The 144,179-nt window shown below is 46.9% G+C and overlaps 2 protein-coding genes and 2 long non-coding RNA genes across 6 annotated transcripts in view; 1 reads left to right on the top strand and 3 right to left on the bottom strand.

The window, feature by feature from the left end:
• The window catches only part of LOC120997205, a 13,306-nt gene extending 1,795 nt beyond the window's left edge, over positions 1 to 11,511 (bottom strand). Inside the window, exons 1-3 of the long non-coding RNA XR_005778116.1 lie at positions 11,453 to 11,511; positions 1,058 to 1,165; positions 1 to 553 (exon numbers count right to left, since the gene is read on the bottom strand). The exon at positions 1 to 553 is cut by the window's left edge and continues 1,795 nt beyond it. This is a non-coding gene — a long non-coding RNA (uncharacterized LOC120997205). The remainder of the gene's footprint in view (positions 554 to 1,057; positions 1,166 to 11,452) is intronic.
• Positions 11,512 to 40,701: 29,190 nt separating this feature from the next.
• Positions 40,702 to 59,705, top strand: CTSB (cathepsin B). The gene is made up of 10 exons (XM_040427198.1): positions 40,702 to 40,759; positions 47,212 to 47,354; positions 48,321 to 48,412; positions 49,577 to 49,691; positions 50,543 to 50,661; positions 51,276 to 51,361; positions 52,084 to 52,230; positions 56,333 to 56,449; positions 56,613 to 56,741; positions 58,822 to 59,705. Exons 2-10 carry the CDS (start codon positions 47,229 to 47,231, stop codon positions 58,893 to 58,895), a joined length of 1,005 nt encoding a protein of 334 aa, XP_040283132.1. The 5' UTR covers positions 40,702 to 40,759; positions 47,212 to 47,228; the 3' UTR covers positions 58,896 to 59,705.
• A 38,192-nt stretch (positions 59,706 to 97,897) lies between these two features.
• On the bottom strand, positions 97,898 to 125,450 carry LOC120997198 (squalene synthase-like). 3 transcript variants are annotated; one of them, XR_005778114.1, is made up of 8 exons: positions 118,413 to 118,720; positions 115,158 to 115,341; positions 113,827 to 113,955; positions 113,026 to 113,217; positions 112,760 to 112,936; positions 112,416 to 112,568; positions 104,778 to 105,238; positions 97,898 to 97,909 (listed from the first exon to the last, which is right to left on the bottom strand). XR_005778114.1 is itself a non-coding variant. In XM_040427192.1 (8 exons), exons 1-8 carry the CDS (start codon positions 125,390 to 125,392, stop codon positions 105,026 to 105,028), a joined length of 1,245 nt encoding a protein of 414 aa, XP_040283126.1. In that variant the 5' UTR covers positions 125,393 to 125,450. The 3 variants fall into 3 exon arrangements, 2 of the variants coding, with proteins under 2 accessions (XP_040283125.1, XP_040283126.1); XM_040427192.1 differs by lacking the exon at positions 97,898 to 97,909 and adding an exon at positions 125,294 to 125,450 and having other exon boundaries at positions 105,026 to 105,238; positions 118,413 to 118,510; XM_040427191.1 differs by lacking the exon at positions 97,898 to 97,909 and having other exon boundaries at positions 105,008 to 105,238; positions 118,413 to 118,897.
• LOC120997202 lies at positions 115,633 to 117,380 on the bottom strand. The gene is made up of 2 exons (XR_005778115.1): positions 116,804 to 117,380; positions 115,633 to 116,757 (listed from the first exon to the last, which is right to left on the bottom strand). It is a non-coding gene; the product is annotated as an uncharacterized LOC120997202 (long non-coding RNA).
• Positions 125,451 to 144,179: the final 18,729 nt, after the last annotated feature.

The raw sequence follows: 144,179 nt of genomic DNA, 5'->3' as shown, positions 1-144,179 counted from the left end.
AAGTTCCATAGCCTCTTATCACTTCCTGCCGTGACCCTCTTTTCCTGGAAGCCGCCGGCCCGGCACTTTCTCCTATCTGAGCGGCACAATCCAGGATTTCCAGCCGCACTTCCTCATTGTTCCTCTAAGCTTCTTCTCCTCCTTATCGTCCAACACTTTCCTGTTTTCTTGTCCCTCTAACCCCCCCCCCCCTGCGCTGAGACTGGAGCTTGTCCTGCGGGTCCAGCGCAGATCCCCAGATCGCCACAGACAGAGAGTCTCTGGTCAGACGTGGTGGGAAAGGCTGGTGTCTCCATGTCGGAAGAGGACAAGGACGGAGGACATGGAGGACCAGCAAAACAAGCACCATACCGCAATCTGCTCGGAGGGGACGCGGTCACGGTGTCATTGTGCTGATGGGTTTGGAGCGGATTGATGACATGAGTTCATATACAGCCTGATAGGAGCACGCTTTGACATTGTGACATTATAGGTGCCCAGGAAACTCATTGATTGCCTAAAGATAGTTTTAGGATTCAAAATAGGCGCTTCCCTCATATTTTTCACTCCCACCCTGAAAAGAAAAAAGCAGCCATTAAAGATACGGTCTCTTTTAAACTTCTATCTGCTACTACAGACAGCCAAAGCCGCTTCGTTATCATTGTCTGTCTAATCAATAGCTTTACACTATAGCATCCATATATGCCCCCAATAAATCACAGCTTCACTTCCTTCACCGCTTCGACACCAATAAGACAGGGGTGTTTAATACTCTGCGGCGACTATAATAAAGGTATTGACCCTACGATTGACAAGACAGTAAGGACAGAGACTTCTCATTAAGAGACATTTTTGACCCATGGTGCATATTCCATGCATCTGAAAAAGACTTTACTTTTTTCTCAAGCCCCCATAACTCATACTCCTGCACAGATATGGTATTACTACTACACAAAACATAATTTCATCAGATATCGTACCATAACTTGGTCCGACCATGCCCCTACCTCTATACTCATTAACCTACAATACTCTCCCTCGCGAGCCCCGTGGAGATTGAATAACCCTGAATACTTACCGCTATTCCGCACCGCTCTGCAGGAATATTTTACTCTTAATAACTCAGAGGTCTCGTTGTCCACGATCTGGTGCGCTCACATGAGGGGTATCTTTCTAAAATGCTCCGCTTTGGAAAAGAGAAATCAAAAGATCGAACTACTCATAGGCCAGATTAGACAAGGAGTGTGACAACCAAAATTACCTTCGCAACCCAATTGAAAAATTTAAGATATGAGCTACATACGTTAATGCGATCCAGATTGAGTTCTACACCTCCGCAAATCCAAATCCATGCATCACTATTGCGAAAACAGAGCTAATAAATCTGTAGCAAAGAGGATTAAGGCTAAATCTGCCAAATCTAGGATCCCCTTTTATATGGCAGAGCAGGTAAGAAAATTATGAATCCACAAGAAATAGCTGATGAATTCGCCTGATACTACTCTACAGCAAATTGTATAATCTCGTCCCAGTCACTGACACTCCTCAACCTACTGAAGAGATAATTAACACCTTCCTGAATAAAATCTCTCTTCCCCAATTATCGTCAGAACAATTAGATATATTAAACGCAGATATCCATATTGATGAAATCACTCAAGTAATAACTGCTCTCAAACTAGACAAATCACCAGGGCCAGATGGGTTAACCAATGAGTACTACAAGACTGTCACGGTGGGGAGTGGGGAAAACCCCCCACCGTACAATGTCAGATATAACGGGGAAGCAGCTAGGCCAGGTCGCCGAGATCAGGGAGCAGGTCACCTCCTAAAGCGTCCCTAATCCTCACCCTAACTCCTCACCGTATGAGCGGACCTGGATGGTAGGATGGCTCATACCAGGATACCTATGGCCCTGAGTCGCCCTGATAATCCCTCACATAGGAGCAGGCAGGGCCGGTGCAAGGATTTTTGCCGCCCTAGGCAAGATAAAAATTGCCGCCCCCCCCCCCCCTTCCCTTATCAGACATCACATATGTTCCACCCCTTTCTCAGCTTTTAAATTAAAAGCCGGAATTAGACTTACCGGTAATTCAGTTTCCACGAGATCACCACGACGGCTACAAGGAGATTGACCCCTGACCTCTGTAGGGGCAGGAACAGAGAGAGGGTTTAAATCCCCCCCTCCCACCACCAACACCAGTGTGTCCAAAATTACAGAGACAGAAATAGGTGGTGAGAACACAAAATAATAAGTCGAGAGGGTATTACTTCATAACCTCCCAGGTAAGGCTAAAGAAAGGGTAGGGAATATATGTGCCGTCGTGGTGATCTCGTGGAAACTGAATTACCGGTAAGTCTAATTCCGGCTTTCCACCTCATCACCACGACGGCTACAAGGAGATATAAAAAATTATAGCTTAGGGGGGGACGACCGCCTGAAGGACCTTACATCCAAAAGACAAGTCTAAACTAGATAGGTCTAACCTATAGTGTTTTGTAAAGGTGCGGATGTTAGACCAAGTAGCGGCTTTACAGATATCCTCAAGAGGAGGACATAGCCTGGGTAGAGTGAGCTCTCAAATTTGAGGGGCAAGGCAGGCCTTGGGACTCATAGGAAATGGAAAAGGAATCCTTAATCCACCGTGCTAAGGAGGACCTGGAGGCTTTTAGACCCTTATTCTTACCCGAGAATAAGACAAATAGGTTGTTGGATCTACGGAAACCTTTTGACACTTTGAGATACCGTAAGACTGAACGCCTTACATCTAGTGAGTGAAAGTTAGATTCCCTATCATTAGAGGGATTACTGCAAAAGGAAGGTAAGACCATCTCCTGGTTACGATGGAAATCAGATACTACTTTTAGGCAAAAAAAACCTAAGGTCTAATTTAAGAATGATCATATCATCGGAGATAAGGAGATAGGGTTCTTGTATCGATAGTGCTTAAAACTCGCCTAGCCTTCTTGTGGACGTGATTGCCACCAAGAATGCGGTCTTAAACGATAGATGTTTGGTGGAACAACTAGATAGGGGCTCAAACGGGGCAAGTGTTAAGCCTGTGAGCACCGTATTGAGGTCCCCATTGGGGATCCTGGATTTTAGAGAGGGGCGTAGTCGAGAAGCGGCTTTCATAAATCTTCAGATCCAGCGATGCCTGGCTAGATCTTGATCAAAAAAGCAAGCAAGGGCCGAGACCTGTACCTTCAGGGTGGAGGGTCTAAGACCTAATTCAAGTCCCTGCTGGAGGAAGTCCAAGATTTTCTGAAAATTGGGCGGCTCTAAGTTTGGGGCAGGGTTACCAATCCAGGCACAGAATCTCTTCCAAATCTTTAGATAAATCGAGAAGGTAACCTTCTTCCTACTCGCTTTTAGGGTAGATATCACTTTGTCAGAAAACCCTTGTGACTTCAACCTCTGGACCTCAGGATCCAAGCTGACAACTTGAGGAAGCTCTGGTTTGGGTGTAGAATTGGCCCTTGATGAAGCAGGTCCCTCCTGGAAGGAAGAGGCCATGGGTCCTCTTGATAGTTTTTTTTAAAGCAGGGAACCAGTTCCTTTTCGGCCAATAGGGAGCTATTAGAATTAGCGTCGTATCTTCTAGGTAGAGTTTCTGGATTATCCTGGGAAGTAGAGGCAAGGGTGGAAATGCATAACTGAGATCCCAGTCCCAATGAATCGTGAGCGCATCCAGCGCCCGGGGATTGTCCCATGGGTTCAATGAACAGAACGTTGGTACCTTTGCGTTCCTCTTGGAGGCGAACAGGTCCACTTGTGGAGTGCCCCATCTTTCTGCCAGAACCTGAAACACGTCCTGATTTAGAGACCATTCGGTATGATCTATTAACTGGCGACTGAGATAGTCTGCTTCCACATTCAGTATCCCTTTTAAATGAATTGCGGAGATGGATCTCACGTGGGACTCTGCCCAATTGATGATCTTTCTTGCAATGGACATTAGTTTCTCCGATCTCGTGCCTCCCTGGTGAGAGAGGTAAGCCACCGTCGTCGTATTGTCCGAAAGAATCTTACGTGTTGACCTACGAGAAGGATCTCTGCAGCTTTCAGAGCTTTCCAAACTGCTTCCAGCTCTCTGAAGTTGGAGGATTGAGAGCGGGTTGTTGGAATCCAGGAACCCTGAAACAAGTGATCTCCCACTTTTGCTCCCCATCCTTTTTTGCTTGCATCTGTAAGCACTTGAATGTAGGGAGTCTTCTCCCAGGCAACTCCCAAGGACAGATTGCCTGTGCTTTTCCACCAGTCCAGGGAGGTCTTCACCACTAGAGGGATCAGAACTTTGTGATCCAAGGAGAACCGTTTCAAGTTCTGAGAATCCATGACTGGAGGGATCAGAAGTGGGACTGGCTCCATGGGACGGACGGAATGCAGGACGAGAGAAGACCCAGGAGACACAGGCTTCCCTTATGGGACCAGACCTTCTGTTCTGGAATCGTCGAACCTTCAATTGGAGGTTTTTGACCTTGTCTGGTGGAAGAAAGGTATGTTGAGCTCGGGAATCCAGGATGATGCCCAAAAACTGGATAGTGCTAGAGGGTACCAGGTTTGATTTTTATTTTTTCTGGTTCACCAACCACCCTAGATCTTGGGTGAGAGACAGGAAGGTTTGTAGGTCTGTTCTGAGTTTGTTCTCTGAATTCCCAATTAGGAGGAAATCGTCCAGGTATGGTATAATCACCAGTCCTTTGTGTCTCAGGAAGGCCACCATCTCGACTACCAGTTTCGTGAAGACTCTGGGCGCAGATGATATCCCAAAGGGAAGGGCCGTAAACTGGAAGTGATGGGTTACCCCCTTGTGGTCCTGAATGGCAAATCTCAAGAACCTTTGTGACTCTGGATGAATTGGGACGTGGTAGTAGGCGTCCTGAAGATCTACTGAACACATCAGGGCATTCCTCCCTATTAACGGAATCAGGGACTTTAGGGATTCCATCCTGAACTTCCGATAGATTACAAACTTGTTTAGGGCTTTCAAGTTTATAATTGTACGGAATGAGCCTTCTTTTTTCTCTACCAAAACCAGGTTCGAATAGAACCCTTGTTTTTGCTGTGTTGATGGGACTTGTACTATCACATCCATTGCCAGAAGGCTTTGAATTCCTTGCAGAATCTTTTTGCGTACATTGGAGGAGTTTGGGTTGGTAACAACGAAGCGGTTTGGGGGAGATGAAGAAAGTTCGATTCGGTATCCGAATTTTAAGATGTCCCGGACCCAAGGGTTCGGGGTAATGGACTCCCAAGGAGTCAGAAAATTCTTCAATCTCCCCCCGACTCTGGCGTCATTGTTTATCAGAGGACTTATTTTGGGAGGAGGAGGGGTTATTTCTACCCCTGCCCCCTTTTGGATAGCTCCAGTGTCTTGACTTTCCTTTATCCCTAAAGGATCTATTCTGGCTAGTGGGGGCCCGAAAGGGATATTTCCTTTTATAGGGTCTCTCCTCTGGGAAACCCTTTTTCTTGTCCGCAGCTTTTTCCAGGATACGATCTTAGGACAGGGCCAAAGACGTATTCCCCTGAGAACGGGATGAAGCATAGTTTCATCTTTGATGTGTTGTCGCCTGACCAGCTCTTCATCCACAAGGCGCGGCGGGCCGCGTTGGAGAGCCCGGCGTCCTTCGCAGCAAATCTGACAGATTCAGCCGAGGCGTCTGCCATAATGCTGTGGCGGACTTCAATAGGGGGAGGGACTTTAGGATCTCCTCCCTGGGAGTAATATCTCTGGTGTGAGATTCCAGCTCATCTAGCCACAACCTCATGGACCTTGCTACCGAGGTAGCTGCGATGTTTGCTTTTAAATTAAACATCGCCGCTTCCCACGATTTAAAAGGCTATCTGCCTTCCTATCCATGGGGTCACGCAGCTGAGAGGTGTCTTCGAAGGGCAAGGCAGTCTTTTTATTGACTTTTGCGACTTGAAATGTCAACTTTTGGTGTTTCGCTGAAAATTTTCACTTCATTAGTGTCAAACAACAGCCGGTTCTTAAAGGACCTGGACACCCCCAACCGCCTCTCTGGGTTGGACCACTCGTCGAGCACCATACCCGTATGTTCTCATTAATTGGGAACACCCGGGTCTTCTTAACCCTGAGTCTCCCAAACATCTCGTCCTGGACTGAGTGGGCTCTTGGGGTTTCTTCTACCCCCATAGTGGCCCGGACAGCCCTTAGAAGGGACTGGCATCTCATCCAACGAAAGGCAAAATTTCCTATCTGATTCAGTAGTACCAATATCAGAGGAAGCCACCTCGTCCTCCCAGACTCTAGATGATGAAGCATCTTCCTCTATCATCTCCGGGTCTGATAAAGAAGGCGATGGTCCCCTTCGCTTTTTAGGTGGATCCCTGGGTAAGGGGGGCATTTGGGATAAGGAGGTTTTTCCTGAGCCTCCTTAGTGATCTGGGAAGAATACCCCCCATCAGCCATGTTAAGTATACATGGAGATAAATAGCCAGAAGCCCTAAGCCAGAGATGTGGAGGAGGAGGAGGAACAAGCAACCTGGTACAGTGTCTAATAACAAGTAACAGGGCAAAAAAGCGCTTCCCCACAGGGGAACTTACGGCAGGCGGCACAGAAGGGTCTCCAGGGGAGCGGGGTTCAGTCGACATGACTGCACGCTGACTCCGATGTACGCCGGTACACTGAGACATTCGGCACTTGCTGGCGCCGAAATTCGAACAGGAGACGCTTCCTGGATGACGTCACTTCCCCCGTCCACCGGAAGTGACGTCTGCCGCTTTACTGAAGCGCTTAGGCGCGCACCCGGCGATAGCCAAACAGGCCTGGCGGGAGATCGCGACCCGGGAGCAGGCTCTCATCTAATAATGGAGCGAGGCCTCCCTCCTTCACCCCTGCCCAGCATTAGTACGCCGACCGCAGGAGGGCAGGGGGAACACCGGTAGGTGCCAGGAAAAAGATCCGTCTTCATCTCCCCACAGGGAGACTCTCTCTGCCCCTGTCCTCTGTAGGGACAGGAAACACTGGTGTTGGTGGTGGGAGGGGGGGATTTAAACCCTCTCTCTGTTCCTGCCCCTACAGAGGTCAGGGGTCAATCTCCTTGTAGCCGTCGTGGTGATGAGGTGGAAAGAACTGCTATGCTTCCCTTACGGTTATTCAAGCTTCTTGTAGCTGTCTCTTTTTGCGGAACGGAATTGCGGACCCATACATTTCTATGGGGCCGCACGATCCGCAATTCCGATCCTGAAAAAAATAGAAAATGTCCTATTCTTGTCCACAATAGTGGACAAGAATAGGCATATTCTCTTAGTGCCGGCAATGTGCGGTCCGCACATTACCGCTGTCCGTGTTTTGTGGATCCGCGAAACACACACGGATGTGTGAATGGACCCTAAATGTGAGGTAAATTAGTTTCCAATGTAGTATTAATAACTAAACAATTACATAATAAACATATTGCATTGTCTACTTACCACCAGGACAATAAGATGATCTGGTCTCTGGCTGCAGTCTGGCTCTGGGGACTCCCTTGTCACTCTCATTCTACCCCCCCCTCCCTTGTCACTCTCATTCTACCCCCCCCCTCCCTTGTCACTCTCATTCTACCCCCCCCTCTCTTGTCACTCTCATTCTACCCCCCCCCTCTCTTGTCACTCTCATTCTACCCCCCCCTCTCTTGTCACTCTCATTCTACCTCCCCCCTCCCTTGTCACTCTCATTCTACCTCCCCCTCCCTTGTCACTCTCATTCTACCCCCCCTCCCTTGTCACTCTCATTCTACCCCCCCCTCCCTTGTCACTCTTTCTACCCCCCTCCCTCCCTTGTCACTCTTTCTACCCCCCTCCCTCCCTTGTCACTCTCATTCTACCTCCCCCCCCCTTGTCACTCATTTCCATCCCCCCCCCCTTGTCACTCTCATTTCCATTCCCCCTTCCCTGTCACTCTTATTTCCATTTTCCCCTCTGTCACCTCTAGTGTAGCGTGGCCGAGCTCTGTTCGGTCCGCGGTACAGGAGCATTTGTTTCCTGTACCCGGCCGGACTGAAAGGAAGTGCACACTAAGTGAGCACTTCCTGTCCGTCCGGCCGGGTACAGGAAACAAAAGCTCCTGTACCGCGGACCGAACAGAGCTCGGCCACGGACAGCACAGAGCAGACACAGAATGACAGCAGGCTGCGCAGCACTGAGCCGGCGGCCGGAGATTCTTTAGAGGAGCGGCAAGCGCTCAGGAGGCGCACACCGCAACGGACGCCCCCTGCTAAATGGCGCCCTAGGCGACTGCCTAAGTCGCCTTACTGGTGGCGCCGGCCCTGGGAGCAGGGGAGAGACGACCTGTTCTTCCCAGACACAGATGAACAGGAGTCTCAAATGGCCTAGCAGCAGGAAAAGGAAAAGACCATATGCAGCAACAGAGTTGGCAGGTAAGAACACCAGAAACACATTTACCTGCCGCAGCCACCACGACTGGAACCCGTGCATAAGTACAGGTGCCCACACACCAAATAGGACACTGTACAGACAACACACACACACACACACACAGGTATCCAGCACTCCCGATACTGCCTGGACCCCATGCCGCAAGGAGCACGGCAGCGCTGCATACAGACTTATGGTTCACCCCTCCGAGAAACCAGCCCCCTCACGGAGGTACAACACACACAGGGAAAACGTCTTGCACACATGCAGGGACAGACACCAACAGCCCAGACATGTAACAACAAACAAGACGTACAACAAACTCTGAACATAAACCCACACCAAACATACAAGTGAGGTGGCTACATAGAGGATACAAGGGAGACAAAGGAATGACATTGCAGATGACATCGCTGAGAACATTGATGTCCTACAAGGTGGCCCTCAAGGACTGGGCAGACAGAACACCCTGGACTGGAGCAGAGCTCCAGCACAAACGACAGCTGAAGTACAACTAACTCCAGCCAGGAAGCCACAGGAGATAAAACCCAAGTGACCACACCCAGTCAGGGGGTTAACCCTTACAGCACCAGACAGAGAAAGGCTACAACTTAAAGGGTTAGTGCACACACCAGCCAACACGCAACACGTAGCCACCGGCAACAGCATGCGTGGCAACCATGTCACAGCGCACACAGCCAAAGCCGAGAAACTGCCACCACATGACTTAACAGCACGTTGCCACCGGCAACCACAAGCAAGGCACAAGTGTCACGGCGCACACAGCAAAGGTCCGTGACAAATAAATTTTCCCCGATCCTCTCTCCATACCTGAAGGGATGTTTCCAGCAATTCTTTGGAGGCAATCCCATTCCCAAGGAAATGCTCTCAGCCCTAATAGTCACAAAAGTTCCCAAAGCAGCAAACCTCCCGACACTCCAGCAAATTTCCGCCCCATATCATTACTCAATTCCGATCTAAAGATCTTTTCTAAATTATTGTCCAATAGATTGGTAGATATTTTGCCTACTTTAATAAATAATGACCAGGTTGGATTTGTGAAAAATAGACAGACATCTGACGGTACCAGAAGATTTATAGACCTCCTGGATATGGGGACGTGGAACGCCTTCTCTGCTCCTATCTTTGGATACGGAGAAGGCGTTTAACAGGGTTCATTGGGGCTTTCTCAAAGCTACTTTTTTTAAATTTGGATTTCAGGGAAGCTTCTTTGTAGCCACCCTAGCTCTTTATTCTTTCCCCAATGCGATAGTGTATACTTCGGGCTTTCTATCCTCTAGGTTTGACATTACGAATGGAACCCAACAAGGGTGTCCCATGTCCCCTCTCATTTTCGCTTTCATCATGGAACCCCTAGCGGAAAGCAGTCGAAGCTCACCCGAGATCAATGGGATAAAATCCTGAGATGCTACTAATAAACATTGGTCTATTTGCAGATGACACTATTTTGGTTTTATCCAATCCCTCCCAATCCTTGATTGCAGCCAGTTGTATTATTAATCGCTTTAGCTAAGCCTCCTATTTCAAAATTAATGTGAACAAATCACAAATATTACCAATGAATAAAGTACTCCAAAATTTGAAAACACAATTTCAATTCCAATGGGTCAAAATCGACTTGCCCTATTCGGGAATAGTGCTCTCTTATGCACCATCCACACTGTTCCAAACTATCTATCTCACATTATTAGAAGAGGTTAAGAATAAAATGTCCTCCTTGAGGTTGTTTGGCATCTCCTAGTTGGGGATGATTGCTGTGGCCAAGATGGTACTTCTACCAAAGATTCTATATATTTTTAGAAATGTACCAATATTTATCTCCTATATCCAAACCTTGCAAAACCTGCTTATGCGGTTTGTGTGGGGTGGGAAGAGACCGAGGGTTAGGGCGGACATCCTGTTTTCCCATATTCATCAGGGTGGGGTGAACTGCCCACGTCTGTCTTTATGCTATAAATCCGTGATATTGGCCCAACTGAAACAACTGTGGATTGGAGATGTCTCTAAGAAATGGGTTCAGATTGAGCTTGGCCTACTAAGGGGGCACAGCATTCGCACTTTCCTATGTTCCCTTTTATATTTTGGTTTCCACAACAATTTTCCATACTTAACATCCCCAATCTCAGCTGCGATACGGCTGTGGACTAACCCATCCTTCCATAGATGTTTTGACATCATAGAATAAATGGATATCCCTATATCTATTGTTGAGTTGTTTGTTCCTAACTTCTCAGCATCACCCTGGTCCGAGAAAGGCCTCCACTTCTTGAAAGATCTGGGTGTTCCTACTCGACATCAATTCCACATTTTAGCTGCCAAACATAACCTGCCATCCTCAGAGTACTTCCAGTACACGCAACATATGCTTAGTTCTGGGTTGATTCCCATTGCTCAATCCTCTAAATTTTCCTTTATTAAAGCTATGGATCTCCAATCCTAACTTCAATTCCCACAGCATATCCTTTTGCTACAGAAATTTGCTAATGGAGGAGGAAGGGGAAAAATTGGGGAAAATTAAAAGACGTGTCTCAAACATTCTACAGTCCAATAACGAACAATGCTGGTACGAATGGATGTCCGCCTCGGCTTTCAACGCGTCACGTCCATGTCTAGAAGTTTGGATCACGTCTATTTTTCATAAACCCCTTTGATTGATTGCTTTCTCTCTTAGGGCTCATACACCCAACCGTATTCCCTCCGAGACATACGGTCCGTGAGCGGGCCATATGTCCTGGAGCGGCATACATCGTGCGCACGGGAGCGCACAGCATCATAGGTTACTATATAATGCTGTGCGCATCGGGCCGCCCGCGGGACTATTGTCCTGCACTCAAATATTCCCGCAGGTGACCCGATGAGCACAGTATTATAGTAGCTTATGATGCTGTGCGCTCCCGTGCACACGATGTATGCCGACCAGGACATATGGCCCGCTCACGGACCGTATGTCTCGGAGGGAATACGGTTATGTGGATGAGCCCTTAATCAGATGCGCAGTATTGTCTGAGAAATGCCATATTAGCTATTAGTTAGCAAAGACTACAATTTCTGTAAGAACTGACCTCTCGATTCCCTCAGGTTCTCTATGTCTTTTCATTTCCGTTGCATTTTGATGTAATCTGTATAATTGAAAAGAATAGCATAATACCTGTAAATCACATGTTGCCTTATGTATACTTGATGGTATTTCAATAAAAACAAATATTTTTTTTTAAAAAAGGAGCATGCTTTGGCGGTATGATATGGATGGACCTTGCCTACCCAATCATTACTCAGCTCCTCAAGCCCATTGGGCACTGCCATCTGCTCAGCTTGACTTGTCCTACACAGTCATTACATTTTAGCCGCTTTCAATTATTATTAGGTTTGTTTTTACAAAGAAGCATGGAAACCATCAATAAGTTGCTGTTGTCAGATCTGGTATTCCTGTTATGTGCTTCTTTTTAGTCTGGCGTCTGCTGTGAATGTTCATAAAGTCATGTTATCCTGGGTATTCACATCAGTCATAAATCATAAAAGGCAACATGTACCTAGCAATTAGTATGCTTGCTGATGGTTTCCAGGCAACTACCCATTTACCCAAAACATAGGGGCCTGGAGGAGGTTTAATGAGCATCAAATATTCAAGAGTGATGAGACAGGTGGCTCTGTGCAGGCGCCTAAGATAGATTTGAAAGCAGCAGCGAGCCTGCTTGTTGGTGGTTTCCAGTGAGCTATGAAGCAATAAATGTAACACAGATTGCTGGATTATGCACTGAATGACGATGGAGCTTCAGTTTAACCAGACAAGCTGGGTGGAGTAGTACCTGGGACCTATATGGACAGATGGGTAGATATGTCCACTTTTGGTGGACACTTAGGGGATCAAGTCAAATTTTTCCAGCAAGATAACGTCATCAGAGGGTCCCATACGACGTAGCAGATGGGTCACATCCACCAGAGGAAAACCATTCTAGACCATGGAGGGTGGTCTCTCTATGACGTTCATATGCCCCAATACAGATTATCTGTTTCTAGGAAAGAAGAGTAACATCCTATATGGCTACCATTGCAGCTCTCAGTGGGGGTCCGCACCCAACTTTCCTAGACCGCTGAATGGCATATATTCAGGGTAACATGGCTGTAGTGATGGATATAGTAGTGGTTACCCAGCTTTCCCAGAAAAAAGATCAAACTAGAAAACTGCCAAGTAGAAGTTAATAGACAGAAAAGGTTATGTGAAATGGCTCAAGGATGCTACAAATTTAGGTTAGAGTCACAATATCTGAACTGACTAATAGAATAAATAATTTTTTGGCCAGGTTTATAGTGTGACTGCCGCCGGACACAGAAGTATTAGAATATTGCTGTACTGAAAATGTCCACTGGGTGGCAGCATAACCCTGCCTTCTTACAGTTCCCATATAACAAAGAACAGCAGCGATCCCAGAAGAGTAACAGGGGCCCAATATTATAATAGCCCAGTGCCCACTCACTGATAACTGTGAGTGAGTCCATAGTGCCTCCATAACAGTGACAGCCACACTGCCCCAAAGCAATATCCACAGGGCATCCATGACAGCGACAGCTGGATTGTCACCATAATACTGACCACCATGCCCCCATCATAATGACAGCCACAGATTATCCATGACAGTGACAGCTGGATTGTCCCCATAATAGTGACCACCATGCCCCATGATAGTGACAGTCACAGAGCATCCATGACAGTGACAGCTGGATTGTCCCCATAATAGTGACAGCCACAGTGCATCATAACGTCACAATGCCACCATAAGACTAACCGTGAAGCTCATTAACAGTAACAGCCACAGGGCGTCAATGACGGTTACAGCTGAAGATTCTCCATAGTGCCCTCATTACAATGCCAGCCAATGCCCCAGTATTAGTGGCAACCACATTGTCTGTAAAGGTTACATCCACTGCGCCCCTATATCGGTAATAGCCACAGCGCCCCCATAATGCAGACCACAGTGTCCCTATAACAGTGACAGTCATGATGCCCCTAATCATTACACCCACAGTGCCCCCCATTCAGGGCGACATGGCCGACAAACTGTACTGACTGATCTAGTAGTGAATACCCAACTTTCCCAGAAACAGATCGAACTAGAAAATTGCTTAGAAGTTAATACATAGAAAAGGGAATGTGAAACGGTTCAGTGATACTGTGGATTTAGTTTAGGGTTCCAATATCTGGACTGACTTAAAGAATAAAGAATTTCTTGGGCCAGGTTTATAGGATGACCACCTCCAGCTGTCTTGGAATATTGCTGTACTGTTAATATCCACTAGGTGGCAGCATAACCCTGCTCACACCACACACACTAGGAGGTGACAGAAAAAAAAAAGAAAGGACCCTTTGAGAGACCATTATGCTTATTTTGCATCTGTTTTAGACATTTCCATCGGAGTTCCGTTATTTTAAACAAACAAAAAAATTCTACACAAAGTTTTTTCTCCAGTCTAAAATAGCGAATTTAAGATGGAAATGGCTAAAACAGATGCAAAATGAGCATAACTGAGCATAGCGGATGCTCAAAATATAGGATCTATTTTTTTTCTGACGGATCAGAAGAAAAGAAAACAAAACAGTGATGTGAACCCGGCCTAATATGTGCGTCCTCATGTCCTCTCCAGTCCCTGATTGTACATCTCCAGAGCGGTCAGGATCCCGGAATCCTCGGCCCCTCACTTTTTCCAATCAGGGTATTTTAGCCATGAGTGCGGTAATATTTCTTAACCCGCCACATCTCACACATTTACTCTATTTCTTACAGTTCCCCCAGTAATAGCTACAGTGCCCCTATAGGAGTGCCCCATAACGGTGACAGTCACAACGCCCCCATAATACTGACCATGAAGCCCATTAACAGTAACAGCCACAAGGCGTCCATACCAGTTACAGCTGCCAGCCACATAACAATGCCAGCCAATGCCCCAGTATTAGTGGCAACCACATTGTCCGTAAAGGTTACATCCACTGCACCCCTATATCAGTAATAGCCACAGCGCCCCCATAATGCCGACCCCAGTGCCCCTATATCAGTAATAACCACAGCGCCCCCATAATGCCGACCCCAGTGCCCCTATATCAGTAATAACCACAGCGCCCCCATAATGCCGACCCCAGTGCCCCTATATCAGTAATAACCACAGCGCCCCCATAATGCCGACCCCAGTGCGCCTATATCAGTAATAACCACAGCGCCCCCATAATGCCGACCCCAGTGCGCCTATATCAGTAATAACCACAGCGCCCCCATAATGCCGACCCCAGTGCGCCTATATCAGTAATAACCACAGCGCCCCCATAATGCCGACCCCAGTGCGCCTATATCAGTAATAACCACAGCGCCCCCATAATGCCGACCCCAGTGCCCCTATATCGGTAATGGCCCCAGCGCCCCCATAATGCAGACCCCAGTGCCCCTATATCAGTAATAACCACAGCGCCCCCATAATGCCGACCCCAGTGCCCCTATATCGGTAATGGCCCCAGCGCCCCCATAATGCAGACCCCAGTGCCCCTATATTGGTAATAACCACAGCGCCCCCATAATGCCGACCCCAGTGCCCCTATATCAGTAATAACCACAGCGCCCCCATAATGCCGACCCCAGTGCGCCTATATCAGTAATAACCACAGCGCCCCCATAATGCCGACCCCAGTGCGCCTATATCAGTAATAACCACAGCGCCCCCATAATGCCGACCCCAGTGCCCCTATATCGGTAATGGCCCCAGCGCCCCCATAATGCAGACCCCAGTGCCCCTATATCAGTAATAACCACAGCGCCCCCATAATGCCGACCCCAGTGCGCCTATATCAGTAATAACCACAGCGCCCCCATAATGCCGACCCCAGTGCGCCTATATCAGTAATGGCCACAGCGCCCCCATAATGCCGACCCCAGTGCCTCTATATCAGTAATAACCACAGCGCCCCCATAATGCCGACCCCAGTGCCTCTATATCAGTAATAACCACAGCGCCCCCATAATGCCGACCCCAGTGCGCCTATATCAGTAATGGCCCCAGCGCCCCCATAATGCCGACCCCAGTGCCCCTATATCAGTAATAACCACAGCGCCCCCATAATGCCGACCCCAGTGCGCCTATATCAGTAATGGCCCCAGCGCCCCCATAATGCCGACCCCAGTGCCTCTATATCAGTAATAACCACAGCGCCCCCATAATGCCGACCCCAGTGCCTCTATATCAGTAATAACCACAGCGCCCCCATAATGCAGACCCCAGTGCCCCTATATCAGTAATAACCACAGCGCCCCCATAATGCCGACCCCAGTGCCCCTATATCAGTAATAACCACAGCGCCCCCATAATGCAGACCCCAGTGCCCCTATATCAGTAATAACCACAGCGCCCCCATAATGCCGACCCCAGTGCCCCTATATCGGTAATGGCCCCAGCGCCCCCATAATGCCGACCCCAGTGCCCCTATATCAGTAATAACCACAGCGCCCCCATAATGCCGACCCCAGTGCCCCTATATCAGTAATAACCACAGCGCCCCCATAATGCCGACCCCAGTGCCCCTATATCAGTAATACCCACAGTGCCCCCATAATGCCGACCCTAGTGACAGTCATGATGCCCCTAATTATTACACCCACAGTGCCCCCCATACCAGTGGCTGCCCCAGTGTAACAGTTTTCCATAGCGCGACTGAAATGCTGAACTTTGCTTCCTAAAATGTCAGCGGGCGCCGAGCGCAGTGATATATGTGCGGGGGAACTGAGCCTTTCACTTCCCTCTCACGACAATATAATTGCCCCGGTGCCATATGACAGCTGCCTGTGACAGGAAGGGGTTAAACACGCACTGTAAAATGATTGTGAGAAGGTCAGTGCGGTCAGTGCCAGGCTTCAGCCTGTAAAGCTCAGTAATATGGCGGGAACACAGCACATTAGGGAGATAAATCATGTACAGCGCTGACGTCACCTCAGACGTAAGAAGACGTCACCGCCAGCTGCCCGGGAGCCCCCAGAGACCCCAGTCCAGGGTATGGGAACTTCTGCAACTGACGTTATTGTACTGACCCAGTGCCACCAGCGACATGGCCTGAAGCTCCTGGGCCCCGCTGTCAGATACACTCAGCAATATCTTCCCATATGGCGTATAGTGGACAAATAAGGCTACTCTCACACTAGCGGTTATATTTTCCGGTATTAAGATCCGTCATAGGGTCTCAATACCGGAAAAAAATGCTTCCGTTTTTTCCCCATTCGTTGTCATTGGGGACAAAACGTAACTGACCAGAACGGAGCGCTCCAAAATTACATTCCGTTCCGTTCTCATACCGTCCTGGGATGCGGAACAAGACGGATCAGTCATGACCCACAATGCAAGTCAATGGGGGCGGATCCGTTTTCTCTGACACAATAGAAAACGGATCCGTCCCCCACTGACTTTCAATGGAGTTCATGACGGATCCGTCTTGGCAATGTTAAAGATAATACAACCGAATCTGTTCATAACGGATGCAGACGGTTGTATTATCAGTAACGGAAGCGTTTTTGCTGAACCCTGGCGGATCCAGTAAAAACGCTAGTGTGAAAGTCGCCTAAGCGTTCCATACAGCGTCTAATTACCACCATATAGTGCGCTGTCTAAATAACTATATATAGCTCCTCCCCCTTACACAAATAATACACTAAGTACCAATGCCCCATACTGCCTGATTAAATACCACCATACAGTGCTCAAATACCACCATACAGTGCTCAGATAATACCGCAGTGCAGTGACTAAATAATACCACCATACAGTGCTCAAATACCACCATACAGTGCTCAAATACCACCATACAGTGCTCAAATAATACCACCATACAGTGCTCAAATAATACAACCATACAGTGCTCAAATAATACCACCATACAGTGCTCAAATAATACCACCATACAGTGCTCAAATAATACCACCATACAGTGCTCAAATAATACCACCATACAGTGCTCAAATAATACCACCATACAGTGCTCAAATAATACCACCATACAGTGCTCAAATACCACAGTGCAGTGACCAAATACCACCAGTGCTCAAACAATACCACCATACAGTGCTCAAATACCACCATACAGTGCTCAAACAATACCACCATACAGTGCTCAAATAATACTGCAGTGCTCAAATAATACCACCATACAGTGCTCAAATACCACAGTGCAGTGACCAAATACCACCATACAGTGACCAAATACCACCAGTGCTCAAACAATACCACCATACAGTGCTCAAATAATACCACCATACAGTGCTCAAATAATACCACAATAGTGTTGAAGCTATACAACTATACGGTGACCAAATAACACTTCTATACCGTGTCTAATTATCACAGTCACACAGTATAGAGTATCATGTCATTTTCCCTTACAGTGAACACCACAAAAAAAAAAAAAGCCAGAATTGCTGCTTTTTGCTTATTCGCCAGCAAATAAATGGAATAAAAAATGAAGCAGTGTTATGTACCCCACAATGATACCAAAGAAAATTACAAATCGTGCCACAAAAATCAAGCCCTCATACAGCTCCGTAGAAATAAAAATAGTTCTGGGTCTTGGGATGCAGCAATACAAAAACATTTCCTTCTTAAAAAAAAAAAAAGTGTTTTTATTGCTCAAATGTAAAGTAAAACGATGTGTTTGGTGTACTGACCCAGAGAATAAAGTTATCATGTTATTTATGCTGACAAATGGACGCCGCAAAATTTCTAACGTAAAAACTCAGTATTGCTCCCATACTCCTCCCAGAAAGTGTTAATAAAAGTTAAAAAGTAGTTAAACCTTTGAATAAAATTTTAATAAAATGTCCCTAAAACTTTTTTTCTTATATACTTTATTTATTCATCTTGTATTTTTCTTAGTCTTTTCCCTACCTTTAGCGCACCATTCCCTGTGCGCTTGAAACCCAGTTCTCTGTACAAGCTGACAGGTCAGCGGTGTGCGGAGTACGGGCTGTGACATTTAGGAATGGGGGCGCACCGGCGCTGTGAGTACGGGCAGGAGAACGCATTGCTGCTCCTGCCCGCGCTCCCCGGAGGATTACTACAGTCCACTCCTCGTTATAAATTAGCGGTGAGGGGAAACGAGGGCCGTTGAAAAAAGCCGGTCTTTGTATATGACCTCCAATATTCATTTCGAGCAGTTTTTCAGGAACCTTTGATGTAATTTGCGCCAAATTTATCAAATATCGCATGCCCCCCCCCCCCCCCCCCCACGTTGAATAATACTAGTCTGCCAATCCTGAACAGAGAGCAATAGATTCATCTGCAGAGAAGACAGACCTTATTTTTATGTCCCTTTAATTGTCCATCAATGGGGGTCATTTACAAAGACGGGTATTTTACGGCGGTCTTTGCCAGAGGATTCAGCTGATATACGAGGAGGCATGAGTCGGCCGTACGTGCGCCTGGTGTAAAAATGACTTCAGCACCTAACTGGAGTAGTTTTCACTCCGCTTTTACCTTTGTTTCCAGGTGTAAAAGATGGTAAGTTTGTCTGGGCCCCGCCAATCCCAACATAATATTGTCGCATGGGCATTTAAAAAACAATAAAAATAAAAATCACAAAACGGGGCCTTGCAACTTTTTTTTAAGCCAAAAAGTGGCGCGGTGTGCTTCGTAAATGACACCTGACAATGACTGCAGAGGAAGAAGTGAAAACGCCATGTCATGTATTCCAACCGCACAGCCGCTCTCACTTCCTTCAGTCCAGACACAAGAAGGACATGGGACGATCAGAAGCGATCACTAGAGCTAGAAAGGGTTAATGCCCCGCACGGGGGTCCACGCGCTGAATTTAGCGACGGGTTGGGGGGGGCGAAATATTACAACAGATTGGAATGCATAACTTACTACAAAAAGATAAATGCGTGCAAATATTATAATAGTGAATTCAGAGAAAGGGAGTAATAATAATAAAAAATAAAATAAATTATGAAAAAAAATATATAAAAAAGACTAATGAGAGCACCACGTGACTCATGAGGAACTGAGAAATGTGCAATATGCACAATGTGACTGAAGGAGAAGTCTCAGCGAGGTCCTCCCTGCCCACTGCTGTGCCAGTCTAAACTACTCCACTTGGGTCAGGCTGGCATTTCCAGAGCAGAGGCCGCTACCAGGGGTCGAATTAAGTGGCCCAAAGGCCCGGAGCTGTCCCTCGAGAAAAAAAAAATAACAAACCGTATACTGCAGAGTATATCCCTTCCCCCCAGCCATAAAGATAAAGACTTATTTGGGCCACTGTCACACACGCGTTTTGTGTGGATCCGTCATGGACGGATCAGTTCGGATAATACAACCGTCTGCATCTGTTCAGAACGGATCCGTTTGTATTATCTGTAACATAGCCAAGACTGATCCGTCTTGAACACCATTGAAAGTCAATGGAGGACGGATCCGTTTTCTATTGTGTCAGTGAAAACTGATCCCTCCCCATTGACTTACATTGTGTGTCAGGACGGATCCGTCTGGCTCAGTTTCGTCAGACGGACACCAGCGTTTTGTTGTCAGTCTCCAGAGCGGAATAGAGGCAAACTGAGGCTTTCTGAGCGGATCCTTATCCATTCAGAATGCATTAGGGCAAAACTGATCCGTTTTGGACCGCTTGTGAGAGCCCTGAACGGATCTTAGAAACGGAAAGCCAAAACGCCAGTGTGAAAGTAGCCTTAGATGGACATTAAACTCCGAACTGTCACACGTACAGGGTGCACCGCACACCTATCACATCCAGTGATGTCTCCTCTGATGTAGATGTTCTGTTTCCTCATTTTCAGACCACCATGTTATTTTAGCCACGTCTCGTCTCTGCAGAGTTTACCACACAGACTTCTTACTTTCCTCAATTTTCTGTCATCCAACCCCCTAAAGCACTCTCAGGAGTTACAGTATAATGCCCTCTCTGGCAACCCCAGTGGTTACACTGCCCTCTATAGTGCCTCCGGTAGGTATTGCCCTCAGTGGTTACACTGCCCTCTATAGTGCCTCCGATAGGTATTGCCCCCAGTGGTTACACTGCCCTCTATAGTGCCTCCGGTAGGTATTGCCCCCAGTGGTTACACTGCCCTCTATAGTGCCTCCGGTAGGTATTGCCCCCAGTGGTTACACTGCCCTCTATAGTGCCTCCGATAGGTATTGCCCCCAGTGGTTACACTGCCCTCTATAGTGCCTCCGGTAGGTATTGCCCTCAGTGGTTACACTGCCCTCTATAGTGCCTCAGGTAGGTATTGCCCCCAGTGGTTACACTGCCCTCTATAGTGCCTCCGATAGGTATTGCCCCCAGTGGTTACACTGCCCTCTATAGTGCCTCCGGTAGGTATTGCCCCCAGTGGTTACACTGCCCTCTATAGTGCCTCCGGTAGGTATTGCCCCCAGTGGTTACACTGCCCTCTATAGTGCCTCCGGTAGGTATTGCCCCCAGTGATTACACTGCCCTCTATAGTGCCTCCGGTAGGTATTGCCCCCAGTGGTTACACTGCCCTCTATAGTGCCTCCGGTAGGTATTGCCCCCAGTGGTTACACTGCCCTCTATAGTGCCTCCGGTAGGTATTGCCCCCAGTGGTTACACTGCCCTCTATAGTGCCTCCGGTAGGTATTGCCCCCAGTGGTTACACTGCCCCCTATAGTGCCTCCGGTAGGTATTGCCCCCAGTGGTTACACTGCCCCCTATAGTGCCTCCAGTAGGTATTGCCCCCAGTGGTTACACTGCCCCCTATAGTGCCTCCAGTAGGTATTGCCCCCAGTGGTTACACTGCCCCCTATAGTGCCTCCAGTAGGTATTGCCCCCAGTGGTTACACTGCCCCCTATAGTGCCTCCAGTAGGTATTGCCCCCATCGGTTACACTGCCCCCTATAGTGCCTCCAGTAGGTATTGCCCCCAGTGGTTACACTGCCCCCTATAGTGCCTCCAGTAGGTATTGCCCCCATCGGTTACACTGCCCCCTATAGTGCCTCCAGTAGGTATTGCCCCCAGTGGTTACACTGCCCGCTATAGTGCCTCCGGTAGGTATTGCCCCATCGGTTACACTGCCCCCTATAGTGCCTCCAGTAGGTATTGCCCCCAGTGGTTACACTGCCCCCTATAGTGCCTCCAGTAGGTATTGCCCCCATCGGTTACACTGCCCCCTATAGTGCCTCCAGTAGGTATTGCCCCCAGTGGTTACACTGCACTCTATAGTGCCTCCAGTAGGTATTGCCCCCATCGGTTACACTGCCCCCTATAGTGCCTCCAGTAGGTATTGCCCCCAGTGGTTACACTGCCCCCTATAGTGCCTCCGGTAGGTATTGCCCCATCGGTTACACTGCCCCCTATAGTGCCTCCAGTAGGTATTGCCCCCAGTGGTTACACTGCCCCCTATAGTGCCTCCAGTAGGTATTGCCCCCAGTGGTTACACTGCCCCCTATAGTGCCTCCAGTAGGTATTGCCCCCATCGGTTACACTGCCCCCTATAGTGCCTCCAGTAGGTATTGCCCCCAGTGGTTACACTGCACTCTATAGTGCCTCCAGTAGGTATTGCCCCCATCGGTTACACTGCCCCCTATAGTGCCTCCAGTAGGTATTGCCCCCAGTGGTTACACTGCCCCCTATAGTGCCTCCGGTAGGTATTGCCCCATCGGTTACACTGCCCCCTATAGTGCCTCCAGTAGGTATTGCCCCCAGTGGTTACACTGCCCCCTATAGTGCCTCCAGTAGGTATTGCCCCCAGTGGTTACACTGCCCCCTATAGTGCCTCCAGTAGGTATTGCCCCCAGTGGTTACACTGCCCCCTATAGTGCCTCCAGTAGGTATTGCCCCCATCGGTTACACTGCCCCCTATAGTGCCTCCAGTAGGTATTGCCCCCAGTGGTTACACTGCCCCCTATAGTGCCTCCAGTAGGTATTGCCCCCAGTGGTTACACTGCCCCCTATAGTGCCTCCAGTAGGTATTGCCCCCAGTGGTTACACTGCCCGCTATAGTGCCTCCGGTAGGTATTGCCCCATCGGTTACACTGCCCCCTATAGTGCCTCCAGTAGGTATTGCCCCCAGTGGTTACACTGCCCCCTATAGTGCCTCCAGTAGGTATTGCCCCCATCGGTTACACTGCCCCCTATAGTGCCTCCAGTAGGTATTGCCCCCAGTGGTTACACTGCACTCTATAGTGCCTCCAGTAGGTATTGCCCCCATCGGTTACACTGCCCCCTATAGTGCCTCCAGTAGGTATTGCCCCCAGTGGTTACACTGCCCCCTATAGTGCCTCCGGTAGGTATTGCCCCATCGGTTACACTGCCCCCTATAGTGCCTCCAGTAGGTATTGCCCCCAGTGGTTACACTGCCCCCTATAGTGCCTCCAGTAGGTATTGCCCCCCCCCCCCCCCCCCAGTAGAGCCTATTGCCCTGTTCTCGTAGCCGTATAAGGGCTCGTTTGTTGCGGGACAAGTTGCACTTTCTAATAGCACCGTTTAATAGGGTAGACAATGTAGGGGGAAACTGGAAAAAAAATTGCAAATGGAATGAAAAAAAAAGAAATAAAAAAATGCAATAGCACCATAGTTGTATGGGTTTTGTTTGTACAGCATTCCGTATGCGGTAAAACTGACTTCATCAGGTCAGTCCAATTATGGCGACACCAAACTTATACCAAACTAACACCCTAAAAAAATAAAAGCTTTGGAAAAAAGTATTTTTTTCTTTGCATCACCTTAACATGTTTATAAGGGGAAATAATAGCATTCTGAATAAAGAACGCATAGTAGAATAGGGCTGGAGGGGTTAAAAAAAAAAATTTATTTAACTCACTTTAAGCCACTTGTTCGCGCAGCCTGGCTTCTCTTCTGTCGTCTTCTTTGCTGTGCACAGGAAAAGGACCTGTGGTGACGTCACTACGTTCATCACATGGTCCGTCACATGATCCATCATTACGGTAAAAGATCATGTGATGGACCATGTGATGAGCGCAGTGACATCATTAAAAGGTCCTATTCCTCAAAGAAGAAGACAGAAAAGAAGTCGGGCTGCGTGAACAAGTGGACTAAGGTGAGTTAAATTATTTTTTAATTTTTTTTAACCCCTCCAGCCCCATTGTACTATGCATTCTGTATTAAGAATGCTATTATTTTCCCTTATAACCATGTTATAAGGGAAAATAATACAGTCTACACAACACCGATCCCAAGCCCGAACTTCTGTGAAGAAGTTCGGGTTTGGGTACCAAACATGCCGATTTTTCTCACGCGCGTGCAAAACGCATTACAATGTTTTGCATTCGCGCGGAAAAATCGCTCATTTTCCCACAACGCACCCGCATCTTATCCGGGCCAAAAACATGACGCCCGTGTGAAAGAGGCCTTATAGTTATGTGTGAGGGCTCATTTTTTATGGGGTGATCTATTAACTTTTATTGATACCAATTTGGGGTGTATGACATTTTTAATCTTTTATTTTCTTTCAGTCAGATGAAGAGATGAAAAACTGCAAAATGGCCAGGTGTCTGCTGTCTTTAAAGACAATATTCGCCGACGAGTCGTACGGCGGTAAGGCCTCTTGCACACCTGGCCGTGCTGTGGCCTGCAAATCGCGGGCCGCAATGCACGAACACCCACCGTGGGGGAGCCGCAGCGGATCGCGGACCCATTCACTTCAATGGGTCCGTGATCCGGCCATTCCGCAAAAAGATAGGGACAAGTTCTATCTTTTTGCGGAACGGAAGTACGGGACGAAACCCCACGGAAGCACTTGTTTGTGTGCAATAGGCCTAAGGGAGCGGATAATCATGCTAATTAAGGGTTACTAGGGTCACATAAATTATTATTTTTTGTATTCTGCAGCATCTTCCCATACGAGGTCAGCAGTGTCATTATGATTTGAAGGCCATTTTGCTTGCCAATCCCCCATTTTTCTGCAATTACATAAACAGTGAATTTCATGGCCGTTTTGCATTCTGCCTCCCAACAAACTGCATGGCCAACAGGAGAGAAGATCAGAATAGTAGGGATGAGCGAACCCGTGGAAGTTTGGGTTCGGCCGAACTTCAGGTCAATGTTCAGGTTCACTTTATAACATGGTTATAACGGAAAATAATAGCATTCTTAAGACAGAATGCTAAATAAAATGGCCATTGAGGGGTTAAAAATAATAAAAAAAACTCATCCACTTGATCGTGCAGCCGGTATCCTCTTCTTACTGCAGGTCCTGATGAATGAAGATAGAAGGACCTGCGATGATGTCACCGCGCTCATAACGTGGTGAGCGCGGTGACGTCATCGCAGGTCCTTTTGCAGGTCCTGCAGAAAGAAGAGGATACCGGCTGCACGATCAAGTGGATGAGGTGAGTTTTTTTTTATTATTTTTAACCCCTCAATGGCCATTTTATTTAGCATTCTGTATTAATGCTATTTTTTTCCGTTATAACCATGCTATAATAGAAAATAATAAAATCACCCGAACTTTAGTGAAAAATTCCGGGTTCGGGTCCGGGTACCCGAGCTCGCAAAGTTCGGTACGAACCCAAACTTTGCAGTTCGGGTTCGCTCACCCTACAGAAGAGCCTTTTTTTTCCCTTTGGCCATGCTGTTTTCTTGAAAGGTCACTAAATTGAGTGGTTAGGTAACTTCAGAAATACACATACGGCAGACTGGCATTCAAAATGTCCCTCCCAGCCACGGGGTTAACTCCTAGCCCCAAATTCCCCTCTACACTTTGAAGCTGCAGCCGGCACTCATGACCAGTGATGGCCAGTTCGCCCAAGAACACATGCGTGCTGCCATGTTAACTCACAAGTCCGGCGATGCACAGGTAAGTCCTTATGTAGTGTCCCACTACGTAAAAGGTGGGCACTACTAAGGGTTATGTTGCTCCCACCTCCTGTGGGAGAATGGCATTTTATATTGCATTTTAATATATGTTGTCATATTATCTCCTGTGTACCAGGCCTGTTAGGGGTGTAGTTCCTCCTCCTAGGCAGTAGAGGGAGCTAGGGAAGCTAGTATATATAGTCAGGTCTAGTCCAGAGAGGGGTGGAGTGTTCAGAAGCCAAGTGTGCACCTTAGCCAGAGGATAGCTGAGGAGCAGCTTCTGACATGCAGCTAGATAGCCCAGGCTCCTAGCTTGCTTCCAGGAGAAGAAGTTACCTCCTGAAGATATCTAGTACCTTTACAAGTACAGTGCCGAGCCACTTTTATCCAGCTAAATAGAAAGCTGAAGGGTTGAAGGATATTTACAGCAAGAGGATATATACCAGAGGAAGGTTTCCCTACCCAAGGATAAAGCCAGGCAATAGGGCATACGGGCCTTGGTGAAAGCCAGACAGGATCTGAGTAAAGTACAGCCTGATCTGTAAGTGTTATTCCCTCTGAGTATCTTGCAAAGACTTTGCCTGCCATTTGTATGAAGCCTGCCTGTATTCAACATTATACATATGGAACGAACTGAAGACTGCATATACACTGCTCAAAAAAATAAAGGGAACACTTAAACAACACAATGTAACTCCAAGTCAATCACACTTCTGTGAAATCAAACTGTCCACTTAGGAAGCAACACTGAGTGACAATAAATTTCACATGCTGTTGTGCAAATGGGATAGACAACAGGTGGAAATTATAGGCAATTAGCAAGACACCCCCAATAAAGGAGTGGTTCTGCAGGTGGTGACCTGACCACTTCTCAGTTCCTATGCTTCCTGGCTGATGTTTTGGTCACTTTTGAATGCTGCCAGTGCTTTCACTCTAGTGGTAGCATGAGACGGAGTCTACAACCCACACAAGTGGCTCAGGTAGTGCAGCTTATCCAGGATGGCACATCAATGCGAGCTGTGGCAAGAAGGTTTGCTGTGTCTGTCAGCGTAGTGTCCAGAGCATGGAGGCGCTACCAGGAGACAGGCCAGTACATCAGGAGACGTGGAGGAGGCCGTAGGAGGGCAACAACCCAGCAGCAGGACGTCACGTTGCACCACAGACTGTCCAGGAGTTGGCAGATGCTTTAGTCCAGGTCTGGGAGGAGATCCCTCAGGAGACCGTCCGCCACCTCATCAGGAGCATGCAGAGGCGTTGTAGGGAGGTCATACAGGCACGTGGAGGCCACACACACTACTGAGCCTCATTTTGACTTGTTTTAAAGGACATTACATCAAAGTTGGATCAGCCTGTAGTGTGTTTTTCCACTTTAATTTTGAGGGTGACTCCAAATCCAGGCCTCCATGGGTTTAAAAATTTGATTTCCATTTTTTTTTTTTGTGTGATTTTGTTGTCAGCACATTTAACTATGTAAAGAACAAAGTATTTCAGAACAATATTTAATTAATTCAGATCTAGGATGTGTTATTTTTGTGTTCCCTTTATTTTTTTGAGCAGTGTAGTTGGACTGTTCAGTAAAAAGAAGTTCTGGTTCACTGAAACTTTGTGTACCTCAATTATTCCTACAACAAATCGGTGTGCCACGGTTACCAGCACTGGCGTCACAAACTTTAAGGGATCCTGCCACAGGCACACTAAACCTACAACACCCAGGGCACCTCACCTACCACCTGGCCTGGTCCCTATATACAGAGAGTGCCCCAGAGGATCCATATGCCAGCCTCTCCATCACTGCTGTACGTCTGCCCAGGGTATATAAAAACTGTGAGTACCAAGAGCAACCCTCGGTCTGTTAAGCTGTCCCCTGTGACCTCACATTCGCTCACCCTGCAGGACTGGCGTACTGCATATTTTGGCGTCACGAACAGGATGCGATTATTCCTACGCCATAGTGGAATCTGAACTGTGTGCCAATATTGCCTATAAAGTGATAAATGCCTTATCTGTTTATTTGAAAATTGTTGGGCCGAAGAACTGTGAAAAATCGCGGTGTGAAAACTGTATATTGTGGACTGTTTGCTGCTTCCTAAGTCATCGCTTGCTGTCAGTGAATTGAGAGCCTTATGCTTAAAGATGGCCGCCTAAGCTGACTGGAATTATTGCTGCGCCATCGCTGTATTTTGTTGGCGGGAGGAATTTGGCGCCTTCTGCTAAAAAAGCGGGAAGGACTGTATTTTCGCGCCACCGCCTTTAATTTGCATATTCTGCCAAGATGGACTCCGCCTCCCCATGTTAGAGTACCTAGGGGGCGGCCTCCCGGAGCAGTGGGAGGTCTTGTGTGAAGTCCTACGTGCCGCCCAGTGGTGTGCAGTAGAAGGATCGGGAATGTTGCTGAGTGGAGAGTCTCCTTCCGGAATGGCCTTACCTGCAACCAAGACCCCAGAGCCTGAGATGATCGACGAGAGAGAAGCACCGCCTGCCTATACTCCTGGACGGGAGTGTCCACCTTGCTTCCCACCGTGGTCGCAGCCCGAGCCGTGCCTTGGCTCGCGTGGTGGATTTGTCCAGCCCTCTGCGCAATGGCCCTTGCTGATGGCCGAGATACGCGCCGCGGCTATACGAAAAACTACTGAGAAAAAGATCTACTTTGAGGAGCTCGCGAAGACAGCATACGAGCGCCACGCAAATACTCAGCCCCATCTGGAGAGAAGGATGGGAGTGGTGGTAACGTTTGATAAAAGCCGGGGTTTCGGGTTCATCAAGGACTTCTCCACAGGCCGAGACCTTTTTGTGAATCGGAGGTCTGTAATACGCAGCTACTTACCCGAACATTTGCACAACCTCCGCGAAGGAGAAGTAGTAGAATTTACCCCCGCCTGAAGGGTCCATACGCCACGGCAATAACCCGTCCCAAGCTGGGACCAGAGGATTGGGAAGAACCTGAAGAGCCCACCAGTCCGGAATGCGAGCCAGAGAGTCCGGCGGAGCCTGCTCGCAATACTTACCAGGAGAGGGGTTCCTTCACCGGCCCCAATATCTTCTGGCAGCCTACTGTGCTAGAGAAACGGGTGAGTCCCTATCCCTCACCTGAGTTGCCCAGCAGGGAGAAGACACAAGTGGAGATGGACAATATGCAGAAATTCCATGAGACCCTTGATGCCCTGCGGCGAGGAAATAGTGGTGACCCAGCACCTGAACCTGCTGCGACAGTACCGGATCCCTGCAGCGGAGCATCACCTGAGACACTGGAGGATCAGATCGCCAGGCTAGAAATCCATCTTGATGGCGTGCGCCAAATTGCTGCGTCCAGAGTGGCACCAATACCACCGGACAATAGCGATTCATCCAGGAACTCTGATGTCCCCGGGCCTGCAGTAAAAGATCCCATCGCCACCAGTTCAGCGACCACCGTCACTATGCCCGAAAAACTTTGCTATACCAGGAGTCGGGTCCGTCGCATAAAGCCGGCGACACCCAGTCCCATGGAGCCTCCTGCATTGGTAACCCCCAGGCTTGCGGAGCCTGTGCAATTGACAGGCCCATTTGTTCTATAGTTGCCTGCTAATACCATTTTGTGGGCCCAGCCAAATATTAATCCACACAGGCCAAGACTCAGAGCGGAACCAGGATGCACCACGTCCAACGATCAGTATGAACTGGACACATACCTGTGAGTAGGCCTGCTAGGCCATTATTGCTGAGGGACCCATATAGTGAGTTTAACTGTTTCAGGACAGGAGTCCTATATTTTGGCCCAATGAGCTGCTGCCAGTTTACCCACGGCCCAGTGGTGGTTGAAAGACCACTGAGAATACCAATTGCTCTTTCTGCCATATTGTTTTACCAGGACATCCTGCCTGCTTTAAGTGCCAATCCAAGTTGCGCCTGCTGTTTTGCACCTTTACCCTTTTTAACCCCCTTTTCAGGTTGAATAGGGATATTACAGCACTACTTTTATCTACCAGGACTTGTCAGAGAAAAGTATCCCTGAGATGTGGAGTTCTGTGCTGTGACTTTTATGTCCACGCTTAATTCAAGAACTGTGCCCAGAGTTGACCCCAACGCATGTGGGCCTCTGAGATGCTGTTTTATGGGACTATTGTATTTTATTATTATGGACTATCCTGGTTATCCCTGATATACTGTACCAGGTCAGCGCCCCTGTTCCCTGTTCTATCCTGTGAAGAGAACGACGCCCCTTTTCACCGCACTTGTTCCTTTGCCAGCGGAGCTGCCTGATATTTTCCTTGCAAATGTAGTGATTGTTGTATATGCCTGCTTTGCATTTTTTGTCTTTCAGGTTACAGTTTCCAGCTGGGTGGGTCCCTGTGTTGCGCCGAGGACGGGCAACCTCAAAGCAACGGTGTATGTAGTGTCCCACTACGTAAAGGTGGGCACTACTAAGGGTTTTGTTGCTCCCACCTCCTGTGGGAGAATGGTATTTTATATTGCATTTTAATGTATGTTGTCATATTATCTCCTGTGTACCAGGCCTGTTAGGGGTGTAGTTCCTCCTCCTAGGCAGTAGAGGGAGCTAAGGAACCCCCTAGTATATATAGTCAGGTCTAGTCCAGAGAGGGGTGGAGTGTACTGTTCAGAAGCCAAGTGTGCACCTTAGCCAGAGGATAGCTGAGGAGCAGCTTCTGACATGCAGCTAGATAGCCCAGGCTCCTAGCTTGCTTCCAGGAGAAGAAGCTACCTCCTGAAGATATCTAGTACCTTTACAAGTACAGAGCAGAGCCATTTTTATCCAGCCAAATAGAAAGCTGAAGGGCAGAAGGATATTTACAGCAAGAGGATATATACCAGAGGAAGGTTTCCCTACCCAAGGATAAAGCCAGCAATAGGGCATACAGGCCTTGGTGAAAGCCAGACAGGATCTGAGTAAAGTACAGCCTGATCTGTAAGTGTTATTCCCTCTGAGTATCTTGCAAAGACTTTGCCTGCCATTTGTATGAAGCCTGCCTGTATTCAACATTATACATATGGAACTAACTGAAGACTGTATATAGTTGGACTGTTCAGTAAAAATAAGTTCTGGTTCACTGAAACTTTGTGTACCTCAATTATTCCTACAACAAATCGGTGTGCCACGGTTACCAGCACTGGCATCACAAACTTTAAGGGATCTTGCCACAGGCACACTAAACCTACAACACCCAGGGCACCTCACCTACCACCTGGCCTGGTCCCTATATACAGAGAGTGCCCCAGAGGATCCATATGCCAGCCTCTCCATCACTGCTGTACGTCTGCCAAGGGTATATAAAAACTGTGAGTACCAAGAGCAACCCTCGGTCTGTTAAGCTGTCCCCTGTGACCTCACATTCGCTCACCCTGCAGGACTGGCCTACTGCACTTACCTGTACCTGTGCCTGTGCCGGTCTGAAACAAATGCGGTCACCGAGAGCAGGCAGTTCCGAGAACAGCCCTATGAAGGCCCCCGGTGGCTGTTCTCGGAACTGCCTGCTCCCGGTGACCGCATTTGTTTCAGACCGGCTCGCGCACAGGTACAGGTATAGGTATAGGTAAGTGCAGTACGCCAGTGCCTCGCCGGACTTGTGAATAAAGATGGCAGCCCGCATATGTTCGCGGGCGAACTGGCCATCACTGCTCATGACCTGCAGTCTTGAAGCAGCACTGTGGTCAGGGCAGTGCCTGACTGATGAACCTGCCCAGTGAGCGTTCTGTGCGGTGCTCCGAGCAAGGTGCTCACCCTTAAAGCTGCCTCCTGCTGCCTTATTCTTCTCTTCTTGCCGCGATGCTCCTGTACTCTTGGCCAGCAAGCAGGCGGTGTTGACTCTAAGTCCTGACGCGTCAGGAACAGTGATGGCCAGTTTGCCGTGTTCGCCCGCAAACACATGCGGGCTGCCATCTTAAATTACAAGTCCGGCGAGGCACAGGTAAGTCCTTACCTGTGCCTGCGTCGCGAGCCGGTCTGAAACAAATGCGGTCACCGGGAGCAGGCAGTTTCGAGAACAGCCACCGGGAGCCTTAATCGGGCTGTTCTCTGAACTGCCTGCTCCCGGTGACCGCATTTGTTTAAGACCGGCTCGCGGCGCAGGCAAGGACTTACCTGTGCCTTGCCGGACTTGTGATTTAAGATGGCAGCCCGCATGTGTTCGCGGTCAGGATTTTATCACTGTAGGCCTGCTGTAGGTTACCAGCGTGGCACTGCGGCTCCCGGCAGTGCTGCGCTTTACACTGTGTGACTGCAAACAAATAAGGTGCGATTTGGGAGGTGATGGGCCCCATAGAGACGACGGGCCCGGGGCTGCCGACCCAAACGCCCCTATTATAATCTGCCAGTGGCTGCTACCTACCTGTGAGAGATCGGTGGCCCTAATACTGTGTACCCCATCATTAATCCTCAGTTACTGCTGCCAGCTAGATGCCACTTTTGTTCCTAGGACCCACTGATAATGATGGCCACTTTAATCATAAGGCCCCGTGGTATGTTACATGGCGGCATCATATGCAGTGCTCAACAAACTTGGGCCTCATGCACACGGCCGTAGTTTCGGTTGCGGATCGGATGTGGACCCATTCATTTCAATGGGGCCGCAAAAGATTTGGACAGAACACCGAGTGCTGTCCGCATCCGCATGTCCGTTCCGTGGCCCCGCAGATTTTTTTTTTTAACATGTTCTATTCTTGTTTGTTTTGCGCACAAAAATCGGCATTTGTAACGTACTGCGGGGTGTGTGGAAGGGAAAATGCAGGAGGCACACGGTCAATATCTGTGTTTTGCAGATCCACGATTTGCAGACCGCCAAAATGGATACGGTCGTGTGCCTGAGGCCTTAGTACAGAGGCTGGTAGAGAGAAAACCCCCTCTGCTTATCAAACATTCAAGTGCTGTGTTTGTATGGTACGTGGCATCTAAAGGGTTAAACGGCCACCATTTTTATTACTGGGGGGCACTAGGTGGACACCAGTATTACACACTATAAGAGAACACTGTTACTACTACGGAACCCTGTGGGGGACTTATTACTACTGGGCATTTTTACTGCTGGCTGAGGAACTATGAGGGGAATTATGGGCGGTATTGTGGTGCGCTTTATTAGTACCAAGGGATTATGGGGGACATTATTACTATAGAGGGGCGGATTGGCCATAGACATTACAGGTAGTGTTGATCGAGCACCAAGGTGCTCGGGTGCTCTACCGAGCACAATGGAAGTCAATGGGAGAACCTGATCGTTAAAGCAGGCACCCCCTGCTCTGAAGAGGGGAGGGTGTCTGGTTCACAGAAAAAGGTTAGAAATTGATGGAAACATCACTGAAATGGTTTGAAAACAGCATGGGGAGGATGAGAAATGGGGCAAGCAGCGCCGTGCAAGCGAACCAGTGCCCAGGCATGATAAATCAATGGTAGACTCACGTCTAGCGCTGTCAATCTACGAGGGGGAGGTTTTTTTTTTAACAATGGAGGAGTCTGTATTAAGCACCAGGGGCGATGCTGAAGCGGTGCTCAAACGACTTAAACCAACTTCCTAGTGCTCCAATGCCTCATTTACATATAAATTAAAGTGTAAAATTATCCAAAACACAGGCACTGAAAAAAGACAAGTATTGTTTTACTCAGAATTCAGGGGCTGTCCCGCGGTCCCAGGGCGGCTGAGGTATCTCCCACTCTCAGCTGTCTCCGAGTCCATAGGATGCAGAGACAGTTGATTGCAATCGTGAAACAGGGAGCGGTCGTCTCCGTGCCTCACCATTCAGATGCCGGTGCTCCCCAGTAGTGCAGGATGTGCTGCAATTATCGGGGAACAGCCTGGGTGAGCATTTATGTTTGGTTTTTCATTAACAGTAGATAGGAGCACTACTGAAAGGGGGGCATAACTACTGTGAAAGTGGCACTACTGAAAGAGGGCATAACTATTGTGAAAGGGGCAGTACTGAAATGAGGCCTAACTAGTGTGAAAGGGGCAGTACTGCAGTGAAAGGGGCCCTACTGAAATGGGGCATAACTAGTGTGAAAGGGGCAGTACTGTGAGGGGGGCATAACTGCAGTGAAAGGGGTCCTACTGAAATGGGGCATAACTGCAGTGAAAGGGGCCCTACTGAAATGGGGCATAACTAGTGTGAAAGGGGCACAATGTGGGCATAACTAGTGTGAAAGAGGCACTACTATAAAGGTTAGCAAAACTACTGTGAAAGGAGCACATATGTATAAAGGGAGTCCTCAGCATTGACCAAATGTGACAAAGTAGTGATGATGGGGGGGGCATAGATTGTCCAGGACCTCCTTTGGTCATCCCTTTGCTGATCAGTACAATCACTGTCTCTGAAGCCTGATTGGGCTGATACCAGAGAACAACCGATTGCAATCACCTGCACAAAGAATGGAGAGAAGATAGATTGTGTCACATGAGGATCTGCAGCGTGTAACCACAGATTATGCATTATGTGAAGGAACTGACGATCAGCCTTCCTTTTTCGCGGTCACATGACGAACGTCAGCTGATTTACTTGCTAGACAAACAGGTTGGGCAATCCTCTCCAGAAAATTGTGCCGTCAGGTCTTTACTCACTGAGTCACCTACTCATGAAGTACAAAGTGCAGGCAACAATGGGGAAGAGGCCAGCAAATATCTCCAAGAGATTTACACATATCAGAAGCCTACAAAGTGTGCAAATGCAATCTCTCTCCACTTCTGATTGTTTGCTACAATGTATCAGTGCAGGAGAAGTGTATCAGTCTGAAATCTTGGCTGCTGGGCTCACAAAAGATTGTCTAGACTGGATACAACTGAGAAACCCTCCACTGTGAATAGTAGTAGGAAGGGTTTACCATTCATTGACAGCTATCAGAGATCTATCATATGGGGAGGAAATGCCCCAAGTCCTCCAGTGTCTAGAGACCTCCACCACTATACACAGCCCACACAACATGCATCTATTTTCTGGGGCACCAAAGCTACAGAGAAAAGGGGTTCATTGGACCAAGACCCTCTGTAGTATACTCTGGGCCCTGTACAGAAGGGTTATTATTGGGGTACTATATAGCAGTTATCTGGAATCCCCTCCGGGACCACAGATCCTGAGAATAAAGGCGATACAGAGCTGGTAAACGGGGCTGGTGGCAGTTTCCTGGTCAGTCATGTGGTCAGGAGCGCCGCTGTGCAGGAAAAACCTAAAAGGGGGGCACAATTCTGCCCCTTCATCCTCAATCAGTGGAGTTCCAAAAGCAGAGACCTTCAGAACATAGTGATGGTGTATCCTAGCTATATGCCATCACTTTATAACATTGGAATACAATTTTAATACGTAGCTAAATTTTCAAAAACTGTTTTCATAATGGCTGTGTATTTTGGGCTTCCCTAAAGTCTTTCAGCCATATTATTTCCTGCTTCAGCTGCACAGCTAGATGCATTTCTCTCAGAAACAGGGGGCGTCTCCCTTCTGTTGAATCTGCCAGTACTGCATGCAGTGACCTCCCTTCCCTTACTTCCCACTAGGTTTGTTTTCTTCTAGGGAGCTCAAAAAACTGATCAGGCAGAATTTTTTAAATGAAGTGATTTTGAAATGTACTAGTTACTCCATTCTATATTAAATGAAATAAAATATAGTGTGAAAGTACAGTGACTCTTTAAGGTACAATTGTTGTATTTTATGTATGTACGCCCCTTAAGGGTGTCATTTGGTGGCATGAGCTTTATATAGAATGCAATAATGACGTGTTCTTGGATCCCTACGTGATCTGGCCCCATTAAACTTAAGTAAATATTTTGGTGCGAATCAAGAGTACAAGTCAATACTTATCCATATGTAGCTCTGGTATAGGCCATTGCCCAAAAACACATAGCATACGTTTCTTGGTGGGAGCCCTCTGCACCAAAACGCATAGCTGGCAATTTTTTTTTTGTACAGTTGAAAGTAAATATGGCAGAATAAGGCGGGAAGGAGGGGATAGGAGGGAGATGCAGCTGCAGTATCCCATTGAGCAATTCAGTATGTGAAGGAGAATAATCAGACTAAAAAAAGGAAGCTCTTGCTAAAAGGACTGGACTTTATTGGATAAAAACATAGGAACAGGGTAACGCATTTCAAAGGGGCTCTCCCTTCTTCCTCAGACCCATGAGGGGGACAGCAGAGGGGGAGCGGAAGGAGGAGAGGCATCTGATCAGCTCAGATCCAACATCATAAAACTCAAACCTGCAGGAAAACAACCCAAATCCGAAGGCTACAAACATTTCTGCCTCCAGGGAGGAAGGGGTGGGGGTGGAGGGTCACTGGCTTAGAAGAACTAATTTCACACTTTGCTGCCTGTGTTTGGAGTGCATTGGTGGAGAGACCTCTGGCAGCGGGAGGTCATCTGCTCCACATTGACTCCAACAGTCCTTCAGAATGGGAACTTGTTTTGATACGAGGTTCACCTGAAATCCGACTAAAAATCTGTTTGTTCTGCTGAGTAACATTCCTGGCATGGGAGACTATGCAAGAGGTTTCTACATGTACAGACAAATCACAGCGGCCAAACTCTTCATGCATGGAAATATCATCCAGACCAAAACCCTCAACATCACCAGTATCAGGCATTGCTGAGAATATACAATGATAAGCTCTGATATGTATTGTCAGCTATGAGACCTTATATAGATGGGGGGGGGGGGGGGTCCAAACCATGTCTAATCAACGGATCTTACCACTGATGGACTCCAGTCAAGGTGTGGAAACATCTCAAAGATGATGCCAAGAAGTTGGAGGCCCTTCAGAGAAAAAAGTCAAGTGTCATAGCAAAGGGTCTTAATACTTACGTCTATGCAGAATTTAAGCTTTTCGTTTTTAATACATTTGCAAAACTTTCAAACATTCTGGTTTCACTATCTCGTTATGGGGCATTGAATTGTTTCTTTATTTTAGCACAAGGAGCAACATAACAAAATGTGAGAAAAGTAAAAGGGTCTGAAGACTTTCCGAATGCAATGTAGGTGGAGACTGGAGATGAGCGAATTTCATATTTAGAAATTCGTTCACGCTTCGTTTGGTGGTAAAAGCAGAATTGCGTTATGGATTCCGTTACCACGGACCATAACTTAGAGGCATTCCGTTATAATCGAAGTCTTTGGGCTGCATAACGGAGCCGTCTCGTTTCCGTTATGCATGGGAGGACTCCGGATCAGGAGAGGACTCCCCTACATAACGGAAACAGGATGGATCAGTTAGGCAGGCCATAGACTTCTATTATGACGGAATGAATAATGGAATGCCTCTAAGTTATGGTCCGTGGTAACAGAATCCACAATGCAATTCTGCTTTTACCACCAAACGAAGCGTGAACGAATTTCATAACATGAAATTCGCTCATCTCTAGTGGAGACTTCTAACTGGCCAGTTGTACAGTCAGTGGAAAATCCGATGGTGCCGGTTTTACCACCCAAAATAGAAAGACCTGGGGGGGGGGGGGGGGGGGGGGGTTTGCATCATGGCCTGTACGCTAGAATTCTGTCCTCAAAAAGCCGCAAGATTGGGGGTTTAAATTTTTTGGGTCCCCTATGCCAAAATTTTGCAATTTTATTTTCTTAAATACATTCTTACACTTTTGAAAAATGGGTGGAAAATGGGCTAGGTTTGCCAAGTCAGTGTGTTTCATTCTAGATTTATCACGAAAAAAGTTGCAAATTCCCTCCAGTACAAGGGTAGAGTAGAAAAACTGGAGTAGCATTTCTAGACAGAAGCGCGAGGCTACGTTCACATTTCTATTCGGATAGATCTGGAAGGCTTTTCCTGCTAAGGACAGCCTGCCAGAGTTCACCTGATCTAGCAGTGACAGATAATATCATTCACTGCCAGACCCCATAGACTATAATGGGGTCGGCAGGGATCCAGACGCTTTCTGGCATGAGTGCTGGGTTTCAGAAGGCCAAAAATCATTCTATGCATTGGCATTTCTCCAAAAAGTGGCCGGACCCAATTATAATCTATGGGGTTTGGTTTAAAGATGCACCAAATATAACAAACATTGTGTAACATTTGATAAATTTGGTGTTGCTGGGTTTTCCAGAACTCCGGGGTGCCACAAGGCCACCTTAATTACACCGTACATGCCTCTAGGCGAAGGTTTGTAATATAAATTTGTGTACTACCCCTGAGTTGTGTTACCACTCCTGCGCCCTGCTACTAACTAATGGGCTAACCTGAATGTCATCTTATGTATTTATTCCAGGTCCTCCACACTGCATTTTTAATGTTATGTAACGGTTCATGTAATGTGCCTGGTTCACCAGCAGGTGGCAGCAAATATGGCAGAGCTATAGTTAGAGAGAGTGGAACGTACCATTCCATTCTAACCCCCCTCTGTAGGGGAGTGGCCAGTGCTACTTCCTGCAGGAAGAGTGGGGCAGAAGTTGTAGTCAGTCTAGCTTACCCCCAGCTATGGGAAGGTATGGCAGGGGCACGTCTCTGCTGGACATGCCCACGCCAGCCAGAGCACCCTAAGCTCTGCTGGCCAAGGAGGCTCAAGCTTGAAGCCTCAGGAGGAAAGTTCCCTGGCATAACCTAGGGTCAGACTACAAAGAGAAGAAGTGCGGCATACAGAAGAAGCTGAGTTATACAGCCAGCCTGTCAGTACAGCAGAGTGAGAGAGAAACAGATATAGCAGAGTGGAGTTTGCCTGCCAGTTTCCTGCTAAAGCCTGCTGGAACCAAGACAAAGCCTGTAAATCATTTTGGAGAACAATTATGCGAAATAAAGCTGCCATTGAATTTCATCTCAAGGTCTGGACTCCAGTTATTTTTTTATCCCTCAATTATTCCCCCTATATATTGCTTCGGAGCCAAAGCCTGGAGTCCAGCCGTATCCAGGTAGGAGCACCGTGACACACGAAGAGACATTTTAAGCCGCAACATACCACTCGGCATTTCCTACACCTGGGACGCGTTCTATAGAGGGCCCGGGGGGGGAGGCGCCCGTTGCACCTGCGGTTCCGAAGTTGCATGGTTTGGCCTCCTGGGAACCCTGAATAGTATGCCCTTCTTCTGAAAATCCTACTTCTGCCAATGTCATATCCTTTACCAAGCTTCTGGCCCGTGCTATGAATGGGACATCACTTCCTCTATGGATGGGGCCAGAACTACTCCTCTTCCTGGCGAATGCACAGATGAGATGGATTCAGGAGTGTGCACCAGGGAGAGGAACAATTCTGGCCCCATCCACAGTGGAAATGACATCCTATCCATAGCCTGGAAAAGGCCGTGAGGTCTGCAGAAGCTGGATTTTCAGAAGAGGAGCATCAGGTGACCAGATTTCCAGATGACCGATCCACACAACTTTGTCCTACACCGGTCTCATGTATAATTAGGGTGGCTTTGCGGGACCCTCCACATCTTGGAAAGCCACTTTATTGAGGTCCAGAGAGAGAACTCCTCACCAGTCACTCACTAATTAATGAGCTACATAGAGTGGTATAAATATGATCTGCCAGCAGCAGCTTGCTGACAGTTTCCAGGCAGCAACATTGCATATTGTGAAAAACAGAAAAAAAGTGAAAAAAAATATAAAAAAATGCAAAAATACTCTGAGGATCTGACTACATTTCATGACTGCAGAGCCAGCGTTAACCTGAGCGCCCCTTTAAGTGGCACATACTGAGTGTAGTGGATAATTCTTGCAGAGCAGTGACGGTGCATGGAACAGGAATGTCGGGGAATTACGTGCATAACGCAGTACCTGAGCTCAAGTGGTTTAGTCACTACTGACATTATCAGGTGTTACTATAAGGCCCCTTTCACACGGGCGAGTATTCCGCACGGGTTGAACGCATTGAACCCGCACTGAATGCTGACCCATTCATTTCTATGGGGCTGTGCACACAAGCCGTGATTTTCACGCATCACTTGTGCGTTGCGTGAAAATCGCAGCATGCTCCTCTTTGTGCGTTTTTCACGTAACGCAGGCCCCATAGAAATGAATAGGGTTGCGTGAAAATCGCAAGCATCTGCAAGCAAGTGCGGATGCTAGGTGACGATCGGGATGGGGACACGATCATTATTATTTTCCCTTATAACATGGTTATAAGGGAAAAGAATAGCATTCTGAATACAGAATGCATAGTACAATAGGGCTAAAGGGGTTAAAAAATAAATAAAAAATATTTAACTCACCTTAATCCCCTCCAGCCCTATTGTACTATGCATTCTACACTACAACGAACCTCTGTGAAGAAGTTCGGGTCTGGGTACCACAGTCAGTTTTTTATCACGGCGTGCAAAACACATTGCACCCGCGCGATAAAAATTGAACATCGGAACGCAATCGCAGTCAAAACTGACTGCAATTGCGTACCTACTCGCGCGGGTTTTCCGCAATGCAGCGGGACGCATCCGGACACTCGTCTGCAAGGGGCCTAAGGGCTGTTTCACAATTCACCCTTGTTCTCCATGGACAGGACACGTAGCCATTCACTTTAATGTGTTTATTCACACCTCCACGGACTTCGGATCTATGAGATCTCAACAGCGCTTCCATTTTGTCCCCATTCATTGTCAATGGGGACAAAACTGAACGATACAGAGTGCACCAGAATGCATTCCGTTCCATTTGGTTGCGTCCCCATAGCAGATAGAATAACAATGCAAGCAGCGTTTTTCTGTCTGCGATGTGGTGCGGAGCAAGACAGATCCGTCCTGACACACAATGTAAGTCAATAGGGACAGATCCGTTTTCTCTGACAATAGAAAACGGATCCGTTGCCCATTGACTTTCAATGGTGTTCATGACGGATCCGTTTTGGCCATTTAAGAGATAATACAACCGGATCCGTTCATAACGGACGTGGACGGTTGTATTATTGTGACGGAAGCGTTTTTGATGAACCTTGCCGGACCCAGTAAAAACGCTGTAAAAGTAGCAGTGGCAATGACAGTTACTCTTTAAACATAAAAATGTAATTTGATCAGTTACATTTGACGACACATTGTTACCTCTAATCCTGAGGACAATTAATAGGTTACTGTTTCATGCTATGAAGAACCCCAGTAAGCGACTAGCATGGTCTGGTATGGCAGGTCACCCTCATCCTCTTCAGTGACAATGTCCATGTGTCCCTTGCTAGTCTAGAACCTAGGGCAGGCATCCTCAAACTGCGGACCTCCAGCTGTTGTAAAACTACAACTCCCACAATGTCCTGCTGTAGGCTGTTCGGGCATGCTGGGAGTTGTAGTTTTGCAACAGCTGGAGGGCCGCAGTTTGAGGATGCTTGACCTAGATCATATGGAAAAGTGATCAAGGTTAGTTCCAGCAATGCCCCCCAGGAAATATATAGTGAGCGGAGGGAGCAGCTACAGAACAAGTGTACAAAGTGCATAAACCACACAACATCCTGACTGTTTCCAGGAGGGTCACCCTGTTATTGTCTGTGGGCATCACCAGTCTCTGCCAGGGGTTGGTCTGCAGTCTGTGTGCCCAGGGCTGGGCAGGGATGATGAGCAGTCATGTGAGGAGTCAGGCGGGTGTGCAGGGCGGTGCATGGCAGCTTATATAGGGAGGAGGGGAGGAGGAAGCTTATATAGGGAGGGGGAGGCTGCTTCCTCCCTGCACATCCTTCTGTCTGCTGCACTGGGTAAGAGACCAGCTCTGAGCTGTCCTATGTGCCCCTTATAGCTCTGTAGATCCCTGCTCTGTGTGTCCCTATAGCCCTGTAGATCCCTGCTCTGTCCTATGTGCCCCTTATATCTCTGTAGATCCCTGCTCTATGTGCCCCTTATAGCTCTGTAGATCCCTGCTCTATGTGCCCCTTATAGCCCTGTAGATCCCTGCTCTCTGTGCCCCTTATATCTCTGTAGATCCCTGCTCTGTGCCCCTTATATCTCTGTAGATCCCTGCTCTGTGCCCCTTATATCTCTGTAGATCCCTGCTCTGTGCCCCTTATAGCTCTGTAGAGCTCTGCTCTATGTGCCCCTTATATCTCTGTAGAGCTCTGCTCTATGTGCCCCTTATATCTCTGTAGATCCCTGCTCTGTGCCCCTTATAGCTCTGTAGATCCCTGCTCTATGTGCCCCTTATAGCTCTGTAGATCCCTGCTCTATGTGCCCCTTATAGCCCTGTAGATCCCTGCTCTGTGCCCCTTATAGCTCTGTAGAGCTCTGCTCTGTGCCCCTTATATCTCTGTAGATCCCTGCTCTGTGCCCCTTATAGCTCTGTAGAGCTCTGCTCTATGTGCCCCTTATATCTCTGTAGAGCTCTGCTCTATGTGCCCCTTATATCTCTGTAGATCCCTGCTCTGTGCCCCTTATAGCTCTGTAGATCCCTGCTCTATGTGCCCCTTATAGCTCTGTAGATCCCTGCTCTATGTGCCCCTTATAGCCCTGTAGATCCCTGCTCTGTGCCCCTTATAGCTCTGTAGAGCTCTGCTCTGTGCCCCTTATATCTCTGTAGATCCCTGCTCTGTGCCCCTTATAGCTCTGTAGATCCCTGCTCTGTGCCCCTTATATCTCTGTAGATCCCTGCTCTGTCCTATGTGCCCCTGTCGATCCCTGCTCTGTCCTATGTGCCCCCTGTCGATCCCTGCTCTGTCCTATGTGCCCCCTGTCGATCCCTGCTCTGTCCTATGTGCCCCCTGTCGATCCCTGCTCTGTCCTATGTGCCCCCTGTCGATCCCTGCTCTGTCCTATGTGCCCCCTGTCGATCCCTGCTCTGTCCTATGTGCCCCCTGTCGATCCCTGCTCTGTCCTATGTGCCCCCTGTCGATCCCTGCTCTGTCCTATGTGCCCCTGTAGATCCCTGCTCTGTCCTATGTGCCCCCTGTCGATCCCTGCTCTGTCCTATGTGCCCCCTGTCGATCCCTGCTCTGTCCTATGTGCCCCCTGTCGATCCCTGCTCTGTCCTATGTGCCCCCTGTCGATCCCTGCTCTGTCCTATGTACCCCCTGTAGATCTCTGCTCTGTCCTATGTGCCCCCTGTAGATCCCTGCTCTGTCCTATGTGCCCCCCTATATACCAGCTGCTGATACATTGTAACGACTCTACAAAGCATTGCATGAGGGAAATGTTGTAGCTGCGCATGCGCTGTGCACTGTCTATGGGCTGCCTTATTTCCAGCCTTTGTTTTGCTCTCTTTTCACAAAGTTTCGAATGTTCGTCGCTTGTTTACAAATAGCTTTTGCTTTGGATACAATGTAACGAGCCACTTCCGGGCAGAGTAGTTGCAGCACGTGGCTGTAAGCAGGGGCTGCTGGGACTTGTGGTTCTTCCTGTAATGGTGTGCACTGTGTGAATCCTGGTGTGCTGTGGGAGGGGGATTTAGTGCAACCTACACAGTTGGTGCTCACAGCTTTCCTGACCTCAGCCACTAGGGGATAATCCAGCTGTATCCAGACCCAGTCACATGTTTGTGCCCTGCCCTTGTTTACATCATGGCTGCCCCCTGCACTGCTCATTGCGGGTGTGTCCTGTATACAGGGACTCCTGGCGTTCACCCAATGCTGTGAATACAGAGAGTGATTTATTTTTATTTTACACTCTTAACGATGGGCTTATTATTTTATGGATTAGTAAATTACAGGGCTGTGTCTCTAAACACCATGTGCAGGCGCTGGTGTCGACGGCTGTTTATTCTGGGTGATGGCGCGCTCGGAGGGACTCTAGGTGTCCAGTGGCGCTGGTATGGTGCTATAAATCTACCATGTCTGGCATCAGTCCTCGCCTAAATGGTCTCTGACCACAGAAGCGGCCATGGGTGTATGTGTACAGATGTCTTGGCTCGTGATATCATGAGAGGACTGGTGCGAGATAACCGCTATAGGGAAAAAGGATCGGGCGCTGTAAGCAAAGCTAATTTCTGCATAAGAAAAAAAAATAAGGGGCAGTGATAGGGAATGAACCATTGTTCACACATTGCCAGCACATTCAGCTTCATTCACATGCAGCAATCCTCCCATCTGTATGGGAATGAATGATCACTACTATGATCGTTCATCCTCATACACATCCTCATTTAATGAAAAGCAAGTTGGTCGGCACTCCTCGTCGCTGTGGGCGGTGCTCGGCGGTTAGTTGAATGGAGTAAACCACGGCACTCAATTGTAGTATACAATAGTGAAGATTCTTTATTCCATCTCCATTGGCCAACGTTTCGGTCTAACCGAGACCTTGTTCACGGCCATAATGTCGGCTATCAGAACATTCTAAGGAGGTTGGCCATCCTCCGACATTATGGCCGTGAACAAGGTCTCGGTTAGACCGAAACGTTGGCCAATGGCGATGGAATAAAGAGTCTTCACTATTGTATACTATTGAGTGCCGTGGTTTACTCCATTCGACGGCACATCCTCATTTACACAGGACAAAGTGCTGCCGACAAGCGATGATTGTATGTGCCGAATAAACTAAGGATCAGACTAGTGAGCATTTCCTGGTTTGTTGGTGATCGGCGGCACCTATGAAAATAGCCAAGCGATGGCTCAGCTATTTCCTTAACCCTGTAGAAATAAAAGGGAGCAGTGGCTGTGTATGCGCGGTATGTTCCCAGCGTCCTCCAGCCACCACCTTCCCCACTCTGTTCTCAATCTAGGTGCAGGTCCCAGAGGTGGGACCCGCACCTTTCAGACTCTCAGATGGGAATACCCCTTTAATACTGATGACCTATTCTCGGGATAGGTCATCGCTATCAGATCAGCAGGGGTCTCGCACCTGGCACCCCCTCCGATCAGCTGTTAGAGCAGGCTGCAGCACAGTGAATCTTTAGCCTCCTCACAGGTTACCAAGCACAGCACCATCCATTGCATAGTGGCTGTGCTTGGTATTGCTGCTCAGCCCCATTCACCCCTAGGCGATGTACGTGACGTCACCGACCTAGGAAGATTCTGTAAAGCCGTCTGTTGTGCATACTCTAAAAAGTTCTAAGTTATTGTCCACTTCCTTCTTGACCACCCCATGCTTAGACATGGTAAAATGATGCATACCTGAAGCCACCACTAGAGGGAGCTTACTGCATAAATTATGTATTTACTGAGTTCCTTAGCTCCCTCTAGTGGTTGCTGAAGGTATGCATAATTTTATGATTTAACTGTGTCTATGCAGGAAATTTGGAGCTGTGTATTAGGAAATCAGAACTCTGAATGATATGAAGATATAAAACGAAGACCTGCAGAATATTTGACATTTTGATTTAAAAAAAAACATTCCCTTTAAGCTGTTCCCCTTTCTTGTAAAATGGGACAGTTATGACGGCCACATACAGAAATTCCTGCATTATGCAACAGACAAACTTTGAGTGCCAGGAAACCTAGGTGAAAACCTTCCTGTAATATACGCACCATGAAGTGGGTGCCTCCCGGTCGACCTTCTGCTTCATGATCTCAGGCTTGTCCTGACATGATGGACCATGACTGGTTGATGAACTGGACTGATTGCACGAGGCCCTGGAATACTTCATGTAGCTTTGGTGAACATTAGACGCTTGCTGACACTTGTTTACGAGCAGTTATCAGGCGGCTGCAGCTCATGTTCTCAGGTGTGTGGGTGAGATACAGGAACTTACATATCTGAAGGTGTATGGACAGTTACCATAAGGGGACATCCCCTTAAAGGGGAAGGGTGGGGGGCGTCTGTTTTATGACAAACCCCGTCCATATGCTTTTGTGTGTATTATATATTTTACTCTCATAATGCTGACACATTCCGTAGCGATTTAGGCATTATAATTTGCTGTCCCCAGTGCAGCTCATAAGTGTATGGATGTACTATGGTTGAGGACCTCCATTAACCAGCTGCTGCAAAGAGGTTAAAGGGATTGTCACTTTAGAAAACCCAATGCATGCTATTGGAGGAGTTCTGATTTTAAAGGGGTTTCAGGGATTTTCATATTGATGGCCTATAAATATGGGATCAACGGGAGTCAGGCTCCTGGAATTGGCTGTTTGAAGAGCACCATGGCCTCCTCGAAGCTTACCAAGCACATTGGATAGTGGACATGCTTGGTATTGCAGCTCAGTCCCATTCACTTGAATGGGGCGGAGATGCACCTAGGCCAGTGATGGCTATCTTCCGGCACTCCAGCTGTGGTGAAACTAAAACTCCCAGCATGCTCCATTCATTTGCATGGAGTTCTGAGAACAGCCAGCAAGCAGGTATACATCTTGGGAGGTTCGCCATCACAGACCTAGGCCATGTGGCCGATGAACCTAGGAAGAGGCCTAAGCACTCGCGGAGAACCGCATCCTCCTCACACAGCTGATTGGAGGGAGTGCCGGGAGTCAGACCTCTGCCGATCTCATACTGATGACCTGTCCTGAGGATATGCTTTCAATATGAAAATCCCAGAAAGTCCCTTTAATATAGTGGTCATCTGTTCAGGACCCTCAGCTGTTGGCCAGACCCTCAGCATATTTGCTGTCTGCTTATGAAGAGTCATTCCACTTTACGGGAATTTAATGGGGAATTGTCATCCATGCGGTGTCCTAATCTGCCAGGGGAGATTCTCCTTTGGCTTTCTGGAGGTCACTGGTTGTATTCTGTATTTAGTAATGATGGACCTCCTACACGCAGGAACGGAGATCCACAATATTCTGGAGTTGACTGGTTAAACATAATCTCCTGTTACTGTTTAGACAACAGACGCTCGCCCCGAGCACAACATTTGGCCGCTGTCTGTGTTTTCTTGTAATGTGAGCTTAAAGTGAGCACAGATTGGACAAAAAGGGGTTGTCCGCCTTAAGAGACAATAGTTTCCCCTTTATGGGAAAAAATGTGTATTTTAAGGTGCCCACTGAAGCCTCTGCTTTAGCTTTTTAAGGGGGGTTTTGAGCATTAGGGTTCTCCCCTCTCTTGTTTCCATATGTCCCTAGTGGATAGTTCAAGGCGCTCATTAGATTTGACTTCATCCCTTGTTCTTGCTCATCTCGTTTGAAGCCATCTTGGGGCACTTGTATCAATGGTAGACGTGCTCCATCTAAAATATTCTCCAATTTGAAGATTCAGCACATGGGCTTTGTAGGGAATAAGTGTTAGGAATTTTCTAGATCCGTATCGCCTTCGAGTGGAGGGGGAGATCTTGCAGTTTAAAGGGGATGTCTCTTTACAGGCTCCCAAGACCCGTCAGATGCGGAAGCAATAGCTAACTAATCATTTCCCCTACAGTGGCCACTACAGGAGAAATTAGGTATTACATGGCTGCTCTCCACTTTGGCTTGTGCAAGGGTCTAAGGAACAAGGGACTCAATTTTGATGTCCATATCTCCTAATAAGACCCCTGATGGGAAAACCCTTTGAAGAGGAACTACACTGGGTTCTACTGGAATTTCCCTTTAAATACATGAACCGTTTCCAAACACCTTTATTTCTTGGCATAGTATGTCACTGACCTACATGTGTTCTAACTGACACTGGTGGTGAATCCAGAAAAACCAGTTCCTTAAATTACACCACGTGGGACCGAATAGGAGTGGAGTCACAATGTCCCTGTGTATCCTCCACATATTGTACTTGGGGCTCATGTACGTGTGGATCTGTATTATATGGGTATGGAAAATGGCTAACCTGGAATTTTGTGCCCATATTGTACCTCCTGTAAAAATAATCTGCCATATTGTTGGCTGTTGTCCTGTTTGATGAAACGGGGTGACCAATTAAAGGGCTTCTCCCAATTCTCAGAATTACAGACCACCCACTGAAAAGAATGGGCGACCATATAATATATTGTAGTGCAGAGTCTGCAGGAGAGGGAGCTACTATTCGTAGTAGGTCTCTACTATGGTTAATAGTCCCAAGCAGAGGACACCCCACTCATGACCTACTACATAGATCCTAATGCCGCAGGCTGCCCAGGAACATGGCGTTCTCTGCTGTATGTAAGCTACTGTATGGTGAGGGCCTCTTATATGGTGGTCAATGTCTCTGGTGGTCCTCAGCACTGGAGATATGTGACTTAAAGGGGTACTCCTACCTCAGAGATTGATGACCTATGTCAGATAGGTGTGGGTCCCATCTCCAGAATGGGCTCACCCAAAGTGAAGGAGAGAGCACCAAGCATGTCTGGCCACTAAAGTTTTAAAAACTGTAATGTATCTTTCCACAGGGGGAAATCCTGCGACAATGTGGCACTCGCTCGCCCTCCTCTGTATTTTGGCCTCTTTCGCCAGCTCCCGCAATGTCCCTCATTTCAAGCCTCTGTCCAGTGACATGGTCAACTACATTAACAAGTTAAATACTACATGGAAGGTGAGTGAGGGCCTCTGGAGGGCGGTGGGTGGTGTCCCGCCAAATGTGGGGAAGGGGGAAAGATGTCCGCTGGGTCAACATGATCTCTTATTGTTTTTTTTTTTTTTGCTATGGCTCTGCCAAAAAAAACATTTTCAGTAAACTGTATGACAGTTTCTAATAGAATTTGATATCCACCCCATTTCCAAGACCTCTGCTTGCTGTCATTGAACACTTCCAGTGGCAGAGCTTGTTAGAATAAGTCCACATATAGCGATTCTGTCACGATTTTGCAGTAGTTCTTGCAAAGCTGTGGCGGAGCTCTGCAACAACACTGCAAGTGTTAGTGACGTGATCCAAACTGCGTTTTGGCCTCTGAAAGCAAAACGGCGTGGTTTAATTCACTGACAGCAGGCAGAGATTTAAAAAATGATGAGAGATTGAAAGACTAAGTATATTTGAAAGTTTCATACATTTTTACGGAAAGATCCGGTTTAACTTAAATGACATTTTCAGTTGAAGTCTAGACAAACCAGTAGTCGGTGGGTTAGGCCTCTTTCACACGACCGTTGTGGTTCCGTTTGCGATCCCCAATGCACTGGCAACGTTCGTGCGGCGGCAGGGGCGGATCCAGACCCATTCAACTTGAAGGGGTCCGTTCCGCAAAAGATAGTACAAGTTCTAATTTGTGAATGGAAGCACAGATCGGAACCCCATGGAAGCACTCCATAGTGCTTCCGTGGGGTTCCGTTCCGTGCTTCGTTCTGCACCGCACTGCATCTCCAGATTTGTGGACCCATTCAAGTGAATGGGTATGCATACGTGATGCGGAATTCACACGGCCGGGGCCCAGTATATTGCAGAACCGCTGGTTGCGGCCTGCAATACGGCCACGGGAGCACAAAGAGGCCTTACTGTATATTTATATGTATATCCAGTTGGCCGTTCAATTTTAAGTCTTCATGCTCATCTCCTTCTTCCTCTCAGGCCGGACATAATTTTCCAAATGGTGACATTAGTTATGTGAAGAGACTCTGCGGAACAATGCTTGGCGGCGGGAGTAAGAAGCTGCCGGTCAGGTAGGAAATGGATCTTGCAGAACATCTCTATCATGCTGAAGCCTCCAACATTTTTGGCTTCCCATCTGCTGCAAAACTACAACTCCCGCCAAGCTCGAACAACCATGAACCATTGGTGCATGCTGGTAGTTGTAGTTTTCAACAGCTCAAAAACCACAGTTTGTTGACCCCTTCTGTTGTACACTGTGCCTCACATAATTGTTGGAAATGCATTTATACAACTTTGAACTCACGGCTGTCTAATGTAAACTCTGCTGCTCCCACAATGCACTACAACACATGAGAGCGAATTCACCCTAGAGTCCTAAAGGAGCTAAGTTCAGTTATTCCTGTGCACCTGTTTATAGCCTATCCTGACTTCTTAAGGACTGTCCTAAAGCCAGTGGATTGGTAGAAAGTAAATATGGTGTCCTTATCTGAACAGGTCTCAAGTCATAGATCTAGAAGGGGGAGAAGGTCTAAGACTAGCATCAAGAACTGATGCAGAGCACAAACAAGATGTCCTCTTCAGTTAGGCAAAGGTCTAAACTCCAGTAGTAAATTGTTGAAAGCAGACATGGCCGTCTTGGATACTTTCTTGAAGCTTTTCCCACTCCCCCAACCTTGTTTGATGCCGTCTATCCATCTTGAGGCTGTTCTTGATGTCCACCTCCTGACTGGGCAGAATAAGATCTAACCTGTCCAGTCCTTCCATTCAGCAACCACCACAAGCATGAAATGATCATCTTGACAGATCTGTGTAAATGGCCAACCCAACCATTTCATAGTTACTTGGGTGCCAGCTTTCCTATGTTTAGAAGAGTCTTCAAACTAGTAATAGATCTCTCTAAATGAAATATACTAGGCTGTGCACACCATAAAGACATCCCATATGGCTGAGTGGGGCATGTGGTCTCCGTAGGTACTACAAAAAGTGAAAAATGTCCTCAAGTCATGATGGTGGAATGGAGGGGCTAGGACTTCCTGTCACAGGATATTAGACATACATTGGTGTCAAGGAGCCTAATTTTTGTATTTGCATTGTACACTACTGCATTTCATGACTGAGGGGCCATCAATGTCATGGACAACAGAGGAGTTGATCACCATGGCTGTTGAATGGCCTGTTTGGCGCTGTAGAAGCATCACGCTCTTCTGTTAAACCATTGTATATTTTTGCTTTAGGTATTTCTTTGCTGAAAAGATGGACCTGCCGGAGAACTTTGACTCCCGGGAAGCTTGGCCAAACTGTCCTACAATCAAGGAGATTAGAGACCAAGGTTCCTGTGGATCCTGCTGGGTGAGTAGGAAGCCGCTACCTTTCAGGGCTGCTCCTCTTGAACTAAAACCCCAATAGAAGTACTGTACATGCGGTTCAATAATAAATAACAAGCTAATCAGACATCCATCGTGATTATAGTATCAAATGTTTATTAAACATATATTAGACATGATTGGCATACACAAATAAATAAATTAAAAAAGGTTAAAAACACCCAACACCGCGGCGGTGACTACACGGCAGGATAAACGCAATAAAGTGCAAAAAGTATTTTTAGGGAGGTACTATACCAGCCTAATGGGATGGCTATAAATAGTACAGATCAAATAACACGTAAAAAATAAGCGATGCAGTATAATACAAAGTATATAGGGGCGTGGTGGTGGTCTGACCTGAGGCTGGGCACGGTTGGTTGGCACTATATAGATATCTGCCTAAATACTTTGTATTATACTGCATCGCTTATTTTTTTACATGTTTTGTGTACTATTTCTAGCCGTACCATTAGGCTGTGTGGATAATACTTATTTATATACTCTTGAATCTGCACTTTATAGTACCTCCCTAAAAATACTTTTTGCACTTTATTGCGTTTATCCTGCCGTGTGGTGACCACCACTGTGTTGGTGTTTTTAACCTTTTTTAATTTGCATATGCCAATCATGTCTGTAATGTTTAATAAAAATTTTATACTATAATCACGATGGATGTGTGATTAGCTTGTTTATTATTGAACCACATACTTCTATTGGTGTTTTAATTCTATGGTGTACTGTACGTGGGTTGATTATAGGTGGGGATATAGGTTTGGTGTTTATGCTCCTCTTGGGGGTCTCCTCTTGTGGTATCTAACCAGTAGTATCTGTCAGGCGTTTGGGGCAGTGGAGGCCATCTCAGATCGTGTCTGTGTGCACTCTAATGGAAAGCTGAATGTGGAGGTGTCTGCAGAAGATCTTCTGTCTTGTTGCGGGATTGAGTGTGGAATGGGGTAAGTAGACCATTAATATCTGGGGCATTTATCTTTTTGGAGTCGGTAAGGAATTTCAGACCCACCCATGTTAGACAATATTGGCCATGCTTGGTCTTCGAGACATAATGGTGGGCCACAGACATGTTTGCATTTGGTAAATTATTTCTTGAATTTAGCGGTTATATGGGATGTGTTAGTTGCATTATTAAACCTAGTAGAGTTTGTTTTTTGAGCGGTCTCCTTGAGGACTTTTTACCTTGGCCATCATTCTTCCTTGGGGTGAAGGAAGAGCAGGTCCATCAGAAAACTCCCCCCACAGCTGAATTTATAATCTTTTTGCATCAGATGTCTGATTTATAAATTAAAGGGGTGCTTCCTCACAGAAATACAACACTCCTGCCCATGTGTCGGGTATTGCAGCTCAGCCCTAGTCAACAAAATAATGTATTTCATTTCAAGACCCAGGCCATAGAATGGCGTTGTAACACCTCTGACCACTGTAGTCCTCTGCCGAGATCTTGCAATTTTTATTTGGCCAGTGTTTGGATAGGGGAGGGTATCGGCTGAGACATCAGGTTACAGTCTCGCACTGTACTTTAACTATAAACAATTTTTTTTAACCTTTTTTCCAGCTGTAATGGAGGATACCCATCCGGGGCATGGAGCTTCTGGACAGAGAAGGGTCTTGTATCTGGGGGCCTGTATGATTCTCATCTTGGTGAGTAGGTTTTGGGATTGTGAAGGCCTTACTGTAGAGAACGTAGTAGGGCTGAGGGGCTTACAAGTGGAGGGCGTTAAATTCAGCTCTGCCATACTTGGAATACCTAGAAATAATTGCTGAAACTAAGCAAAAAATATAGTTGTCCCCACTGTCTGCAGAACATCTCATCATTGGATGGCTGAAGAGGCAGAGCAGTGGGGGGGAGGCTCCTGCTGCAGCCACTTGTCTTACAGCCAGACACAGGATTTTGAGCAGGAGAAGAGGGATGTGACTGAGCTCCTGGGTTAGCGATTTATTTTTCATTGTAATATGAGACAAAATGGGGCCAGAGAAAAGATGGAGATTAAAGGTGGACGTGCTGCGATTTTTTTATTTTTTTTTGCATTTTCTGTTTCGGTGGGTCCCGCATGTTTTTGCTATAGTTTTTTAATGTGTAGTAAAAAAGATAGTACAATATTGTATTGCAGTTAAAAACAAGCAGTTACACGATGCCCCAGTTTAAGGCTACAAATCCAGGCCCTGACCCTGGGTGTTGTAACCCAAATTAACAGCATACCTCTAGATCCCTATGGTGCTTTTGGTTTGGGTCATTCCCTTGTGGGACAGGCTGCATTTTCAGCCACCGTACACGGACCAGCGTTAGGCATATATATATTTAACCAGCCAACTGGTAGAGCGCCCTCTTCTGGGGATGTAATGTAAATTTTTTTTGTGTGCAGGCTGCAGACCATACTCCATCCCCCCATGTGAGCACCACGTCAATGGCTCCCGTCCGTCATGTAAGGGGGAGGAAGGCGATACTCCAAAATGTATGAAGAAGTGCGAGGATGGCTACGCTCCCGACTACAGCAAAGACAAGCACTTTGGTGAGTGACCCCTGGGTGTCCGATGAGATTGAGTATATAGGAGCTGTTGGTAAACTGGGAGAATCTTTTACAATGGTCAGACTATTCCAGTCTGACCAGTGGCTACTGGGGTGCTGATTCTCACCCCCTTAAGGATACATCTATTTAGCACATTAAAGGGTTATCCTGACTAGGACATTTTCCATATATCGTATGCCATATATGTGTTTAATAGATGCAGACCCCACTTCTGAAACCTGCTTCTGTCAGGTGAACAGGGGTCCCCCAACTCACCCTGTCCAGATGGTGAATGAATAGGGAGGTGTGCTCACATCTGTCTCCATTCAGCGTGGTCGTCAGGGGTCTATCAGATATGATTATGCATAAAGGGCTGAGTTGGGAATACCCCTTTAAAGGGTGCCTATCATTTTTATTAACTTCTGACAAGAAGCTTTGCCACAGGGGTGGATTAAGTGCATGTGAGGCCTCGGGCTCTCTACCCAACTTGGGCCTCTCCCTCCATTTTTTAATTTTTATTTTTTTCTGTATGAAGAGGCTGCGGTGCTTCGTGAGCGTCCGTCTCTTCCTAGGCCATATGACATCACATTCATTGTTCACGTGGCCTAGGTGCAGCCCTGTCCCATCTGAGTGATTGGTGATACCAAGCGCACTGCTCTCAAATGGACAGCGCTGTGCTTGGTAAGGAGCAAAGAGGCTGCGGCGCTCACTGGAACATCGTGGTCTCAAACAGCTGATTGAAGGGGGTGCCAGGAGTCGGACCCCCACCATCTCAACTCTGAGTACAGATATCACAGATGTTCCCTGCAGTCCTATGTAACACCCCACATAACAGTGAACCATTATGTTATGTGGGATGCTACATAGGACTGCAGGGAACATCTACTACGTTATCTGTACACAGTTCTCATGGTTATCTGGGCTGTTACATAGGACTGCCGGTGACAAATTTGCCAAATTAAAAATACATAGTCTTATAATAAAGACTTGGAGAAGATGAGATGCAGGTCACAGTAGTGAGCCAGCTCTACATATAGGGGAACACAGCACCACATACCTCTTACATCCAGTGACATCTCCTGTCATGTAGACCTTCTGTTTGACCCAGACCACCATGACTAATTCTTTCAGCCGCCAACAATGTCATCCTGCTGCCACTCCCAATACTGTGTCCGTTGTGCTCCCCAATGCCCCAGGTACTATACTGCTGAAAAAAATGACTCCGGAGACATAATTGGAGTCATTTATCAAACTGGTGTAAAGTAGAACTGGCTTAGTTGCCCATAGCAACCAATCAGATTCCACCTTTCATTTTCCAAAGGAACTGTCAAAAATTAAAGGTGGGATCTGATTGGTTGCTATGGGCAACTAAGCCAGTTCTATTTTGCACCAGTTTGATAAATTGTCCCAAAGGTCCCTAGAGTGCCCCCAGTAATCTTATATTGTGCTCCAGGTAATAATGCCTGTATAGTGTCCCCAAAAATAACATCCCCTAATATGTCCCTGTAATAGAAATGCCCCTACAGTGCCTCCCCATGTAGTAGTTTCCCAGCCACACTTGCCCCCATGTAGTAATTTGTCCTCCTCTGCACCCCAAAGTTGGCACACAGAAAAAGCTAATGCTTACCTGTGTTTGGGATGGTGAGGCAGGCGCGCATCAATGCCCTGCACCCCAGCACAGGCACGCGATGATGTAATCACGCACGCCTGCGCTGGGATTTTACTTCCACATAGGCCTCAGGCCTACTAGGCCTGAAGCCTATGGCGGTGATCGGCAGCAGGTCAGGGAACTATGCGCTCCCGTGCCCCGCCGCAGTATGTTGGCGTTCAGGTTGGTGTTGGGGCCCCCCCCCCCAACGATGCCTGGGCTGCCGACCCAAACACCCCTATTATAATCCGCCATTGTTTGGTGGTGGTCTGTGCTGAGAGCTCCAATGAACGAAATGCTGAGACCCTACGTTTCAGTGGGTGGATAAACTTTCTATGCACAGTCTGCTCCAAGCAGAGGTGAACATAAACTACCGGGCGCAGCGCTCGGCTAAGCACTTCTGCCCCTACATTTTAGAGATCGAAGGCAGTTCCTCACCCAGACCCCCACCAGTCCGCATTTCTGGTAACTGATGCATCAGAGGTTTGTAAAATGATAGGTCTCCTTTATGGGATACCTGCACACTATGTAGATTATGGACTGTTTTTCCATGAGGATTCTTGTCTGGAAAAACCAGTGTTAGTGCTCATGTTCACTACCGTATGTATTCTGCGCTCTGCAAAACTCGGATCTGCAAAAAATACGGATAACATCCATGTGACATCCATATTGCATTTTTTTTTTTGCCGATTCTTTGCAACCATGCCTATCCTTGTCCGCAAAATGGACAAGAATAGGACATGTTCTAGCTTTTTTGCGGAATGGCCATGTGGACATATGGAAACTGAATGCACACGGTGTAATTTCCATATTTTAGAGAGATCGTTGACTGCTAGACATGCGTCTACGGCTCTAAGGTGTGTTGTCTAGTTGACAGACTGAGAAGCCAGATGGTCGTTTAGATGAATGGCCGCCTAGCCTGTTCCGACCAAGCTGTTACGAGGTGTTGGGTGGTTACATGAGGCATGGACACACAGCAAGCAGGCTCTGGACGGACCAGATAGACCACCAGTGGAGAGGATGGTTTCATTCTCCGACAAGCAGCTGCCACAGTTTGTTGCCCACCATCCAGACACGGGTGGCACCTTCATTACACACCACGGTCTCTGCCCGGACCATTTCCAGATTAAAAATGTTGGTGACATGGCCCCCATTACATGTCTTGTCTTTGACAGCCAGCCACCACTGCCTTCGTTTGCAGTGGGGTGCTGAAAGAGAATCCTGGGCTGTTAGACTGAAGCTGTATCTTTATCAATTAATCCAGGTTCTGTTTGGGATCAGACCATGGTTGGGTTAGAGCAGGGATCAGCAATCTTTGGCACTCCAGCAGTTGTGAAACTACAACTCCCAGCATGTAAGCATGCTCAGCAGTTCTTATAACGCCTATAAAAGTAAATGGAGCATTCTGGGAATTGTAGTTTCAGAACACCTGGAGTGACAGAGGTTGCTGATCCTTGGGTTACAGTATGGAGGCCTCAAGGTGAATGCTTAACTCCTGCCTTTGCTGAGGAGCGACACTACAGCAACTGCTGGTGTGATCATCTGGGGAGCCATCACATAGGACAGTCGATCACCCCTAGTAGTGATACGAGGACACTTAACAGCTTAGCTGTAGGCAGTCTGGCCATGTTGGGAGTTGTAGTTTTGCAACAGCTGGAGAGCAACAGGTTAGCCATCCCTGGCTTAGCGATATGTGCAGGATATCTGCTGCCACATGTGTTCCTCTCATGGCAGGGTTTTCAACTGGTATTTTTCAACTTCCTTGGCTGCTCGGTCACCAGAATGATCGCCAATCGAGCATTTATGGGACCAACTGGGATGCCAGCTTCAGCAACCTAAGTGTGCAGGATCTACAGGTCTAGCTGTAACATCTGTGGGCAAATGTGCCACAGGATACCAGGAACCTGTATGCCTCCATGTCTGGCCGGGTCTCAGCTTGCACCCAGGCCAGATAATTATCCATTGATTTAATTTTATACTTTATTTTTTTCAATCAAATTTTCCGTTTTTTTTTTTTTTTTTTTTAAACGGTAGTATTTCACTGTGATTGCATAAAAACTGAGTGCTGTCCTATTACCATTACAGTATCAATGACCAGGATGTAGGAATACATAGCTGCTTTCTTCTATAAATAGCGCCACCACTGTCTATGGGTTGTGCGTAGTATTGCAACTCTGTTTCACTGAACTGAATGGGGATGAGCTGCAATACCTCACACAACCTGTGGTCCGGAGTGGCACCATTTTGTTAAGTGCCAATGTTTTTCTAATACTGAAAACCTGTTTATAATTTCATTTATTCTCTACGAGACCATTTTCCCTGGTGTCACTACGTTAGAGCAGCCCCTATTTTCTTTAAGGATCTGTTCCTTTTTTAATAAGATTTATTGCACTTCTAGCACCTGAGATGTTACAGCAAAAGCCACATGAAAAGGATTTCTAATACTTTTCATTTTAGGTTCTGATTCCTACAGTGTCCCAAGTAGCCCACAAGAGATCATGGCGGAGATCTACAAGAATGGTCCAGTAGAGGGTGCTTTCTTGGTGTATGAGGACTTTCCTACATACAAGTCAGGTAGGTGTTGGATATCTTCATAGCAGGTTCTTCTATAGGCATCAAAGTATGTTCCTTGTTGTAAGCTTCCACCAACCATAGAAATCCCAATAACTCAATCATAACTTGTGACCGGTCACATCCCTATTACGGTGCCAATTATCTACCCTGTTTTCTTCTGTAGGAGTCTACCGCCACGTCACCGGTGAGGAGCTTGGAGGACACGCTATTAAGATCCTGGGATGGGGTGTGGAGAACGGAACGCCATACTGGCTGTGCGCCAACTCCTGGAATAATGACTGGGGTGATAAAGGTATGATGCTAACTGGGCCAACATTCAACTGTCAGCTGCCCCCTTCCACCTCATGGGAGTTACCCTTTATAGTAAATTAACCATCATAAATAGGGGGTGCATACTGTGAAGATAGCCTATGACCTTCTGATCAGTGGGGAACTAAACCTCTTCATTCCCAGAAATCAGATGGTCCAGCGGCCGGTACCCTTGCCGACCCAATTGCATACCCCATACAATAACACAAACATTGAGGCTATCACTGTGCAGGCTTAAAATATGGCCCCAGAGGAAGGACCAACCAAATATATAGTATGGACCGCCAAGGGGCTTTAAGATTAGATTTCTCTCCCTCACATAGAGGCCCTCCATCTTTATGGTTATGCTTCATAATGATCCTCAAACTTACCAACGTTTCTGTTGGTAAAAAAGGGGCATATAAGCCCCAACTCCGCCTTAGAACATCCACTTATGGTTGGGGTTTGCGTTATCCCTGCCATTTTTGGCCAGGGACATTGGAAATTTGCTGGGACTGTCTCTGAAAATCAGGGACAGTCTCAGCAAATTCGGGAGAGTTGGCTACTATGGATCCTGTGATCCACCTCCTCAAAATGTCCGCCCTCAGTAGGCCACTAAATATAGGAATAGGGGTAGGTTTATGAAACTTCATTTTTCAGCAGCAGAATACAAAATGAAATCTGCGCTGTGATTGGTTGTTATGGGCAACGTGAACTTTTTTTTTACACACCATTTCATAACTGTCCCCGAGTTACAAAATATAGGGCCTGGCTATTTGGTCTAGGTATCACAAATTATGGCCGTGTGTATATCCCACATAAGTTCTTTGCTGTATAGAGACGTAGTAGAAGTCTAAGGGGCCATGCCTTTCGAGGGTCCATCGCTTGCCACGTTATGGCCATTATGTTCCTAGTAGCATATCTGCTTCCATAATGCCCATTTGCCAACTTTCAGAGGAAGTAATAAGAGACAAATCAACTTTTTGTTTACACGTTGAGCCACGCCTCTAGGGTGTCCAATTGTCACCCCAAAAAGGATGTCCTTCTAAGCAATGCCCCCAACCCCACTAAGCCACCGCCTTTCCTGTAATGGTGCCCAGCAAAAATAAGACTAAGACCTTAAAGGGGTTCTCCACGCTTTTAATATTGATGACCTATCCTTGGGATAGGTCATCAATATCAGTTCGGCAGGGGACCAACACTCGACACCTCTGCCGATCAGCTGTATGAAGAGAAGGCGTTCAGTGTGCATGTTCCATCTCCTATCCTTCTGCTCTGCTGCTTTGCCATAGACATAGCAGCAGAGAGCAGGAAGAGACACAGGAGATGCCACATGCACGCTGTCTCCCCATACTGCTGATTGATGGGGGTGCCGGTTGTCAGACCCCCGCCGATCTAAAATTGGTGACCTATCCTGAGGATAGGTCATCGGTATTGAAAGCCCAGAGAACCCCCTTAAGGTGAGCTGTGAGGAGCCTCGGAGTGCTCGTTTCACCCTCAGTCAGTCCCAAAGTGAATGTCCACTGGCTGTAGTGACTGAGGGTGAGAGGTAGCCTCAGTCAGTCAATCTGTGGCTGTAGCTCACATAACGTTTGTGTGAGCGTGGAGCCGCAGAAAAGGAGGACACCCCAGCGTCTGTGCAGGCCTTGCGCCAGACGGAGGGCAGGGTGCCAGAAAACCTCTACCCAGTCTCTCTCCATACACACTCAATCCTGCTTAGTCTGTGTACCTCAACTTCTAACGCTTTATTCACATGACTGATTTTGCAAAGATTAGGTGTTTCATGATTTTTCAATGGACTTAGCTTTAAACCGCCGGCAGCGCGGCATCCCATTGAAAACAAGCTGCTTTTCTTCCAGAAATGATAATAAATTGTAGCACACAGAGTTATGGGTTGTCTTGTTACAGTTCCAGTCCGCTGAAGAGAATGGGGTTGACCTTTAATACTCAACACAACCCATAGACAGGTGTGGTCCTGTATTTAAGAGGGCGGCCATGTTGTTCTCATCTTGTACAACACTTTCCAAAAGCCATTTTGACCCTTATTCTTTTAGTAACTGGGATTTTTATTTTTCTTTCCACAGGTTTCTTCAAAATTCTTCGTGGAGAAGACCACTGCGGGATAGAGTCTGAAGTTGTTGGAGGAATTCCAAAATAATGTTCCATCAATAGGACACACGAAGAGTAGTTGAAGGCTTGTCTTAACGGAAAAAGTTTTAGCCAAAAATGGATTTTTTTTTTAAAATCAGATATTACATTATTTTACTGAATATTTTCAAAGACTGGATGGGGGTGTAGTTGGGAGATGTCTGGATCCAACCATCTGGTGAAATAATGATAGACTGCCTTTGTCTGGGGCTTGTGTATTTGAATAAAGCCATGGACACAAAGACAATTTATATCTCTAGATTTCAGGTTTAGTGGAAAAATAATAATCTGGCCTCATGTATCAAAGTGTTCAAAAACTGGTAGTAAATGTGAATAAGATCAAAATTCTGTACAGATTTAATATTCTTATTTGACTGAGACCCCTATTTTTGCTACCCTAAGCCACCACTAGAGGGAGCTTCACAGATTACTGCATACTGTTTATACAACAAACTTTAATGGCATGCAGTGAGCTGCCCCTAGTGGTGCCTGCAGGAAAGCAGAATTCTATCATTTTTACTTTATATATAGGGATTCTGGAGGTCTATATCACAAAATATGCAATCTGATGTTAAATCTGTCCAGAACTTTGGACCTAAAATGACCTTGTGTGGACGTTCACTTTAAGGGGCTCATGTCAACCCATTGAACTTGAGTTTTCATTTTCCAAAAAGCGATTGAACAATAAAAGCAGAGCTCTGATTGGTTCCTCTGGGCAATAATCACTCACTACCCCTAAGAGCAGGATATTATGGACAACCAGGTACTTTTATAGCCTTGATACATGAAACCAGAATAAAGTTGCTGCTGGAAAGTTTTTTAATTTTTTTGCACTGTTTTTTATGTAGAAATTTCACCCCCCTAGGCCTAAGATTGCAGACAATAATGGAGGCATTGCTTTTAGCAAGCAGGCAGATTGCAGAAGATCAGAAAGATTGGTCTTGGTCTATATGCATGAGGCCCATGAAAAATTTCAGCCCATTTTCCGCTTTGCAATTGTCCAAAGAGGTGACTGTAGTAAAATAAATTTTTAAAGGAGTTGTTTAGTAAATCATAGCTTTCTTCTGGGAACAGCCCTTGATCGTAGGTTGTCTGGTATTGCAGCTCAGCTGAATTGATGTGAATGGGATTCAGCTGCAGTACCACACACAACCTGTAGAGGTGCCACACTGCTTCTGAGAAACGGCTGCAGTGGTTTCCTAATCCTGGACAACCTGCTTTAACCACAGAGCCTTTATATCTACAGGCGGCTGACAGTTTCCTGTGATGCGCTGGCCTCCTGTTGTGTAAAGACGTGGAGTTTATAATGAGCTGATTGCACAATATTCCATTTAAATTTGAGTTTTAGCCATGTAAGATGTAACTTTGTTCTATTTGCCAATAAAATGCCTTGTCTTCCTTTTTAGTACTTTGAATTTATTTATTTATTTATTTTTTTCCGTGCCTTCATAACTCCCTAAAAAAAAAACTTCTGTGGGAAGTCCCTGAGTTTTTCCAGTTGGTCTACCCAGGAAGTGGTGGTGGATATCTCTAAGTTTTTCAGTTGCTAATTTTCAGTCATCCTCGCTGTATCTCAAACTTGGGACCTTGTGTGTGGGAAGTAGTAACCCCACGGGCTCGTCCATGTAGTGGAATTTGATGCTGAGATTCTGTGCCAAAATTCTGTCAGTGGCCACACCATATCTGCCTCCCATTGTTTTCAGTGGGAGGCAGTGCTGCATGTCCCTTCTTGACCCTGTCTCCAGGACAGATGTCCTTTTAATATTCTTAAGCATAATATAGAGATATTTCCCTTACGCCCATGACTGCACCTTTTAAGAGAGCCCGCCTCCATCCAGGACAGGAAACGGGAACCTCTGTGGAGAGCTTTAAAGGAGGGACATTGCCCCTATATTACCAGTTTCCTGTCCTATGGATAGGACCATTCGTAGAGAGCAAAGGTTAAGACTGCAGGAGTTCCTGACTTGGTGTGGATATAGGGGTTACCTGGTGAGGTGTAAGTCTCCTCTAGGAGCCGCTTAGCTAGACTGGGGCACTCCTTCTTGGTCCTGGACTAGTGTCAGGCCAACATTCCTGGGCATTCCCAGCATGGTGGCGCACCAGACCATCCTTGCGGTGTTGAGGAGGTCCGGGGCCTCTGCTCTCTCCCATCATCTACCTACTACACCGAGCTCTAACTCACCTGGAGAGGCCTGGAAGCACTGAGGATGTTTATTTTTCCAGTGCTTTTAACACCATCCAACCTGGACTTCTGAGGGACAAGCTGGAGATGGCAGGAGTGGACTACCACATGTCACATTGGATACTTGACTACCTCACAGAACATCCACAGGGTTGTGTCTCTGACGAGCTGTTCTGCAGTACAGTGGCACCACAGGGAACTGTGCTGGCACTGTTACTCTTCACCCTCTAAACTGCAGACTTATCCATCAACTCCCCAGGCTGCCACCTACAGACGTTCTCTGATGACTCTGCCATAGTTGGCCTTATCACAGGTGAGAACGACTCGGAGTACAGACAGGGGACACAGGATTTTGTGGACTGGTGTCAGCGGAACCAGCTCCAGATCAAGGCAGGCAAAACCAAGGAGCTGGTGGTGAATTTCCGCAGACACAGGCCCTCTGCTTTGGTTCCGGTGAACATACAGGGAGCAGACATTGAGGTGGTGGACTCTTAGAAATACCTGGGTGTTCACCTGAACAACAAACTGGACTGGAGTCATAACACTGATGCTCTTTTCAAAAAGGGTCAGAGCAGACTACATGAGGAGACTGAGGACCTTTTGGAGTGCAGGGGACGCTCCTAAAGGCCCCTTTCACACGAGTGCAATGTGTAGCATGAATGCATAGCACCCGCACTGAATCCTGACCCATTCGTTTTAATGGGTCTGTGCATTGAGCGTTTTTTTCATGCATCAGTTCTGCGTTGCGTGAAACGCAGCATGTTCTATATCCTATGTTTTTTTACGCAGCCCTGGCCCCATAGAAGTGACTGGAGCTTCAGTGAAAAACGCATTGCATCCGGAAGAAAGTGCGGATGCAATATGTTTTTCACTGATGGTTGCTAGGAGATGTTTGTAAACCTTCAGTTTATCACGCACATGAAAAACGCATCAAAATGCATTGCACCCGCACGGAAACAACTGAACGCAGACAAAACTGACTGAACTTGCTTGCAAAATGGTGCAAGTTTCTCTGAATGCATCCGGACCTAATCCGTATCGTTCATACAAAAGAGGCCAACGACCTTCTTAGACTTAGTGGTGGCATCAGCCCAGGCCTGTCGCTAACAGACAGGCAAAACAAGCAATTGCTTGGGGCCCCGAGCTGGCCCGGGGCCACAAACTTCTGTTGCTTTTTTTATTTTATTTTTATTCCACACACTACACACAGGCAGCCAGGCCCAAGCCGCGGACCGCCCGCCCACTACACTACTAGACTAGTGTAGTGGGCGGGACGCGGGTGGTCCGAGGCTCGGGCCTGGCTGGGGAGGAGTCAGGACTGGAGCAGGGTGCACGCAGGGCCGGGCCCACACAGTGGCTGGGGAGGCTCCAGCCAGGCCACTGAGAACTCAGAAGATCCGATAGTATATTCTAACCCCCCAGGCATTCCCATGGTGACGGGGATGCTTGCCTGGGGGTTAGAATATACCATTGGATCTGAGTTTTCACGAGCTCAGTGAGATTGTAAAAACTCAAATCCGATGGTATATTCTAACCCCCAGGTGTTCCCATGGTGACAGGGACGCTTGCCTGGGGGTTAGAATATACAGGGCCACGCCGCTCACAGCAGTATATTTATAAACTAATCAGTAACTACTTTAACTTTAATAATTGCTCATTGCTGATCTCTTTACTTGGATTTTTTTGATATCTCACTCTGTCTTAGCTCCTCCGGTAACAGCAGGCAGTGCGGGGGGCGGCGCTCACTCACTGACGTCATGCGCCTGCTCCTCCCACTAGGCGGCGCAGGCGCGTGATGTCAGTGAGTGAGCGCCGCCCCCCGCACTGCCTGCTGTTACCGGAGGAGCTAAGACAGAGTAAGATATCAAAAAAATCCAAGTAAAGAGCTCAGCAATGAGCAATTATTAAAGTTAAAGTAGTTACTGATTAGTTTATAAATATACTGCTGTGAGCGGCGTGGGGGGGGGGATCTGTGGATGGCACTGTTTTGGGGGGGGGGGGGGATCTGTGGATGGCACTGTTTGGGGGGGGGGGAATCTGTGGATGGCACTGTTTGGGGGGGGGGGGAATCTGTGGATGGCACTGTTTGGGGGGGGATCTGTGGAGTCAGCAGTCATCATGAAGCGGAATTATGTTTCAGGAAGCCAGAAAAGAAAGAAGAGAAAGGAAGAGGAGGATAAGAAAAAACAAGATAGTGGTAAGTGATAAATTACATACACGTGAGGTGTGGAGGGGGGGGGGTGTCTCCATGTCTATTTTGCTTGGGCCCCCTAAATTCCTTCAAACGGCCCTGCATCAGCCATATTCTATGGTGTGGTTTGTTGGGGGAGCAGCTTATCTGTGGCTAAGAGACAGATTAGATAACTCATTAGGAAGGCCAGCTCTGTCCTAGGTTGTCCCCTTGATCCAGTGCAGGAGGTGGGTGACAGAAGAGCTCTAGCAAAATTAACATCACTGTTAGACAATGTCTCCCACCCCATGCATGAAGCTGGAGAGCTCCTTCAGTGACACTGCTGCATCCTAGGTGCACGAAGGAACGTTATCGGAGGTCCTTCCTCCCAGCAGCAGTTAGGATTTATAACCACCACTGTTCTCAAAAACCCCAGTAGTGAATTTAAATAAATTCTGTTAGGTTTTTTTTTTTTTTTTTTTACTCTTTTTACTCTTTTTAATTACTCTTATTTTTGCTCCTGTTGTGAATGTGATTGCTGCGGTTATGCCAAAATTTCCCCACTCGGGGACAATAAAGGGATTTTCTTCTTCTTTCCTGGCTTGCATCTGCAGGGGGTAGTGTTCCTAGAGCGGCATACGCAAATGTACCGGAAGTCGTATAACAGGACTTCCGGTATTTGGAACGCATGCGGAAGGGGATAGATGCTTCTGGCTGCATGGGAATTTCGGCAGGGACCTGGGCTTAGGGTTCCCTTTAGTGTGCTGCAAGAAGGATCCCAGCCAGCCTGAGGTTGTGTGTGGATGCCCTAAATGCACAACTCTAATCATCTGGCATTATGGAGGAAGAGAGTAATCAGTGCGCTGATGTCCAGGAGGGTGATAATGGCAGACTGGTATTCCTGGTGGGGTAAGGGGTTTTTGATCCCCATCCTTTTGCGTTCTTCCAGAGGGTAATGGGGCTTAATCTCTTGTTATACAGGGTGGGCCCTTTTATATGGATACACCTTAATAAAATGGGAATGGTTGGTGATATTAACTTCCTGTTTGTGGCACATTAGTATATTTGAGGGGGGAAACTTTTCAAGATGGGTGGTGACCATGGTGGCCATTTTGAAGTCAGCAATTTTGAATCCAACTTTTGTTTTTTCAATAGGAAGAGGGTCATGTGACACATCAAACTTATTGGGAATTTCCCAAGAAAAACAATGGTGTGCTTGGTTTTAACGTAACTTTATATTTCATGAGTTATTTACATCTAAGCCACATGACCGTATGCTCTCCAAGACGCACGGTCCGTGAGCAGGCCATATGTCCCGGATCGGCATACATTGTGCGAACAGCGTCATAGGTTACTATGATGCTGTGCGCATCAGGCCGACTGCAGGACTATTGTCCCGCACTCATATGATATTATGAGTGCGGGAAAATAGCTCCATGGGCGGCCCGATGCGCACAGCATCATAGTAACCTATGATGCTGTGCGCACAATGTATGCCGCTCACGGACCGTATGTCTCGGAGGGCATATGGTTGTGTGCAAGAGGTCTAAGAGAAAGGAGAGCGCTGTATACAAGAAAAAAACCTCGCTCCCGCCTGGTCCAAATTACTGTGTCAACATTGTGTGAACAAAGTAGTTGAGGATGAATCCCCGCTTCAGAGTATTAAGGACATTGTTAAATTTGAAGTTTCGGATTCTATGAAGGCATTTCAAAAATGCCTCCCTACCTCGGCAATGGGCAAACAAACAGAGTCACGTTAATGTGATCGTTTTCATCAGAAGATTCTGAATCTGAGAACAAGGAGAGGTCATGAGCGATTTTCAAGTTCTTCCTCGGATGAAGAATCCTCTTGTAGACCCTTATTTTCCCCTGAAGATACAGATTTCTTACTTAAAGCGATTAGAGCCACTATGAAAATAGATGAGGCTATTGAGCAGATGTCGGTTTAAGACATTGTTTGGGGACTTGGGACATGTGTCATAGGGTCTTCCCTTTCAATGATAATATTAAATATCTAATTCAAAAAGAGTGGAATAAATGGGATAGAAAATTCTTTATCTCTAGAAGTGTAAAGAGGAAATATCCCTTTGAATGTGAATTCTCCGCTTGGGATAACCCAAGAAGTTTTAGTCCCAATCTCGGACTGAGAAAAAGGCAGAGGGTTTTACTCGTCCCTGTTTCTAGTACCCAAACCAGATGGCTCTTTTCGGATGATCATAAACTTGAGGGAATTAAATCAGTACCTCAAATACAAAAAGTTCAAAATGGAATCCATTCCGTCTACAGTAAAACATCTATTCAAAGACTGCGTAATGGCTACCATAGACATAATAACTCATGTACAATACAGAGCTCTTCCTTTTGGCATATCCCAGGCCCCCAGGCTTTTCACAAAGCTAATGGCGGAAGTGATGGCCCACATAAAGAGAAAAATACATTTTAATTATTCCTTATCTAGACGATCTCTTGGTAGCAGAATCAGTAGATTTTCTATCTTTACGTCTTCTATAAGTGATAGGAATTCTTCAAAAGCTTGGTTGGCAGTTAAATTGGGAAAAGTTAAATATGGTCCCTTCTCAGAACTGTGTCTTCCTGGGATTAATCCTGCAGTCGGTACAACAGAGATGTGTCCTCCCTCAACACAAGATATCTCGCTTAGGGCAAGACATTCAGTCTCTGGTAGCCTCAAAGAGATGAACCATCAGACAAGGCATGTCTGTCTTAGGCAGGATGACCTCAACAATCCCAGCTGTCGGTTGGTCCCATTTTCATTCCAGAATACTTCAGTGGCAAATCCTGAAGGAATGGAAGGGTTTGTTGTCCCCTCTGGATGCCCCACTTCCCCATACTTCTCAGGTATTACAGTCCCTAACCTGGTGTCAGGATCCTGCAAATTTTTCTCTGGGGTTCCAGTGGGATCTACAAGAACAGATTACCACAGATGCCAGTCTTACCAGGTGGGGGGCGTTTTGTAGGGAGTCTGGAATCACAAAATGTGAGGGAGTTAAGAGCTGTTCTAGCCCTGAAGGGGTTTCTGCCAAAACTTCTAGGAAAAGGGGTAAAAATCTTTTCGGACAATGCTACCGTAGTATTCTGCCTGAACAAACAGGGAGGGACCATATCAAAAGATCTAATGGCCTTAACAGTGGAAATTTTTTCTCTACTTATGCCTCTTGTTCCCTTTATCAAGGCAGCGCACCTAAAAGGGTCAGAAAACAAAGTGGCAGATTTTTTAAGCAGAAACCATCTACATCAAGGAGAGTGGTATCTGAATCAAGAGGTTTTCGATCAAATTGTCCAGCTTTGGGGTCATCCCCAGTTAGATTTGTTTGCTACCAGACAGAACAGCAAATGCAAACGTTTTTTTCTCTTCCGTGGCCACATAAACTTCTGCACGTTTTCCTCCTCTAAGACTACTCCCGAGAGTGTTACAGAAGTTGATGCAGGAACAGACAAGGCTTATTCTCATTGCCCCTTTCTGGCCAAGGAAGACCTGGTTCACTTGGCTAAGAAAGCTGTCCCTGGCAGACCCCTGGATTCTTCCATCAAGACGGGACCTTTTGTTTCAGGGGGCGGTTTTTCATCCGGAAGTGAAAAGCCTTCATCTGGCAGCTTGGTTTTTGAGAGGGAGATCTTAAAGCATAGGTGTTTGTCGGATGAGGTTATTTCGACCCTTTTATCCTGCAGAAAGACGGTAACCTCATCCATTTACCTTAGAATTTGGAAGGCTTTCTTAAACTTCTCCAATGTCCAGGGTTAACCCTTTAAGTTCTCCGCCTATGTCTAGAATTTTGGATTTTCTACAAGAAGGCCTAAATAAATGCTTAAGACCTAGCACTCTTTAAGTCCAGGTTTCTGTCCTTTCTGCCTTCTTTGACTCCCTTATTGCAAACCAACCCTGGATTAGGCAGTTTTTTAGGGCTGTTCGTAGGATTAAACCCCTTAATTCCCCCGTGGGATCTAAATTTAGTCTTGTCTAGGATGATGGAGCCTCCTTTCGTACCTATGCAGGATTTATCTGTTAGAACTCTATCCTTTTCAGACAGCCTTCCTTGTTGCTATTACTTCGGCAAGGAGAGTTGGAGAGATTTCTGCCTTCTCGGCATCACCTCCCTATACTAATATTCTGGAGGATAGAGTTCTCATTAGACCAGATCCTTCCTTCCTTCCCAAGATGGTTTCACCCTTTTATAGATCTTAAGACATTGTCCTTCCTTCCTTTTGTCAATCCCCAAAGAACGAGAAAGAAAATTGGCTCCATTGCCGACACATCAGGAGGTGCCTCTCTGAATATTTGAACGTTACTAGCCAGTGGAGAAAATATTCTAGGCTGTTTGTGCAGTTTGGAGGAAGGAGTAAGGGTGAAAAAGTTTCTTACAGAACATTAGCCAGATGGATTGTGGGTGCTATTTCCTTAGCCTATTCTGCAGCGGTGAGTCTCCACCTTCGGGGTTTGGGGCTCACTTAACTAGAACAGTCTCTACCTCCTGAGCGGAAAGAGCTGATGCAACATTAGAGCAGATTTGTAGGGCAGCCACCTGGAAGTCCCCTTGTACCTAGAAAAACTCCATCAAAAGTGAGTAACCAAACAAGGTATCTGTGGATCACTACTGGGTAATTTGGATTTAGGTGCTCTTGGTCTATGTGACCCACCCAGTCACAAAAGAAGAAATTGCAAAGAAAACAGTGAGACCAGGCACTCAAATATGGAGTAAAAATGAGAACAATTTAATGGAGAAGTTTTCTCCCTAGATGGCAGTGTGTAAAAACAATACAATATATCAATACAATAAAATCATATATAAACAACAGCACATTGGTAACAGAAGCAATCGGTATAATGTGTCAGACTAAAATATTCATCAACAATGTGAATATGTAGAGCGCAGATGTAAAGCGCGAATATAGAGAAACCGCAATTTCTACTTCCAATAGGTGTTGCTCTTTCAAATAATCATAGAATCGCATATGACTCCAATGGGATGATAAGTCCTCTAAATCGCTCCTACCAACGGAGCATAAACAAGTGTCACCAGCACTTTTTAAAAGTCACAAAGACACAGTGCGATAATACATCAAGGTGGCGTCCCACCTGTTCACTCAACTGTGTCGATTTTACCTAGATCAGGCCGGTGTCCTCTCGTCCTTGTCCGAACTTATATTATTCGCCGTGAACCAGACGCCACCGGGATATCTGCTCACTTGGCTCCTTGTATTATTGGAGCTGCTTACGCGGGGATTCCTCCAGTGTTCGTCGGTCTTAAGCACAGACGTTTGGTTCCAAAGTCCAGGGGAACTACTGTCCCAGTATGCCGGTACAAGGTATAGACCATACGCGTTTCGGGGTTACTTGGATGACCCCTTCCTCAGTGGACACCGGCCTGATCTAGGTAAAATCGACACAGTTGCGTGAACAGGTGGGACGCCACCTTGATGTATTATCGCACTATGTCTTTGTGACTTTTAAAAAGTGCTGGTGACACTTGTTTATGCTCCTTTATGTCGGGGGGTAATAATTCAATTAAGAATTATTAATTATGGTCATAAAAATAATTAATCATAAAAAAATAACATTTATAAAATTTGTCATAAATTCTTAAAATCATGACCTGGTGAATTGTAGACAACCTAATTGATACAATTCACATCTGAGTCCGACTATTTCCTCAGATAAATAAGCTCTTTTTGACGTGAGATGACGTTAATGATAAAATGTAGTTCTGCATTATACAATAATACACAGGTATTATAAAAATATGCAGATTTATTGGTTACAAGGTTATAAACATATATAAGTAAATAAACACAATGATACATGCAAATGAATATATATAGCGTTAATATAAAGCATTACAAGCTTAACAATACATGTGAGTGGAAATAACTCGTCACATTATAACCAAGCTATTATTAGGTTAGGATATCAAAATAGGAACATAAGTTATATACATTACTTCTGTTCAGAGAAAACCTCATGATATCAGGATGGGCATGTCTAATCCTAGACATCAATATAGAATGCTAAATACATTCTGCCCCCCCTAAACAACTACACATTACATGACTTCAAGATGGGCAAATCCATTCAAGGATATAACTTAGAAGAGACAACTGTATCCTTCCGCCCCATCCTATTCGCCAATCTAGATGGTATAATTTCACCCACACTATCAAATTAGTCTTAATAAAATGAAATATCATTTTCTGTGTCTCTTACCAAGTCCTAGTAGGAATCTCACTTCTGCTCCCAGGAAAGCTGGGTGGTCCATCATAGCACATCTCACCATGGCTTTCATCTTGATAGACCCCTCTAGAGAGCTCAACTTCTCTTCTCTCTCTCTCTTCCTTCTCTTTTCCTCTTTTTTTTCTCCTCCCGTGTATGGCTTATGATCACAAACTTATCAGTTAGACACACCTTCCTAGTTTGGAACTTTCCAATCATTGTCGGATGGGCGTGACCATTGATAAAAATGTGACATCATAACCTTACCCAGAATGCACTTTTGCTACTGTTGTAATGTCACCTACTCATACCTAGGTGGCACTGCTGTATAAGCTATCTGCATCATAGTATAAAGGGTTAACTTATGTAAGTCTGAATATACATTTTGACCTTAGAAGCTTTAATTCAAAGCTATAGGGATTAATTCTGACACTTGTAGCAATTAGAGACAGACCTCTAGGCGTCTCTCTGAATGTTTCTCACACTGTTGATTTATTGATATGAATGGCTTGTTTTCTCACAGAGATATCAGTACCTCCTCTGTCATACCAAAGATGTGATTAATGGTTACAAAATACACATCTTTACAGACACTCTTCTAATGAGAAATATATACAATATACTGGATACAAGTTGTCTTCGTAACATATAACAATCTAATATAAACAAATATATATATATATATATGTGTGTCCTACTGATTGTCTTATGCTAAGGACTAACTAAGGCTCATTAAATGAATATATGAATTATATATTTTGCTTCATTAATAAATATCTAATTGTATAGGTAATAATCACCAGCTGCATAGAGCTTATCTTTATCTCCCGTCATAAATTTAAAAGTAGACAAGGAGGCCTCTTCTCAGACTGGTACATTCATGAGAAAAATAACACTAAAGCGCATAAACCTTTATGTGACCTTAATTTGGCCTACTCAAGACATACAAAATTGTAACTATAGTCGAGCATGGCTCTTAAAGGTAATGAACATCCATCTTGACAATAATGAATTGGATATCAATGCATTTACCTATGAAAAGGCACAACAGTTGGTAGGAGCGATATAGAGGACTTATCATCCCATTGGAGTCATATGCGATTCTGCGATAATTTGAAAGAGCAACACCTATTGGAAGTAGAAATTGCGGTTTCTCTATATTCGCGCTTTACATCTGCGCTCTACATATTCACATTGTTGATGAATATTTTAGTCTGACACATTATACCGATTGCTGCTGTTACCAATGTGCTGTTGTTTATATATGATTTTATTGTATTGATATATTGTATTGTTTTACACACTGCCATCTAGGGAGAAAACGTCTCCATTAAATTGTTCTCATTTTTACTCCATATTTGAGTGCCTGGTCTCACTGTTTTCTTTGCAAAAGTGAGTAACACCTAAAGTTTGTGGAGGTTAAAGAACTGAGTTTTTTGTGATTATATTCTCAAAATCAGAATAGACGATAATAAATCAGTTTTGGATACTCTGCAATTATTCTCAACTATTGTCAATTGATCCTATTTGGATGAACATTATAACAGTGGGTGTGACAAACTCCCCTCTTTTGAGGTTGCCACGAGTGCTTGGAGAGGACTACTTGTCAGCCTCTTACCATGTGATTATGGTCCCATGTTGAATGCACCGGTTTTGTGCAGAAAAGCCATGAGTACAGCCAGGCCAAAGAGACTTGTACTAACTTTTGAATTCCTGGTCTAATTCATGCCATTTTGGGATGTGTTAAATGTCTATGTGTATTGTAAAGGGTGGGACATTGTATTTTTGAGTAAGTGATGTCTATTCCATTGTCTCTCTGTGTGTATTGGCGGTTGTCCTCTGTCCTGGAGACAACCGAGTTGTAATTCGATTGTCTCTCAGGACAGAGGGCAATGTGTATTCTCCTGCCTGTGTTGATTATGTTAACCATGGTGTACCATGATTATATCATAGGCAGAGGGGAGGAGTCTATGTGGGTTGTAACCTTTGTGTTATGGGTTAATGTATGTTTGTTGTGGGTGTCTCCCTTGCATGGGAGCAGGGGATAAAAGCAATTGTATTTTTTCAATGTGAGGCCTTCTAGTAAAGTATTTCTAGCATTCAGCTTGGGCTAATGTATAGACTTATTTGGCGATACCGGCGATACCGGTACCAGCGATACTAGCAATTTATTGCTCTGTGGATTATTTGGCTGTGCTATTTCAAGGGGAGAAGGGAATACCAGACGGTGACACGGATGATACCGTCACAGTGGGCATATACTATCATCTATAATATTGCCGGCAATTTTATCTATGTGGGACCACACATGGTTGTTGTTTGCACATATGGACAAATAATTTTAGCTATACTACTTATACCACTGCTTTGTTTTAGTGCAATATCGTTTTAGTACAGCATCCGAATTTTACTGGAACGCGTGTGAATTGTTTACATTGATTTTAATTACCATTGTTTTATTATTTTAATCATTAAAAGTGCTTCCAGCGTGAATGAAAGATAGTGAGTGCTGATCGTTCATTATTACTGCATTTTTTACACCTGATTGGAGGTGTCATTTCGATTTGAGCACCTACCATTTCCTTCTGGGTTAGTTGTGCCACCCTATTATATATCCAATTGATTTTTATTTTATCTGCTCTGAGCATGGGGGTCTGAATGGGGGATTAGACATTTGGGCTCTAAACTGAGGTCTGAATGGGGGCTCTTATTTACAATGCAGCTCTGTTCTGAGGTCTAATTGGGGCTTATTCATATTGTGGGTCTTATCTGAGGTTTAAATGGGGGGGGGGGGGTCTTATTCACATTGGGGTCTGATCTGAGGTCTGAATAGGGGTTCTTGATTACATTGCAGCAATGATCTGAGGTCTGATTGGGGCTTATTTACATTGGGGGTCTGATCTGAAGTCTTATTGGGGGTCTTATAACCACCTCAGCCCCCCTAGCTTAAACACCCTTAATGACGAGGCCACTTTTTACACTTCTAACTTACACTACTTTCACCATTTATTGCTCGGTCATGCAACTTACCACCCAAATGAATTTTACCTCCTTTTCTTCTCACTAATAGAGCTTTCATTTGGTGGTATTTCATTGCTGCTGACATTTTAACTTTTTTTGTTATTAATGGAAATTTAAAGATTTTTTTGCAAAAAAATGACATTTTTCCCTTTCAGTTGTAAAATTTTGCAAAAAAAAGACATCCATATATAAATTTTTCTCTAAATTTATTGTTCTACATGTCTTTGATAAAAAAAAATGTTTGGGTAAAAAAAAATAGTTTGGGTAAAAGTTATAGCGTTTACAAACTATGGTACAAAAATGTGAATTTCCGCTTTTTGAAGCAGCTCTGACTTTCTGAGCACCTGTCATGTTTCCTGAGGTTCTACAATGCCCAGACAGTACAAACACCCCACAAATGACCCCATTTCGGAAAGTAGACACCCTAAGGTATTCGCTGATGGGCATAGTGAGTTCATAGAACTTTTTATTTTTTGTCACAAGTTAGCGGAAAATGATGATTTTTTTCCCTTACAAAGTCTCATATTCCACTAACTTGTGACAAAAAATAAAAAATTCTAGGAACTCGCCATGCCCCTCACGGAATACCTTGGGATGTCTTCCCTTCCAAAATGGGGTCACTTGTGGGGTAGTTATACTGCCCTGGCAATTTAGGGGCCCTAATGTGTGGGAAGTATTTTGAAATCAAAATGTGTAAAAAATGACCTGTGAAATCCGAAAGGTGCTCACGGAATACCTTGGGGTGTCTTCTTTCCAAAATGGGGTCATTTGTGGGGTAGTTATACTGCCCTGGCAATTTAGGGGCCCTAATGTGTGGGAAGTATTTTGAAATCAAAATGTGTAAAAAATGACCTGTGAAATCCGAAAGGTGCTCTTTGGAATGTGGGCCCCTTTGCCCACCTAGGCTGCAAAAAAGTGTCACACATGTGGTATCGCCGTACTCAGGAGAAGTTGGGCAATGTGTTTTGGGGTGTCATTTTACATATACCCATGCTGGGTGAGAGAAATATCTCGGCAAAAGACAACTTTTCCCATTTTTTTATACAAAGTTGGCATTTGACCAAGATATTTATCTCACCCAGCATGGGTATATGTAAAATGACACCCCAAAACACATTGCCCAACTTCTCCTGAGTACGGCGATACCACATATGTGACACTTTTTTGCAGCATAGATGCGCAAAGGGGCCCAAATTCCTTTTATGAGGGCATTTTTAGACATTTGGATCCCAGACTTCTTCTCACACTTTAGGACCCCTAAAATGCCAGGGCAGTATAAATACCCCAGATGTGACCCCATTTTGGAAAGAAGACACCCCAAGGTATTCAATGAGGGGCATGGCGAGTTCATCGAATTTATTTTTTTTTGGCACAAGTTAGCGGAAATCTTTTTTTTTTTTTTTTTCCTCACAAAGTCTCCCTTTCCGCTAATTTGGGACAAAAATTTCAATCTTTCATGGACTCAATATGCCCCTCACGGAATACCTTGGGGTGTCTTCTTTCCGAAATGGGGTCACATGTGGGGTATTTATACTGCCCTGGCATTCTAGGGGCCCTAAAGCGTGAGAAGAAGTCTGGAATATAAATGTCTAAAAAATTTTACGCATTTGGATTCCGTGAGGGGTATGGTGAGTTCATGTGAGATTTTATTTTTTGACACAAGTTAGTGGAATATGAGACTTTGTAAGAAAAAAAAAAAAGAAAAAAAAAACAAACAACAATTTCCGCTAACTTGGGCCAAAAAAAAAGTCTGAATGGAGCCTTACAGGGGGGTGATCAATGACAGGGGGGTGATCAGGGAGTCTATATGGGGTGATCACCCCCCTATCATTGATCACCCCCCTGTAAGGCTCCATTCAGACGTCCGTATGTGTTTTGCGGATCCGATACATGTTCCCGTGGATCCGTAAAAAACATACGGACGTCTGAATGGAGCCTTACAGGGGGGTGATCAATGACAGGGGGGTGATCAATGACAGGGGGGTGATCAGGGAGTCTATATGGGGTGATCACCCCCCTGTCATTGATCACCCCCCTGTAAGGCTCCATTCAGATGTCCGTATGTGTTTTGCGGATCCGATCCATGTATCCGTGGATCCGTAAAAAACATACGGACGTCTGAATGGAGCCTTACAAGGGGGTGATCAATGACAGGGGGGTGATCAGGGAGTCTATATGGGGTGATCAGGGGTTAATAAGGGGTTAATAAGTGACATGGGGGGGTGTAGTGTAGTGGTGTTTGGTGCTACTTATTACTGAGCTGCCTGTGTCCTCTGGTGGTCGATCCAAACAAAAGGGACCACCAGAGGACCAGGTAGCAGGTATATTAGACGCTGTTATCAAAACAGCGTCTAGTATACCTGTTAGGGGTTAAAAAAATCACATCTCCAGCCTGCCAGCGAACGATCGCCACTGGCAGGCTGGAGATCCACTCTCTTACCTTCCGATCCTGTGAACGCGCGCGCCTGTGTGCGCGCGGTCACAGGAAATCTCGCCTCTCGCGAGATGACGCGTATATGCGTGACTGTGCGCAGAGCTGCGTTAGGTGGTCCGGAGGCGGATAAACATTGGGGGTCTTATAAACATTGGGGGTCTTAAAAACATTGGGGGTCTGAGCTGAGGTCTGATTGGGGTTCTAAGCTGAGGTCTGATTAACATTGGGGTTCTGATTGGTGGTGTGATCGGAGGTCTAATGAAAAAATGATGATTACACTTACCGGTAATCAGATTTTCCTGACCCTACGACAGCACCTTAGAGAGATGGCTCCGTCTTCAGGACAGGAAACCTGCAGCATAAAAAAGTGGAGCCACTCTCCCACCTCAGTGAGTTTCCAGAGCATGAGAGGGACTCCCCTTTATATTAGTTTAATTTCACAAGCATATATATATATATATATATATATATATAAAAAAAAAAAATTGCGACACCCGTGAACACACAGAACCACCACCTTAGGGAGGGAATAAAGAGGTGCTGTCGTGGGGTCAGGAAAATCCGATTACCGGTAAGTGTAATCATAATTTTTCCCCTCCCCACGACAGCACCTTAGAGAGAGATTTCAAAGATAACTCAAGGGTGGGAAACAGCTCCCAAAACCTTTGTGCCAAAAAGTAGGTCAGAAATAGAATCGAGTTAAAGCCTGTAGGGCTTATAGAAAGTAGAGGGAGAAGACCAGGTAGCCGCACGACAAATCTGTTCTATGGTTACACTGGCTCTCTCAGCCTAGGAAGTTGACACCGCTCTCGTGGAATGAGCTCCCAAAGAGAAAGGCGGGGAAACACCAGATACTGAATATCCCAAAGAAATGACTTCTCTAATCCAGCAGGCAATAGATGCCTTTGAGGCCGTATTACCTCTTTTAGCCCCACCAAAGAGTAAATAGGGCAGAAGATTTTCTCCAGTCCTTAGTGACCTCTAAATACAGTAAGATACAGTATAGACCAAAAGTTTGGACACACCTTCTCATTAAAAGAGTTTTCTTTATTTTCATGACTATGAAGGCATCAAAACTATGAATTAACACATGTGGAATTATATACATAACAAACAAGTGTGAAACAACTGAAAATATGTCATATTCTAGGTTCTTCAAAGTAGCCACCTTTTGCTTTGATTACTGATTTGCACACTCTTGGCATTCTCTTGATGAGCTTCAAGAGGTAGTCCCCTGAAATGGTCTTCCAACAGTCTTGAAGGAGTTCCCAGAGATGCTTAGTACTTGTTGTCCCTTTTGCCTTCACTCTGCGGTCCAGCTCACCCCAAACCATCTCGATTGGGTTCAGGTCCGGTGACTGTGGAGGCCAGGTCATCTGGCACAGCACCCCATCACTCTCCTTCATGGTGAAATAGCCCTTACTTTCAAAGTTTTCCCAATTTTTCGGCTGACTGACTGACCTTCATTTCTTAAAGTAATGATGGCCACTCGTTTTTCTTTACTTAGCTGCTTTTTTCTTGCCATAATACAAATTCTAACAGTCTATTCAGTAGGACTATCAGCTGTGTATCCACCTGACTTCTCCTCAACGCAACTGATGGTCCCAACCCCATTTATAAGGCAAGAAATCCCACTTATTAAACCTGACAGGGCACACCTGTGAAGTGAAAACCATTTCAGGGGACTACCTCTTGAAGCTCATCAAGAGAATGCCAAGAGTGTGCAAAGCAGTAATCAAAGCAAAAGGTGGCTACTTTGAAGAACCTAGAATATGACATATTTTCAGTTGTTTCACACTTGTTTGTTATGTATATAATTCCACATGTGCTAATTCATAGTTTTGATGCCTTCAGTGTGAATCTACAATTTTCATAGTCATGAAAATAAAGAAAACTCTTTGAATGAGAAGGTGTCTCCAAACTTTTGGTCTGTACTGTACATCTTTTGACATCAAGAGAATGTAGTTCCTTTTCTCTGTTATTCTTTATGTAACATCCCAGAGTTATGTTACTAAACTCTTTCTCCCCGCTACATCCTGTTAAGTGTATTTGTACTGTCATCTTGTGTAGGTTAATATCACATCGTTAATAATGTGCATTTTCTAAGCCTGTTAAAGGTATTTGCTGTAATTTTCCTGTTCACCAGCAGGTGGCACCAATGTGTTACCAGGGCTTTAGTAACAGTTTAGCATATCTAGACTGGAATAGTACATTCTACGGCAGTCCTGTTACAATCCCCCCTCCCCCCCATGAGCCTTTCGACCAAATAATAAAAATATTTATAAAATCTCACCCATATGCTGCAAAAAAAATAAAAAATCTGCAATGTAAAATCGATAATAAAGATCAACTACAAACAAACATATTTCACATGAAAACTTACAGTTACTTGGCCCTTGGGGATCTCGGACGCCACTTCAACACTTTGGCCGGGGGCTCGGCGGAGCTGATGTTGTGTTTTATCCTAATGAGAAAGATTTCATAATAAGGATTTGGAGAAGGGGCAGTGGGGTCGCAGAGCAGGGAGAGGCTGGTGCTGCTACTAGGGGGTCATACCATGGGGGAGTAATAAAGCCCACCATAATGCCCCCACAGTTAAAATAATTCTCCTTATAATGTGCAAAACATACCCCTTTGTAATGCCCCCAGTTGAGCTAATGTTCCCATAATGTGCCAATATAAAATACCCCTTCTCAGTGCCCCTGTAGATGACCCCATAGTGCTCCTCCCCCCTTCCCCATAGTACCCACCATAATGTGTCCCATTATAAAATTCCCCTATACAGAGCCCCCCATATAAAATACCCCTTCTTTTTAGCATCAGTAGATACGCCTATAGTGCCACCCAATAATCTGCCGGTAATAAGTGCCCCAATAGATGCCCTCAATCATGTGCCAGTAAGATGTGCCCCCATAGATGCCCCCAATCATGTGCCAGTAAGATGTGCCCCCATAGATGCCCCCCAATCATGTGCCAGTAATAAAAGCCCCCCCACCATCATGTGCCAGCAGCCAGAGCCCCCCCATATCATGTGCCAGTAATAAAAGCCCCCCCACCATCATGTGCCAGCAGCCAGAGCCCCCCCCCATATCATGTGCCAGTAGCCAGAGTGCCCCCCCTATCATGTGCCAGTAGCCCCCCCATATGTGCCAGTAGCCCCCCTTATTATGTGGCAGTAGACGCCCTCATGTGCCAGTAGCCCCCCTTATGTGCCAGTAGCCGCCCCTTATCATGTGCCAGTAGCCCCCTTATCATGGGCTAATAGCCCCCCATGTGCTAGCAGCCCCCCTTATGTGCCAGTAGCCCCCCCTAATGTGCCAATAGCCCTCTTATGTGCCAATAGCCCCCCCATGTGCCGGCAGCCCCCATCATGTGCCAGTAGCCCCCCTTATGTGCCAGTAGTCGTCCTTATGTGCCAGTAGCCCCCCATCATATGCCAGTAGCCCCCCTTATGTGCCAGTAGCCCCCCTTATGTGCCATTAGCCCCCCTTATGTGCCATTAGCCCCCCTTATCATGTTCCAGTAGCCCATTTATGTGCCAGTAGTCGCCCCTTATCATGTGCCAGTAGCCCCCTTATCATGTGCCAGTAGCCACCCTTATCATGGGTCAGTAGCCCCCCCTTATGTGCCAGTAGCCCCCCCATCATGTGCCAGTAGCCCCCCCATCATGTGCCAGTAGCCCCCCTTATGTGCTAGTAGCCCCCTTATGTGCCAGTAGGCGCCCCTTATCATGTGCCAGTAGCCCCCTTATCATGTGCCAATAGCCCCCCATGTGCAGCAGTCCCCTTATCATGTGCCAATAGCCCTCCCATGTGCAGCAGCCCCCCTTATCATGTGCCAGTAGCCCCCCCCATCATGTGCCAGTAGCCCCCCATTATCATGTTCCAGTAGCCCCCCCATCATGATCCAGTATTGTACCTATATAAAAAAAAAAAAAAAAAAAAATTATACTTACCTCCAGCGATGCGATGCAGGCCTCTTCCGGCCTGTGTCTCTCGCTATACGGCTCAGTCAGGCGGCGTGATGACGTCATCGCGCCGCCTGCAGCGGCCTCTGATGGGCTGCCGGCCTAGTGCTGGCAGCCTATCAGAGGAACAGGAGGGGACACACCTCTCCCTCCCCTGCCGTAGCATAGACATCTGTACAGATGACTATGGAGATGAGCGCTTCCACTATGGAAGCGCTCATCTCCTGCTGTGCCCTGCCGCTGGCCGCCCCCACTTGTCACCAGGGCCGCGGCCTTGCGGCACTCAGGCCTGCCGGCCTAACAGGAAATTTCCCGGTATCCTGGCAGGCCAGTCCGGCCCTGCATCCACCCCAGATGGGCACTCCCTTGGGTTGAGGGAAAATAATTTCTAGACTTTCCTGTTCTCCCTTGTGGCGAACATGTCTACAGATTAATGACCCCAAAGATCTACTATCTGGGAAAAAATGTCTAGATTTAGTGTCCATTCTCCTTGACGTAACCTGTGTCAAGAAATCTGCCTGAATATTCTCGACTCCTCTTATGTGGAGAGCTCAAAGATGCAATATTTTCCCTTCTATCTCCTTGAAAATCGACTCTGTATCTTTTAGTAAGGAATTTGACTTGGTTCCCCCTTGGTGATTGAGGTACGAGACTACTGTTCGATTGTCGGACATTATCCTGACAAGCTTGTTCTGGACCTCTGGTAAAACTGCCCTTAGTGCCAGCAGGACCGCTCGCAATTCTTTCCGGTTGAAAGAGAAACATCTCTGACCCTGGGACCACTCTCCCTGAAAAATCTGGTCTTTGACGTGAGCCCCCCAACCCCAGGGACTGGCGTCCGTAGTCACTATCACTGGTTCCGGGTAGGACCAGGGCACTCCTTGAGCTAGGTTCCTTGCATCCTTCCACCAACTCAGGGATAACAATGTTCGATCTGACAAGTTTAACCACCTCAGCCCCCAGTGCTTAAACACCCTGAAAGACCAGGCCACTTTTTACACTTCTGACCTACACTACTTTCACCGTTTATTGCTCGGTCATGCAACTTACCACCCAAATGAATTTTACCTCCTTTTCTTCTCACTAATAGAGCTTTTATTTGGTGGTATTTCATTGCTGCTGACATTTTTACTTTTTTTGTTATTAATCGAAATTTAACGATTTTTTTGCAAAAAAATGACATTTTTCACTTTCAGTTGTAAAATTTTGCAAAAAAAACGAGATCCATATATAAATTTTGCTCTAAATTTATTGTTCTACATGTCTTTGATAAAAAAAAAATGTTTGGGTAAAAAAAAAATGGTTTGGGTAAAAGTTATAGCGTTTACAAACTATGGTACAAAAATGTGAATTTCCGCTTTTTGAAGCAGCTCTGACTTTCTGAGCACCTGTCATGTTTCCTGAGGTTCTACAATGCCCAGACAGTACAAACACCCCACAAATGACCCCATTTCGGAAAGTAGACACCCTAAGGTATTCGCTGATGGGCATAGTGAGTTCATAGAACTTTTTATTTTTTGTCACAAGTTAGCGGAAAATGATGATTTATTTATTTATTTATTTTTTTCTTACAAAGTCTCATATTCCACTAACTTGTGACAAAAAATAAAAAGTTCTATGAACTCACTATGCCCATCACGAAATACCTTGGGGTCTCTTCTTTCCAAAATGGGGTCACTTGTGGGGTAGTTAGACTGCCCTGGCATTCTAGGGGCCCAAATGTGTGGTAAGGAGTTTGAAATCAAATTCTGTAAAAAATGACCAGTGAAATCCGAAAGGTGCTCTTTGGAATATGGGCCCCTTTGCCCACCTAGGCTGCAAAAAAGTGTCACACATCTGGTATCTCTGTATTCAGGAGAAGTTGAGGAATGTGTTTTGGGGTGTCTTTTTACATATACCCATGCTGGGTGAGAGAAATATCTTGGTCAAATGCCAACTTTGTATAAAAAAATGGGAAAAGTTGTCTTTTGCCAAGATATTTCTCTCACCCAGCATGGGTATATGTAAAATGACACCCCAAAACACATTCCCCAACTTCTCCTGAGTACGGAGATACCAGATGTGTGACACTTTTTTGCAGCCTAGGTGGGCAAAGGGGCCCATATTCCAAAGAGCACCTTTCGGATTTCACTGGTCATTTTTTACAGAATTTGATTTCAAACTCCTTACCACACATTTGGGCCCCTAGAATGCCAGGGCAGTATAACTACCCCACAAGTGACCCCATTTTGGAAAGAAGACACCACAAGGTATTCGCTGATGGGCATAGTGAGTTCATGGAAGTTTTTATTTTTTGTCACAAGTTAGTGGAATATGAGACTTTGTATGAAAAAAAAATAATAAAAAAAATCATCATTTTCCACTAACTTGTGACAAAAAATAAAAAATTCTAGGAACTCGCCATGCCCCTCACGGAATACCTTGGGGTGTCTTCTTTCCAAAATGGGGTCACTTGTGGGGTAGTTATACTGCCCAGGCATTTTCCAGGGGCCCTAATGTGTGGTAAGTAGGTAAATGACCTGTGAAATCCGAAAGGTGCTCTTTGGAATATGGGCCCCTTTGCCCACCTAGGCTGCAAAAAAGTGTCACACATCTGGTATCTCTGTATTCAGGAGAAGTTGAGGAATGTGTTTTGGGGTGTCTTTTTACATATACCCATGCTGGGTGAGAGAAATATCTTGGTCAAATGCCAACTTTGTATAAAAAAATGGGAAAAGTTGTCTTTTGCCAAGATATTTCTCTCACCCAGCATGGGTATATGTAAAATGACACCCCAAAACACATTCCCCAACTTCTCCTGAGTACGGAGATACCAGATGTGTGACACTTTTTTGCAGCCTAGGTGGGCAAAGGGGCCCATATTCCAAAGAGCACCTTTCGGATTTCACTGGTCATTTTTTACAGAATTTGATTTCAAACTCCTTACCACACATTTGGGCCCCTAGAATGCCAGGGCAGTATAACTACCCCACAAGTGACCCCATTTTGGAAAGAAAACACCACAAGGTATTCGCTGATGGGCATAGTGAGTTCATGGAAGTTTTTATTTTTTGTCACAAGTTAGTGGAATATGAGACTTTGTATGAAAAAAATAAAATAAAAAAAATCATCATTTTCCACTAACTTGTGACAAAAAATAAAAAATTCTAGGAACTCGCCATGCCCCTCACGGAATACCTTGGGGTGTCTTCTTTCCAAAATGGGGTCACTTGTGGGGTAGTTATACTGCCCAGGCATTTTCCAGGGGCCCTAATGTGTGGTAAGTAGGTAAATGACCTGTGAAATCCGAAAGGTGCTCTTTGGAATATGGGCCCCTTTGCCCACCTAGGCTGCAAAAAAGTGTCACACATCTGGTATCTCCGTACTCAGGAGAAGTTGGGGAATGTGTTTTGGGGTGTCATTTTACATATACCCATGCTGGGTGAGAGAAATATCTTGGCAAAAGACAACTTTTCCCATTTTTTTATACAAAGTTGGCATTTGACCAAGATATTTATCTCACCCAGCATGGGTATATGTAAAATGACACCCCAAAACACATTCCCCAACTTCTCCTGAGTACGGCGATACCAGATGTGTGACACTTTTTTGCAGCCTAGGTGGGCAAAGGGGCCCAAATTCCTTTTAGGAGGGTATTTTTAGACATTTGGATACCAGACTTCTTCTCACGCTTTGGGGCCCCTAGAATGCCAGGGCAGTATAAATACCCCACATGTGACCCCATTTTGGAAAGAAGACACCCCAAGGTATTCAATGAGGGGCATGGCGAGTTCATAGAAATTATTTTTTTTTGGCACAAGTTAGCGGAAATTGATATTTTTTATTTTTTTCTCACAAAGTCTCCCTTTCCGCTAACTTGGGACAAAAATTTCAATCTTTCATGGACTCAATATGCCCCTCACGGAATACCTGGGGGTGTCTTCTTTCCGAAATGGGGTCACATGTGGGGTATTTATACTGCCCTGGCATTCTAGGGGCCCTAAAGCGTGAGAAGAAGTCTGGAATATAAATGTCTAAAAAATTTTACGCATTTGGATTCCGTGAGGGGTATGGTGAGTTCATGTGAGATTTTATTTTTTGACACAAGTTAGTGGAATATGAGACTTTGTAAGAAAAAAAAATAATAATTCCGCTAACTTGGGCCAAAGAAATGTCTGAATGGAGCCTTACAGAGGGATGATCAATGACAGGGGGGTGATCAATGACAGGGGTGGTGATCAATGACAGGGGGGTGATCAGAGAGTCTATATGGGGTGATCACCCCCCTGTCATTGATCACCATGACTCCATTCAGATGTCCGTATGTGTTTTGCGGATCCGATCCATGTATCCGTGGATCCGTAAAAATCATACGGACATCTGAATGCAGCATGACAGGGGGGGTGATCAATGACAGGGGGGTGATCAGGGAGTCTATATGGGGTAATCACCCCCCCTGGAAGGCTCCAGGGAGACGCCTGTATGTGTTTTGCGGATCCAATCCATCTATCAGTGGATCCGTAAAAATCATGCGGACGTCTGAATGGAGCTTTACAGGGGGTTGATCAATGACAGGGGTGTAATCAATGACAGGGGGGTGATCAGGGAGTCTATATGGGGTGATAACCACAGTCATTGATCACGCCCCTGTAAGGCTTCATTCAGACGTCCGTATGCGTTTTGCGGATCCGATCCATCTATCAGTGGATCCGTAAAAATCATGCGGACATCTGAATGGAGCTTTACAGGGGGTTGATCAATGACAGGGGGGTAATCAATGACAGGGGGGTGATCAGGGAGTCTATATGGGGTGATCAGGGGTGATCAGGGGTGATCAGGGGTGATCAAGGGTGAATAAGGGGTTAATAAGTGACAGGGGGGGGGGGGGTGTAGTGTAGTGGTGCTTGGTGCAACATATTTACTGAGCTACCTGTGTCCTCTGGTGGTCGATCCAAACAAAGGGGACCACCAGAGGACCAGGTAGCAGGTATATTAGACGCTGTTATCAAAACAGCGTCTAATATACCTGTTAGGGGTTAAAAAAAACACATCTCCAGCCTGCCAGCGAACGATCGCCGCTGGCAGGCTGGAGATCAACTCTCTTACCTTCCGTTCCTGTGAACGCGCGCGCCTGTGTGCGCGCGTTCACAGGAAATCTCGCGTCTCGCGAGAGGACGCGCCGGCGCGTCCACCCAGAAGAGCAGGGCCGCCGCAAAGACGCAATCCTGCGTACGGCGGTCCTGAGGAGGTTAAGACCAACTCCAGGGATGTTCCTATCCGTCTCATGGAGGTCAAAATATCTATCTGTAGCTGGCGAGAGTGCCTCTGAGCCCACTGTACTGCTGGTATACAAGACGTTAGGACCCCTAACAGGGACATCGCTTTCCTTATCGTTAGGGTCTCTCCTGACTGCACTCTGTGTACTCCCCGCTGAATCCGGACTATCTTCTCCTCTGTGAGGAAAGTCCTCTCCTCTATGGAATCCAGCACTAGACCTAAGAATACTTATTTCGTAGATGGTTGCATTCTGGATTTTTGAATATTTAACAACCATCCCAGATTCTTCAGTATACCCATTACATGTTCTACCCCTCTTACACACGCCTCCCAAGACTGGGCTACTACCAGGAAATCGGCCAGGTAAGGTAGGAACGTGATGTCCTCCCTCCGGATGAAGGAGGCCATCTCTGCCACCACCTTGGTAAAAATTTGTGGTGCCATAGAGAGGCCGAACGGTAATGCCTGAAACTGAAAGTGAAGGATCCCGAGCTCTGTCCTTATCGCTACTCTGAGAAATTTCTGGTGGTCTGGATGAATCAGAATATGGTGATAAGCATCCTTTAGATCCAGAACGGCCATATGACAGCCCGGAGACAAAAGATGAATCGCTAATCTGAACTTCCTGGGCGTGGCTTCGGCATGGCGGCGTGAGGACGTGTGTGAAGAGAGCTCCGTGACTAGATTCAGGAGAACAAGCAAAGACTGCTCCCCTACTCGCCTTTCCTGGCCATGACTAAAGGGAGACGATCGAGGAATCAGCATGCGGTCCCCCATGAGCAATCCATCGGCCGCTTCCTCCGTTCCAGCCAGCAGGGAGGTTGTGATTCGCCCACAATGGCCGCCGCTCCTTCGTCACTGTGCCCAGCAGCACCGCCGTTCTCACCGGCGCCAGCATTGGAGACTGCCCGGCCACAAGATTGTCACCTGGGGGTTGAAAGTACTTACCGTGCGGTTACTGCAGTGAGTAGCCAGGTCGCCTGCCCGAGTTCTTCATGGCGCCACGCTGCATCATCCCAGCCAGATCCCGCAATTACCGCCAACCAGGCCAGTTCAGGGCCTACTGAATCGGAGGGCCTGCGTCTCGCTGCCGCTTCTCCCTATGAGGTAAACCGACACTCTGCCGAAGGCAGCCCATGGACAGGGCCCCTGCCCACTTGGTGTCTCCTGTCACTATTTCCAAGGAGAGCCATGCGGTGGATAAGACGCCGCCCTTGATGGCAGCTATTCCCACTCCAGGCCACACTTCAGGCCGCATGGGCCCGGTCCCAGCTACCCAGTCCCTTAGCCAAAACGTGCCGGCCATCTTCTCCACGCAGACACAGCAACCGGAGGAGCCACTGGGGTCTCCCTTACCCCCACCCTCCATTGACCGCACGCTGGCAGAACTCTGGGAAATGATAAGGGCACTACCCACTAAATCAGACCTGGAGGCTCAGTTGGCCCGTATTGAAAACAAGCAGGCTCAGGCCCTGCAAGCTGTCCGGGATGACGTCCATCATCTGGATGACCGCTTATCCTCGCTAGAGCACCGCTATGCAGTTACCGCTTCCGTGGTTCATTCCCACTCGGAGTCACTATCTGCACATACTCTTCAAATGCAAGATTTCTCTCTACACCTCGACGACGTGGAAAATAGAGGTCGCCGTAATAATCTTAAGCTTCGCAACATCCCGGAGTCTGTTCCTAATGACCAATTACATTCCGTCGTGGTCAGCATCTTTAATTCAGTCTTGGACAATTCTCCTCAGACCAAAATTGAACTGGACAGAGTCCATAGGACTGCAGGACCCAGAAACCGTGATGTAGACAGACCGCGTGACGTCATATGCCGGGTCCATTTTTATACAGTCAAAGAGCGTATCCTGCGCAAGGCCTGGGAAAAGAAGGAGATTTTCTTTGAGGATATACCAATCTCCATTCTGCCTGATGTATCCCGTCTGACCTTATCGATGAGAAGAATGGTCAGGCCCCTGTTGGAGGCAATCAAGGACGCAGGAGCATCCTATCGCTGGGGACACCCATTCCATATTATTGTCAGATACCCTAACGGCCAATCCATACAGGTTCGTTCTCTGGCTGACCTTCCGGAACTGTTCAGGTTCCTTGATGTCCGCCCCTTCACGGTTCCTGACTGGACACTGCCTCCGTCCTTGCAAGGTTTGCATCAGGAACTGGACTTTCCGCAAAGAGCACCCTCCACATCCCCGAGACGGTTATCTCCTGGCCGTTCCAACTCCCTCCGCGGCCGCCTTTCCGGACCCCAATACCAGCCTCCACGGCGCCTTCCTCCACCTTCTTGCTGATCCACCGGGGTATCCTCAACTGATGAGACTGTCTGTCTGCATTATTAAGAGTGGCCCAGTGGAGCTGTTCTTGGCGTCACTTCATTCTTCATGGACTTATGTGGTCTTGAGATAATCTCTGCACCTTCTCCTCTGTGTTCTCGTCCTATCCTTGGGATGACTCCTGTCCCTTTTTCTTATGGGTCTCTGCTCTTATCACTAACTTCCTCTACTCCACCCAGCTTAAGTACCTTAACCTCAGGGGAAGGGGTCTTTGTTATGCTATTCTGTCCTGGTTTTCTTCTCTGGTCACGGATAGCTCTCCGTGTGACATGTGTTCTTTTTACTTTGTAGACTCCAGCTGTTCCTCTCCCCCCATTAGGGCCAGGGCCGTCTTTACCGCAGGGCAAAAGGGGCAGCTGCCCCGGGCCCAGTTGCTCCTGGGGGGCCCAAGCAGCATTTTACTTGGATTTTACTTGGGCCCCCTATATTTTGTTGCCGCCGCCGCCCGCCGGCCCTGTAACATAACAAAGTCATGGTCCGGACTATAGAAAGAGAGAGTGAGGAGGGGGCGGGGCCCGGGGCCGCTCTGCGCTCCGCTCTGCTGCCTGGCCTGCCTGTCTCTTTAACAGAGCAGACCAGTGGCTGCTGGAGCATGACGCAGCTGCCGCACAGGCAGAGAGAAGAAGGAGGCGGAGCCCCAGCCGGCAGCCACAACAGACAGCCTGAGCCAGCCAAGCAACAACAGAACTTACAGGTATGTGGTAGCCATGGGGGTGGGGGCTCATATAGGACAGGGGGGGGGGGTTCATATAGGAAGGGGGGGGTTCATATAGGACGAGGGGGGGTTCATATAGGACGGGGGGGGTTCATATAGGACGGGGGGGGGTTCATATAGGGGGGGGTTCATATAGGACGGGGGGGTTCATATAGGACAGGGGGGGCTCATATAGGACAGGGGGGGCTCATATAGGACAGGGGGGGCTCATATAGGACAGGGGGGCTCATATAGGACGGGCTCATATAGGACGGGCTCATATAGGACAGGGGGGGCTCATATAGGACAGGGGGGCTCATATAGGACAGCGGGGGCTCATATAGGACAGGGGGGCTCATATAGGACAGGGGGGCTCATATAGGACGGGGGGGGGCTCATATAGGACAGGGGGACAGTGTGTGCTTTCCTGCTACTACATCAACCCCCCCCCCCCCCCCAGGGATCTTGGGGGCATTAAGGGTTGGACTTTAACTCCTTGCTGCTGATGTTGAGTGTGCCAGTGTGTGTGTCCGTCCCTGTGTGTGTGTGTCCGTCCCTGTGTGTGTGTGTCCGGCCATGTGTGTGTGTGTGTGTCCGTCCCTGTGTGTGTGTGTCTGTCCCTTTGTGTGTGTCCGTCCCTGTGTGTGTGTGTCCGGCCATGTGTGTGTGTGTGTCCGTCCCTGTGTGTGTGTGTCCGGCCATGTGTGTGTGTGTCCGTCCCTGTGTGTGTGTGTGTGTCTGTCCCTTTGTGTGTGTGTGTCCGTCCCTGTGTGTGTGTGTCCGTCCCTGTGTGTGTGTCTCTCCCTGTGTGTATCACCATGCCCACAGTGTTCCTATGTCTTGACGCAGCTGCTTCAGAACGTTCTGTGCGGGACAAGAGAAAGAAGATGGAAGAGGAGGCAGCGCCAGCATGGAGTCTGTGCGATAGACACAGGGAGGCACACTAAGGACGAAGGTAACACTTCCACATGATCTACACTAGTGTTATCTGTGGTTTTACATAGGACTGCAGGTAACACTACCACATGATCTGCACTAGTGTTATCTGTGGTTTTACATAGGACTGCAGGTAACACTACTACATTATTTAGCACTAGTGTTATCTGTGGTTTTACATAGGACTGCAGGTAACACTACCACAAGGTTAGCTCGCACAGGGCGCCTGAACACCTAAGGCCGGCCCTGGCTGCGCACCCCAGCGCCAAGGGATGACGTCACTGATGTAATATGCCTCTTATATGTGGAGAGCGGTGATGTCACAGATGTAATATATCACCTATATATGGACAGCGGTGATGTCACTGATGTAATATATTACTTATAAGTAATATATTACATCAGTGACATCACTGCTGTCCACATATACCGGTAAGTAATATATTACATCAGTGACATCACCGCTCATCACATATATGTGGAGAGCGGTGAGGTCACTGATGTAATATATCACTTATATGTGGAGAGCGGTGATGTCACTGATGTAAAATATAACATTATATGTGGAGAGCGGTGATGTCACTGATTTAATATAACATTATATGTGGAGAGTGTTCATGTCACTGATGCAATACAGCGCTCCAGATGGCGAGCAAAATGGTCGCCAATGTGCCTTAAAATTTGCAGATGGCGACAAGACTTGTCATAGACTTCAGGCCTGAGGTCTATTTGGTAGTGAAATCCCAGCGCAGGCAGGCGTGATGATGTCATCACGCCCGCCTGTGCCAGGACGCGGTGAGGTGTGCGCGTTTGCGTTGCACCATCCCTCGCCGTACCAGCAGCTAGTGAGCGCCAGTGAAAGGAAACAGGTGAGTATAAGATTTTCGCTTTTTTTTAAGGTGTGGGAAGGCGGGATCCAGGGGGCCCAAGTAAATTCTTGCCCAGGGTCCAATCAATATTAAAGACGGCCCTGATTAGGGCACTGTGAGTTCTTGCCTCTGTGAATTCTAACAGACAGGTTACTCACAGTTATTTCTACCTTGATAGGTTTTTGCCCCTCGGCTGAGGGTTAGATTTCCTCCTTCTTTCCGTCCCGGTGTTCCTACCCCCCTCCCTCTCCTCTCCCTTATCCCTGCTGTCAGCATTCCTTGCTCTTACTGAGAAGTTCTGCTTGTCTCTGGTCTATGTCTCGCAGTACTGCACCATGTCTGATGTTTTGTTGGTCTCCCTTAATGTACAGGGGTTGAACTTGCCTGAGAAGAGATCGTCCCTTCTGCGTCTCCTCTGGAAGAAACGCGCGCATGTGGCGTTCATCCAGGAAACTCATTTTCGTTCGTCTTCCACTCCGAAGCTCTCGGACAGGCGCTTTCCACATGTCTACCATAGCACTGATCCTGACACCAAGACGAAAGGTGTTTCCATTCTCATCTCCAACGATATCTCATGGGACCCGATTGACTCTCGCACTGATGGAGCAGGCAGGTACCTTTTTGTAAAGGGTAAATTAGCGGGTTCTAAAGTTACATTAGCATCTGTTTATGCCCCCAACAATGGTCAGGTGTTTTTTTTGTCTAGAACCCTCAGGGCCTTGGAGGATTTCACGGAGGGTTTACTAATTCTCGGTGGTGATTTTAACATTGTCCTGAATCCTCGCTTGGACTCCTCCAAGGGCCAGGTTTCCTTCCCTCTCTCCGCCATTTCCAGACTTAAGGAACTCCACCAACTTGCTGATACCTGGCGTATCCTTCATTCAACATCACGGGACTACACATTCTTTTCACATCCCCACAATTCCTACTCCAGACTGGACTATTTCTTCCTGAACCATGCTAGACTAGACCTCCTCTCTAAAGCAGAGATTGACCCTATTACATTCTCGGACCATGCCCTGGTCTCCATTTCCCTTTCCCTCCCAGCCCACCAATCCAGAGCCTGGCATTGGCAGTTAAATGATTCGCTTCTCCAGGATCTCCAGGTCACTTCGGAAGTCCAGAGAGACCTGACTGAGTATTTTGCGACTAATGTAACTCCCGAGAGCGACCCTCTTACCATATGGGAGGCCCATAAATGTTATATCAGAGGCACCTTTATTAAACTAGGGTCTCGTTTGAAGAAGGAAAGGGCAGCAAAGATATCTACTCTCCTAGCGCGCATACACGCGATTGAACAGCAGCACAAGGAGACACTGGACTTGCAGCTGGGAGCGGAACTTACCCAGCTGAGGGACCAGATTCGCTCTTTATGCCTTTCAAAAGCCAAAGCGACCTTAATTAAGTGCCGTAGACATTTCTATGAACATGGTAACAAACCAGGCAGAACCCTTGCACGGGCGTTACAAAAGACAAGGCTGCGCTCCTTTGTCCCCCAGGTATCTCTCCCCTCCAGTAGAAAGACCTCTCTCCCGAAGGAAATAGCAGAAGCATTTAGATCCTACTACCATACCCTTGTACAATCTTAACGACTCTCGTCAATCCGTTAGCCCTGAAACCAGACCCTCAGTGAGAACGTATCTTGAATCTGCGGGCTTGCCATCTATGCCCCCAGAAGCGGTTTCTGACTTGGAGTCACCCATATCATTGTCTGAGTTACAGGCAGCTATTAAGGACTCCCAGACAGGGAAGGCCCCGGGTCCGGACGGACTTACGCTTTCCTACTATAAACAGTTTAAGGACATTTTGCCTGCTCATTTTATAGCTGCCTTTAACTCATTGGATGGGGCCCGCACGCTTCCAAATGACACCTTAAGGGCGCATATCACAGTAGTCCCCAAGGAAGGGAAGGACCCCTTAAGTTGCCAGAGCTACCGTCCCATTTCCCTGATCAATGTGGATCTAAAATTGTTTTCCAAAATACTAGCCACTCGCCTGCTACCTCATTTACAGAAATTAATCCACTTAGACCAAACGGGTTTTTTACCTCTAAGGGAAGCCCGCGACAGTACCACGAGAGCAATTAACATGATCTACCGTGCCGTTACTTCCAAGACTCCAACTTTATTCCTATCTACCGACGCCGAGAAGGCGTTCGATAGGGTCAATTGGGAATTTATGTTCGAGACCCTACGCTGTGTGGGTATGGGGGACAAAATGATGGCTCGAATTACTAACCTCTACTCCAACCCCTCGGCGGTGGTCAAGGTGAATGGTCAGTTTTCCATGCCCCTGTCCATCCGTAATGGTACGAGACAGGGCTGCCCCCTATCCCCTCTAATATTCGTGATTTGTCTAGAGCCGCTTCTATGTCACATAAAGGGGAACCCCGATATTTCAGGGCTTCGGATTCATGAGACTTCGCACAAGGTTGCAGCTTACGCTGATGATCTTCTGTTCTTTCTTACCAATCCCAGAGTTACCCTCCCAAACCTTCTTCAGGAGCTTAAAATATATGCTCACCTCTCGAACTTTAAAATTAATTATCAAAAATCGGAGGCCCTAAACATAACCCTTTCCCCCTCCTTGGTTCAATCTATTTCAGAGAACTTTCCATTTAAGTGGGCTCGATGATCCTTGAAATACCTGGGGATTCTACTGACCCCCACACTCGCGGAGCTCTACCAGGTCAACTATCCACCCCTTCTTCGAACCATAAAAGCAGACTTGGACAGGTGGCATATTGGTACGTTCTCTTGGTTTGGAAGGATATCTATTTTTAAAATGAATATACTGCCAAAGATTCTATTTTTCTTCCAAGCCCTACCGATTCACATCCCCAGACTCTTCTTCCACACTCTCTTGAAAATGCTGACCCATTTTATATGGGCAGGCAAACCGTCCAGAATAGCCAGGTCAATACTTTTTCGTCCCAAGCTGGAGGGTGGTCTTGGGCTCCCTGATTTCCTTTCCCATCATAGGGCATCGCATCTTCTTAGGATAGTTGATTGGTGTCGACACCAGGCATATAAACAATGGGTCTCAGTTGAGCAGTCCTTCCTGTCTGCTCCATTGTCAGCCATTCCTTGGTTGTCCACCCAGGTCCCATTGGAGGCTCGCTTACACCCAACAATTGGCCCTTCCTTGAAAGCCTTAGCCTGCATTCAGAATCGCCCAGGTATCTCTCCATCCCCCTCTCCCATGTTCCCTATTTTCGGGAACCCTCAATTTCCCCCAGGGTTAGAGCGAGGTCCTTTCAAAGAGCTAGTGAACTGCAACAAATTTAGGGCCCACCATCTGATTACCTCGGATCAATGGCTCACCCCACAACAGATCTCAGAGACTGTGGGACTGCCTACCCTCAACCCCTGGCAGTCTAGACAACTCACGCACTTCCTGTCTACACTTCCTCCTGCGACTACATACATTCGTGCTAAGACAGATTTTGAGGTCCTCTGTGAGCAGTCTGGAGTGACTAGACGTACCCTTTCCCGCACATATAGTCTGCTAACATCCCCCCCGGACCAACCTCCCCCTAATTTTATCTTCCAATGGGAAACTGATTTAGCAATAACTCTTTCTTCAGAACAACGGTTGAGATTATACACATGTATTCACAAATCATTTATGGCCAGCAATGTTCAGGAGGCGGGTTTCAAACTCATGTCACGTTGGTACAGGGTCCCAACTAGGCTCAACTCCATCTTTCCATCTACCTCGCCCATGTGCTGGCGTTGTGGCTCTGAGAGGGGTACATTATTACATGTATTTTGGTTTTGTCCCCTTCTCTCGGCATTCTGGGATTCTGTGTGGGGGATCACATCGAAGTTTACTACATACACCCTCCCGAAGGCGCCGGCCTTTTTCCTGCTCCATCAGTGCGAGATTCCTCTGTCATCCTACAACCAACAAATCTGTGGTAAGACATTTGGTGAACGCGGCGAGAGCTTGCATCCCATGCCTATGGAGGCAGTCTTCTGCTCCCTCCATATCAATGTGGATCAGTAGAGTCCAGGAGATTATGAGAATGGAGGATCTCACTTCTTCTTTGAGACACACGGAGAAAAGATTCTCTAAAACATGGAGTCACTGGTTGATCTTTTTTGAATCGGCTGAATGTAAGGCGCTATTGTTACCTGAGTGAAAGTAAGGTTTGCGAATGCTGTCCCCCCTTTCCTTTACCCCTCCTCCCCTTTCTCCCTCTTCCCTTCCCTGTTTCCCCCTCTTCGTGTCTACATTATGTTTGTATTTAATTTGCATAATACTGTTCCACAGTCGTTTGTGGTTTCTCCCGAGTAGGGATCTAGAATTCTATGACCCGTTGATTGGCATTTATTTTAACTATGCTGTGATACTGAGATTTATTCAACATCTGTCTCGTTGCTTGTCATGATTTGAGGTCATTTATTTTACCAATGCTTTGATGCTGAGATGTATTCAACATCAGTATCATTGCTTGTCATGCTTTGTTCTATTGAAAATTAAAATAAAGAATTTACAAAAAAAATCTGAACTTCCTGACCTTTAGAAATTTGTTCAGATGCTTTAGATTTATAATTGTACGATATAACCCATCCGGCTTTTTTTTACCAGGAACAGAGCCGAATAGAATCCTTTCTCTTTCTCTAACACCGGAACTGGAACCAACACATTTTTGCTTGTTAATTTTATTATTTCTTCCATTAATGTATGAGAGGAGATTGAAATCATAAACCTTTCTGGTGGATATCTTTTGAACTCCAGCCTTAGTCCATGCCGCAGGAGTCCTACCAGCCATGTTCCTGCAACTTTTTCCCAAGCAGGTTGGAAGAATTTTAATCTTCCCCCTACTGGGATCATGGCGTCATTGTTTGGATTGTTTATCCGAATGCGCGGAGGCTGATCTGAACAAGAAACCTTTATTCCCGTTACGTCCTAACCAGCAGCAAAGCACAAGTGGTGGTAGGACAGGTGGAATTTTTATTGATTAAAATACTACCAAGACAATTAAACAATTAACCCACCCCCTATAAAGGGACGCCCGCCCTTAAACCAATGCTTTTTTATCTGTCCTGTGGACTGAGGACAGGTTCAGGCGCTGCCTGTTACCTTTTCAATTTGTTTGCTGCCATGATTACGCTAGGGGGAAGGTCTGTTAGCTATAAAAGCTCAGCAGACGCCAGACTCTCCCTTTCTGCCTGCAGTGAGTCTATTCTAAACTACTTTCCAAGCTGTTTTTCAGATGGTGTCTCCCAATAGTGACCAGCATGGGAAATTCTCCCATAAACAGAAGCACCTAACTTGTGCCAACTGCGAGATGCCGATGACGGACTCCTATGAATTCAATAGGTGTCCTTTATGCCGTCCTCCTCCAACGCAACCCACCATGGGTGACATGTTCGGCTGGATGAAGGAATTCATGGGTAATTCCATTATGGAGATCAAGAGCGCCCTTTATTCTAAGAGGCCCAGAGCTTCATCGCCAGGTCCTGTACCTATGGCTGAAGACATCATTTTGGTTGAAGACCGTTCCTCCTCCTCTTCTGATGAAGATGTTGCCACTTATCTTTTTTCTGCGGAGAAGAAGCAAAGACTTCTACGCTCCATCCGATCAAGGGATCATGATGTTGAGCAAGGGGAAGCTCCACCGTCCACCTCTGGGGGCCAAGGGCCTTTCAAGTGGATAAAGATTTAAAAAAGCTTATGTTAACTGAATGGAAGCATCCTGAAAAAGGTCCAGTTCTCACGAAGAGATTTAAACTGATGTTTCCTCTGCAGGAGTCGGAATCAGAACTGTGGGTACCGCCTCCAAAAGGTCGATATGGCGATCTCCAAGTTGTCTAAGAGGACCTTAGTTCCTTCTGATGACGGAAGCAAACTTCAGGATCCATTAGATCGGAGGGCCGAGTGCACTCTGAGGCGAGCTATTCCGCAGCTGCAGCCTCTGCTTCAGTTGCAGTTGCTTCCTCAGAAGTCGCAGAGTTTGTTCGGTCCCGCGTTCTCAGAATTCAGTCGGACCTGGAATCTGGAGTCTCCAGAACTGACGTGCTAGACTAGTTCAAGACCTTACTCCCTGGAACTGACTTTTTGTGTGACGCTTCCACACAGCACCTGAAATTAGCCACCAAAGGCATGTCTCTCTCTTCCACCAGTCAGCGGTCCCTATGGTTGCGTCCCTGGGTTGCCGATAACGCCTCCAAATTCAATCTGTGGGGCTTACCATATGAACCAGGAAGACTTTGGTTCAGAATTAGATAAGATAATGGAGAGCCTGGCGGATGAAAAGGGGAAGTCCCTCCCCCAACAATCCTTTCAGGGCCGGAGTAGGCCAAGAAGTTCTAGAACCCAGGGCCCCTCAAGGTCTCAGAAACGTCAGGAGTCGTCCAGACGCGGACGGGGTCACAGTCGTGGAAAGGACCGTAAAGCAGATCTATGACTCTTCCGCTTACCTTCCCCCTTCCCCTCCAAATCGTCTGTGCGATGCTCAGAATTTCAGTTCCCCTCCGGTTGGAGGTCGTCTAAGTTTATTTCAGCAGGCCTTTGTGGGGGTACAAAATAGATTTTCTGTCCCCTCCCCAAGAGAAATTAGTTTTAACCAGAACCCTAAACAGACCAAACAGTCTTTCTTAGAGGATTCTGTCCTCCTTTATGTTCAAAAAAGGGCCCTAGAGGAAGTTCCTCCTCGCGAACAAGTGCTGGGAGTATACTCCCCCGTTTTTCTAGTCCCGAAGCCGTCAGGCGATTGGCGCATGATCATAGACCTGCGTTACCTAAATCGGTTCATAAGACCAAAGCGCTTCAGAATGGAGACCAGTCGATCTAATGATCACCTTAGATCTGAAGGATGCTTACCTTCATATCCCCATTCACCCAGCTCACAGGAGATTTTTAAGAATTGCGGTCTCCATAAGTGGGGTGGAAAAACATTACCAGTTTGCTGTGCTGCCTTTTGGCATTTCTTCCGCTCCCCACAATTTCACAAAAGTTGTGGCTCCGGTTGTCTCCCAACTCAGGGTTCTAGGGCTAGAAATCGTGCCATACCTAGACGACTGGCTTCTAAAAGCTACCACTCTAGACGTTCTTTGATCTCATCTTCAGGTGGCTCTTCAGTCTCTCCAGCGCTTGGGCTGGCTCATAAATTGGGAAAAATCGGAGATCATTCCATCTACTTCCAGGATGTTGCTGGGTTTTCTTGTAGACTCCGAACGGATGACCATTTCCCTCTCTCCAGAGAGGAAGGATCGAGTGATAAGAGCCGCGCAGTTCCTCATGGCACCTCGGCGGGTGTCCATCAGAACACTCATGAAGATGTTAGGCCACATGTCAGCATCTGCAGAAGCAGTTCCTTGGGCCTTATGGCACCTATGTCCACTTCAGGAAGAAGTGTTAGCAGTTTGGAATCGCAACCCCAAGGGTTTGGACAAGACGCACTCCCTGTCTACCGTAGTCCGTTCCTCCCTCAGGTGGTGGAGGAACCTATCAGATGGGAGGTCCTTGATTCAACCTCGTTTGATCACGTTGCCAACAGACGCCTTTCTTCTAGGTTAGGGAGCCCATCTGGAGGAGAATCCAGTACAAGGTACCTGGAGTCCGCAGGAGAGGCTTCTCTCATCCAATCTGAGAGAATTGAGAGCAGTTTGTCTCGCTCTCTACCACTTTGCTCCTCTTAGCCACAGGAAGGCGGTAAGAGTCCGCTCAGACAATACGACGGTGGTGGAGGAACCGTCAACAGACAGGGAGGCACAAGATCTCAACCTCTCCTCCAGGAAGTTGGTTTAATTCTTGCTTGGGCAGAAACCAGTCTATCCCACCTTTCGGCTGTTCACATCAGAGGGAATCTCAACGTAGGTGCAGATCAGCTGAGTCAGGGTCTGCCAGTTCCAGGCGAATGGTCATTGAACAGAGACGTTTTCACCCAGATCACTCTCTGGTGGGGTACTCCAGAGATCGACTTGATGGCGACCCGATTGAACGCCAAGGTGGACAGATTCTGCTCCCTCTACAAGGAGGACAATCCTCTGGCGATAAGACGCTCTGTCCATAACATGGAGGTTCAGGCTGGCTTACATATTCCCTCCAATTTCCATGATACCAAGTGTATTGACGAAAATCAAGCAAGACCAGACCCCGGTCATTGCGATAATACCATTCTGGCCGAAGAGGTCTTGGTTCACCCAGCTCATGAAGATGAGTCAGGGCACATATTGGAGACTTCCCCTAATGCAGGACCTTGTGTATCAGGACACAGGCCCCTGCCTAGATCTGAGGAAACTCAATCTGATAGCCTGTAGATTGACAGGTCCCTACTAGAAGCTAGAGGGCTTTCTGCGGAGGTCTTGAGAACCATTTCACACTCCAGGGTGGAGTCTACAAACAAAGCTTACTCAAGGATATACAAGATCTTCCTTCAGTGGTGTGCTGATAAAGAGGTTGTACCCTCAGATCCTCCTCTTTCAGCGATTCTACAGTTTCTGCAGGACGGCCTGGACAAGGGTCTAAGCCCTGTCAACGCTCAGAGTTCATACCAGTGCGCTTTCTGCCTGTTTAGGCAGACCTTTAGCTCAAGACCCCCTACTCAGGAGGTTCCTAAAAGGAGCCGAAAGACTAAAACCTAGAATCCTGAGACCTATCCCTGAATGGGATTTATCTGTGGTTCTGAAGGGGCTATCCTCTACCCCCTTTGAACCCTTGGAAAATGTGGACCTTAGATTTTTATCTTTGAAGGTCACATTTCTACTGGCCATAACTTCGGCCAAGAGGATTGGAGAACTGCAGGCCTTAGCGGCCACTGAGCCTTATACCCTCTTCCTCCAGGACAGAGTTCTGTTGAGGTTCCTACCGACCTTTGTCCCCAAGGTATCATCATTTAGAAATACTAATCAGACCATCACCTTACTGTTTTTATGTCCCTCTCCCTCATCTCCAGAGGAAGAAGCCCTCCATTCCTTGTACATTTCAAGAAATCTCAGAATCTACCTGAACAGAGCTGTGGACTTCAGAAGATCCGAACACCTCCTGCTGTCCTTGTCGGGGAAAAACAAAGGTCTAAAGGCCTTTAAACCCTCTTTGAGTAGATGGGTAAAAGAGGCAATCCATGAAGCTTTTCTAGCCCAGGGGTTGGCTCCTCCATCCTTTGTCACTGCCCACTCTACAAGGGCAGTATCTACTTCATACGCAGAGAAAAGTTTGGTCCCGCTAGAACAAATCTGTGCTGCAGCCTCTTGGAGCTCCCACAGCACCTTTATGAAGCATTACCGCCTAGATTCTAGGCGCTCTGAGGGAATGGCATTTGGACATACCATTCTCAGTGCCGCCCTCTCATAAAAGAAAAAAAAAGGGGTACCCTCCCAATTTGTCTGTCGCTCCTTGCTAGGCCCCCACATGTGCTGCTGTTTAGGACGTAAGGGAAGCGTTCATTTTAATGTAAATTAGTTTTCCCTTAGTCCTAACAGCAGCACACAAATTTCCCACCCTATTTTTGTTTGTGTACTTGTTGATAAAGCACTGGTTTAAGGGCGGGCGTCCCTTTATAGGGGATGGATTAATTGTTTAATTGTCTTGGTAGCAATTTTAATCAATAAAAATTCCACCTGTCCTACCAGTTTCACAGGGGAGAACTCCCCACTTGTGCTGCTGTTGGGACTAAGGAAAAAAAAATGTACATTAAAATTAACGCTTCCCAGGTCTAGCCCTTGCTCCCTATCTCCCGTTTGCCTTTTACCTTGGAATCTGGACGATATCCGAAAGGGCCGCTTATAGTTTTTAAATTGAACAAAGGACTTCTGTGGGAATTTCTTCTTCTTATCTGCAGCTTTTTCAAGTAGCGTGTCTAGCTCTAACCCGAATAGAAACTGACCCTCACAGGGAATGCTGCATAATCTTAATTTTGAGGGCATATCCCCACCTTTCCAATTCTTTAGCCATAGAGCACGGCACGCAGAATTAGAAAGGGAGGCTGCTCTGGCCTCCAGTCTTACAGCATCCATGGAGGCATCTGTAATGAAATCTGCTGCCTTCTGGAAGGTAGGAATAGAGGCCAACAACTGTTCCCTAGGACATTTGTCTCTGATCTGTCCCTCCAGTCTATCTAACCACACCGACATGGATCTGGCGGCTACAGTGGCGGCAATACTGGGCCTGAAAGAAGCAGCTGAAGTGTAATGACCGACGTCACGCACAGGGAGGAAAACAGGGAAAGCCCTGCCCAAGGGAGAGGGAAAGGTGGTGACCCCTAACTCACCTTGCGGCTGGCACCTGACTGCCCTGACGTCCCTAGACGGGTTCCTCACCCGTGCGGCGATCACGTGCCTAAACCCTGGCTTTCCCTAATATGAGCCCTAGATAGTGAACGGGCCGGTGGGATCGCTAGTCCGCACCACTATCACTAAGAGGGAAACACCAGGGAGAGGACAGACAAAACAGACAAACACATACACCCAGGTGGGCGACCACAGCAGTCCACAAAGGTCCAACAGGGATCCGGAGGGTAGCGTTCTGGACCAACTACCAGAGAACGCAGCAACACAGCTCCAGAGGGTCAGAATAGATGTCCAGGCAGGAAGCTCTATATCTGGCAACCAGAGAAGTGTGAGAGGGGAATATAAGGAGGTTGGGAGTGCTGGACAAGGAACAGCTGAGGAGAAGGAGCTACGGATCCCTGAGTGAGCCAAAAGGGTTTGCAAAGCAAACCCAGAAAGCTACCATAAGGAAAACAGCCCTATCTTAAATAGAGCGTGCAGCCAACCACTGCGACTTCCTGACCCCAGGTATAACGGAGTCAGGCGTGGTTCTCGATACCCTCGTGACATGAAGCCTCCCAAGTACTTTTAAGGGACGAGTCTATCCTTTTGTCTAAGGGATCTTTTATGAAACCCATGTCCTCTCAAAGGGTAAGGAAGACTTTTTGGAAATTTTTGAAATCGCCACGTCCAGTCTTGGGGCTTTATCCCAGGAAGTTGATGCCTCTTCCTCAAACGGGTATTTTTTTTTAAAGGTCTTAGATATAAAGGGCTTCTTATCAGGTTTTTTTCTATTCTTTCTCGATTACCGTTGCAATAGAATATGTAACGGAAAACATCTGCGTTTTTTCTCTCGCAGGCTTTCAAATACTGAGTCCGCCACTGATCTATCTCCCTTGACGTCCTCTAATTCTAGGGTGGATCTTATTACTTTCAATAACTTATCCGTATCGTGAATATGCACAAAGAAAGTCCAGCTCACCCAATCATCCAAATCACCCGCGTGCACGGAACAGGCTGGTGAGCCTATATATCCTTGATATGAAAACAAATAAAGTTCCAGCACTCACGATTTCTTGGTAGCTAAAAATCTTCGTCTTTATTCAGGCAGTAGAAAAAAGTGTACAGGACATCCACCCACTAGTGCAGCAACATTGACGCGTTTCGAACAGAGTTCTTAATCTTGATCAAAATTAAGAACTCTGTTCGAAACGCGTCAATGTTGCTGCACTAGTGGGTGGATGTCCTGTACACTTTTTTCTACTGCCTGAATAAAGACGAAGATTTTTAGCTACCAAGAAATCGTGAGTGCTGGAACTTTGTTTTCATATCAAACTTATCCGTATCCTCTGCAGGGAACAAAAACTTTCCTTCTTTTCCTTCTTCCTCTGAAGAGGAGGAATCGTCAGAGTCCCCATCTCCAAAGGGAGTCTCGCTATCATCAGATGACTCCATTTCAGAATCCTGCTCTACTGTTTTTTTCAGCTTTTTACAAGCTTTTAGGGACCCTTTGACTTCAGATCTGATAAGAGACTTTAAATCCTTTAAAAAAACTTGGTGTCTCTTCTGCCACTGTTTTTTCAATACACTGCTGACAGAGCTTCTTTGTATATGAAGATGACAGCGGACATTTGCAGATAGCGCACTCTTTATTTTTTCTCTTGGCCACCACCTTCTTAGGCGCCATCTATAGAGAAAAAATATACCTATATCTAAGAAAACAACCTTAACCCTTTAAGGAGCAACCGTTAGAATGTACAATACCGGTGGCAGAATTTCAATGTGTGTGTTCAAAGACCTCTTCTCTTCCTCCATAACTGCAGCTAACCCTGCATGCAAGAATATTATCCATTACCACCAGTCATCATATTATCTCTCACCTGATAGTCCTTCTGCTCTGTCTCTGCAGACCCACCATGCACCGGACGCCACCTGGAATAGGGATATCGCCGCCAAAACTCAGCCTTCCGGTACCACACATACCTCTTCGCGCTCTTTACTGTGTTTAAATGCTCCCCATGTTCCTCGAATCCCCAAGCCTATGGGAGAAGAAACTGCGGCAGGTAACACAAATCCACCCATAACCCTCTGGCAGCTACCAGGGCTTCCTGGTTATGGGCACCTAGAATGCAGAACTGCAGGCTTCCAGCTCCAGGACAGGAAACCTCACTGAGGTGGGAGAGTGGCTCCACCTTTTTTATGCTGCAGGTTTCCTGTCCTGAAGGCGGAGCCATCTCTCTAAGGTGCGATCGGAAGGTCTAATGAAAAATATCTTTTTTTCTTATTTACCTCTTCTAAAACCTAGGTGTCTTATAGGGTGACAAATACAGTACTTGGAATTCTTGGCTAATACAACTGGCCAAAATTGTATCTGAAGTTTGCAGGGTGTCTGAACTAGTTATCCTTCCTCTGCAGCAGGGCCTGAAAATGCTCCACACTGATCAGCTTACTAAAATGTTGTAGCCCTTGAATCCGGGGTTGCATTGAGTGTATTAACTCCCCCCCATCCTGTGGTGCGTTACAGTTACAATGCAATGGGTACAGTTCCATTGACATTGCAGATGAACAGGTCTCAAGGAGAGCAGGTGACGTTCAAGTCTATTCCTTGGGTACTTGACTTAAAACGTTGCTAGAACACATCTCAGGTGGTTTTTGCTTAACTTGAGAAGGGAAGGTCAAAATGCAACATGCACAACTAGAAATTTGCTGAGTAGCAGTTGGAGTCCTGGAAATACAGCAGGGCAACAGAGGGTGGACTAGTTAGGACCAACAGAAAGCCAAACGTACAACAGGGGAGAATTGGTCTCACCTGTAGATGGCTCCAAGGATTTCTTTAGATTAGAGAGAAGGCAACCCTTCTTCCCAGTTAGTGACCTCCAGTGGCCACAGCCAGATGATCTGGCTGCTTGAGATGGTTGCTCCCCCCTTGCTCAGAGGGTACTGCTGGAGCATAAAGGTATACAAGCTCTGGCTTCAGTGGTGGTGGCAGGTATGCTTCTGAGGGTAGCCTGGTGCGGTACTCCTCTCTGTACCAAACCTGCTGATCAGGTGGCAGGTTCCATGGGAGTACATATGTGTGTGTGTGGCCCCAATACCGATGGCAATGTTGGGGCTCACTATGACTGTAGAAGCAGCTGGTGTAGCAGCAGTGGGTGGGTAACGGGAATTAGAGGCTCCAGCTTTCTCTGTGGTAGTGGCCCATAACTGAGAGTTCCATTGGCAGAATTCCTCAGGTCTTGTGGTACAAAGGGTCCCACCTGGCCGAGTGTGGATAATGCTATTCCCAGGCTCGTCTCTGCTACTACTTAGGCAAGTAGGTGTTTTGTGCACCAGTACTGATATTGATGACAAGGCTAATGGTGACGGCATTAATGCGGGGCTGAGTAGTGGCTGTGAGTGAATCCGATAGTCCTGGGTTCAGGGGCTACAGCGCTGGTTTTGGTAAAGTCAAAAAGCAGACAATGGGCATTGTTATATGTGATGTTGAACTCAAGACTACAATCTTGTAAGTGCATTGTGAACTTTTAAACGGGTCTATGCTATGTCAGTACTTCTTTGAAGGTTGTGGCAAGACCGAACCTGAACAGCCTGTGGGTTTACAGACACAGACGCTGCAGCAGTGGAAGGTGGAGAGCTGCGGAGCCGAGCACCGATAATCACCTATATTTGTGTTACCTCCGAGACTTGCCGTCACTAGCGCCGACCCTATGCTTGTTTTTTTATAATATATACTGAGGAAATGTGGACCTGCTTCCTAGCGGGTTCGGCTGCTGTATAACAGCGCTTCCTGCCAGGCACACCGGTTCAATTTTATTGTTTGTTACTTTCACATCTGCGTTTCAGGTTTTGAGATCCGGCAGAGGATCTCAGAACCTGACCAAAATGGTTGTGTTTGGATTACACATGCATCCGTTCCATTGCGGTTGTATGAAATCAAAAGAAACCAACTGGATCAAGAAAAAAAAAAAAAACAAACACGGATCTTTCACCATTGACTTACATTGTTTTTAGTGACGGATCCGGATTGTTCAGTTTTGATGACCGGACACAAAACCGCAGTTTGCAGTGGTTTTGTGTTCGGTCACAAAATGGAAGGCTGACGGGAACAGGAGGCACCCTGAACGGATCTCTTTTTATTCAGAATCGTTTTGGCCCGGTTTTGAGATCCTTGCCGGATCTCAAAACAGGAATGCCAAAACGCATATGTGAAAGAAAGAAGCACTGGGGACCTGGGTAACGTCGGGGAATAAGCGGAAGTATCTCCTTTTTTTTTTTTTTTAAGGCCCTCTGATTCCAATGCAAACTATTTTTGATTTAGCTTGAACACCCCTTTAAATTTAGCAGTCATCTGCAGTACTAGTGGGTTGGGGGTTAAATCCTCTCATTTTTAGAGGGGGGTCTGCTACTAATGAAGTCTTTGCACTTGTCCCACTACTAGTTAAAAGCAGCAGCAGGAGTAACTAAACAGTAAGAATATTTTCCATAAATTATATCTGGTGAATTGTCATGTACTAAGATCAGAGGCGCCGCTGATCTGTCCTCCAGCAGATGTGATCTTCTAGGTTGCTCCTACATCCCACCCCTCTCTGAAACCAGAAGATGATCTCAAATTCTCTGGCGGAGATAAAAAACTGCCTGGGCCACAACCAATACTTTATATTTTAAAAGTTTTTCACCTAAAGAAATGAGAGCGGAAAATACCAGAAATCAACTTCATTTAATAATTTTATTTAATAAAAATTAAACCACATTGTATAACAATGTCACAATACATTCCCGCCATGGCCTCCTGTGACAGTGAACGTCAACGTCACAATGAGATCTGCTCTCTGACCAATCACTGACAGGCATGTATCCTGATGGTGAACCATCGGCCCCAGCAACAACCTTTTAAAAGCCAGTAAATTAACATTTAAGAGATGGAGAATTTTCAGAATTATCGTCGACAAACATCACCTGGTTGACTTTTTCGCTTTTGACCATAAAACAGAGAAAACTTTGAATAACATAGGAATTTAACATGAGAAAAGTGGCATCGAGACATCCATTGACGCCGTTTATCTTAAGGGAAATAAAAACATCAGCCGGGAATATAACTGAACCCGTCCACCTTTTCCACTGGGCGAGGATCTGGCAACCCCATAAGCGCAACCTTGACGGTTGTCTGGATATATAAACAGAAGTCTATGGTCCACGCACTCAGATCATGAAATCCTGACACACTCTCGACCAGTGGCATCCACCAACTGGGAAACTACCACTCCAGGCATGCTGAGAGTTGTAGTTAACCAATTAGAGACCTCAAATCCATGGTAATTATCACATTCGTGAGGCTATGTTTTCAGGCGCCCTGATGGAGGACTGTTCCCCGTCACTGTGCCCCTTTTAGGCTGTATGAGGAAAATACAATCCATTCAGAGACTGACGACTTATGGCAGAAGACAATGTAGCCTCAAAGTAGCTGTGGAACAACTGGTGACATGTTCCCGATTCAACGTAATCCTTTATATTCCAGTAGACAAGAGGATTGAGATCCATATTCACTCTAGCAGATGATTTGGAATGGAGGCCAGACCTAACTACCAGCTAAATCTCCAAATATCCTGATGGCTCATCCCAGCATGGAAAAGTCCTAGAAAGGATCCCCTCTCCCGGGATCAAGCCGTCCAGGATCAGTCCAAGTCAAACGATGCCCGATAAATGTGCGTCAAGTACTATGACTGAACTAAAATATCCTGTCCCATAATCGTCTGAGACAAGGGGGGCAGGTTGATGAGCGCTACCATATGGAGGGTTGTATTGATGTAGATATGCTGTCCCAGGTCACTGGCCTGTGTGCACCTCCTCCGAGGCCTGGACTGTGCTCAGGTACTGCCAGCTGAGGGCGGCCAAAAGCATTGCACATGACAGGTAAATGGGGGAGAAGCTGTGTCGGGACACCAGGGGGCCACTGGACAAGCTCAGTTTCTGGACGGTGGAGACAATGTTCTGTGTGCGTCCTGAGGAGGGGTCCGTAAGGGGGATCTTCTGGTAGATCTGAGGGGGGAAAAAAACAAATGAGTACAAAAGAAAGAAAATGAAAAGTGGTCTCCGATGCTACCCATGACGGTGACAGAGCTTCTGATGATGGATCAAGCAGCCCCTAAAGTGAACCTCCGCCTTTTATCTTCACATCAAATATTCTGCACTGATAATTTCTCAGAATATCTCTGTAGTGGTCAGAGCAATGTCTTTCTGATACAGAGCTCCAAGTCCACTGCACAGATAAAGAGTATAACATCCTGACTGTTTGTAGCCACCACTAGAGGGAGCTCATTTTACGCTGTTTAACCACCTCAGCCCCTATGGCTTAAACACTCTTAAAGACCAGGCCACTTTTTACACTTCTGACCTACACTACTTTAACCGTTTATTGCTCGGTCATGCAACTTACCACCCAAATGAATTTTACCTCCTTTTCTTCTCACTAATAGAGCTTTCATTTGGTGGTATTTCATTGCTGCTGACATTTTTACTTTTTTTGTTATTAGTCGAAATTTAACGATTTTTTTGCAAAAAAATGACATTTTTCACTTTCAGTTGTAAAATTTTGCAAAAAAAACGACATCCATATATAAATTTTTCTCTAAATTTATTGTTCTACATGTCTTTGATAAAAAAAAAATGTTTGGGTAAAAAAAAAAATGGTTTGGGTAAAAGTTATAGCGTTTACAAACTATGGTACAAAAATGTGAATTTCCGCTTTTTGAAGCAGCTCTGACTTTCTGAGCACCTGTCATGTTTCCTGAGGTTCTACAATGCCCAGACAGTACAAACACCCCACAAATGACCCCATTTCGGAAAGTAGACACCCTAAGGTATTCGCTGATGGGCATAGTGAGTTCATAGAACTTTTTATTTTTTGTCACAAGTTAGTGGAAAATGATAATTTTTTTTTTTTCTTACAAAGTCTCATATTCCACTAACTTGTGACAAAAAATAAAAACTTCTATGAACTCACTATGCCCATCAGCAAATACCTTGGGGTGTCTTCTTTCCAAAATGGGGTCACTTGTGGGGTAGTTATACTGCCCTGGCATTCTAGGGGCCCAAATGTGTGGTAAGTAGTTTGAAATCAAAATGTGTAAAAAATGACCGGTGAAATCCGAAAGGTGCTCTTTGGAATGTGGGCCCCTTTGCCCACCTAGGCTGCAAAAAAGTGCCACACATGTGGTATCGCCGTACTCAGGAGAAGTTGGGGAATGTGTTTTGGGGTGTCATTTTACATATACCCATGCTGGGTGAGATAAATATCTTGGTCAAATGCCAACTTTGTATAAAAAAAAAAATGGGAAAAGTTGTCTTTTGCCAAGATATTTCTCTCACCCAGCATGGGTATATGTAAAATGACACCCCAAAACACATTCCCCAACTTCTCCTGAGTACGGAGATACCAGATGTGTGACACTTTTTTGCAGCCTAGGTGGGCAAAGGGGCCCATATTCCAAAGAGCACCTTTCGGATTTCACCGGTCATTTTTTACACATTTTGATTTCAAACTTCTTACCACACATTTGGGCCCCTAGAACGCCAGGGCAGTATAACTACCCCACAAGTGACCCCATTTTGGAAAGAAGACACCCCAAGGTATTTCGTGATGGGCATAGTGAGTTCATGGAAGTTTTTATTTTTTGTCACAAGTTAGTGGAATATGAGACTTTGTAAGGAAAAAAAAATAAAAAAATAAATCATAATTTTCCGCTAACTTGTGACAAAAAAATAAAATTCTAGGAACTCGCCATGCCCCTCACGGAATACCTTGGGGTGTCTTCTTTCCAAAATGGGGTCACTTGTGGGGTAGTTATACTGCCCTGGCATTTTCCAGGGGCCCTAATGTGTGGTAAGTAGGTAAATGACCTGTGAAATCCTAAAGGTGCTCTTTGGAATGTGGGCCCCTTTGCCCACCTAGGCTGCAAAAAAGTGTCACACATGTGGTATCGCCGTATTCAGGAGAAGTTGGGCAATGTGCTTTGGGGTGTCTTTTTACATATACTCATGCTGGGTGAGAGAAATATCTCGGCGAAAGACAACTTTTCCCATTTTTTATACAAAGTTGGCATTTGACCAAGATATTTATCTCACCCAGCATGGGTATATGTAAAATGACACCCCAAAACACATTGCCCAACTTCTCCTGAGTACGGCAATACCACATGTGTGACACTTTTTTGCAGCCTAGATGCGGAAAGGGGCCCACATTTCTTTTATGAGGGCATTTTTAGACATTTGGATCCCAGACTTCTTCTCACGCTTTAGGGCCCCTAGAATGCCAGGGCAGTATAAATACCCCACATGTGACCCCATTTTGGAAAGAAGACACCCCAAGGTATTCAATGAGGGGCATGGCGAGTTCATAGAAATATTTTTTTTTTTGGCACAAGTTAGCGGAAATTGATTTTATTTATTTTTTTCTCACAAAGTCTCCCTTTCCGCTAACTTGGGACAAAAATTTCAATCTTTCATGGACTCAATATGCCCCTCACGGAATACCTGGGGGTGTCTTCTTTCCGAAATGGGGTCACATGTGGGGTATTTATACTGCCCCGGCATTCTAGGGGCCCTAAAGCGTGAGAAGAAGTCTGGAATATAAATGTCTAAAAATTTTTACGCATTTGGATTCCGTGAGGGGTATGGTGAGTTCATGTGAGATTTTATTTTTTGACACAAGTTAGTGGAATATGAGACTTTGTAAGAAAAAAATAAATAATTTCCGCTAACTTGGGCCAAAAAAATGTCTGAATGGAGCCTTACAGGGGGGTGATCAATGACAGGGGGGTGATCAGGGAGTCTATATGGAGTGATCACCCCCCTGTCATTGATCACCCCCCTATAAGGCTCCATTCAGATGTCCGTATGTGTTTTGCGGATCCGATCCATGTATCCGTGGATCCGTAAAAATCATACGGACATCTGAATGCAGCCTTACAGGGGGGTGATCAATGACAGGGGGGGTGATCAGGGAGTCTATATGGGGTGATCACCCCCCCTATAAGGCTCCATTCAGACGCCTGTATGTGTTTTGCGGATCCGATCCATCTATCAGTGGATCCGTAAAAATCATGCGGACGTCTGAATGGAGCTTTACAGGGGGGTGATCAATGACAGGGGGGTAATCAATGACAGGGGGGTAATCAGGGAGTCTATATGGGGTGATCACCACAGTCATTGATCACGCCCCTGTAAGGCTCCATTCAGACGTCCGTATGCGTTTTGCGGATCCGATCCATCTATCAGTGGATCCGTAAAAATCATGCGGACGTCTGAATGGAGCTTTACAGGGGGGTGATCAATGACAGGGGGGTAATCAATGACAGGGGGGTAATCAATGACAGGGGGGTAATCAATGACAGGGGGGTAATCAATGACAGGGGGGTAATCAATGACAGGGGGGTAATCACCACAGTCATTGATCACGCCCCTGTAAGGCTCCATTCAGACGTCCGTATGCGTTTTGCGGATCCGATCCATCTATCAGTGGATCCGTAAAAATCATGCGGACGTCTGAATGGAGCTTTACAGGGGGGTGATCAATGACAGGGGGGTGATCAATGACAGGGGGGTGATCAGGGAGTCTATATGGGGTGATCAGGGGTGATCAGGGGCTAATAAGTGACAGGGGGGGTGTAGTGTGGTGCTTGGTGCTACATATTGCTGAGCCATCTGTGTCTTCTGGTGGTCGATCCAAACAAAAGGGACCACCAGAGGACCAGGTAGCAGGTATATTAGACGCTGTTATCAAAACAGCGTCTAATATACCTGTTAGGGGTTAAAAAAATCGCATCTCCAGCCTGCCAGCGAGCGATCGCTGCTGGCAGGCTGGAGATCCACTCGCTCACCTTCCGATCCTGTGAACGCGCGCGTTCACAGGAAATCTCGCGTCTCGCGAGAGGACGCGCCGGCGCGTCCAGGCGGAATGAATCAACCACCTCCAGGACGCGTCGCTGCGTTCGGCGGTCCGGAGGTGGTTAAGCCCTTAAAATGGGTATTTCAGTTATATCAAGTTATCACCCATCCACAGGCTAGGGCAGAACTATTAGAAAGTTAAGAGTCCGACCGTTGGAACCCCCTTCCCCATCACTCACAAGAATGAAGGCCCCTTATCCCGTGGGCCCTAAATGAATGGAGCAGGAGCTTGAACATGAGCACCGCCTCTCCATTCATCTCTATGTGACGGAGACAGCAGAGTACAGCGATTGGTCACTGATAAAATAGTTATCCCCTAAACCAGGCATGCTCAACCTGCGGCCCCTCCAGCTGTTGTAAAACTACAACTCCCACAATTCCGTGCTGTAGGCTGTTCGGGCATGCTGGGAGTTGTAGTTTTGCAACAGCTTGAGGGACGCAGCTTGAGCATGCCTGCCCTATACTGTGGATAGAGGATAACTTGATATAACTGGAATACCCCTTTAAGAACAATAGGAGAAGATTTATCGAAACTAGTGCAAAGGAAAACTGGCTTAGTTGCCCATAGCAACCAATCAGATTCCACCTTTCATCTTCCAAAGAAGCTTGGAAAAATGAAAGGTGGAATCTGATTGGTTGCTATGGGCAACACAGACAGTTTTCCTTTGCACTAGTTTCGATAAATATCCCCCCAAAAAAATTTCCCTGCATTCTTTACACATAATTTTTTTTTTTTTGCCATCATGGCTGTATATGACTTTGTTTTGTAGTTTGAAGCCATTTTTGGTACAGATTCACCATCATTTAATTTATAAAAATTAATATTTTTATTTTAGGGAAAATGCAGAAAAACTGCTATTGTTATGTTATGGCATAAATAACGCTATAAATGTACTGTACAGGTTGATAGTCGTTATCTATAACGCACTGCCATCATCTAGATACGCTCAGACAACAGGCATTATGGTGGACAGCTCTAGGGTCCTTCAACTGTCAACATGGTTTTTCTACAGAAGGACGGAAAATTACTTGATCGCCACCTATTGGCGGCTGGTAGTTAAAGGTCCCTTTAGATGGGACGATACAGCAGGCAACCGTCGGGAAGGAACCGTTCCTTCCCTGCAATCGCCCGCTATTACATGCAGCGATCTCCTCCACATCGCTCGTTCCCATATACACTTGTTTGCCGGCAGCACAGCATGTTTACACAGCACAATCTGCTGCCGGCAAATGACAATTTTTGTGTGCGCACAAATGATCTATTAACTAATGAAACATCAGTTAACTGGCGGCACCTTTACACCGCCAGGTAATCGCTAACGAGCCTTCCTATGAACGTTTGTTAGTGATTATCTGGCGGATTCTCATACGGTGTAAAGAGCCCTTAAGTCAATACATCAGTCTTGAAAAATTCTCGTATGGCTCCTTAGTATAAAGTTGTGCTGCCATACAGGCTCCAATGTATGGGGCCACCTGTTTTAGGCGTGTTTAAGACAGATCAGAAGCGGTCTTACATTTAGACTGACGCTGGATACGCCAAAGTTATATAGAGGCCGGCGCCTCCTCATACCTTTGGCGATCCACCACGAGCTATAGGGGATATTAAGACCGGTGCCTAAAATGCCGGTCTTAATAAATGACCCCCACAGTGTTTGCCTCTGAGCCTCGAGACATCATTTATCTGATTGATCATCATCAACCCCTGTCCTGGGGGTCATATTGGAAGAATTTTTCACAGCAAGCAAAAAGTGTACAACTCAAAGGTTCTTCTTATTCGAGACTTGTTAAGGCTTTTTCTTGGACTATAATACAATAGGCCATCACTATCTGATTAGTGGGGGGTCAGCTATAAAATGGGGGCACATCCTCTTCATGGTGTACCAGGCAGAGCGCTGTAGTTACAGTGCTGGTGGTGCCTGGTACTGCTGCTAAGTCCAATTCACCTAAAGGGGCTCTCCAAGACTGGCAACACCTTCTCATACATGAAGGCTGGGTGCAGGGGCTCACCTGTCAGTTTGCTGGACTGAAAAAGTAATGTGCCCTCCGTGCGCACATCACCACTAACAGGCAATCAATGGTTTTACCAGTGACGTGTGCAGGAATGTGACTGGTGAGGCCACCGGTTGGCAAGCAGCAGTGACATGCATGGGATTCCTGTCCAGTGGGGACCAGATGCGGAGGAGAAGGGAGCAGAGTGCTTGTGACATCCTTTTTGTTTGTTTTTTCCTGACCTTCTAGGAGTCCAACTTTTTTTTTTTTTTTTACACTTTTCATTATACTTAGGCCTCATGCACACGACCGTTGTTTTATTCCGTGTCCGTTGTTCCGTTTTTCGTGATTTTCTGCGGACCCATTGACTTTCAATAGGTCCGTTGAAAACTCGGATAATGCACCGTTTGTCAACCGCGTTTGTGATCAGTGTTTCCAGTCCGTCAAAAAAATATGACCTGTCCTATTTTTTTCACGGACAACGGTTCGCGGACCCATTCAAGTCAATGGATCCGTGAAAAAACACGGAGGCACACAAGATTGTCACTTTTCATGTCTGGTGATCCTCCAAAAATCGAGGAAGACACACGGAAACAAAAACGGAAACGAATCACGGAACAGCTTTTTGGGGACCGCCAAAAAAATACTGTCGTGTGCATGAGGCCTTATTCTTAGTCTTCTTCTTAGGGACTTGCATCTAATCGCTTCTCCTACAGACTGCAAGGCAGGGCTTGAAAGGAACTTCTCTATGGCAAGCCTGGGATTCTTCAGAAGACCCAAAGCCGTCATAGCAATCAAAGGGCTCCCAAGATCTCGGCATGGGGGAGCCAGTGGGGCTCTGGGGGCGGAGCCTTCTTAGTAACCGACCACTCACAACTGACCACAGTATCTGAAGGGTTGAAAGTCCATGATTGGCCTGCCATCGGGTGTCTGCTGTATAAAGTAGCAGAGCTTAGAGTGGAAGCCATCTTTAAAGGTCCGACATCAGCTGTACATGTATGGCAGATGTTGGAGAATGGTTTGGGACTGAGCTGCAGTACCAGGCACAGCCACAACCATGTGCATGGTGCTATGCCTGGTAAACAATGAAAGAAAAGCACTGCTGGTCACGGCTGCTTCCTCCTGCTGATTGACCCTAACAAATCAGATATGGATGGCCGACCCTGTGGATCCATCATCGATATTACAGCCATGGGAAAGTGCTCTTTAGATACTACTGCTACATGTCCACTCTGTGTGGCTCCTCATATGTGGTGGTACTTACAGTAAAGACTCCACTTACCTCATTCACATACTGGTACATGATAGCTCGGACCGTTTGCATTTTGGTGGCGTCCATCATCAGCGTGACCGCCTGCCCCTTACGGATCTTCACCACTCCTTTAAACACCTGCTGGTTGTTATAACAGGCGGCCAGTGTGGAGATAGCCATGACCTGAGGACACAAGGAGGGTGTATGAGTTTAGAAGCAGCAAGAGTATCCCCCCCAATAGACCAAAATCATGGCTGTATGTGTATGCAAATCAAAATGGAATCAATGGGAGGTGACCTGACATACATCACATGCAGCTCTGGATGTGACTGGAGTTGCAGGTAAAGCAGTTTCACCGCTCCTTCCTCACTCACCTGTGGGATGGCGCAGAAGTTAAACACGCTCTGGTTCCTCAGCCGGGACAGGTAGAGCAGGACATCGGGCACGTGCTGCAGAGCATTGGTCACCAGTTCATTCAAGCACTGCACAGCCGGCACTATGTTCTCCGGTTTGGCAAAGTCTGACAGTTTTTTCCCGTATTTGCTCCACACCTGAAGGAGGACAGATAAGACAGTGTTGGTTTTGCTCATAGTCCTGGAGTGAGGCATTCGTTACTATCACCCCATCAGCCTGTACTCACCTCTCTGGGCCAGAACTCTCTTCCGTCCAGCTGGTCCTCCAGATAATCTCGGATGATGTTTGTTTTCTGTAGGAAGAGCCCCATAGAGTTTGAGAGTCTTGCATCTTCACCGACGATGGCGTCTTCCAGTTCAGAGGCGGAGAACAGGCGTGACAGACCAATCCCCACTAATCCAGCTACATAGTGACAGTACTGAGCAAAGACAGGAGAATCCAAGGGTTAATACTCAAGCATTAGTCAACTTGAGAGATATCAGACAGACATATATAATAAGAAATATATGCACACAGACAGGTAATTGGGGCTCCTGCTGCCCAGAGGGCCCCATATATATTCATGTTGAGAGGTCTTCCATCAGCAATGACTTTGCTGGAAGGGATTATCACCAAGACCAACTGCCAGGACTAGACCCAGCATGCTCACATAAGATAAGGTAAGTAACTTCTGCTTGTTCCAGGTAAATGGGTGTGATAATAGGAAAAGGGGTGCGCTGAAAACAGGGGAGGGGTCACTCAGGGTCCTAAATAAACCTGGAATGTGTACATAGATCTCACAATGAACATCAACTTTCTTACATCTGTTCTAAGGAAAAAAAAAAAAAAAAGTATGGATGCAGGATCAGACTACACAGCTTTTGTTTGTTGTCTGTTACCATGGAAACATACAGGCTTACACAGGAACAGTATAAACGAAATGACAAGCTGCAAAGTAAATTGTTAATTCTGAGACGCACTGGCAGAGTAAAATCATGATTGTGAAGATGGACATAGCCTTCAAGGGGCTCAAAGAAACGTCTCTCACCTTATCCCAATCCAGGAGAGATTCCACCCGCTTCTCCAAGAACTCCGCCATGCCCACCCCCATCTTGTGGCAGATGTCTACAATCACCTTCTGATAAACCACCGCCAGGTTTCTGAACTCCAGGGAAATCTAGAACAGTTAGCTCAGAATAAGATAGGGATACCGATCAACATACTTTGCTATAATTTTATATGGGATCCTATGGATGACAGATGCCATTCTATGCCTGTACACTGATATGTAAGGGCCTGACATATACTTCTAGCAGAAGGCTCAGACATGATGTGAACAGAGCCCTAGGTGGGGCTGATACAGCACAGACAAGATGGGTAATAGACCTGGGCCACCAGAACCTACTCTAGACATCCTCTCTGGCAGCTTACTGAGAACTTACCTTACCGACAGTACTATTACATGGCCCAATCCAACAAGTACTAGAAACTGAGGCATGATAATGTGGGCCCTGTATAATACAGAGACTAAAGTGCACCATTATTTGGGAACTGCAATCTACAACCCTCCCACTGTGTGGCGGTTTTATATAGGCATTCTACATGGTGGTACATTGGCATTATGAAGGCATTATATGGCATCAATATACGGTATAGGTACAGTATGATGGATGTCGTTACTGTATGGCACCATTATATTGGTATAGTGTGATGGTATTATACTGTATGGCATAATTATGTGGGCACTATTACAAAAGCACTCCATAGTGTTATTATTTAGGCCCTATATGGCTCCAATACATGTATATTATTGTTTATGTACTATAAATCACCATTATATAGACACAATATGGTGGCATTATCTAGATATGTTCTTGCACTATTATTTTAGCACTATCCCATTCCCTGTTTCCATAACAGAATAGGTCAGTGGTGGCGAACCTATGGCTCTGGTGCCAGAGGCGGCACTCAGAGCCCTCTCTGTGGGCACCCACAGCCTGGAAAAAGTCTGACTGTACCAATATGACTTAGACCTTTCCTGCCATTCATCAGCGCAGGACGCACCATGAACAGGCAGCGCACTGAATGTAGGCAGGCTATTATAGCTACTACATGATAAAGTACATGAAAGATATACTATATTGGACTGTAGGATTCTGGTTAACTTGCCGCGTTGGCACTTTGCGATAAGTAAGGGGGTTTTGGGGTTGCGGTTTGGGCACTCGGTCTCTAAAAGGTTCGCCATCACTGGAATAGGTGGTCTTTCCCCCTCTTGTCAGCTATCTACATGCAGGGTAATAGATGCAAATCTTTCCAGGAGCCCCAGATACCACACAAGACCTGCCTCTGACCCCTCTACCCCACATCAGTCCGCCTTACCGTGGGGAAGTCCTCCAGAACTTGCCGATCCTTCTCCTTGCTCTCCGTAAACCTCCACTCCGCCTGGTACAGGTACGTGTGGAAGTTATGTAACATGGGGATTTTGGTCTCTAGATTGATGGTCATGTCGTCCTCCACGGTGTCCAGAGCTCGAAGCACCAGATAGAAGATACACACGGCATGTCTACATTAAGAAACTGGCAGTCAGTACTCCGTGGGCTCCATGCTGCCACTTCTGCAAGTACAGACAGATGAGCTGATGCTACAGCCGGAGGCGAACGCCCCCTTTAAATGGCCTGCGCTCATCCAATGACCCCACATATCTAACCGGTTGGCATGGGCGCTGCCAATGTGCCCTCGACTGATCTACTATGAAGTGTTTTTGTCTTACTGCCTAATGAGCGGTGAATAATCCCCATCCCCCACGTGCTGTAAAGTCCTTCCAGTAAGGAGATTTACCAACTTTGTTACCGGCGACCTACCCGTTTGTACTGAGAAACGTATAACAAATTGTGCGTTTAACAAATACGTAGGTCTCTATAGAAAATACATATACCGAAAGCGTACGCTTTCTCTCTATTTTGCGTTTAGTTTTTTTACTGGACGGGAAAACGTAGATGTCTGTGCCATTCCACCCAACATATATGGGGGTCTCCGACGGCAGATATCAGAGGAGATAAGGACTGGGCAGTTAGATTTCAACAAGCCTGATCCTTTTGATCCTGGGGAAAAAAAGAGGCAGCGGCTATCTGCCCTCTCTTGGTTCAGGACACATGCATGCTGGGCCAGGCCAAGTGTGTACGTGCATGATGAGGGTCGGGAGAAAGCAGCCAGCTGAACAACTATTTGATCAACAGCTAATGAGTATGGCGGCCATCTCCCCCGACCACCTTTCACGTGCATGCTCAGCTTGGCCGAGCATGCTTCCCCAGCCAGTTAATGACCATCACCCAAGTCAGGATCCTCACCTATTGAGATCGTGGTTACAAAGAGCGCGAGAGTGGAGAACCTGTTCTGTCCTGCAATACACAGACGCTCCATTGTTATGACTAGGCACCATGTAATGCCTAAATTCTCCTGTGGGGGAGCTGTAGGAAAACACTTGCCTTTCAAGTTTTATAAATGAGCGATCTGTAGGATTTGGAGGTGGAGATAGAAAGTTGGGATTAAGTGGATAAGATCACAAGGTGAATGCAGCATTTCCTTCCACCACAACGTGGCGTTGGAATAAGGATATAAAGCTTATGTGGCTCCTAAATCACTGGCAGGAAGCCTGAGAAAAAGCAGCGGGGGCCCGGAGGGGAGGACTGCACAGAATCTCCAAATCACATACGGGGCATTCTACTGTATGTGCTATCCGTGTGTCAGGTCAATGACCTCCTGGTCATGCGAGGCCTGGGCTGCATGATTTTAGGCATTCATGAAGTCTGCTGTCTCCTAATGTCACACGACAGTCATAACAATGGAGTGCAAGTGTTGGGCACATGGCATTTGTATGGACAGGTAAGGGTGCCCCCCCCGCCCCGTGTACAGCCCTGACCATGGCTATAGTTAACGGTTTCTCACTGTATGAATGAAAATATATCTTGTGTTACGAGGCCTCGGGCTCTGGGGAGGGGAGACCCGGGGCTCCGGGGAGGGGAGACCTGGGGCTCCGGGGAGGGGAGACCTGGGGCTCCTTGAACCATTGGTGACACCCCACTGGGCACTTTGCACATAATTTGCATGCCAAACAAAGTTTTTTTTCTGCCGTTCTGAAAGATCGATAACCCAGACAGAAGTACAGTTTTAATCACATTACACGGCATTGCCATCGGCTTCATACAGTAAAAGTACGTGACAGGTTCTTTTAAGAAACTTCTGAAAATAATTTAACACCTTGACAGCAGGGGGCGTCTCAAGGTCGTATCTTTTCTATTTCAGGTCTGACAATTTTCAGAAACTTCCCATCCCATTCTCCCCGTGAGTGGACTTCACTACTGGTCAGGGAAGGTCTGTGGTTGGGGCCTTGGACACTACATATAGTGACTGATCAGTTGGGGGCAGCACAGCAGCTGTTAGGCGCTTGTGTAGCAGTGCCGAGTGTTAACGTGCAGTCCCAGCACAGAGCATACAGAAATATCACTGCAAAATAACTCCCCCTCCCCCAGCTATGCAGGGGGTGTGCACCAGCATGTAAACACAAGGCACCCTGCAAATCATACTGATGACGCGGTGACCTCTCCCCTAATATTAAACCAGCATGGCTTCTCAAGGCCTCCTGCACACAACCGTTTTTTTCCCCGTTTACTGGCTGTTTTTTGCGTTCCGTATATGGTCCGTATACGGAACCATACATTTCAATGGTTCCGAAAAAAACTGAATGTACTCCGTATGCATTCCGTTTTTCTGTATTTCCGTTCCGTTGAAAGATAGAACATGTCCTATTATTGCCCGCAAATCACGTTCCGTGGCTCCATTTAAGTCAATGGGTCCGCAAAAAAAAACGGAACACATACGGAAATGCATCTGTATGTCTTCCGTATCCGTTCCGTTTTTGCGGAACCATCCATTGAAAATTCTACGCCCAGCGGAACGGAACAGCTGGCCCCTAATAGAACAGTACTATCCTTGCCCGTAATGCGGACAATAATAGGATATGTTCCGTTTCTGCAAAAAAATAGGATGCACATGGAGTAACTTCAGTTTTGAAATGAATGGTTCCTCATATGGTCTGCAAAAAAAAAAAACACGGAAAGAAAATACCTTCGTGTGCATGAGCCCTTACTATTGGGATTTTGAGAATAAAAGCGGATTATTTGAGGTCCAATAATCCAGAATATTTCATAATCCATCCTCATTTATGAGCGCTTAGAGGAATTTTACTTCAACGGTAAAAAAATGTTTTGGACCAACCAATAGTCCAGAGTATTTGATACTCCATGCCGGATTAAAGGAATTTGACTGGGAACTAATTTGTGTTAAGCGAACTTGTGTTTTTAAGTTCTGCGTCCAAAGTTCGGGTTTTCGAAGAATCCCGTTACGGTTTCCGCTACCACGGACCATAGCAGAATTTGGAACCCATAACGGGATTCTTCGATAACCCGAACTTTGGACGCAGAACTTAAAAAACGCAAGTTCTCTCAACACTAATTATAATCCAGGATAATTGATAATTCCTGCTAGATTAAAGGAATTTTAGTATATAAAAAAACCGTCAATAAACACCCCCCCCCCCCACCCCAATCAGTACAGAATAACGGAGATCTCACCCACCGCAGCTCTCCGTCCAGGGCTTGGATGACGGCGGCGAAGCTCCTGCTGGTCTGGTTCAGGTACTTGTAGCAGGTCTGCAGGCTGTCGCTCATAGACTCCTGTCGGGGAAGAGTGACAGAGTGAAGTTTGCACACGGCCATGTTCTGGGGGGTGAAGCACTTGTGCACGGTGCGGCCCTCCTTCAGCCCCCACTCCTGCAGCCTGCTGACGGTCAGTAGCGTGCGCTGACCGCCAGGCTTCTGCGCAGGGCCCAGGCACAGCGTCCTCTTGAACAGGGAGACGGCCACCTTGCAGTTTACACTGGCCATGAGCCAAACTTGGAGGGAACTTTCTCCCCGGCCGAGAGCGACGATCGTCCGCAGCGCCCAAGGGCACGCGATCTGAGCTGGCGCCGGAGGGAATGCCGAGTGCCCATGTACCCTGGCGTCCCCGCACGCTGCACGAGTGGTCCTCACAACAAACAGGAGGCGACACACCCTCCAGGGCTGCACCCACCCACTTCTGCAATGTTTTCATGGTCTAGTTCAGAGGGCGGGTCCTGGAGGCCTCAGTGTTAACCCTTTCCACCTCTCCCAAAAAAAAATAAAAAATAATTGTTTTTAAAGTGACAGTACACATGACTAGACACGTGGGCGCTGCTGGAATGCACTGGCAGACTGGATTCTTATAATCTCGTGCTGGTGGTTGGGAGCCAGCTAGTAAAGTCCGCACTCACCCCTGATACGTGAAGGAAGCTGAGATATAGGGTGTTGTATGCAGGGTCCTTGTATGCTGAGATATAGGGTGTTGTATGCTGCTCTTTGATCACAATACAAGACGCTGGTCGCAGATCGCGACTTTTCCCGGTTCGGGTGCGGCTCACTTGTGACATGTCGGCTTTTTTTTATTTTGGTGTCTAACGAGTGCTGCAAAATCCAAAACCGCACGCAACTTGTGGCCAAAGACGCGCGCAGCTTCAACGCAACAGCGAGTTACAGACAGATCGTACGTATTTATTGTTCCTGCGACCAAAGTCACGATGCAGTCGGCGCCTTAGGGTGGATTTGCACGAGCTGCGCTTCCGAAAACAAACACGTTTTCAAAAGGAAATTGTCGCAGTTTTGTGTGTTTTTCTTTTGAAGTGAGATACGCAAAGGAAATGGGGGTCATTTATCAGGGGACGTGTGATTTTTTTTATAGCTTTAAAAAAAAAGTTCCTTTTTTGACCGGCCATGCGGCAATATTGAGCCGATTTTCCAGTGTGTTCGACACTCGGACGCGGGCGAATTTACTAACATAAATGGCGTAAAATGCTGGCAAAAAACTACTCCCGCCATTACCGTAATTAGCCAGATTTTACGGCAGAGTAGGGGGGAATCCAAGACGTGCGAAAAAGCCAGTCTTAGTAAATGACCCCCATTGAGTTTCACCTTTAAAAACGGGCAACAAAAAATATAAAATCGCTTGTGCAGTCCGCATCTGTCCACGCAAAAGAATAGAACATGTCAGTTTTGCAGACAATGAGAGAACATTTCTGTAGGGCCTCATTCACACGACCGTTGTGCGGTCCGAAAATTGCGTATCCGCAAAACATGGATGGCGTCCGTGTGCCTTCCGCTATTTGCGGAACGGCGCAGACAGCCATTGATATAGCTGCCTATTCTTGTCCGCAAAACGGACAAGGATTGGACAGGTTATATTTTTTTGGCTGACCACGGAACGGAGCAACGGATGCGGACAGCACGCGGAGTGCTGTCCACATCTTTTGCGGCCCTATTGAAGTGAATGGGTCCGCATCCAAGACGCAAAAACTGCGGCTCGGATGCGGACCAAAACAACGTTCGTGTGCATGAGGCATAAAACAGCATTTTTAAGACTAAAAACAGGGGCGAACACTTTAGTAAATGTGCCCCTAGGTGTCCTATGACGTGGACGAAACTCTGAGGGGGAGAGTTATCCAAACTGGTGTAAAACTGCCTTAGTTGCCCATAGCAACCAATCAGATTCCACCTTTCATTTTCCAAAGGAGCTGTCCAAAATGAAAGGTGGAATCTGATTGGTTGCTAGGGTCCTTTGTATAAATCTACCTCACGGTGCTCACTGGAGACGTCCATTTCCTAATTAACCCAATCACTGCTCTCCAGCTGCTGTGCAATGACTACTCCCAGCAGGCTCTGGCATCCATGCTGGGAGTAGGGGGTTTGGCTCCAGAGCTGATATTAGGGGGAAGGACCTCACCAAAGACTACAGCACCTCCTCCATGTCAGGACCTGACAAAAAGCTCCTCATATCTCAGCTTCCTGGAATCCTGCGAGCGGGGTGTGAACAGGGCCTTACAGTCTTCACTGTGTGGGACAAATAGGTTTATATTTTGATAGTTTGGGTGTTTTCAGATGCAGCGATGACTGATTTTTTGGGGAACGGGGTGGCCTCCGCTCCTCTGACAGGATCGCACAGCATAAGGCCTCTTGCACACGACCGTATGGTTTTGCGGTCTATTTTAAACTGATCCGTTTTTTTTGTTGTTGTGTCAGTAGCGTTTCCTTTTAGTTTTGCCGTTCTGTTTGTGATCCGTTTTTTTGCGGATGGCAAACGGAGGCATACAATAATGTTTAAACAGTAAGTACATAAAAAAATTGGATTGGGCATAAAATTTTCAATAGATGGTTCCTCAAAAACGGAACAGATATGGAAGACATACAGATGCATTCCGTTTTTTTTGCGGAACGGAGCCACGGACAGTGATTTGCGGGCAATAATAGGACATGTTCTATCTTTGAACGGAAATATGGAAACGGAATGCATACGGAGTATCTTCCGTTGTTTTTGAGGACCCATTGAAGTGAATGGTTCCGTATACGGAACGCAAAAAACGGAGCCTTCGGTCGCCTCCACAGGAACGTACTGGAATCCATCCGTATTCTGGCTCTGGATTAAGCACAGATTCCTGATGATATTCCAGCAGTTTTGCTTTAGTATTTCATCCGGATTTCCATGCGTATTCCTTACGTATTTCTGACGCTCTCCCATAGACTGTAATATTTTTATTTGGAAGCAAATCCGCACAAAACTCGACACGCTGCGTATTACAAATACTGATGGAAATGATATATCCATGTAAATAGCCGTATTCATCAACATAAGTGGTGGGTTCCAGTACATAAAACCGCCCCATACACAGACTACAAAAAACGCTTGTGTAAAAGCGGCCTTAGGCGGGCCGCAATGCACGATCGCCGGCTGTGGGTCAGTCGCATCGGATCGCGGACTCATTCACTTTAATGGGTCCGCAATCCGCCCGTTCTGCAAAAAGATAGGACCTGTTCCATCTTTTTGCGGAACGGAAGTATGGGACGCAACCCCACGGAAGCACTCCGTAGTGCTTCCGAGAGGTCCCGTTCCGTGCGGCCGTTCCGCAATTCCGGACCCATTGAAGCGAATTGGTCTGCATCCGTGATGCGGAATGCACACGGAACTGTGGCCGTGCATTGCGGGCCGCAATACGGCCGCGGATCACACGCGTTCGTGTGAACTCTGCCTTAGGCCTCATGCACACGACCGTTGTTGTGTTCCGTTCCGCAAAATGGGGTTCCGTTGTTCCGTGATCCGTTTCAGTGTGTCTTCCTTTTATTTTTGGAGGACCACCAGACATGAAGGAAAGTAAAAAAAAAGTCTAAGTCAAGTTTGCCATGCAAATGATAGGAAAAAAACGAACGCGGACGACAATCTTGTGTGCCTCGACTTGATCGGGTCCGCGAACCGTTTTCCGCGAAAAAAATAGGACAGGTTATATTTTTTGGACGGACTGGAACCACGGATCACGGACGCGGATGACAAACGGTGCATTAGCCGAGTTTTCAACGGACCCATTGAAAGTCAATGGGTCCGCAGAAAATCACGAAAAACGGAACAACGGACACGGAATAAAACAACGGTCGTGTGCATGAGGCCTTATACTGATTTAGAATGCTGTGTCACCCTCCGGCCTCGTGCACACGACCAGAGCCATTTTCGCGGATTGGTTGCACCTGCCCTCTGTTAGAACGGCCTATTCTTGTCCTAAAAATGGAGAGGAATAGGACATGTTCTATATTTTTTCTGAGGAGCCGTAGATCGGACGTGCGTCGGCAAACACAACACTGTGTGCTGTCCGCATTTTTTACGGCCCAGTTGAAATGAATGGGTCTGTGAGCGATCCACAAAAAACGCAGAGCAAAAATACGATTGTGTGAATGGGGCCTAATGCTGTGCGATCCTGCCAGAGCGCGGCCTCTCGCTGACACGCTGCGAGTTTATTCCACTGAACTCGCTCGTGTGTGCAGAAAATCAGCACAAAAAAAACAAAAAAAAAAAGTACATAAATCTGTATTATTTATCGCGGTTATTTGGTGCGTTTTTTTGTGCTGCTTTTGGGTGCAGATCTCTCCCTTCCGTGAAATCCTCACAAGAAAAACACAAAAAACTATTGACAGGCTGCAGATTTCTAAGGCTACGTCTACACGACGACATATGTCGCGCGACAATTTTTATAATGGCGGTCTATGGTGTCGCACTGCAACATGCAACATGCTGCTGCTGCGACGCAACACTACGCCAGCAAGGAAGCTCTACATAACTTTGGCGCATCCAGCGCAGGGCCTAAACTGGACTCTAAAACGCCAGTCTTAATAAATGACCCCCTGAGTATTTCCGAGAACCCTTTCCACCATAAAACCTGACTGGTGTAGTCATCTAGTGACTCTATGATTAAGGGTCCATTCACACGTCCGTTGTTTCTTTCCTGATCTGTTCCGTTTTTTGCGGAACAGATCTGGACCCATTCATTTTCAATGGGTCCTGAAAAAAAACGGACAGCTCAATGTCTGATTTTTTTTCAGGACCCATTGAAAATGAATGGGTCCAGATCTGTTCCGCAAAAAACGGAACAGATCAGGAAAGAAACAACGGACGTGTAAATAAGGCCTAAGGGTGCTACAAGCGTGAACCCGAAACGCGTCAGGGAGATGTGAGGCCTGTTTCGTATTTATCTTTTGTAACTGCTTTTAATGGAGAAAAAATTAAGTTGAATGGATTTTACCAGAGGCTGGAAATCGCTTACATTTATCGCTGTGGGAGCGCAGTCCTGCCCCATCCGTGCCCCGGAGGTCCGAGCAGAAGCTGGCATTCGTTATTATACCATCTATTGAAAATGTTATGCCCAGCACAATTTTTTAATGTACGTACTGTTTAAACATTATTGTATGTTTCCGTTTGTGATACGGAAAAACGGAACGAAGCAGAAACACTACTGAAACAAAAAAACGGATCTGTTTAAAATGGGACGCAAAACCATACGATTGTGTGCCGGAGGCAGGATTCACATCATGTTTTTCCATCCATTGTACAAGAAAACATATACATTAAACGGACGCCATAGAGATCCATTGAGAAGAAAATAAATAAAAGTATACGTTTTTTTTACCGGACTGTGCAGGATACAAAAGAGTAGTCTGCCGCACTTCTGTACCCCTTTTTTCCAATGTATACATCAAATGGACGCATAAAACGCAATGTGAACCCCAAGTACTATTTATCCAGCACTGATCCTGAGTTACATCCTGTGTTATACTCCAGAGCTGCACTCACTATTCTGCTGGTGCAGTCACTGTGTACATACATTACTTATCCTGTACTGATCCTGAGTTACATCCTGTATTATACTCCAGAGCTGCACTCACTATTCTGCTGGTGCAGTCACTGTGTACATACATTACTTATCCTGTACTGATCCTGAGTTACATCCTGTATTATACTCCAGAGCTGCACTCACTATTCTGCTGGTGCAGTCACTGTGTACATACATTACTTATCCTGTACTGATCCTGAGTTACATCCTGTATTATACTCCAGAGCTTCACTCACTATTCTGCTGGTGAAGTCACTGTGTACATACATTACTTATCCTGAGTTACATCCTGTATTATACTCCAGAGCTGCACTCACTATTCTGCTGGTGCAATCAATGTGTACATACATTACATTACTTATCCTGTACTGATCCTGAGTTACGTCCTGTATTATACTCCAGAGCTGCACTCACTATTCTGCTGGTGGAGTCACTGTGTACATACATTACATTACTTATCCTGTACTGATCCTGAGTTACATCCTGTATTATACTCCAGAGCTGCACTCACTATTCTGCTGGTGGAGTCACTGTGTACATACATTACTTATCCTGTACTAATCCTGAGTTACATCCTGTATTATACTCCAGAGCTTCACTCACTATTCTGCTGGTGCAGTCACTGTGTACATACATTACTTATCCTGTACTGATCCTGAGTCACATCCTATTACACAGTCTATGCTGTAGGAAGATTTATCAGAACTGGTGTAAAGTAGAACCAGCTTAGGGTACTTTTACAACAGATCCTCACAACGCAAGTGTGAATGGGGCCTTAGTTACCCATAGTAACCAGATTCCACTTTTCAGAGCTACTTTGGAAAATGAAAGGTGGAATGCGATTGGTTGCTATGGGCTAGTTTTCCTTTACACCAGGTTTGATAAATACCCCCTTAGTATCCAGATCAGACGTAGGACACTGCTGACAACCTCTAGGACAGAGATCAGACACTGCCGACAACCTCTAGGACAGAGATCAGACACTGCTGACAACCTCTAGGACAGAGATCAGACACTGCTGACAACCTCTAGGACAGAGATCAGACACTGCCGACAACCTCTAGGACAGAGATCAGACGTAGGACACTGCTGACAACCTCTAGGACAGAGATCAGACACTGCTGACAACCTCTAGGACAGAGATCAGACACTGCCGACAACCTCTAGGACAGAGATCAGACGTAGGACACTGCTGACAACCTATAGACCGGCGCCTCCTCCAGGTCTGTGCTCTTACCCGGTCCTGCTTAGACATCACAGCCTGACTGCCGCCCAGCCGGAACCTGAGCAGGTTGTAGATCTCCTCCGGGTGTCCTAGAGACCTCAGGAAGTCCATGTCCGCGGTGTAAGATGACTGATCCTCGGCTACAGCATCCACACACGTCCCGCTATAATTGGCAGCAGTCTACTCCTCTAGCTCCGCCTACATCTGTCATTCCCGACCAATAGCTGCGCGGCTCCACAGTGGACTGACGAGTCCGATTGGAGGAGAGACCCTCGTACCAGAGAACGCCAACCAATCAGGGAAAATCTGTTGCTGGGGTGACGCCTCGCGCTACAAGGTGATTGGCTTTGTGGGAAATATGACGTAACGAAATATTTGCATATGTGGGCGGAGCAAGCTCTTTGCAGTGAAACTCCGGAGAGTCTGACTGATAGTGTGCCACTGTGGGTTGAGGCATGCTGGGAATTGTAGTTCGTTAGACGTCAGATGAGGCTGGTGTAGCTGGTGTTGGACTACAAGCCCCAGCATTCCTTGCAGTATTACTATATCCAGATGCTGATAGTACACATAAAGAGACCCTGAATAGGACCCAGGATGAATCAAAGATACTTAGTCTAATAGCCTAATAAGGGTACTTTCACACTTGCGTTATTCTTTTCCGGTATTGAGTTCTGTCCTAGGGGCTCAATACCAGAAAAAAACGCTTCAGTTTTATCCTAATGCATTCTGAATGGAGAGTAATCCGTTCAGGATGTCTTCAGTTCAGTCACTTTTACGGTATTTGGCCGGAGAAAATACAGCAGCATGCTGCGGTATTTTCTCCAGCCAAAATTCCGGAACACTTGCCGAAATGCTGGATCCGGCATTAATTCACATTGAAATGTATCAATGCCAGATCCGGTACCAAGTGTTCCGGAAAACCGGATCCGGTTTCCCGGTCTGCGCATGCGCAGACATTTAAAAAGGCGAAAAAAATAAATACCGGATCCGTTTTTTTCCGGATGTCACCGGAGAGACAGATCCGGAATTTCAATGCATTTGTCAGCCGGATCCGTGTCCGTCTACAATTGATATCGGTTTGCACACGGATTTCCGGATCCGGCAGGCAGAATGTCAGGTCACAGGTAGAAATACCTCACGTTACGTAATGTACTTGGGGCACTCACAATATTACATATAACGACTGTCATACATGTAAATTTTTATCCCAAAAAATAGAATACACAGCATTTTCCTAATTCTAGTTAGATACAATGTTTGTAAAAAATAAAATACAGAGGAGTGGAGTCGGCGCGCGGCTATTTTTTTTTTACATAAAGCCACACCTCTAATCCCGCCCACTGCCCCCCATACATAGTAAGGGTGCCCCTTTAGTGCCCCTCAAACCATAATGATACAGTCTTTTGCCCCTGATACAGTATGATACCTCTAAGCGCCCCTCCATACAATAGAACGCCTCCAGAAGTGCCCCCACTCAGTATAATGCCCCTAAGTGCCCCTCCATACAATAGAACGCCTCCAGAAGTGCCACCACTCAGTATAATGCCCCTAAGCGCCCCTCCATACAATAGAACGCCTCCAGAAGTGCCACCACTCAGTATAATGCCCCTAAGCGCCCCTCCATACAATAGAACGCCTCCAGAAGTGCCACCACTCAGTATAATGCCCCTAAGTGCCCCTCCATACAATAGAACGCCTCCAGAAGTGCCCCTACTAAGTATAATGCCCCTAAGCGCCCCTCCATACAATAGAACGCCTCCAGAAGTGCCACCACTCAGTATAATGCCCCTAAGTGCCCCTCCATATAATAGAACGCCTCCAGAAGTGCCACCACTCAGTATAATGCCCCTAAGCGCCCCTCCATATGATAGAACGCCTCCAGAAATTCCCCCCGCTCAGTATAATGCCCCTAAGCGCCCCTCCATACAATAGAACGCCTCCAGAGTGCCCTCCATACAATAGAACGCCTCCAGAAGTGCCCCCCACTCAGTATAATGCCCCCAAGCACCCCTCCATATAACAGAACGCCTCCAGAAGTGCCCCCTACTAAGTATAATGCCCCTAAGCGCCCCTCCATATGATAGAACGCCTCCAGAAGTGCCCCCACTCAGTATAATGCCCCTAAGCGCCCCTCCATATGATAGAACGCCTCCAGAAGTGCCCCCACTCAGTATAATGCCCCTAAGCGCCCCTCCATACAATAGAACGCCTCCAGAAGTGCCCCCACTCAGTATAATGCCCCTAAGCGCCCCTCCATACAATAGAACGCCTCCAGAAGTGCCCCCACTCAGTATAATGCCCCTAAGTGCCCCTCCATACAATAGAACGCCTCCAGAAATTCCCCCCACTCAGTATAATGCCCCTAAGCGCCCCTCCATACAATAGAACGCCTCCAGAAGTGCCCCCACTCAGTATAATGCCCCCAAGCACCCCTCCATATAATAGAACGCCTCCAGAAGTGCCCCCTACTAAGTATAATGCCCCTAAGCGCCCCTCCATACAATATAACGCCTCCAGAAGTGCCCCCACTCAGTATAATGCCCCTAAGCACCCCTCCATATAATAGAACGCCTCCAGAAGTGCCCCCTACTCAGTATAATGCCCCTAAGCGCCCCTCCATACGATAGAACGCCTCCAGAAGTGCCCCCACTCAGTATAATGCCCCTAAGCGCCCCTCCATACAATAGAACGCCTCCAGAAGTGCCCCCACTCAGTATAATGCCCCTAAGTGCCCCTCCATACAATAGAACGCCTCCAGAAGTGCCCCCCACTCAGTATAATGCCCCCAAGCACCCCTCCATATAATAGAACGCCTCCAGAAGTGCCCCCTACTAAGTATAATGCCCCTAAGCGCCCCTCCATACAATAGAACGCCTCCAGAAGTGCCCCCACTCAGTATAATGCCCCTAAGCACCCCTCCATACAATAAAATGCCTCCAGAAGTGCCCCCACTCAGTATAATGCCCCTAAGCGCCCCTCCATACAATAGAACGCCTCCAGAAGTGCCCCCACTCAGTATAATGCCCCTAAGCACCCCTCCATACAATAAAATGCCTCCAGAAGTGCCCCCACTCAGTATAATGCCCCTAAGTGCCCCTCCATATAATAGAACGCCTCCAGAAGTGCCCCCACTCAGTATAATGCCCCTAAGCGTCCCTCCATACAATAGAACGCCTCCAGAAGTGCCCCCACTCAGTATAATGCCCCCAAGCACCCCTCCATACAATAGAACGCCTCCAGAAGTGCCCCCACTCAGTATAATGCCCCTAAGCACCCCTCCATACAATAGAACGCCTCCAGAAGTGCCCTCCACTGAGTATAATGCCCCTAAGCGCCCCTCCATATAATAGAACGCCTCCAGAAGTGCCCCCACTCAGTATAATGCCCCTAAGGGCCCCTCCATATAATAGAACGCCTCCAGAAGTGCCCCCACTCAGTATAATGCCCCTAAGCACCTCTCCATACAATAGAACGCCTCCAGAAGTGCCCCCACTCAGTATAATGCCCCTAAGCGCCCCTCCATACAATAGAATGCCTCCAGAAGTGCCCCCACTCAGTATAATGCCCCTAAGCGCCCCTCCATACAATAGAATGCCTCCAGAAGTGCCCCCACTCAGTATAATGCCCCTAAGCGCCCCTCCATACAATAGAACGCCTCCAGAAGTGCCCCCACTCAGTATAATGCCCCTAAGCGCCCCTCCATACAATAGAACGCCTCCAGAAGTGCCCCCACTCAGTATAATGCCCCTAAGCGCCCCTCCATACAATAGAATGCCTCCAGAAGTGCCCCCACTCAGTATAATGCCCCTAAGCGCCCCTCCATACAATAGAATGCCTCCAGAAGTGCCCCCACTCAGTATAATGCCCCTAAGTGCCCCTCCATACAATAGAACGCCTCCAGAAATTCCCCCCACTCAGTATAATGCCCCTAAGCGCCCCTCCATACAATAGAACGCCTCCAGAAGTGCCCCCACTCAGTATAATGCCCCCAAGCACCCCTCCATATAATAGAACGCCTCCAGAAGTGCCCCCTACTAAGTATAATGCCCCTAAGCGCCCCTCCATACAATAGAACGCCTCCAGAAGTGCCCCCACTCAGTATAATGCCCCTAAGCACCCCTCCATAGAATAGAACGCCTCCAGAAGTGCCCCCTACTCAGTATAATGCCCCTAAGCGCCCCTCCATACGATAGAACGCCTCCAGAAGTGCCCCCACTCAGTATAATGCCCCTAAGCGCCCCTCCATACAATAGAACGCCTCCAGAAGTGCCCCCACTCAGTATAATGCCCCTAAGTGCCCCTCCATACAATAGAACGCCTCCAGAAGTGCCCCCCACTCAGTATAATGCCCCCAAGCACCCCTCCATATAATAGAACGCCTCCAGAAGTGCCCCCTACTAAGTATAATGCCCCTAAGCGCCCCTCCATACAATAGAACGCCTCCAGAAGTGCCCCCACTCAGTATAATGCCCCTAAGCACCCCTCCATACAATAAAATGCCTCCAGAAGTGCCCCCACTCAGTATAATGCCCCTAAGCGCCCCCTCCATACAATAGAACGCCTCCAGAAGTGCCCCCACTCAGTATAATGCCCCTAAGCACCCCTCCATACAATAAAATGCCTCCAGAAGTGCCCCCACTCAGTATAATGCCCCTAAGTGCCCCTCCATATAATAGAACGCCTCCAGAAGTGCCCCCACTCAGTATAATGCCCCTAAGCGTCCCTCCATACAATAGAACGCCTCCAGAAGAGCCCCCACTCAGTATAATGCCCCCAAGCACCCCTCCATACAATAGAACGCCTCCAGAAGTGCCCCCACTCAGTATAATGCCCCTAAGTGCCCCTCCATACAATAGAACGCCTCCAGAAGTGCCCCCCACTCAGTATAATGCCCCCAAGCACCCCTCCATATAATAGAACGCCTCCAGAAGTGCCCCCTACTAAGTATAATGCCCCTAAGCGCCCCTCCATACAATAGAACGCCTCCAGAAGTGCCCCCACTCAGTATAATGCCCCTAAGCACCCCTCCATACAATAAAATGCCTCCAGAAGTGCCCCCACTCAGTATAATGCCCCTAAGCGCCCCTCCATACAATAGAACGCCTCCAGAAGTGCCCCCACTCAGTATAATGCCCCTAAGCACCCCTCCATACAATAAAATGCCTCCAGAAGTGCCCCCACTCAGTATAATGCCCCTAAGTGCCCCTCCATATAATAGAACGCCTCCAGAAGTGCCCCCACTCAGTATAATGCCCCTAAGCGTCCCTCCATACAATAGAACGCCTCCAGAAGAGCCCCCACTCAGTATAATGCCCCCAAGCACCCCTCCATACAATAGAACGCCTCCAGAAGTGCCCCCACTCAGTATAATGCCCCTAAGCACCCCTCCATACAATAGAACGCCTCCAGAAGTGCCCTCCACTGAGTATAATGCCCCTAAGCGCCCCTCCATATAATAGAACGCCTCCAGAAGTGCCCCCACTCAGTATAATGCCCCTAAGGGCCCCTCCATATAATAGAACGCCTCCAGAAGTGCCCCCACTCAGTATAATGCCCCTAAGCACCTCTCCATACAATAGAACGCCTCCAGAAGTGCCCCCTACTAAGTATAATGCCCCTAAGCGCCCCTCCATACAATAGAACGCCTCCAGAAGTGCCCCCACTCAGTATAATGCCCCTAAGCGCCCCTCCATACAATAGAATGCCTCCAGAAGTGCCCCCACTCAGTATAATGCCCCTAAGCGCCCCTCCATACAATAGAATGCCTCCAGAAGTGCCCCCACTCAGTATAATGCCCCTAAGCGCCCCTCCATACAATAGAACGCCTCCAGAAGTGCCCCCACTCAGTATAATGCCCCTAAGCGCCCCTCCATACAATAGAACGCCTCCAGAAGTGCCCCCACTCAGTATAATGCCCCTAAGCGCCCCTCCATACAATAGAATGCCTCCAGAAGTGCCCCCACTCAGTATAATGCCCCTAAGCGCCCCTCCATACAATAGAATGCCTCCAGAAGTGCCCCCACTCAGTATAATGCCCCTAAGCGCCCCTCCATACAATAGAATGCCTCCAGAAGTGCCCCCACTTAGTATAATGCCCCTAAGCGCCCCTCCATACAATAGAACGCCTCCAGAAGTGCCACCACTCAGTATAATGCCCCTAAGCGCCCCTCCATACAATAGAATGCCTCCAGAAGTGCCCCCTACTAAGTATAATGCCCAAATCAGTGCCCCCGGCTCCCCCTTCCTGTTCTAGCCGTCAGTCAGGTCACCACTGATGTAACACTTATTACATATCCTGCTAGAGGTGACAAATGCTCAAGGCGGGAATATCCCTTTAATATTACCGGATTGGAAAATAAAAACGTGGCTGCTTACTTCCAGGAGCAGCGGGTATTGCAGCTCTGTGGAAGTGAATGAGGCTGAGCAGCAGTACCACACGCAACCTGTGGACAAGAGTGCCACTGTTTTTGGAACAAAACAGCCATGTTTTTCTAGTCCTGTACAACAGTCATAAGGCTACTTTCACACTTGCGGCAGAGCGATCCGGCAAGCAGTTCAGTCGCCGGAACTGCCTGCCGGATCCGGCAATCTGCATGCAAACGGACAGAATTTGTAGACGGATCCGGATGCGGATCCGTCTCACAAATGCATTGCAAGAACAGATCCATCTATCCGTTTGTCATACGGACAAATGGATCAGTTTCTATTGTTTTCCAAATTTTTAAATGCGCAGACCAGAAGGACGGATCCGGCATTGCGGTATTTTTAATGCCCGATCCGGCACTAATACAGTTCAATGTAAATTAATGCCCGATCCGGCACTAATACAGTTCAATGTAAATTAATGCCCGATCCGGCACTAATACAGTTCAATGTAAATTAATGCCGGATCCGGCATTCTGGCAACTGATCTGGAATTTTGGACGGAGATAATACCGCAGCATGCTGACTGTGACTGAACTGAAGACATCCTGATGCATCCTGAACGGATTGCTCTCCGTTCAGAATGCATGGGGATAAAACTGATCAGTTCTTTTCCGATTTTGAGCCCCTAGGACGGAACTCAGCGCCGGAAAAGAAAAACGCTAGTGTGAAAGTATCCTAAGGAGAAACAAACTTGTGCAATGTCACTAACAGGAATAACAGGTCACAACGCAACCGCCATTCACATGTAAATCTTCAGCATAATCTGAGCCTAAGGGCTCAGACACCCACACCTGACATAATAATAATAATACTAATAATAATAATAATAGCTTCATATTGCAGTAGTTTACAAAATCATAAAATCCGGTCCATCATGCTAAGAGCAGCTTCAGTGTAAGGGCTCATTCAGATAACCGTATGCGAATTGCGGATCCGCAAAACATGTATACAGCCCGTGTGTGTTCCGCATTTTGCGGAACGGAATGTCCAGCCCTATGATAGACATAGGACACGTTCTATCTTGCGGGGCCGCGGAACAGAAGTATGGATGAGAACAGCACACAGTGTGCTGTCCACATCTTTTGCGGCCCCATTGAAATGATCCGGTCCGCATCCGTTCCGCAAAATTGCGGAACGGATGCCGACACAAATATACGGTCGTCTGAGCTCTAAAAGGGGATAGTTACCCTAATCCTCCTCCAGCAGTTTGGTCAGAAATAAGAAGCAACAAGTTTGGGTCTTGTCCCATTAGCGATTATCTGGTGGATTCTAGTGTAACTGTCAATTTTAGCACATGTTACTGCTGCTGCAGCATTCTGCATAAAGCAATCTTTAGTTTCTTCCCATACCACTGTTTTCCTTGAGTTTTTCCCTTAGTTACAGCTGTTTTAACCCCTGCAATATGAGGATCTTCTCAAGATGGCTCCTCTGCCAGTTCTCTGAGGCCAAAACTGCCTTCCCTCACTTCCCATGCACACTTACTGTAACCAGCAGCTTCCTGCCGGCCAATCAGATTGGATTACAGAGAGACATGCCTCCGCATTATGAAGCCTAATGCAGGCATGCAATGTGGAGGACCGCCCCTCTGTCTTCTGTTTACACTAAAGGGATGACAGACAAGCCCTAGCAACGGTCATTTAAAGCAGTGGTCCCCAACCTTTTTTTAATCCAAGGTCCAGTTTCATGCAAGACAATTTTCCCAGGGAGGGGGGAAAGGGGAGTTGTTATGGGGGGGGCTTAGAGGGTGGGCGGGGCTTAGGGGGTGCTGGTCGGCGCTGACTAATGATAATAGAGCTAGGTCAGGATCTGGGTGAGTGGGCATTGGCCTTAAGGTACTGCTGGCGGTTTATGATCCATTTTGGTGCTGACAGGTTCCCTTTAAGGCCTCCTGCACACGAATGCGTGCGCCCCGTGGTCGTGCTGCGTTCTGCAATGCAAGAACACTTTCCATGGGGAAGCCGCAGCGGATCGCAGACCCATTCACTTCCGAGTCCGCGATCCGGCCTTTCCGCAAAAAGATAGGACACGTTCTATCTTTTTGCGGAGCAGAAGTACGGGACGACACCCCGCGGAAGCACTCAGTAGTGCTTCCATAGGGTTCCGTTCCGCACCATTCCGCAGCTCCGGAATTTGCGGACCCATTCAAGTGAACGGGTCCTCATCCGTGATGCGGAATGCCCACGGAACAGCACCCGCGTATTGCGGATACGCAAATGCGGTCTGCAATACGGCAACGGGGTGCACGCGTTCGCGTGCAGGAGGCCTAAGGCATAGATAATGATAAAAGCTGTGACAGAACCTATAAACAGTGTTAGAATTCTGTCAGTTCCATTTAATTATTATTCACATAAAGAACATTGTGAGCCGGGACGGGAGGTTAATTGCGACCTGCAAGTAATATAAACATATTATACATTAATATACATAAACTGGGTAAATATTTCCCCACCCAGTATAAAGGGCGTTGCACCCAACTACTTTAGTCTTCAGAAGACAAATCATCTCAACGATGATAATAAAACAACGATGATAATAAAACACCAGAGCGTACTGAACGTACGCCGCGGAGACAAGCGAACGCCCATTGTCGCGCGTTCCCGGAAGTCTATGTACGGGAACACGCGACACTACGCCCCAAAGAAGCTCCTGAACTTCTTGGGGCGTCGGGCGTTTTACAGCGCGATCGTACGCGCTGTAAAACGCTCAGGTCTGAACCGGCTGTTAAATAACGCACAGCACACTTCTTCACAGGCAGTGTCACAAAGAACAGCAATGTGATAGAATTATGTGCAGAATCCCAGTGTAATCCCAGTCAACTCTAGGGGATTCTCAAACTGTAAAAAAAAAAGTTCCAAAAATTTCTGTGTGGCAATGAGGACACTGGATGATGAGAGTCCGGTGTGAAGACACGCGCCGTAGCGACCCCCTTTCTCAACCATATATGATATTAAAATCCCGGAAAACCCCTTTAATTATTAATGACCTATGCTCAGGATAGAGGGGTCCCACACCCAGCACCCCCACCCCATCATCAAGCCGTGCCAGCGCTGCCTTCCCTTCATTGCTTACCTGCTCGCCTTCGACATCGTGGTGTAATTACAAGGAGCCGTCCCATTCACTTCTACAGTGTATACTACAGAGCCGTCTCATAGAAGTGAATGGGACGGCTCCTTGTAATTACACCACGATGTCGAAGGCGAGCAGGTAAGCAATGAAGGGAAGGCAGCTGATCGGCAGGGGGTGCCAGGTGTTGGACCCCCACCGATCTAATATTGATGACCTATCCTGAGGATAGGTCATCGATATTAAAATTCCAGAAAATCCCTTTTAAGCAGAGATGTAGGAAGCCCCCGATAAGGCCTCATGCACATGACCGTAAGTGTCTTGCTGTCAGAAAATCGTGGATCTGCAAAATCTGGATACCGACCAAGGGCCTGCCACCACTTTTTTTTTTTTTTTATTACTTCTGCAGAAATGTCCTATCTTTGTCCTCAAAATGGACAAGAATAGGATATGTTCTATTTCTTTGCAGGGCCGAGGAACGGACTTACGGATGCTGTCTGCATCTTTTGAAGTCCCATTGAGATGAATGGGTCCGCATCCGATCCGCAAAAAAAAAAAACGCAGATTGGACTAAGGCCTAGTTCACACGGCCGTATGGCTTTTTCAGTGTTTTGCGGTCCGTTTTTCACTGATCCATTGTTCCGTTTTTCGTTTCCGTTGTGTTCCCATTGCTGTTCCGTTTTTCCGTTCCATTTTTCCGTATGGCATATACAGTATACAGTAATTACATAGAAAAAATTGGGCTGGGCATAACATTTTCAATAGATGGTTCAGTAAAAACGGAACGGATACGGAAGACATACGGATGCATTTCCGTATGTGTTCCGTTTTTTTTTTTTTGCGGACCCATTGACTTGAATGGAGCCACGGAACGTGATTTGCGGGCAATAATAGGACATGTTCTATCTTTCAACGGAACAGAAAAACGGAAATACGGAAACGGAATGCATACGGAGTACATTCTGTTTTTTGAAATTAATGGTTCCGTATACGGACTGTATACGGAACACAAAAAAACGGCCTGTACACTCGCAAAAAAAACGATCGTGTGTACTAGGCCTAAAACTACGGCTGTGTTTGTACGAGGTCTAAATCAACCTATCTGTTAAAAACAATGGGGGTCATTTATCAAACTGGTATAAAGCAGAACTGTCTTAGTTGCCCCTAGCAACCAATCAGATTCCACCTTTCATTTTTGACAGCTCCTTTGGAAAATGAAAGGAGGAATCTGATTGGTTGCTTTGGGCAACTAAGCCAGTTCTACTTTACACCAGTTTGATAAATGACCCCCAATAAGTGATATTCAGCACCTGGTGAAAAACGCCCCATGTAATAGGCCTACAGCTGTCATGGCTAACCTCCGGCACTCCAGCTGTGGTAAAACTACAACTCCCACGATGAACACTTGCTTGGCTGTTCTCAGAAAGCCACAGAAATGAATGGAGCATGCTGAGAGTCCTAGTTTCACCACAGCGGGAGTGCCGGAGGTTAGCCATCACTGGAAAGCATATGGAAGCAGTTAGAAAGTATTAAATAACTAATACTCCTATAAATATGTAGTGTACGGGGACTGCAATACCCGTCACTACAAAAGTGTCACTTGGTGTGCTGTCGTCCCCCCTTATTTATGGGGAAGTTGGTATATGTCATCTTTATAAATTGTCATGTAATGTAATGCTATGTATTTCCCTGTTACTATGACACTTGCATGTACAGGCCTGCTAGGGGTGTCATTCCAGCTTCTAGTCACTAGAGGGAGCTAGAGAGCCCTAGTTTATATAAGGGCCAGTCAGGGAAGCAAAAGTCAGTCTAGTCTAGAGTTCAGAAGTTTCTGGAATCTGAGGAAGCTGGGAGAGAGACAGGGGCAGCTCAAGAAAGCAAGAGGTACTCAAGAGAACAGAGGAGGTACTCTATAAAGCTAAAACCAAGGATATAAAGCCAGAGCTAGGTTATTGGGCCTTGGAGAAGATTTGCTATATTCCAGGATCAGTCAGAGATAGAGTGCAAGCTCCTGTACTGCAAGTCCTGTGTTTAACACTCTGTAATCACCTTGCTCATTCTGTATTGCCTGCATCAACCGTATTGCAAAATCGACTGTATGCCAAGGAACTGCGATTCCATTATTGTCTCTATGAAACCTACTAAAGTTGGAGTTCTGCTTTAACCTCACGGTGTTCCTCATTTATTCCTGCTATCCGCAAACGGCGTGCCACCGTTTAATTGGCACTGGCGTCACGAACAATTTCTACCATCACCTGCCTATGCAGAGAGTCAGCCGTCTCAGGTTAGTGTCTATTGCACTACTACACCCAGGAACACCTTTACACACAACTTGAGTACGCTGCACCTCTCTTTTGGCGTCACGAACAGGATACGCACGCTTTCTAGTGCAAGAAGCGTGAACTTTGTGCCTTATACAGTTGCCCTGTGACCAAAGTGACAAAATTACCTGTTTATTTAAAGTGGACTTTGTGGACTGAAAATCATACCAAAAGTGTTCCTAAAACCTCTAAAAAGCGCTGTGCAGTGTTGCGCTACCAAGAGGAAGAAAATCGCCACATTGGAGTGTGGTTTTGTGGACTTTTTACAATCCTGCTTGCTGTCAGTGAATGGACAGCGTTTTGCTAAAGATGGCCACCGGCCGCCTGGAGTAAAGTTTCCCGCGCTGCTGAGGACCTTCGTGGGCGGATCCCTGCAAAGACACAGAGAATCCCGCCCCTCGTCATCATCGCACCGCCGCGGCCCTGTTTCTTCTACGTCACCGCGTACTCAGGACGTCCGGAATCTCTCGAGACTTGGACTGCGCAAACCCGGCGATACCGGTAAGAACTTGTAACCGGAGGGAAGGGGATTGTTCCGGCCCCTTTAGTCGCCAGCGGCCATATCTCAATAGACTACCATGTCAGAACCGGGAGTGCCTGAGCAGCCGGCCCCGGGAGAGCTTGCGGCTCCTAATCATCCTACAGCCCCCAGCATGATGCCCTTTACCATGCCTTACTATTTCGGGGCCCCATGGTTCCCCCGCTACAGGGGAGAGACCCATACCCTAAGGGACTTTAAAGAAAAGTTGCTGGCACTATTCCGATTGTACCCTATAAATGCCGACCAGCAAATGGAAATCCTGCTGGCACAACTGGAGGGAGCGGCCCGTAGAGAAGTGTTATCCTGGCCTACTACTGAGCGGAGTACTCTAGAACAGATATTCACCCGCCTCAGGGCCACTTTTGAAACTAGGACTGCCTCAGAGATAAAGATGCACTTCTTTGGCAAGAAACAGAAGTCCGGTGAGTCCCTCCGTGACTATGCCCTATCACTTCAGGAGTCTTTAGGGGCTGTAATTCAGATAGATCCCAAAGAGGCTGATAACCAGGACCAGACCCTGAGGGAACAATTTATCAACGGGGTGTCTAGTGAACAAATAAGGACCCAATTAAAGATGCTGTCCGCCCAGCACCCTAACAGTGCCTTTCTGGACTTTAAAGAACTGGCTATAAAAATTCTGGGGTCCGCAGTATCTCCGGAGTTGAGCACCCCACCTGAGTCATCAGCCTGCAGGCCAAAACCGCTTATCACTAACCGAGCTGAGGCCGGCCAAGCTGTTCAAGTGTCAGCTACCGATACTATTGCCATGCTGACAGAGCAAGTAAATCACCTCACTAAAAGTCTAGAGAAGGTGTGCAGAAAAATAGAGGAATGGGAAAAACCCATAATGACAGAAGAAGAATTCCTGTCACCTCCTAGGCCGTTCCCACCTCCTTAACAAGAGCCTCACCCCAGGGATCCTGGGAGGCGTAATAGAGATCGCAAGCGGCCCGTGTGTACATACTGCAAAAAGCTGGGACATACAGAATCCACGTGCTGGCAGTTAAACGGGCAACCCCTGAGGCTGAGGACCACCCCTCGGGAGGTAGAACACTAGGTCCAGAGGATCCAAATTGGATGCCACGGTATGTAGGATCCCATCCTAAAATCAATATAGAGATCAACGGGGTCCCCTTTGAAGCCCTATTAGATACTGGGTCTCAAGTCACTACTATTCAGCTGCCTGCATTTGAAAAGTTCTGGGACACCAACCAGTTGACCCAGCCGCCTGAATCCTGGGTGGAGATTATCGCCAGCAATGGCAAACCAGTAAAGATCCATGGATACTGGGAACCCACCCTGCAGGTGGGAGAAGTAACCCTGCCTCAACAGGGGGTGATAGTAGTACAGGCCGGCGACAGAGGAGGACATCCTGTCATTCTAGGCACCAATGTCTTCAAAAACTGTTATTCAGAAATACTTGCCGTATTACATCAGACTTTGCCCACTGCTTCCTCTGCATCCAGGAGGGTGATTCAAAAGACTATTACTGTGTTAAGTGCCCAGCAGAGGTTTGCTAATGGGAAAGGAGAAATTTGTACTGCCAGGATTAGTGATATTAAGCCTGTGACTTTGCCTCCTAATTCTCAAACTCTTTTATGGTGTCGTGCTGTCCTGGGAGTCCAAGGCCGAGATTATCCAGCCCTGGTGGAACCAATCCAGATGGAGGATTACCCTTATGTGAGAGCTGGCAAGTGCCTGGTGAACGTCTCCCAAGGTAAAGTACCTGTCCGTCTGATTAACCTGAGCAATCATCCTGTTGCGCTTACTAAGCATTGCCGTGTTGCCCAGCTGTCCCAGGTGTCCTTCCAAGACATCATTCGTCTTCCAGTGACAGAAAAGCCGCCAGCTGCAGACAGCGGATGTTCGCCGGTGACCCAGCCACAAGTGCCCTGGTGGGAAGAGCTCCATGTCGGGGACGAGACTACCCCCCAACAACAACAAGAAGGGATTATACAGCTTTTCAAAGAGTACCACCAGGCCTTCAGTAAGCATGCTACGGATTATGGAGAGGTGAGTGCCATTCAACACACCATACCTACTGGCTCTCATCCTCCTATCAAGGAGAGATACAGACCCTTACCGCCTACTTCATATCAGACTGTAAAGGAAATGATCCAAGAGATGAAAGACTCTAATGTAATCCGGGACAGCCGTAGTCCGTGGGCTGCACCCCTAGTCCTTGTAAAGAAGAAGGACGGTGGTATCCGTTTCTGTGTGGATTATAGGAAAATTAATCAAATAACCCACAAAGATGCATACCCACTGCCCCGCATTGAGGAGTCGCTAACTGCTCTGGGCTCCTCTGCCTATTTCTCCACCTTGGACTTGACCAGTGGCTACTGGCAAGTACCCATGGCCCCTGCAGATAGGGAAAAGACTGCTTTCACTACTCCCATGGGCCTGTTTGAATTCAATTGTATGCCGTTCGGGCTATGTAATGCCCCAGGAACTTTCCAGAGACTAATGGAACGATGTTTGGGTCACAAAAACTTCGAAACAGTGCTGCTGTATCTAGATGACGTCATTGTGTACTCAAAAACATATGAAGACCATCTGAAACATTTGGCAGAAGTATTTGAAATCCTTATCAAATATGGCTTGAAGGTAAAGCCATCCAAGTGTCACCTGCTCAAACCTGCAGTAAGATACCTGGGGCATGTGGTAAGCGGAGAGGGCGTGCAACCTGACCCTGATAAGTTAGCGGCTGTCCGTAATTGGCCGGTTCCTACTACTGTCAAGGAAGTGAGGGGTTTCCTTGGTTTTGCCGGCTACTATAGATGTTTTATCCCCCATTTTGCTCAAATAGCTGATCCTATCCAGGAACTCTTGAGGGGGCAACCCAAGAAAAGTCCTAGAACTCCTGTGCCCATTGAGTGGAATGAGGAAAGAGAGATAGCGTTCCAATTGCTAAAAAAGAAACTGACCGAGCCGCCTGTGTTAGGTTATCCAGATTATAGCAAGCCTTTCCATCTTTATACCGATGCTAGCAAGCGAGGCCTGGGAGCTGTGTTAGCCCAAATCCAAGAGGGGAAAGAGAGAGTGATAGCATATGCAAGCCGCTCCCTGAAAGGAGCTGAGAAAAATGACCAGAATTATAGTTCCTTCAAACTAGAGTTCCTGGCATTAGTGTGGGCAGTGACAGAAAAATTCAAGGATTATCTAGCCGCCACCCCGTTCATTGCATTCACGGACAATAACCCTCTAGCACATCTAAATACAGCTAAATTAGGGGCCTTGGAGCAGAGATGGGCCTCTCGCCTTGCCAACTATGATTTCTCTGTAAAGTATCGTGCTGGACGCACTAATGATAATGCTGATGCTTTATCCAGGCTTCCCACAGAGACAGCTCCTGATGATGTACGAGATGCTTGGGAAGATGTAGAGATGCCGGCTTTCTATAACAAATTTGCTCAACAGGACCAGGCTCGAGCTACCCATGGCAGAGCTGCAGTTCCTTCACCCTCCAGTAGGCCTGATCCTAAAGAAGAAAGGTGGGTGAAACTACAGTCTGAAAGTAGAGTGCTGGGTGAGTTGTTAGACTTCATTACTAGTGGCAGAGCCCCTGAGAGGATTCGGCGTAAGAGTGCAGATCCTGAACTCATCAAACTGTGGAGACAGCGCCATCAACTCTTCATACAAAAGGGCCTATTGCTACGGAGAAGCCTAGACCCAGTGTCTAACGAAAGAGTACACCAGATTCTCATACCCCGACGAGATGCAGGTATGGTGTTGGAGATGTACCACAATCAATCCGGTCACTTTGGGGTCCAAAAGACTGAGGCGACTATCCGCCAGCGGTTTTACTGGGTGGGCATGAGAGAAGACATGGAAAAGTGGTGTCGGGAGTGTGTAGCCTGTGCCTTGAAACGAAGTGAGCACCATGATCAGAGGGCACCACTGAGACCCATTGTAAGTACCCGTCCTCTTGAACTTGTCGCCATCGACCATGTAAAACTGGAGCCTAGTCGCTCAGGGTATGCTTATGCCATGACTATTATTGACCATTTCACAAAGTTTGTTGTAGCAGTGCCTGTGAGAGACCAGACAGCCAAGACTACAGCCGAAATGTTCTGGAAGCACTTCCTCCTGCCCTACGGATGTCCGGAAAAGATCCTCACCGATCAAGGACCTGCTTTTGAGTCCCATCTGTTCCATGAACTGTGCCGCTTACACAACTGTAAGAAGATCCGGACAACGGCCTACCATCCTCAAGGTAACGGATTATGTGAAAAAATGAATCAGACCTTGATAGAGATGCTGAGGGCCGTGCCTCCTGAAAACAGAGGAGATTGGACCAGTCTGTTGCCACAGCTCATGTTCACTTACAATCATACCATACATTGTTCCACTGGGTATACCCCTTTTTACTTGATGTTTGGGCGCCAAGGGACATTGCCTGCTGATCATTCATTGGACATACACGTACCTGATTGCATTAACCCATTACCTAACACCGACTGGGTTGCTGAACATCAAAGGCGATTGAATACAGCCAAAGCCATTGTTCAGGAGCGTATGGACTATGCTAGGGACCGACAGCAGAGAGACTATGATCAAGCAGCCCATGCAGAACCCTTGACAATAGGGGCCGTGGTATGGTTAAAGAATAACCGCCGTACCAGTAAATTGGACAGTAAATGGGAGCGAAGTCCCTATGTTGTCACGGCAATCCCAAATGTTGGAACTCACACTTATGAGATCACCCGGGAAGACAAGGGATCCCAAATTGTACACCGAAACCGGTTAAAGCTCTGCCTGACACCAGAACCTAGTGCCGAGAGTTCTGGATCTGAATATCCCGTGTCAGAGTCAGCAATACAGCCCGAGGATCCTATGCAGGCTGTTAGTAATCTGAGGTATGACGCTGATCCCATGCATTGGCTTCTGACACCTTGGTTGAACTTGCTGGTGCCTGCTCCGGCACCTACTGTAGCTTCACCTCCGGAAGAGCTGGTTCAAGATGCCCCGGATCCAGTTCCCCCTCTAGTGGATCTAATTGTTCCAGTTGTTCCAGTTGTTCCTGACCAAGATCTCCCTGATGGAGACCCTCCTGTTGCTCCTCTCTCTTCTACCTCGTTGCTAAGGGAAGAGGAGACCCCTGTTTTGAGAAGGTCTACCCGGATGACCAGGGGACGCCCGCCAGTCCGTTTAGGAGACTTTGATTATTCTGGTGGTGTCTCCTCCCAAACAGTTGCCACTGGCAATACCTTACTTGACATTTGTGTGCAAGAATGGACTCCTCCACGTGAGCCCTTGCCTGTGATACACCCACAGGAAACTCCTGGGTAGTTCCGTTTTTATACTGTTTTATCTATTGTGCTGTTCTATTATGGACTTATTCATTGTCATGGACTATCCTGGTTATAATGTTACGCTGTGCCAGGTCAGCGCCCCAGTTCCATTCACTATCCTGAGAGAAGAGAACGACGCCCCTTGTCACCACACTTCACCTTTGCCAATTGGACCTGATATGAATGTAAATGCAGATGAATTACATGTATGTATGCCTGCATGTCTCTTTTTTCTGTTTCAGGTAGAGATTCCAGTTGGGCGAGCCCTGATGGAGTACGAGGTCGTACTCAGCTTAAAGCAGTGGGGTATGTAGTGTACGGGGACTGTAATGCCCGTCACTACAAAAGTGTCACTTGGTGTGCTGTCGTCCCCCCTTATTTATGGGGAAGTTGGTATATGTCAGTTTTATAAATTGTCATGTAATGTAATGTTATGTATTTCCCTGTTACTATGACACTTGCATGTACAGGCCTGCTAGGGGTGTCATTCCAGCTTCTAGTCACTAGAGGGAGCTAGAGAGCCCTAGTTTATATAAGGCCCAGTCAGGGAAGCAAAAGTCAGTCTAGTTTAGAGCTCAGAAGTTTCTGGAATCTGAGGAAGCTGGGAGAGAGACAGGGGCAGCTCAAGAAAGCAAGAGGTACTCAAGAGAACAGAGGAGGTACTCTATAAAGCTAAAACCAAGGATATAAAGCCAGAGCTAGGTTATTGGGCCTTGGAGAAGATTTGCTATATTCCAGGATCAGTCAGAGATAGAGTGCAAGCTCCTGTACTGCAAGTCCTGTGTTTAACACTCTGTAATCACCTTGCTCATTCTGTATTGCCTGCATCAACCGTATTGCAAAATCGACTGTATGCCAAGGAACTGCGATTCCATTATTGTCTCTATGAAACCTACTAAAGTTGGAGTTCTGCTTTAACCTCACGGTGTTCCTCATTTATTCCTGCTATCCGCAAACGGCGTGCCACCGTTTAATTGGCACTGGCGTCACGAACAATTTCTACCATCACCTGCCTATGCAGAGAGTCAGCCGTCTCAGGTTAGTGTCTATTGCACTACTACACCCAGGAACACCTTTACACACAACTTGAGTACGCTGCAAATATACCGTAAAATTACAATCCTCATTCACTCCGGACATGCTGTATTGTACTGCATTGAACTATCAGTATAAGGGTCCATTCACACGTCGCAAATGGGTCCGCATCCGTTCCGCAATATCGGGAACGGGTACGGACCCATTCATTCTCAATG

The sequence above is a fragment of the Bufo bufo genome, chromosome 4 (genome assembly GCF_905171765.1).
Source record: "Bufo bufo chromosome 4, aBufBuf1.1, whole genome shotgun sequence".
Taxonomy (NCBI): domain Eukaryota; kingdom Metazoa; phylum Chordata; class Amphibia; order Anura; family Bufonidae; genus Bufo; species Bufo bufo.
Note: the sequence above shows the minus strand (reverse complement) of the source record. Positions and strands in the feature narration are given on the sequence as shown.

Bases quoted from the DNA above. Each gene is read 5' to 3' on its own strand.
- CTSB (XM_040427198.1), top strand. From the start codon at position 47,229: ATGTGGCACTCGCTCGCCCTCCTCTGTATTTTGGCCTCTTTCGCCAGC. The intron at 51,362-52,083 runs GTGAGTAGGTTT...TTTTGTGTGCAG, and splicing joins CCTGTATGATTCTCATCTTG to GCTGCAGACCATACTCCATC. The intron at 56,742-58,821 runs GTATGATGCTAA...TTCTTTCCACAG, and splicing joins TAATGACTGGGGTGATAAAG to GTTTCTTCAAAATTCTTCGT.
- LOC120997198 (XM_040427191.1), bottom strand. From the start codon at position 118,720: ATGGCCAGTGTAAACTGCAAGGTGGCCGTCTCCCTGTTCAAGAGGACG. The intron at 115,342-118,412 runs GTGGGTGAGATC...TTCTTAATGTAG, and splicing joins GCCCTGGACGGAGAGCTGCG to ACATGCCGTGTGTATCTTCT. The intron at 105,239-112,415 runs GTAAGTGGAGTC...TTCCCCCCTCAG, and splicing joins TGTACCAGTATGTGAATGAG to ATCTACCAGAAGATCCCCCT.